Source organism: Rana temporaria, chromosome 3 (assembly GCF_905171775.1).
Source record: "Rana temporaria chromosome 3, aRanTem1.1, whole genome shotgun sequence".
Classification (NCBI taxonomy): Eukaryota; Metazoa; Chordata; class Amphibia; order Anura; family Ranidae; genus Rana; species Rana temporaria.
In genome coordinates this window covers 75,092,801-75,236,979 of record NC_053491.1, presented here as the reverse complement: position 1 = coordinate 75,236,979, position 144,179 = coordinate 75,092,801, and the positions used below count along the sequence as shown (strand labels likewise).

At 43.9% G+C, this 144,179-nt stretch overlaps 2 protein-coding genes across 7 annotated transcripts in view; both read right to left on the bottom strand.

Moving 5' to 3' along the window:
* Positions 1-11,331, bottom strand: part of CCNB2 (cyclin B2) — a 12,534-nt gene extending 1,203 nt beyond the window's left edge. The window contains exons 1-8 of the mRNA XM_040342780.1: positions 11,196-11,331; positions 7,200-7,325; positions 7,009-7,119; positions 6,663-6,833; positions 4,855-5,013; positions 4,372-4,608; positions 2,887-3,027; positions 375-485 (exon numbers count right to left, since the gene is read on the bottom strand). Of these exons, the coding sequence (XP_040198714.1) occupies positions 375-485; positions 2,887-3,027; positions 4,372-4,608; positions 4,855-5,013; positions 6,663-6,833; positions 7,009-7,119; positions 7,200-7,325; positions 11,196-11,216 (1,077 nt within the window). The 5' untranslated portion in view covers positions 11,217-11,331. The remainder of the gene's footprint in view (positions 1-374; positions 486-2,886; positions 3,028-4,371; positions 4,609-4,854; positions 5,014-6,662; positions 6,834-7,008; positions 7,120-7,199; positions 7,326-11,195) is intronic.
* Positions 11,332-40,828: 29,497 nt separating this feature from the next.
* On the bottom strand, positions 40,829-130,135 carry RNF111 (ring finger protein 111). 6 transcript variants are annotated; one of them, XM_040342774.1, is made up of 14 exons: positions 129,777-130,135; positions 90,358-91,232; positions 84,981-85,110; positions 72,262-72,425; positions 71,470-71,655; positions 67,020-67,330; positions 63,193-63,442; positions 61,316-61,667; positions 61,110-61,235; positions 57,101-57,227; positions 47,799-47,891; positions 46,759-46,854; positions 44,836-44,951; positions 40,829-41,953 (listed from the first exon to the last, which is right to left on the bottom strand). In XM_040342774.1, exons 2-14 carry the CDS (start codon positions 91,184-91,186, stop codon positions 41,836-41,838), a joined length of 2,898 nt encoding a protein of 965 aa, XP_040198708.1. In that variant the 5' UTR covers positions 91,187-91,232; positions 129,777-130,135; the 3' UTR covers positions 40,829-41,835. The 6 variants fall into 6 exon arrangements, with proteins under 6 accessions (XP_040198708.1, XP_040198709.1, XP_040198712.1 ...); XM_040342775.1 differs by having other exon boundaries at positions 44,836-44,927; XM_040342778.1 differs by having other exon boundaries at positions 67,020-67,105.
* Positions 130,136-144,179: the final 14,044 nt, after the last annotated feature.

Here is a 144,179-nt window from a genome sequence, read left to right as displayed (position 1 = left end):
ACTTTCCAATCTTTTAAGAGATTGATAGGATGCAGGGTCTCTACGTCCCTTGCCAGGGCAGCCAGCATGCCCTCTGTCAGAACCTAGTCAGGATAGGCAGAGGGAGCCAGGTCGCTCACCTTCTTGAGGCAGACTCCGATTGAGAGGGAGAGGATTCCAGGTAGTTGCTGGAAGAGGTGGAATTGGGGGGGGGGGGTGAACAATCTACAACACTTTGGAAATAAAGAGTTGTGTGCAGAAGATTGCAGGCACCCTTAACCAAAATAAATGATTTAAAGGGTAGTTTCACAATATAGTAGTCACCCACAAGAAAGTCTGCATTTAAACACTTAGAAATCATGAAAAGTTGCTGGATCATCCTGCAAGTCACTTACCACGTGCTTTGTCCGATTCTGGTTGACTTTGGTTACATTTTTAGCGATATGCTTAATGATTGGAGTCAGATCTTCCTCTGTGTAGCCCGTGTAGTGGTGCTGTGTGGACCCCTGGCAAATCCACAAAAGCCATTAGTATCCAATACACAAAACAGACATCACCAATACAAAAGCCTATGGCCTGGAACTGTACTACATTACATGTACATCTGTACCCAAATAGTCCAGATCCATGTTCTGCGCTCTGCTGAAAAACAGTTATTGCCCTGTGGTTTCTGTTTGCAAGACCTCCTGCATCCTCAGCCAGCGGTCTGGGCACTTCCCACGAGTAGTTCTGATAGTGAACAGGCAGGAAATAGAAGTGGAGGGGGGTCTCACAACCCCTGATCTGTGCCACCCATGGAGGTGTCCTCTTCTCCCTTCTGCAGAGTGGGATTGCCATCAGAATGCATCCAGATAACAGCAGGGATCTTGGGCTGTGATCAGTATGTCACATTATACCTGACACAGCCGAGATCCCTGCTGTGTCATCCGGATGAGTTCTGATAATGATCCTGTTCTGCACTGGTGGTCACTGATTGCTGTAATTCAGTATTAGAAATATTCATCCTGCTGCAGCCCTTTCTAACAGTGGAGTACAGCGTGTATAATACATCATTATGGGATGTCTACAGTTCAGTAATGATTACATAAAGCAGAAGGATTTTTTGTATTATAAGGCTGTAAACACATACTGCGAGTTACTGAATAGTATTGCTGGAGAATGAGGGGTGCAATGTGTTGAAGTGAGCAAGTTCACATTTACAGGCCTGGAGCACCTCCCATGCCAATCTCAATGAGTCATGGGAAATGTGGTTCAATTATGGGAGAGAAGAGGATATAATGCAATTACAGTAACAGCTCCTCCCTGGCAGAATACATGATGCATTATATGAATTAGAAAGCCGACTTCCTGAAAAAAAGGAATTTCACAAATGTAAAATCCGTTTAATGTTCTTGGAGGGGGGAGTTTGAAAACCCTGGAGTTCTGCTTTAATGCAGCAGCATCAGGCAATCAGTATTTCACATATACCTGACACTACCAAGTTTAACAGATGCATTTTCTGCTAAACCATTTTAACCACTTGCCGACCAGCCGTCACTATACTGCAGCAGGTTGGCAAAAATCACCATTGGTGCAGGTTGGCACCTTTAAGGGCAATAGAAGGGCGTGCGCATGTAAACATAAATCCCTGTTCTGACAAGAGGCAGATTCTAGTGATTGGCAACTGTGATCCGTCTCCTCCAGTCAATCCTATGGTTAGAAAAATGTAACCCCTCGTGTCAAGCCCCGCCAGTGACATGTATACAGTAATCAGTGCATTTTATAGCACTGTCAAGGGTTCCTCTATATCTGCATATAACATGCAATTGTCTCCCTGAAAGTTGGGGGCAAAGCAGGGGTGCGTGTTATACGCCGACAGCGTACCTCACCTACGTCATAGTCCTGCCATTGGACCAGTGTTCTGCCTATCAGTAGCTGATCCAATGGCGGACTTATGTAGGAGAGGAGATGATGGCTTGGTGTAGTACACTGCCGGCATATAACACTGCTTTGCCCCCAATTTTCAGGGAGAGAGAAAAAAAAAAAAAAAAAAAAGCGTATGTTAGAAGGGGATGACGGCTTGGCGATTTCCTGATTCAGGGCGAGGCTGCAAATTAAGGCATTAATCAGGCTGCAGATGGACACTGACCCTTAATTTGCATCAAAGTTGTTCATTTTAAAAATGTTTTTCCCCCCCCCGAAACTTCCCCTCTTAAGGGGTTGTAAGGGTAATTTTTTCCCCCCTAAATAGCAGTCCTCCTTCACTTACCTCATCCTTCGATTTTGCTTTTAAATGTCCTTATTTCTTCTGAGAAATCCTCACTTCCTGTTCTGTCTAACTACACACAGTAATGCAAGGCTTTCTCCCTGGTGTGGAGAAAGCCTCTTGGAGGGGACGCCCACTAACACACAGCTACTTTATCAGCAAAGTAGATAGCCTCTTGAAGGGGTCAGGATGCTTTCTCCACACCAGGGATAAAGTGCTGCATTACTGTGTGTAGTTACAGACAGAAGAACAGGAACTAAGGATTTCTCAGTAGTAAGGACATTTAAAAGCAAAAATCGAATGATGTAGGAGGTAATCGGAGGCAAGTGGAGGACTGCACCAAGGTAAAAGGAAGCCATTTTGGGAAAACTTTTCACAACCACTTTAAAGTTAAAGTGCATGTTACACCTATTGCGATTTTACCAAAAATATGACTATATAGGCCTAAAGACTTCACAGATCTAGCAAAACATAGAAACAAAGCAACATTTTTAAAAACAACGAAAAAACCTGCAGAGGTAAACACCAACAAAAGAAAATCATTTGTTGAGGAAAACATTAATTTTGTTTGGGTACAGTGTCAGTCTGTAAGTGGTTAAAAAGCCAGTCATGCATCTCCCTCCAGCTATAGGCAATGCCAGCTATTTGATTCTGTTTCTTACCCAGATGCCAACTCCAAGGACCTTTTGCGCCAAGCAGAGTGCAGCAGCGGCAATCTCAGAAGGATGAAAATGGACCATTTCATAGTCAACAAGGGTAAGCTCCATTAGGTACTTTGCTAGTGTGTGCTGCTCTGCATCAGCCTGCATAAATAAAAAATAAAATTAGATGCAATTACCACCAACTTTTAAATCTACAAGACACCAAATTCAAGCTGTTCCCACTGCAAGTATGGACAAAAAGTTGGGATCTGGGCAGGCAGAACATTTTTTTGCAGCATCAACTACATGCGTCATCCCATTTTAATTCAAAATGTATTCAAAATGGGCAATGCTAGATCCTGTCTTTAGAGCACATTTACAATTTAGATTACAGATTTGCCCCCAACTTGGCCTGGTAAAATGCCCCAGAATGGAGCATTGTTTTGGATAGAAAGTTGAGCCCGTTGTCAGGTTTTACTGTATCCAGGGCACAAAGTTGTGCTTTCCAGATCATCTATGATCCCATTGGACAAGGATACTGAAGGTTGGGATATCTGCAATATATGTAGACACATCACAACTCAAGAGCCCAATGCATGAAGGTCACATTCTAGACTAGCAGCAACTGTCTAGTTGGGTCTGGCCTCCAAAGTTAATGCTGAGAAGCCCTGATCTGGATAGCAGATATGTGGACCAACTCCGTGATTTATTAAAAGTGGTTGTAAAAACACCCCACCCCCCACACACACACGCAATTCTACCCTCTTACAGAAAGATATGTACAGTATCTTTTTGAATTCCTTAATATCTTGAACCAAGCACTACAGTGGGACTTCCTGTCCCACTTATTCCCCCTGCCCAGGGACCGCCTTGGTGACCTCCCTTTAGGCGATCGACAGGAACAGTTCCCAGGAGATCACCTGTCCCATTCATGAGCACAGTGTGACATGTGCAGCAAGTGCCCGGCCGTGAAGCCGAAAGCGGTCATTGTCAGGTGCCCACTATGAATGGAGGCACCAGCTGGAAGGGGGGGGGGGGAAAGAGCTCCAGGTGGCAGCATCGCTGGACTGGAGCAAGCAAGTGTCCATTTATTAAAAGTCAGCAGCTACACTTTGTAGCTGCTGACTTAACATTAAAAGGCTGGAACTCCCTTTAATGCATTAAGGTGAAAACTTGTAGTGCAGCAGCCCCCCCACCCCCTTTACTTACCTGAAATTGATTGTTCCAGCGATAGGGATGAGCAGCTGCTGTCTTGGGTTTCCATTGACTCCAACTGCCATCAAAGCCAGTGACATGGGAGCAGGGGGCTAGAGAGTGATTATTGGTCAATGTATTTCAGTGTTGGTTAGGCCTTCTACCCAAGTTCAGCCATCTCAACTGTCTCCAAGTAACAATATATTGTCATGTACTCAGCCCATTACTATAGTGCTGGGAAAGCATTCACATCTGGATTCTAGGTTACATTCCCTCATTAGCCATCCACTGGACTGCTTAAGGCAAACTTACACTGCATGCCTTTGATGCACGTCGAAGGAAGTGAAGGGGAAGTGGTCGTCCCAAGTCAAATTTGAGCTCACGAAGGATAATCATCTCCATTTCTCTAATCTGGGATGTTGTGTAGGCATTGTCTGTGATATAAGCAAAGTCTGCAACTTCTGGACTATACATCTCTTCATATTTTGAAGCCAACAAGAGTGAAGTCACACCAACCAGCTGAAGTTTGCCACGTGAGATAGGCTGAACCTAGAATAAAAAAAGTTATTTGAAAAAGGAAGCTTGTAACGTGTATGGAGGCTGCCATTGCAGACCTGAGAGCACCGCAGTGATCTCTGGCTTGGGACAATCAAAATTAAGAAAACTTGCAGAATGCTTTTTAAAACAAAAAGTATTGAAGCCACTATAGTTAAATGCCAGCGATGTCGGACTGCACATTTCTTGTGGGTCAAGCCAAGGTACCCCGTTCCCAATTTAAGGCCACTAGCAACTTACTTGAAGAAATCGATCCATGATGGCAATGCCCATGTATAGCGTTTCCTGAAGAAACTGGAACCTGGAGTTAACCTGGATCAGCCAGTCAACCAGGATGGCCCTCATGCGTTCATTAATCTCCATTCCATCCAGATATCTTTGTTTTATGGACTGCTGGACCTGTGGTAAATAGTGATATTTTACACTGCTGCAAAAGATAGCATGCCACCTCATCCCGAGATGGTTAGACAAAGAACTGTCAGAGCAACAAAGTCTGCATTTGCACAGTGTTATACTGAATATAATCCAATTCTTGACATTAGAAGCCATCCTAAACCAAAAATCAAGCTCTTGAATATCCCATAAAACCAGTTAACATCCAGTGCCATCTAAACTGGCAAAGGACTGCTTCCCAAGGCTAGCCATACATGTGCCCTTGTTTAGCCCCATGAACCGATTTGAGATTTCCCCATTCATGCTAGACATGGTGAATTGAGAAATCTGAACTTCTGGCTAATGCATTTCACAGCTGTCTGAATACACCAAAAAGGCAACTTCATTGGAGAATGCAGTCACTGTCCAGCCAACATCTTCAGGTTAACCCACCAGAAGACTTTACCTCCTTCATGCGCAGAGCATATTCTTTACTATTCTGCACTATAACTGGCAATGGTGTTGTCATACAATGTACAAAAAAAATTCCCTTTCCCACAAAGCTTTGGTGGCATTCAATAACCCAGTTCATTTTTGATATAGAAATGAAACTGAACACGTTTTCTACCCTTCTAAAAATCAATTTTAGGCCAAATTGTATTCTGCATGCCTCAGAAATTCTCCAATAAGTATATCAATTGGTTTGGGCAAAAGTTACAGCATCTATAAACTAAGGCGTATACACAAATTTACAAACGCTGTGACATTACTGCAATGGCAGTGATCAGTGACTTCTAGCAAGACTGATAGTTAGGCAATCTAGTGCATTAAAGTCAATAGTGACACCAATACAGTGATTAGTGCCAATACTGTACAATGACACTGGTTGGGAAGGGGTCAAGTGTATGCTTACTGTAAAGTGTGCTGCTTCTACCTGTCTGTTTCTCCCCGTTTCGCAGGAACAGCTAGATCGCTGTTCACAATACACAATTCTCATACTCTGGCCACAGCTGATTGCACCCCTTAAAGCCAGCAGATATCACCTAGCCTGCAGCTGCCATACAACAGTGGGTGACAAGTGGTTAATGTAAAGAATTACAGCCAAAGCTCATTTGGCTGTACTACCTGTGGATCACAGGAGTGCAGTTAATTCTTCACTCCTGTAACCAGTTTTCAGCCGACATCAGGCTGAAGTCAGATCTGGTCCAGGCTCAGGGAAGATCTTGAGCATATGGACAGGTTCTGCCCACATGACTGTACTGGTGCTCAGCAAGCCATTGAGGCCCAGTCAGTTGTTCTTACCCATCCACAGCCCAGCACTTCAGTGAGTGCTGGAGGGGCAAAGACAGCAGAAAGGGACAGTCACCAGCTTTCTGCTCAGGGAGAACAGGAATAAGCGGAGTTTGATTGCTTGGTTCTCAGCCTTAGAGTCTGTGGCGACAGGACGCAGTATACGCCAAGGAAAGTATAATTCTTAAACACCCAAATTTACTTGTCAAGTCAGGTGGTGCCAACCATGGCTCAAGCTTCATCCAAATCAGCACTAACTGGCCAAAAACACATGTTAAATCTGTCAGGACTACTTATAGACGGCCACGCCAATCACCTGTATGCATTTGATACAGATAAGCTGTGCCCCCAACTGCCTTAATGCAAAGGATTAGAAATATGTTTACCTCCCGCTCTCTCAAGTAGTTGTAGATATCCACAACATACTCGCTGCAGAGCTGTGGATTACCACCATCTTCAGCATCAATGTCCACCACATGGTTTAGGACCTCTGAGAAAGCTTGACACAGTTCCTCTTCTTCCTTCATTGACACATCCATAGGAACTGGAGACGCTTCCTTTATAAAAAGGAGCACATGTCAGAAATTAGTACACAAGATTACAATGACACCTGTAAAGCCCAATACACTTTGTAGGGAACGTTAAGGACTCAAGACATGACCAAGTTACATGAAACTCCCATTACCGAGTGTTATAGGCAGTAATCATGCGATAAGCTTTAGTCCAACTTACTTTTGCTTGTGAGGGGGCCTCAATCACCGTCACAGCTACAGCCTTTGGCTTCACACTCACATTTGATACTTTGGCAACAGGCCTTGTAGTCTTTGATGTGGCATTTGAGGTCTGTAAACAAGACACTAGTAATCAAGAGCCATTTACAACCATGTCACTTTAGATCTGATCCAATTTTGTGCATCGCGTACCTTGGCAGGCTGCTTTACAGCTCGCACTGTCACCTTGTTACCGATTTCTCCCAGAGCAGCTCTTCTACCGTTCAGCTGGGCCTTCGATCTCATCGCCCCAACAGCATTGTCAACTTCACGTGAAATCTGGAAAAGTTTGTAAGTTACATCAACATGGGAGCTAAAGAAATGAATGCAGGTTACTCTACTCACTGGGGGAGAACAGGATAGAAAAGGATTTGGGGTCCTTGCAAATCACACTGAGCAATAGCAATCAAGGCTAGCATTAATCAACCCATTAAAAAGAGGGCATTTACTCAAGAACACGAATGCCACCACTTTACAAAACTCTGGTTTTGGTCACATCTGGAGCATGCAGTCCAGTTTTGGTCTCCAAAAAAAGTCTGAAGGGCAAAACTAAGGGGGCTAGAGGACATCCAATATAAAATAAGGCCCCCCTTAGACAAAGAATCCCACCAACCGGATCTACCTGCTCAGGAGATCTCACTGCTGACCCAATGACCACTGTCATACAGTGTTGGACACAGACTGCTGTTCTCCAGGGCACTTGTATGGAAACAGACTCATCCGATCTGCTGGACAGGGAATGGATCCCCAGCTGTCTGTATTTAGCACCACTCCATAGAGCGGGGGGTCATCAACCCCCGGGCTGCAGCCAGGCCGCAAAAGCTACACTGATGTGCGGGGGCGGAGCGAGCAGAGAGACAACATCCCCCCACCATTGCCCACCCGCATCACTGCTGTTCTGTGCTCCCAGTGGGGCCGCTATACTGAGGCGAGCGGGCAGAGAGATGAGATCTCTCACCGCCCGCATCGCCGCTCTTCATCGCTCACAGCGGGGCTGCTATAAGGAGGCGAGGCAGGATGATCTCACTGCCCGAGGGCATCAGCATCACCGCGCCTCCACCAACACAGCACGGCAGATTACAAAAACACTGCTGGAGGTGAGGCAGGGGAGAAGAGAGATGAGATCATCTCACTAGTCACTACTCCAGGCTTGCCTCTGAACTAATGCGCACACCTGTGCTGCCACCACTGCAGTGACAATCTGGCACATTCTGTATTATGGCGAGTTGAACTATTTCATTGTATATAAATAATATGCTTCAATCATCCTGACACCATATCAATCATGGTGCTGAAATAATTTAATTGAAGCATCAACACCAGCCATTCCCCCCGATAAATTGCCCACGAAAAGCCGCATAAACTCCCCACGGGCCTTAGCACAATTTTCTTCAACAACGCCGGGCCCAAAAAGGTTGGGGACCACTGCCATAGAGAACAATGGGTGGAAAACAGACAGGTGGATCTGACCAATCTGCTGATGCGAGAGGAACCCAACACTATAAACTTATCCTACCTGGTGAGGCACAAGAGGGGATATAATACAATGATTAAATGACCATCATTGGGAGAAAGCCATTAAATCTTGGTCTCCAGAACACAATGACGTTTTAACCCTTTCAATGCCAGGCCCTGAGCTCCACTTTTAAAGTCAGCTGACCAGGCCATTTATTTTATGACTGGATGAACTAAAACTACCAAGAGCCTTTTCAGCCGTCAGCTTCTCAATGAACTTCCACAGTGCTGCAGTAGTAAAGCGGGGTTCCCATTACATTTTTTTTTTAAATCTTTTTCTCCCGTTTTATATGTTTATATAGTCTCCACTTACTATTTTAAAAAGTTCCGCCGAGTGGTTCAAAACGAACACTTTATATTCTTGTCTCCAGATCGTTCTCATTTTGCTTGTGGGCATTGTGAAGCCCACAAGCAATTACTTCCAGGAATACTGTAGATGACGGTGCCCGTCCCATTCTCGTGCGCCTGCAATAGCACTGCAGCGCCATCAAACACTTTGGTTGCCATCACAACGAGCGGCGGCGAAAGTGCACACCGTTGTGATAGCAACCCATAAACAAGCCCGGAGACACAGGGCAAGCACACAGCATCCTGGGAGCCGACATCAGGATCCTCAGTGAATTTTTTTTTTTTTTGGTCTTATCCACACTTTAAAAGCGAAATTGTATTTTTGATGGAACCTCCACTTTAAAGTCTTCCTAGGGCTGTGTCACAGCTCTGTTTTATGGATCCATAGAGGAGGGCTCAGGAGCAAGAAAGCACCTGAGCAAGTGGCTTGCTGTTGAGGGGCACCAGCTAAAGAGCAGCCAGGGGCACCAGCTGGTGACTAAAAAGGAAGATCAGGGCTGCTCTGTGCAAAACCACTACACAGCAGGGAACTATCTTTTAATGTCACTTAAATAACTTTATAACTGGAGGACGTGGAACCATAGATAATAAATAAATGCATGCACAGTGGGATTGATTTACTAAAACTGGAGTGCGATTTCTGGTGCAGCTCTGCATGGCAATCAGCTTCCAGAATTGGTCAAAGCTTAATGGAACAAGCTGATGTTGTACAAGGTAGCCAGCCAAGGTCAGCTTGTTCCATTAAAGGGGTTGTAAAGGTAAACAAAAAAATCCTCAATAGCTTCCTTTACCTTAGTGCAGTCCTCCTTCACTTACCTCATCCTTCCATTTCGTATTTAAATGTCCTTATTTCTTTTGAGAAATCCTCACTTCCTGTTCCGTCAGTAACTACACACCGCACTACAAGGCTTTCTCCCTGGTGTGGAGTGTCGTGCTCGCCCCCTCCCTTGGACTACAAGAGAGTCAGGATGCTCTCTACATTGCAGATAGAGAAAGGAGCTGTGTGTTAGTGGGCGTCCTGACTCTCCTGTAGTCCAAGGGAGAGGGCGAGCACGACACTCCACACCAGGGAGAAAGCCTTGCATTACTGTGTGTAGTTACAGACAGAACAGGAAGTGAGGATTTCTCAGAAGAAATTACATTTAAAAGCAAAATGGAAGGATGAGGTAAGTGAAGGAGGACTGCACTAAGGTAAAGGAAGCTATTTAGGGGGGGGGGGGGGGGGGGGGAACACACACACCTTTGACAAATTCTGGAAGCCGATTGGAGAGCTGCACCAAATTTAACTCCAGTTGTAGTAAATGGGCTCAAGCAATGTACTTATTGTGAATTCCTTAGTATTAGTGTGATTTCTAACCATGGATCCTACAAGGGTTGTGCGTCCAGATGTTTTTTTGCACACTCAGGTTTTACACACACACCTTTTGACAAAAATAAACCAACACCTTTCATTGATCTTAGGGCCATTCACACTAGAAAATACGCTTCACAAGCGCTTGAATGTGAATTTTCTATGTTTTTGGGATTGGCGCTCAACATAAAGGTCCAGTGCATTAGAAGAGTGGAGAGGAAAAAAAAAAAAAAAAAAAAAAAAAAAAAAAAAAAAAAGGGGGGGGGGGGGGGGGGGGGAACCGGCTTTTTTTATTGGCCTGATGCAATCTACACCCATGGGATCACTTTGATTTTGGTCAGTCTACACAGTTGTAAACATACCACTGCATTGAATGTAGGGTAACTACAACCAACCATTTTCCATGCCCCCCTCTAGGTAGGAACAGCCTCCCTCTCCTGCTTACCCACAAGATAGACTGATGGGTATAGAGCTGGGCACAGTGTGTAGAGCTGGGCACAGTGTGTAGAGCTGGGCACAGGACCACACAAACCTGCACAGCTCATTCCAGGAAGGGTTCAGGAGATCACATTACATACAAGGCAGCAGAAAACATACAATTACAGGGCATGTATGGATTTTGGGAGAATAAAACAATCATTAGGTCACTGGCTAAGCTTGGCAGCCCCTGATCAGCACCATCAGGCAAGGAAGGGTGACGATTGGTCTCTGTGCAGGAGCACTTACCTCCCCTTGCCCCACGCACTTACCTCCTTGCCCCTGTGCCCAGAGTTGGGCATCGCTCACATAGGTGGTGACCCCACACACACACACACACAAGGCCCATGCCCTGCAAACCCCAACAGCCTAGGCCGCACAGCGGTGACTAGATCTGCGAATAGGCCATAACCGCCTCTCCGGTCACCGAGCACACCACATGCACACACAGTACTTACAGCAGCCCGGCGGGTGGCCATATTTCCTTGGATAGAAGCGGCTTGTGTACACTGCTATCCGACCAAACACACCGCTCAGATCCGATCACTAGAAATCCTGCACCGTCTGCTGAGCCAACCCAACAAACAATTTAAATATCGCTCTCCGGCTGTCTATTGGTCCGCTCAGCAGCGAACGCTCGCTTCCCATTGGCTGAACGCACACGGCGTCCGGGGTTGCGCAGCTGCAGAAAACGGTCGTCCTCAATTCTCCGTAGGCTTTTGGTTCCGTGCTAGGCGGGTGAGGAGAATGTTCTATTCCGGGTGTACAGGTGTTTACACGCACGTTTTTAATGTATAGACTCGTTCAAAAGACTGCTAAATACGTGTCGAGAAATCAATTATCAAGAGGCATCATGGGAAATGGAGTTCGTTTTTATGGCTCCGCCCTTATTTTTCCTTTAGGAATCGGTCGTCGTAGCCGTGGTTGGACTACAATTCCCGGCATTCTCCTCTAGTACACAGGAACGTTAGAGTACTGGCAGGCCGCCATTTTGTCAAAGGCAGGCCACACGCAGTGTGTGTTTAGGCTTCCCGTATTGGTGGTGTTTCTTTGTTATCTAGCAATAAAGTTTGTGAAGATTAGCAGTTGGATAAACAGCCCCTGGTGTTATTTCTGTAGCTCACTTCCTACAGGGACCGGCTCTCCAGCTGTTGCGGAACTACACATCCCATGAGGCATTGTAAAACTCTGACATTCACAGACATGACTAGGCATGATGGGAATTGTAGTTCCTGAACAACTCGAGGACCATAGTTTATTTTGGAGCCCAATGAAAGGCTTAGTTCATCTTTTCCTGATATTAGTCAGAGGGGTATTAACCACTTAAGCCCCGGACCAATATGCAGCTAAATGCCCAGAGGTGTTTTTACAATTTGGCACTGCGCTGCTTTAACTGGTAATTGCGCGGTCGTGCAACGTTGTACCGAAACGAAATTTGCGTCCTTTTCTTCCCACAAATAGAGCTTTCTTTTGGTGGTATTTGATCACCTCTGCGTTTTTTTTTTTGTGCTATAAACAAAAATAGAGCGACAATTTTGAAAAAAATTGAATATTTTTTACTTTTTTCTATAATAAATATCCCCCCAAAAATATATACAAAAAAAAAATGTTTTCCTCAGTTTAGGCCGATACGTATTCTTCTACATATTTTTGGTAAAAAAAATCACAATAAGCGTTTATCGGTTGGTTTGCGCACAATTTATAGCGTTTACGAAATAGGGGGTAGTTTTATTGCATTTTTATTAATTATTTTTCTTTTACTACTAATGGCGGCGATCAGCGATTTTTTTCGTGATTGCGACATTATGACGGACACTTCGGACAATTTTGACACATTTTTGGGACCATTGTCATTTTCACAGCAAAAAATGCATTTAAAGCGGATCTCCACCCTAAAGTGAAGTCGCGCTGATCGGCACCCTCCCCCCCCCCCCTCCGGTGTCACATTTGACACCTTTCAGGGGGGAGGGGGGTGCAGATACCTGTCTACAGACAGGTATTTGCACCCACTTCCGGCCACACGATATGGGCAAAAGACGGGTTTTTTCCTGGCATCCCGTCCGTCCCCCGTTGTATGCTGGGAACACTCGGCTCCCAGCACACAGCGGGAGCCAATCGGCGGGCGCAGTGCGACTCGCACATGCAACGTAGGGAACCGTGCAGTGAAGCCGGAGCGCTTCACTTCCTGGTTCCCTCACCGTGGATGGAGGGGGGAGCAGCAGGGTGACGAGCGATCGCTCGTCCTCTGCTGCGGACGGCGCTGGACTCCAGGACAGGTAAGTGTCCTTATATTAAAAGTCAGCAGCTGCAGTATTTGTAGCTGCTGGCTTTTAATATATTTTTTTAGTGGCACATCCGCTTTAAATTGCATTGTTTATTGTGAAAATGACAGTTGCAGTTTGGGAGTTAACCACAGGGGGCGCTGAAGGAGTTATGTTTCACCTAGTGTGTGTTTACAAATTTTGGGGGGTGTGGCTGTAGGTCTGACGTCATCGATCGAGTCTCCCTATAAAAGGGATGACACATTCCATGCAGCCGCCACAGTGAAGCACGGGGAAGCCGTGTTTACATACGGCTCTCCCTGTTCTTCAGTTCCGGGGACCGATCACAAGGGGGCAGCTAGAAACGAATAGCCGCGCCCTCATCCCGGATCGCTCCCAGAGGCTTACCGATCGCCGCATGTACGGGGGGGGGGGGCCCGATGGGACCACCGACCCACGTCTAGGCAGCGACGTGCGGGCAGGTCGTTCTGCCTGTCCGTGCCATTTTGCAGACGTATATGTACATGCGGCGGTCGTTAAGCGGTTAACCACCTGCCACACTACATGTAAAAATCATATATTTTTTTTATAGAAAATTACTCAGAACCTCCAGACATGCAGAGACCTTAGGGAATAAAATGACGGCCGTTGCAATTTTGTACATCACACAGTGTTTGCACAGCAATTTTTCAAACACATTTTTTTTGGGATGGGGGGGGACACAATATTTACCCCAATTTTTTAGTTAAAGTGAAAGATGATGTTATGCCGAGTATATTGATACCTAACATGTCACACTTTAAAATTGCGTGGAATGGCGCCAAACTACAGTACTTAAATATCTTTATAGGGGATGCTTTAAAAAATCTTACAGGTTACCAGTTTAGCGTTTTAGAGGAGGTCTTGTGCTAGAAGTATTGCTCTCACTACAATGATCACAGCGACACCTCACATGTGCGGTTTGAACGCCGTTTACATGTGCAGGTTTGACTTGCGTATGTTTTTGCTTCTGCATGCAAGCACGAGGGGATGGGGCACTTTAATTTTTTATTGTTTATTTTATTTTTTACACTTTCTCTTAAATTTTTTTTATTTTTTGATCACTTTTATTCATATTACAAAACATGTAAATATCCCTTGTAATTAGGGTTGCCACCTGTCCGGGATTCACCCAGACAGTTCAGGTTTGGAATCAGACTGCTTGAAAGCCGGACACATTATTTAGACTGGACTATGGTTTCCCAGCAGGGTTGCTGGCTTCAGTTGTCTAAGCTGAGAGTGTCTGTTACTCTCTCTTTCATGCTCCCCAAAGCCACCACTTACAATCCCCCCCCCCCCCAATACACACACAGACGGGAGAGGAGAGAGGGCTCAATCTGCTCCTCTTCCTCCCGCCCCTACCCCTCTGTGTCTGCCCACACTCCAATCTCCAGCACTGTGCCTCAGAAAAGGGAAGTGGGGGGCTGGAAATTTGAAGTCCAGCAGCCTCAGATACATCTGGATAAGAGGTGCTGACTGCCAAGGGGTGTGTGAGCTCACTATCCATCCCTGTCTGTGACTGAAATCTCCCCCTTACTCCCTTCTTTCTGAGTGAGTACACTAAGGTAAATCAGGGTTCTCAGAGCCCCCCTTAAATCAGATTTCCCCTTTACACCAGATGCCACAGTGTTCTGCCTTAAAGGGTTCCCAGAGCATCCCTTATGTTAGAGTCCACAGAGTTTTCCCTTACATCAGAGTCTACAGAGTCCCCCTTACAGCAAAGGGGAATTCTGCAAGTTCAGATGTAAAGGGGGAACTCTGTGGATTCAGATTTAAAGAGGAACTCTGTGGATTCAGATGTAAAAGAGGAACTCTGTAGATTCAGATGTAAAGGGAGAACTCTGTGGATTCAGATGTAAAGGGGGAACCCTGTGGATTCAGATTTAAAGAGGAACTCTGTAGATTCAGATGTAAAGGGGGAACTCTGTGGATTCAGATGTAAAGGGGAACTCTGTGGATTCAGATGTAAAAGAGGAACTCTGTGGATTCAGATGTAAAGGGGGAACTCTGTGGATTCAGATGTAAAGGGGGAACTCTGTAGATTCAGATGTAAAAGGGGAACTCTGTAGATTCAGATGTAAAAGGGGAACTCTGTAGATTCAGATGTAAAAGGGGAACTCTGTAGACTCAGATGTAAAAGGGGAACTCTGTAGATTCAGATGTAAAAGGGGAACTCTGTAGATTCAGATGTAAAAGGGGAACTCTGTAGATTCAGATGCAAAAGGGGAACTCTGTAGATTCAGATGTAAAGGGGGAACTCTGTAGATTCATATGTAAAAGGGGAACTCTGTAGATTCAGATGTAAAGGGGGAACTCTGTAGGTTCAGATTAAAAAGGGGAACTCTGTGGATTCAGATGTAAAGGGGCACTCTTGTTATTAACTTCATATTATTAGGAATGTTATTTCATAGCATAATATATGTATAATTTATACCATAAAAAAAATAGCTGTGCGCGGCTAAAGTGTTCGGATTTGACTTGAAGAAAAGGTGGCAACCCTACTTGTAATAGGGATAGGGCATGACAGGTCCTCTTTACAGAGAGAACTGGGGTCTATAAGTCCCCACATCTCTCCTCTATGCTGGATAGCCTTAGATAAAAAAAATAATCAGATTTTATGCCGCGTACACACAACCGTTTTTCGGGTTCTAAAAAATTAAGTTTTTAAGGGTCTAGAAAAAACGTTTTTTTCCACCCGATCATTAAAACGGTCTTGCCCACACACGATCGTGAAAAAAAAAATGCTCTAGCAAAGCGCGGTGACGTACAACACGTACGACGGCACTATAAAGGGGAAGTTCCATGCGGATGACACCACCCTTTGGGCTGCTTTAGCTGATTCCGTGTTAGTAAAAGACGATTCGCACTTTTCAGTCTGTTACTGCGTGATGAATGTGCTTACTCCATTACGAACGCTAGTTTTACCAGAACGAGCGCTCCCATCTCATAACTTGCTTCTGAGCATGCACTTTTTTTCACATCGTTAAAGCCCACACACAATAATTTTTTACAACCTTAACCACTTCCGGACCGCTGCATGTACATTTACGTCGGCAGAATGGCACGGACAGGCACATTGGCGTACCTGTACGTCCCTGCCTAGACGTGGGTCGGGGGTCCGATCGGGACCCCCCCGGTACATGCGGGGGTTCCCGTGGCTTCAGGAGCTATCCGGGACGAGGGCCCGGCTATTCGTTTCTAGCCGCCCCCTCGCGATCGCTCCCCGGAGCTGAAGAACGGGGAGAGCCGTATGTAAACACGGCTTCCCCGTGCTTCACTGTGGCAGCTGCATCGATCGAGTGATCCCTTATATAGGGAGACTCGATCGATGACATCAGTCCTACAGCCACACCCCCCTACAGTTGTAAACACACACTAGGTGAACCCTAACTCCTACAGCGCCCCCTGTGGTTAACTCCCAAACTGCAACTGTCATTTTCACAATAAAGAATGCAATTTAAATGCATTTTTTGCTGTGAAAATGACAATTGTCCCAAAAATGTGTCAAAATTGTCCGAAGTGTCCGCCATCATGTCGCAGTCACGAAAAAAAATCGCTGGTCGCCGCCATTAGTAGTAAAAAAAAAAAATAATAATAAAACTATCCCCTATTTTGTAAACGCTATAAATTTTGCGCAAACCAATCGATAAACGCTTATTGCGATTTTTTTTACCAAAAATAGGTAGAAGAATACGTATCGGCCTAAACTGAGGGAAATTTTTTTTTTTATATATATGTTTTTGGGGGATATTTATTATAGCAAAAAGTAAAAAATATTGAATTTTTTTCAAAATTGTCGCTCTATTTTTGTTTATAGCGCAAAAAATAAAAACCGCAGAGGTGATCAAATACCACCAAAAGAAAGCTCTATTTGTGGGGAAAAAAGGACGCCAATTTTGTTTGGGAGCCACGTCGCACGACCTCGCAATTGTCTGTTAAAGCGACGCAGTGCCGAATTGTAAAAACCCCTTGGGTCATTTAGCAGCATATTGGTCCGGTCCTTAAGTGGTTAAAAACGTCAACGTTAAAAACGTTGTGAAAAAATAGAGCATGTTCGAAATTTTTAAAGCCCATTTTTTAGATCGTGAAAAATGTTCTGGAGCTCACACACGATAATTTTTAATGACATAAAAAAAAAAAAAATTTTAGAACCTGAAAAAAGGTTGTGTGTATGCGGCATTAGTCTTTCCAGCACTTGGAAGTGCAGTCGCTGTAGATTTGAGGGGGATATCAAGGAAAATAAAAAAACGCATTTTAGTTTGCACATGATTGAATGATAAAATCAGCAGAGCATCCCCTTATTTCTTATTTTTCCCATCAGATCTACAGCGACTGCACTTCCAAGTGCACTTGTAGAGCAAAGTGGATTTGCCTTTAGTAAATAAACCCCATAGGTACATAATTGGTGAGGTTGAAAAAAAGACACAAGTCCAGTATTACATCGTATATCCCTGTATGTTGTGCTCGTTAAGGTGCCTATATAATATATATTTTTTTAATTATCGATGATCCCCGCTGACACCACTGTTTGTGGAAGAGAATTCCACATCCTTACCGCTCTGACAGTAAAGAACCCTCTACGCAGTTTAAGGTTAAATCGCTTCTCTTCTAATTTTAGTGCATGGTTTCAGTTAGTCCTTTTATATACCCTTTCACTGAAAAGTTTTTTCCCTATGCTAGAGTAACCAGTACGGTATTTGTACATAAATCTCATATCCCCTCTTAAGCATCTCTTCTCCAGAGAGAATAGGTTCAATGCTTTTAGTCTTTCCCCATAACTGAGGTCCTCCAGTCCCATTATTATTTTTGTTGCTCTTCTCTGAACTCTGTCCACCTCCAGCACATCCCTTCTGAGGACTGGTGCCCAGAACTGGGTGGTATAATCAAGATGCGGCTGGACCAGAGTCTTGCAGAGTGGAAGAATTACCATTTTATCTCTGGAGTGAATCCCTCTTTTAATGTATGCCAATATTCTGTTGGCTTTGCTTGCAGCAGCCTGGCATTGCATGACATTGCTGAGCCTGTTATCTACTAGAACTCACGGGTCCCTTTCCATCCTAGATTCCCCCAGAGGTTTTCCCCCAGCGAGAAACTTGCATTCATATTTTTGGCACCCAAATGCATTACCTTACATTTTTCAACATTAAACCTCATTTGCCATGTGCATTGCCTTGCAAAAGTATTCATACCCCTTGAAATTTATCACAACACAATGCTGCTGCCACCACCACGTTTTACGGTGGAGATGGTGTGTTCAGGGTGATGTGCTGTGTTAGGCCTTGTACACACGATCAGTCCATCCGATGAGAACGGTCCGAAGGTTAACCGGCGAAGCTGACTGATGGTCCGTCGCGCCTATACACCATCGGTTAATGAACCGATCATGTCAGAACGCGGTGACGTAAAACACAACGACGTGCTAAAAAAAAGAAGTTCAATGCTTCCAAGCATGCGTCGACTTGATTCTGAGCATGCGCAAGTTTTTAACCAATGTTTTTGCATACTAACGATCGGTTTTGACCTATCGGTTAGGCGTCCATCGGTTCAATTTTAAAGCAAGTTCCTATTTTTTTGACCGAAGGTTAACTAACCGATGGGGCCCACACACGATCGATTTGGACCGATGAAAACGGTCCATCAGACCATTCTCATTGGATGGACCGATCGTGTGTACGCGGCCTTAGTTTTCCGCCACACATAGCGTTTTGCTTTTAGACCAAAGAGTTCAATTTTGGTCTCATCTGACCAGAGCACCTTCTTCCACATGTCCACATACCGGCCTTGACCACGGCCGGTATTCCGAACACTTCTTTCAGATCAGAGCAGCCTCAGCTGCATCCCGGCACAGGATACCAGACCATAGGCCAGATTCACAAAGAGATACGACGGTGTATCTCCTGATACACCATCGTATCTCTGACTTACACTGGTCGCATCTATGCGCCTGATTCATAGAATCAGTTACGCATAGATATGGCTAAGATCCGACAAGTGTAACTGTGTTACACCGTCGGATCTTATTTTCAATTTGAAAATGGCGCGGGGGGCGTTCCTGCTGATTTACACTGAATAATATGTAAATCAGCGAGATACACAAATTCACGAACGTACGCGGACCCGCAGTTTCTTACGACGTTTCCGTAGCGGTTTTCCCGGCATATACTTACCCCTGCTTCTATGAGGCGCAGCCAATGTTAAGTATAGCCGTCGTTCCCGCGTCGATTTTGAATTTTTTGACGTCGTTTGTGTACGCCGATTCAGAAACCCGCGCGTCGCAAGTTACGCTCACGTCGAAACCACTAACGTCCTAGTGACGTCAGTGGGAGCAATGCACGCCGGGAAATTTCACGGACGGCGCATGCTCATTTAAATCGGCGCGGGAACGCACCTGATTTAAATAGTACACTCCCCCTAGCCGCGGAATTTGAATTCCGCCGGGGGATTTGCGAGACGCCGCCGCAAGTTTGGAGGTAAGTGGTTTGTGAATTACCCACTTGCCTCTCAAACTTGCGGCAGCGTATCTTAAATCAGATAGATCACGCAGATCTAAAGATCCGCTGATCTACCTGAATCTGGCCCCATGTCTTTTAAAAGGTGGACAGCTTTGCTCAGTATATTCCAAACCCTCAGGTAGAGATGTTGTAAGCATTCAACAAGCTTGCTCAGTAGTACGTTACCCAGCTCAATAAAGTAGTGTACTGTCTGTGTCCTCTGCAGTGTGCACCTAAAGCTACGTGGTGTGTGTACTGTCTGTGTCCTCTGCAGATTGTGCACCTAACATAAAGCTGGTGTTTCTTATATTTACTCCTAGAAGCAGGGATCTGCTCATATTAATACTACAGGCAGGGTATATTGCTGCAAGTACTTTCACGTGGTGTACTGTCTGTGTCCTCTGCAGTGTGCACCTAAAGCTATGTGGTGTGTGTACTGTCTGTGTCCTCTGCAGTGTGTACTGTCTGTGTCCTCTGCAGTGTGTACTGTCTGTGTCCTCTGCAGTGTGCACCTAAAGCTACGTGGTGTATGTACTGTCTGTGTTCTCTGCAGAGGTTTTGTCAGCTCTGCAGGGGCAGGCTTAGAGATGATTGACGCCACGTCAGATTAAGCCAGGAATGGTGGTTTGCGACAATGGCACCAACCTCCTCTCCGCCCTGCAACAGGGACAACTGACCCCTGTGCCCTGTTTTTCACATGTTCTTTTTTTTTAAATCAAAACGTCGTTTATTGAGCATAATATAAACGTGTTACAAAAAAAAAGGGGTATAAAACGGTGCAACATGCACCACAAGCAAGGGTAAAGTACAATGTCAATTATCAACCGTCTAGATACAGTAGAATATTAAAATAGAGGGCTAATCATCCGTGCAATTGCAGAACACAACCGGAGTCATAGCTAGCATACAAGTCGGGTCCTAGAGGTATGGAGAGGTAAATAGTACGGAACTTTATTCATCTGGGGCAACACAGGTGGAGGCTTCACCCAACCATCTATCCCAGACCTTATGGTATTTGTCGGGACAACCCCTGTGAACATAGAGAAGCTTTTTGTAGGGCAAAGGAGCATTTACAGCTCTAATCCATTGCTGAAGGGTAGGGGGGGGGGCCCCGCATCCACGTTTTCGCTATCTGAAGCCTGGCCAGGAACAGTGTCTCTTGCAAAAAAACATTAAGATATTTCTCGGCCTCAGACAGCGAAAAGAGCCCAAGTAAACATTGGCGGGGGCTTAGGGAGAGCGGGGAACCCATACGATCGTGGAGAAATTGGACCACCTGGGTCCAAAACCCCTGCACACAGGGACAGTCCCAGATGAGGTGATAAAAGGAGGCGTTGGGAAAATCACAGCCCGGGCAGTTGGGATTGCTACCTGGTCTATATTTTGAGATACGGTATGGGGTTAGGTACGACTGATGTAGGATATAGAGTTGGGTAAGGCGGTCGGAGATTTTGGGGGAAACTAATCTACAATTAGCGAGGACTTCGTCCCAGTCCTCCACCGACACCGCCCCCAGCTCGGGTTCCCAGCGGGACTTTGTCCGCTGGAGAGTGGCAGCCGCCGAGGGCGCGAGGAGATATAAATAGAGTTGTGAAATCAGTTTCTTGGGGTCCGAACCCAGCACAATGTCAACAGGCAGCGGGATCTCTAGCACTGGGATATCAGTGCCGAACTGAGTGGCAAGTGCATGGCGGAGTTGAAGATACCTAAAGAGCATATGGTTTGGTAGAGAGTGGGTGTCTTTGAGAGACTGAAAGGTCCTGACCGAGCCGTTAGCAACAACCTGTGTGAGGTAGATAATTCCGCTCTTAACCCAAAGACCACGGTCTGGGACCGTAGCCAGCTCGGGCAAGAGAGGGTTATCCCAGAGGGGTGTGTGAGAGTGCGGGGACGGTGCCTCGCCAACCGATAGGGCGGTTTGCCATATTTTACGGTGATGGAAGAGTGTTTGACTCCTGTCGCCTGACCGTTGGAAGCCGCGGGGCACACAGAAGAGGATCTGAAAGGGGTGCGAGACCGGGCCAGGGGCCTTGGAGCACACCATGGCCAGATAGCGCCCCCTGTCCGAGTGGTTAATATAGTAAAAGTGGGAGAGCTGGGATGCCACATAATAGAGGAAGAGATCGGGGACCGAGGCGCCGCCTTGACTGGAGGGGCACTTCAGGACCCGCCACGGCAGCTTGTGCCTGGAGGAGCCCCATATAAATGAGTTGATAATGGATTCCATGGATTTAAAAATACGGGGGGGGATATACAGCGGGGCGTGCCAAAAGGCGTAGAGTAGCTTAGGGAGGAGAATCATTTTAACCAGGCTTATGCGGCCCATGACTCCGATGGGGAGGCGGGACCATGTTTGTGTTTTGGTTTTCAGGGTGTGAAACAGTGGCTCAATATTGAGGCGTATATAGTCTTGGGGACACCTAGTGACAAGGACACCCAGATACTTGATGACGTCCGTTCTCACCAGTGGAAGGGCAGCCTGCGCCGCAGTGGGAGGGCCGAGGTCCAGGGGAAGGATGTGTGACTTTGACCAATTGATCTGCAAACCCGAGTATTCCCCGAATTGAGATATAACTTGGAGAGCTGTTTGGAGCGAAGGACCCGCATCCGATAAGTAGAGGAGCATATCGTCGGCGTATAGACTGAGTAGCTCATTAACCCGACCGCAGCGCAGCCCGTTAATCCCAGGATGGCAGCGCAGGGCTATACTAAGGGGCTCCACGGCGAGGGCATACAGCATAGGCGAAACAGGGCAACCTTGGCGAGTGCCGCGCGAAAGGGGAAAGGGAGAGGAGGTTCTACCATTGACTCTAATGCGCGCCGTGGGGGCATGGTAAAGAAGCTGAAGCCACTTCACAAAGTGAGGGCCGAACCCGAATCTGCCAAGGCACTCCCATAAGTATTTCCATTCGACCGAATCGAAGGCCTTGGCAGCGTCTAGGCTAACTACCACTCTGGTGCCCACCTCCGCATGCTGAGCCTGAAGGTTCATATACAGCCTGCGAAGGTTAAAGGCAGTGTTTTTGTTGGGCATGAACCCAGTCTGGTCAGGGTGTATCAGACTAGTTATAATTTTATTGAGACGCAGGGCGAGGATTTTGGCAAAAATTTTCACGTCCAGTTGAAGGAGTGAGATGGGGCGCTAGGATTCGGGGAGTAAGGGGTCCTTGCCAGGTTTAGGGATAAGAACAATGAGAGCTTCGCGCATGGTGGAGGGGAGCGTGCCCGTGTCGAAGACATGATTGTAGAGCGCGCAAAGCCTAGGGACGAGAGTGTCCTGAAAGTGTTTGTAGAATTCGAGGGGAAGCCCGTCGGAGCCCAGGGTTTTGGAAGTGGGGAGGCTTGCCATAGCTGTCTCCACACACACAGTAGTGATGGGAGCTTCCAGCATAGATACTTGGTCCGCAGATAGCGTGGGGAAAGTAACATCCCGCAGAAAAGTGGAGAGCTCCTCCGCGGTATGTTGTGAGGTGGAGGTGTATAGCTTCGAGTAGAACGACCTAAATTCGTCAGCCACCTGGTCAGGGTCCGATAGTAGAGCCCCACACGCCGCACGGAGGGACACTACCACAGGGGGCTTGTGTTCCAGATGTGCCATATAGGCAAGGAGTCGACCGGCTCGCTCTCCATGTTCGTACATACGCTGCTTACTGAAGAAAATACCCTGACGCGCTTTTTCAAGGTGCAGTTGGTCCGTTAGCCTAATCTGTAGCCGAAGTTGGGAAGCGGTGTTATCCGACGGGTCAGCGCGGAAGTCTCGCTCGAGGGTCCCAAGCCGCTCCTCCGCTTGGCGGAGTAGCGACTTGGACGAGGCCTTGTGTCTATTGATGCAAAAGGATAGAATCATGCGCACGTGGAGCTTAAACGCCTCCCAAACAGGACCCGCCGCGGCAGAGCCATTATTTGTGGTGAAGAAGCGGTCCCATTCAGCCCCAACAGTGTCCAGGTCAGGGAGGACTCTCAGCCAGAAGGGGTTAAGGCGCCAGGTCTGGGCCACGGGGGGCGACGGGAGCTTGAGTTTGACCCAGTATGGGGAGTGATCAGAAAGCGACCTAGAGTCAAAACCTACCTCAAAGAGATGCGGGAGAAGGGAGGGGGTTACAAGGATAAGGTCTATGCGGGACATTACTGCGCGGGAGGGGGTGAAGCAGGAGAATCCTAATTGGGTCGGGTGCCTATGCCGCCAGGTGTCGGTCAGGGCGAATTCAGCTAGAAACTTACCAAATCTAGTGGTCCCCGGCGAGGGACCCACCGGGGCGCTTGGACCCAGTCTGTCCAAGGACGGGGAAATGACCATGTTAAAGTCATCTGCCCAAATGGCAGGCACTGAGGGATGTAGAGCCATATAAGCTACCCCACGCTGAAGGGCCTCAAATTGAAAGGGGGGAGGGATATAAAAGGCAAGGAGGAGTACCTCAAGGCCCCCGATGGTGGCATGCAAAAATAAGTAGCGGCCCTGGGGATCTGACTGTAACTCATGGAGTAGGAACTGCTGTGATCTTGCCACCAGCACCGCCACCCCGCGGGAGTTAGAGGTGTGGGGGGCCTGATATATCCACCCCACCCAGGCTTTCCTGAGGCTCAGCTGTTTTTGCCCCACTAAATGTGTCTCTAACAAAATGGAAACATCTTCACGCATGGATTTCAAATGTGAGAGGACTGCCGAGCGTTTAACGCGGTCCCCCAGACCGCGCACGTTCCAGGTCACTACCTTAAGGGATGCCATGCGTAGGTACGATGAAAGCAGGGACTGAAAGACCGCCCTCCCAAAAGCCGGGAGGTGGCCAGCAGATCAGGGCATACCAGCGCCTCCACACAGTTATAGGAAGCATATAGGGAAGCATAGAGTATCCGGTGGGAGTCACACGTCCCCCGGGGGTCTCGACAGCGACCGACCGGGGGAGGTGCGAGGCCCACCGGGCAATGGAGGGACCATCTAACATGAGCAAGAGCACAGAAAAGTATTCAATAACAGTTGTGTGACACATTGACATTGACATTTGCAAGGAAAAAAGGAAAAAAAAAACACAAAACATAAATAACAACTTCTTGGTCAGCATGAGAACCAAGTCCTGCAAGAACACTGGACCGGCATAGCAGGTTTAACACCCCACCACCCACCGAAAGTCTGGGGGTAGGGGCCGGCCAGGGAAACCTCGGCTTTGCGGTGGTTGCCAGGGGTGATGACATTACCCTAAGTCCAGGACAACCAGCGCGATCAGGGGGGGCGACCAAACTGAAGAGCACGCAGCGGTGCAAGGGGGTATCCGATTATGTGGGACACCTGTGTGGGTGAGCCGCCCGTGGCTCAAGGTAGGGGAAGCAGCGTCTGGGGGGGTAAGGTGAGGGGTGAGCTGGCCACCAGGGCAAACAAGGATAAGGGGGCAGGGGCAGGCCCGAAGGCAACACGGCCAACTCACGGTTAGGAAGTCTGAGGTGCAGGGACAACGATGCCAGGGAGAAGTATCAAGGTAGGCGCCGTGGGACGGATGGCCAGCACGGGTGTTCAGGTGTGGGAAGATCCGGCGCCCTCTCGTCGCTCCAGCCAGGATAGAACAGCCTGCGGGTCCTCAAAAAACTGAGCCTTGCCGTCACATACGACCCGGAGCCGTGCAGGAAAAAGCATGGCGTATGGAAGGTGATGCACCCGAAGCTGCCGCTTCGCCTCCGTAAAGCGCGCCCTTTTCTTCTGAACCTCCGATGAGAAGTCCGGATAGACAGCGATAGTGATGTTACCAAGAGGGATGTTCCCCTTCTCCCGGGTGAGCCTGAGGACAGCATCTCGGTCACGGTAGTTGAGCAGTTTAGCGATGAAAGTCCTCGGGGGTGCACCTTCAGGAGGGGGCTTGGCGGCTAGGCGATGGGCGCGCTCCACAACGAAAGTGGGGGAGAAGGCCTCTCTGCCGAAGGTTTTGATGAGCAGGTTTTCAAGGTAGGTAGGGGGATCCGCTCCTTCAGAACGCTCAGGGAGCCCCACAAAGCGTAGATTGCACCTTCGAAGGCGGTTCTCCATATCGTCCTGCTTGGAGAGCACCGCTTGCAGCTGATGCTGCAAACTTTCCACCGAGACCTGGAGCGGGTGTAGGCCATCTTCCACGTGCTCAAGCCTGCGCTCCGTCTCCGACACCCGCTCGCGTAGCTTGTGCATATCGTGACGCATATGGGAGATATCTACCTTCACCTCTTCGATCCGGGAGGTGAGGGAAGTTTGGCAGGCAGCAATAGCTTCCAGGACCCGGGCGGTATCGCCAGAAGGCCGGTCCTCTCCCCCCAGCAGCATGGCGGCGCCATCTTCCTCCCCCGTGTCCCGCTCACCATGCCGGCCTTTGTCCTGCTTAGCAAGGGCTCCGGGTCTCTTAGGGGGCGACATGTTGGTCCCGAGTATCGGGGGAAGGGGTGGATGTGCCTGCGGTCGGTTGGTAGGGAGGATTCCCCCAGGATTCTGTTGAAAGGATCAGCCACGAGCGGAGCTCTCACCCAGCACGTCTTACTCCATGCGACTCCAGACCACGCCCGCCTTTTTCACATGTTCTTAACTTGGTGGTGCAGCGGTTTTTGGGCAGGTACCCGGACTTACAGGATGTCCTGAAGCAGGCCAGGAAATTCTGTGTGCATTTCCGATGGTCATATAATGCCAGTGCTCGGCTGGCAGACCTCCAAAAGGAATACAACCTGCCCAAGAACCACCTAATCTGTGACATGCCCACCAGGTGGAACTCTACGTTGGCCATGCTGCAGCGGCTGCACACACAGCAGAGGGCCATCAATGAGTATCTGTGCCAATATGGCAGCAGGACAAGGTCAGGGGAGCTTGGTTTTTTCTCCACGCCAGTGGGCCATGATCAGGGATGCATGCACTGTCCTGTCACCATTTGAGGAGGCCACGAGGATGGTGAGCAGTGACAGTGCATGCATCAGTGAGACTGTCTCTCTTATTCACCTGTTGGAGCACACGCTGCGTGGAATAATGGACAGGGCCCTTGAGGCAGAACAGAGGGAGGAAGAGGAGGACTTCCTTACCTCTCAAGGCCCCCTTTATCCAGACACTGTTCCTGCTTGCCCGCCTATCACACAGGAAGAGGAGGAGGATTGTGTCAGCATGGAGGTGGAGCCTAGCACTCAGAATCAGCAGCAGTCTTCAAGGGATCAATTACAGTCCCAAGAAACCCATGGACTTGTACGTGGCTGGGACGAGGTGGCTGCGGATCATGTCGTCCTCAGTGACCCAGAGGACTCCGCACCGAATGCCTCAGCAAACCTACGTTGTATGGCCTCCCTGATCCTGCAAAGCCTGCAGAAGGATCCTCGTATTCGTGCTATCAAGGAGAGGGATCATTACTGGCTGGCAACCCTCCTTGATCCACGTTACAAGAGTAAGGTTGCGGACCTTATCTTGCCGGGAAAGAGGGAGCAGAAGATGAAACATCTTCGGGAGGCCTTGCAGAAAGGTATGTGCAACGCATTCCCAGATACTGGGAGGTTACAAAATTCTGGTCCTGGACAACGTGTTGCTGAGGCTTCGGTCAGTCACAGAAGGAGCGGTGGAGAAGGTGACCGTCTGACCGATGCGTTCAGACAATTTTTTAGTCCGCAGCCCCAAGGTATGACCGGTTCCAGCAACCATCGCCAGCGTCTGTTTTACATGGTGCGGGAATACCTAGGGGCAAGATCAGACTTGGACACCTTTCCCAGCGAAAATCCTTTGGCTTACTGGGTCTTGAGGATGGATCACTGGCCAGAGTTTGCACAGTACGCAAATCTGTCAGATTTTCAGGTGGACTTGCCTCCATTTATTCCTATGGAGCATGTCCGCTGACACCCGCTGCTATGCGATCCTGTCTGTGAAATCCAATCAGATGGTGACCCTATTTTCCATCCGTCTTGCGGATCGGATAAAAACGGAGAGCGGGGCTCTGACAGGTCCGTCTTAGCACAGTGAGCGGAGACAGACCTGTCATCCACCTGCTCAGTGGGGATCAGCGGATCGAAATTTCTCTTCACTGCCTGGACATGGTGTGCACGGTGAGAGTTTCTGAAGGTTCCCACAAGGAACTTCTTGCCCCTCCACCATTGCTAGGTGGATTAGACAAGTTACCATTGGAGCCTATAGTCTGAAGCATAGGGGTTCTCTTCTTCGTGATAAAGCACACTTTATGAGATCTGTTTCTTGGGCTCTTCAGCATCAGTCTCCTTTTTCTCAGATATGAAAAACTGTCACTTGGGCAAAGTTCTACCAGGTGGAGGCTCAAGCCTTCTCTGATGCCAGTTTCAGGTGTAAGGTGCCACAAACTGCTCTCTGAGTCTGTCTACTTGACCTGTCTAATATGTGGGCCTGTTGGCTTTGTTTACTGAGCTACCCACCTCTTGGTTGTTTTTAATTGTCCCAGTGGTATCAAATTAAAGAGCCTGTGTCCTGTACTGTGTGATCAGGATAATAGGATTGACTTACCAGTAAAATCCCTTTCCTGGGGTACACTATAGCACACCAGACCTTCCCCTCTGTTCTTATGATTTCCCTATTGATTGCTACAAAACTGGGGCTAGCTGGGAGTGGGAGAAGTTATATAGGGAATGTCCCTGCAGCCTTCCTTTTTTTGGTAGTGTCCAATCTAGGGTGCCCACGTGTCCCGGATTGCCCGGGACTGTCCCTTAATTGGCATCTGTGTCCCTGTTCCCGGATGCCTTCATTGCGGGACAATACAGTGTCCCGGAATGAAGCACTGGGTAAAGTCATGATCATTTCAGTGGGGGAGTCTGAGCCGCGGTAGCGCTGTCTGCAGCATGCAGAACCACCTCCACCTGACTTTCATTGTGCTCACTGGTTGCTAGAGCCGCTTGGCGTGTAGCAACCAGTGACATCACGGCTGCAGTGCACCCCCTCTGTTCAGAGCTGAAAGCGCGGGAGGATTTCACTTCCTCCTCCGACCTCCGCGCTTCTGCTCTGTCTGTCTCCTGGGACCCAAAGCAGCTGAGCTCCGAGGCTGCCCTTTGACACACCAGAGAGGGACAGTCTCACAGCATCTGATGTGAGAGGGAGAGCAGCAGCATCTGATGTGAGAGGGAGAGCAGCAGCTTCTTAGAACAACAGAGAGTGGCGGCCCCGGGGAGAAGCAGGAGGCTGACTGGAAGGAACAGCGCGAGAGGGAGTGAGAGAAGACCTGACCTGAGCAGCAGTGACATCCTCCCAGAGCCTGCACACCTTCTCCCAACGTCTGCTCCAGCTGTGCCTATCATCAAGAAGGCTGACAGAGAGGACAAGGATGGTCTGGAGGTAGGTGCATACATCACACACACCTACCCACAGACAGGGGCTGGGACAGGGGGTACAGGAAGGACTGCAGGCCAGCTTAGGAGGTCAATTTCACTCACCACCCCCCCTCTCTCTCTCCCACCACTTCTCTCTCTCTCTCTCTCTCTCTCCCACCCCTTCTCTGTCTCCCACCCCTTCTCTCTCTCCCACCCCTTCTCTCTCTCTCTCTCTCTCCCACCCCTTCTCTCTCTCCCACCCCTTCTCTCTCTCCCCCCCCCTCTCTCTCTCTCTCTCCCAGCCCTTCTCTCTCTCTCACTCCCACCCCTTCTCTCTCTCCCACCCCTTCTCTCTCTCTCTCTCTGCCCCCCTCTCTCTCTCTCTGCCCCCCTCTCTCTCTCTCTCCCACCCCTTCTCTCTCTCCCACCCCCTCTCTCTCTCTCTCCCACCCCTTCTCTCTCTCTCTCTCCCACCCCTTCTCTCTCTCCCACCCCTTCTCTCTCTCCCACCCCTTCTCTCTCTCTCCCACCCCTTCTCTCTCTCTCTCCCACCCCTTCTCTCTCTCTCTCTCTCCCACCCCTTCTCTCTCTCCCACCCATTCTCTCTCTCTCTCTCCCACCCCTTCTCTCTCTCTCCCACCCCTTCTCTCTCCCACCCCTTCTCTCTCTCTCTCCCACCCCTTCTCTCTCTCCCACCCCTTCTCTCTCTCTCTCCCACCCTTCTCTCTCTCCCTCTCTCTCCCACCCCTTCTCTCTCTCCCTCACCCCTTCTCTCTCTCTCTCACCCCTTCTCTCTCTCTCTCTCCCACCCCTTCTCTCTCTCTCTCTCTCTCCCTCTCTCTCTCCCTCTCTCTCTCCCACCCCTTCTCTCTCTCCCACCCCTTCTCCTCTCTCTCCCACCCCTTCTCCTGTCTCTCCCTCCCTCTCTCTCCCACCCCTTCTCCTGTCTCTCCCTCCCTCTCTCTCCCACCCCTTCTCCTCTCTCTCCCACCCCTTCTCCTCTCTCTCCCTCCCTCTCTCTCCCACCCCTTCTCTCTCTCTCCCACCCCTTCTTCTCTCTCTCCCACCCCTTCTCCTCTCTCTCCCACCCCTTCTCCTCTCTCTCCCTCCCTCTCTCTCCCACCCCTTCTCCTCTCTCTCCCTCCCTCTCTCTCCCACCCCTTCTCTCTCTCTCTCTCCCCCACCCTTTCTCTCACCCTCACCAAGCCCCTCTCCCCTCCCAAGTGGACACTAACAGTTGAGAGTTAGTGATCCCATCCCTTCCCAAGCACTGACACTTAACCCATGCCCCCAGCACTGCCTGTCTGCCACTGACCTCATCCTCCTAATGAAGGACTACAGGTCCCAGCATTAGTCCCTTAGAGCTGAGGATCTGACATGCTCCCCCAATGGACGGGGTGGGAATCGGGTAGGTCAGTGTAATAATCAGGTAGGTCAGTGTAAGAATCAGGTTAGTGTAGTGGTCAGGTATTTCAATGCAGCAATCAATTCGGTCAGTGTAGTGGTCAGGTAGGTCAGTGTAGGAATCAGGTACAGTAGGTCAGTGTAGTAGTGGGGTAGGTCAGTGTATGTGCAGTTTTTACCCCAGATCCCTTGGGTCATTTGTATTTCTTTTGTGGTTTACAGGGTTTTAAATACAACTTTAGTGCCTTAGATATAAACAGCATTTGTTTCATGTATGTTAGCCCAACATCGCAAGAACAATTACACTCTGTGAATCTAAGTGGCTGCCTGCAGCTGCAATGTTGGGCTTCCATACATGAAACAAATGCTTAAATAGGTAAGGGGCGGGGCCTCTCGGCCACGTCATATGGCGGCACTGCCTCCTTGTGATGTCACCGACCGCTGCTTGCTGGGGGGGGGGGGTCCCTGAATGGCTGTATGGAAATGTGGTCACCCTAGTCCAATCACCTGAAGGTAGCTGCATATAGCCCAGTTATAATGGTGTCCTGTACTATACAGATTTTACTGATAAGTCAAAACATTTATTTTTCTGGAGTTCAACTTTAAAGTCCCCACCTGATATGACTGTTCCCATAGCAGAATAAGAAAGGAGATGCAAGGCAGCCCATACTTTAGTAGCGGGTTGAACAAAAAAACTGACCTGATTCCCCCATCCATACATTCAAGGTGGTTGGGGAATCCTCTGTACATTGAGACTTCCCGGCTGTCATACTACACACATCCATGCTGCAGGCTATTGCAGCACTGATTGAGATAATAGAAGTCTATAGCAAAGCGCAGCTAGCCCAGGAAAGTTGCAAATGCACTGCTCTGCACCCGTGGTGCAGATAAACGCAGCACATCAGTGTGAAAGCAGCCTTATAAAAGGGTTTAGAAAGTAAGTTTAATTACATTTACAATTTGGGGGGGGGGGGGGGTGGTAAAAAACCCATAGTTAAGATGTTTTTTAATCACCTCCACCCCAACCGCACCCCCTTTAGCTGCAGTGGCCAGACGTGTACATGTTGTAGCCACAGCAGGAGTTATAAGCCCTGTCATAGTTGATGGGTTTAACACCTGCCAAGCATAACCCATTCAAGTGAATGAGGCCCTGCAACCTTGTGCAGTACTGCAAACAAGGGGTTAAAGCAGGCATTCTTGTGTTGCTTTCTCACCACCTACTTTAACCCCTTGGAACTACAGAAGCATGCCGCTGTGGGGCACTTGCAGTGTGACCCTATTTACTTGAATGGGTTGCGATTGGTAGGCAAGTAGCACCCAAATGAAAAAAGGGGGTTTAATTGCTGCTGTGGCATGTGTACACCTTTGGCTGCTGCGACTCAACCACAGGGTTTTATTACCCCCAACTTTACATGTAAACGAGCCCTAAGGGTGCCGATGCAACTAAGGGCTCATTCAGCAGGCACTGTTTGACAGGTGGTGAGGAGGCGATATGTTACCTCCTCACCACCTAGATTTAAGCCCATGATTGCCGTGCAATGCACATGATTGCGATATGGTAGTACGGCAATTCGAGATTTAAATCAGGTGTGAGGAAGCGACACTGTGCTTGGTGATCTTTGACTTCTCCCATGTTGTTCAGGTGGATCTCTACCTCTTTCAGGTTGCCTACCCCTGACCTAGAAGTTTGACGTGCAAGGGAGGAGCAGAGTAAATTCTTTAAAAAAGAAAAAGCAGTAAATAAAAATCCTATTCGTGTATGAGGACCGAAGGAGGGGTAGAGCAGAGGGATACAGTTTTGGTGGGTAAAGATCAGCTTTAAAGGGTCACTAAAGGAAAAACATTTTTTTGCTGAAATGACTGTTTACAGGGTATAGAGACATAAAAGTTAACCGATTCCTTTTAAAAATGATTAAAAATAGATTAAATTCAATCATATAATGTGCCTACAGTTTCACTTTCGTTTTTAAACTGGTTTCATGTTTCTGTGAAGTAAAGAGACCCACAGAACAAAAACAAACAAATCCAGGGCAGTGTTTTGTTTTTAAAATGAATCTGATTGGTTCTGGGAAGTTTTAGACACGCAGTAATGACAGCTTAGACCATTGTGAAAAGCTCCCAGTACTGTGGTTATAAGGAAATAGACAACCAGGAAGTGTGGAGATCAGAGCAGTTTTACAGCAACATCAAAGCAAAAACGAGCAATGAGGACATGAAACCAGTACTGCAGTAAGGTAAAGGAAGCTATTTAGCTAAAAAAAAAAAATTCCTTTAGTGATCCTTTAAGGTTAAAAAAAACTTTACCTTTATAATCACTTTAATAAATGCCCCCAGTGTAAGCAGAGGCTGCTTTACCCTTATTTCTACATCTTTCTGGGGTTAGGAAGAGTTGTTCCACTTGAAGGAAACCCCCAAACCAACTATAACCATTCCATTGATTTCTCTCTGTCCATTTAGCAGAAGGTTTGGTAGTTGTAGCTGATCTTTGTAAGAGTTTTTTTTCTCTTTGTAGTCAGACAAGAATCCTTCTCGATTTTCAATGGCACATCATCTCTTCTTGTAAAGGGCCTGAGTTGTTCCGTCTTGAAATTCTCACTTCAAATGAAGCAATAAAATCTTAAAGTATTACTAAACCCATAAAAAAACAGTCTGTATATGCAGTAAAAGCATGCTGGTTATACTCGCTATGGAACTTAAGGTGTTAATCCTCCGCACGGTGTAAAAAGACTGTTTGATCCGGTCTTCTCTGATCCTCCCCTTCTTCCACTGTCCCCAATCCATCTCCTGATAGCACATGGCCCTAGGACAGTGGTCATCAACCCTGTCCTCAGGGCCCACTAACAGGCCAGGTTTTATGTATTACCTTGGGGAGATGCAGACTATAATACTGTAATCACTGAGCAGCAAATGATATCACCTGTGATGTAGTATTTCAGTTATCTTGCAAACCTGGCCTGTTAGTGGGCCCTGAGGACAGGGTTGATGACCATTGCCCTAAGAGACGTTCTGCACATGCTCATTTTGGTGTGTTTTGCTATTTTTTTTTTTTTTTGGGGGGGGGTGGGGGTGTGCATGTGATCAGCACAGGACCGATTAACACTGTCCAGAGGGTCGGGGATCATGCAGCCTCATAGGACAGTCAGAGGAGAAAGAAAACTCCTCCTTCAAGCTTTAACCAGTGCTCAGGCAGACACCGTTAAGCCTCGTACACACAATCAGATTTCCGGATTACCGAATGTCCGGTTTTTGTTGCATGCTAGTCTCATGTTGAAAGTGAAGAGGTTACTCACCATATGAAAATTCTCATATGACAGAATCCAACTTCAGAAGTGACTTCATGTTTTGTATGTATTCTTTCCTTTCTGAGCATGCGTAGTCTTCCGCTTGAAATTTTTAGTGGGACTGTGACAGGGCGGTGGATAGATCGGACACTTTTGGGACCAATGACATTTATACAGCGATCAGTGCTATAAAAATGCACTGTTACTGTATAAAGTGTTTTTTTGATCACCTCTGCGGTTATTTTTTGCACTATAAGCAAAAAAAAAAAGTGACAATTAAAAAAAAAAAAAGATTATATATATATATATTTTTTTTACTATAATAGAGATCATAAATTAAAAATGTCTTCATCAGTTTAGGCCAATATGTATTCTTCTATATATTTTTGGTAATAAAACAATAAGCATATATTGATTGGTTTGCGCAAAAGTTATAGCTTCTACAAAATAGGGGATAGATTTATGGCACTTTTTTTTTTTTTAAACTAGTAATGGCGACAACCTGCAATTTTTAGCAGGACTGCAGCGAACAGATCGGACACTTTTGACACATTTTTGGGACCATTGACATTTATACAGCCATCAGTGCTATAAAAAATGCACTAATTACTGTGTAAATGTCACTGGCAAGAAAGAGGCTAACACTAGGGGGCGATCAAGAGGTTACATGTTTACTGTCGTGTGCGTTTCTAAACGTGGGGGGGATGAAACTGACTGGCGACAGATCGCTGTTCCTAATCACACACACAGTTCTGGCTCTCGTGCACACAACCACGGGTGGCCTGCGGACATGCAATCAACTTTAAGACCTTTTTATATGCAACAGAAGTATTAATTCAAAGGATGAGAACGTGTCTCAAGTGTCAACAATGTTATGAGGTGCTGACAGTGAAGCTTGGCACATCTTGCCATCTTCCAGCACTGTGAGATAACCATCCTCTGTCACCAGTTGTCATCTTCTCTCTACGGCGATTGGGTGGGCCACTGATGATATAACAGCAGTAATGAACTGAAAACAACTCTGAAGAGTTTCAAATAAGTAACCAAGTTACATCATTCCAGCAATTATCGTACAGATGAGACAAGAGCATACATAAGCATGTGGAAGAGAAAAAATATGATTAACCTGTCGAGAAGAAAAATTTTTTTTTTGGGCAGTGCTAGGCCAAGTCTCTTCTGCCAATGAGCTCTAACAAAATTTTCTGCATTACTATATACTTAGGTCTTAGCTAGGGCTACACAGATATCACTTTTTTTTTAAGAACGAGTACAAGTACCGATATTTGTTTAATTTATTTCCTCCAAGTATTCACCAATACAGATTATCAATACTTTTTTTTTTAATGTCATGTGACAGTGGCATAAATATGCAGCACCGATAGGTGACATGGATGGACAGAGTGTGAGTGTGTGAGACAGAGAAAAGGGACTAAGGACAGAGATAGCCCAGTCCCTTTGCACTGAAAATGAATTGACAGGAAACAGAGACCCCTCCCATTTCCAAAAAAAACATAAGCAGAGTAAACACAGTTTAACTACTTCCCACCCACCATATGAAGTCAGGAAAGTGGTTCTGTTATGCTGATCGGACATCATAATCGCTGTTGTGGTATGTCAGTCGGACACACCGCATATCCAATCTAGGTAAAGAGTCTACCATGCGATCACGATGTAAACAGGAAGAACCAATTATCGACTTTTCCTTTCCCACGTCTGACAGAAGTGAGTAGAGGAGAGCACAGCTCACCCAGGACCACCAGGGATGCCAATGTGTGCCCACATATGATGCCAAATCAGTACCAATCAGTGCCTCCGTAGCAGTGATGCCATCAGTGCCAATCTGTACCACCTTATCAGTGCCGCCTCATCAGTGAAGGAGAAAACGTACTTATTTACAAAATTTTATAAACAGAAAAACAAAAAACATATTGTTTTTCAAAAATGTCAGTCTAAAACCCCCAGAGGTAATCAAATACCACCAAAATAAATCTCTATTTGTGGAAACAAAATGATAAAAAAATGTTGTTTGGGTACAAAGTAGCATGACTGCGCAATTGTCATTTAGACAGCGCTGAAAACGGGCTTGGGGGGGCGCTTAGTGTCTAGTATTGACGTGGTTAAGATGCTCAGTTATGAATTTACAGAGTCAGTGATTACTGACTATGCATTCAGAAAAAGGAAGGAGCTGGTATATGACAGATTTACCAGCTCCTTCCTCTGCTCTCCATCCTGACCAATCTGGGACAAGGGGAGGGGGGACTGGAGGATGACATGGGGATCAGGGGACCCAGAGAGAGGGAGGGCACAGGCGGGGGTGACTGGTGTGGCAGTGGAGGCCATTCCCACCACTGATCTCCCTGTATAGCTTTCAATAAAGCAGCTGAAAGCCGAGGGAGAGGAGGAGAAGCGGCTGTCAGGTGCTATACAGGGAGATCGGTGCTTGCAACTCCCCCCACTACCGCACCGATCACCTGTGAGGCTGCCTGGCCCCCGTGTTCAGCTGGTCCGTTATAACAGTCATCAGTTTACGCATCAGAGCATTTGCACAAGTATCGGTGCAACCCTAGTTTTAGCTCAGAAACATAGCGATAGAGGAAAGAAAAAAAAAAAAAAAAATACATCTCAAAAATAGAAATTTACCATTTATTTTTTCCTATGGCCCAATTCACTAATTACTAAAGTTTTCTCATCTACAAATGATCAAATTATATTCGGTAATGCTAATGTGACTAGTGCAGACTGTACATGAAGAGGGATGCTTTTTTGTACTTCTGTAATGGCGTACTCCAGATTTGAAAATGTACACTGCAGAGCAGATAAGCCATAAGTTCTTCTGCTGTTCGCTACATTGATCTTTTGATTGTATGTTTTCTTGTTCCCCCAATATACCGTATATACTTGAGAGTATAAGCAAAGTTTTTCAGCCATTTTTTTAGGGCTGAAAATAGCCCCCTCGGCTTATACTCGAGTCAGTGCACCTGTCGGGTCATGGGCATCCATTTTTCAGAAGTCGCGGCTTCCTCCTGGTCCGTGATAGGCGGTAGCGGAACACAGTGTCAAACGCCTATCACGGAGGTCCTCTCATCCTCGGACTTTCCCAGCAGACACTGTGTTCAGCCTATAATAGACGTCCTCTTGTCTGAGAATTAACCACTTCCTTACTGGGCACTTAAACCCCTTCCTGACCAGAGGACTTTTTGCGATTCGGCACTGCGTCGCTTTAACTGACAATTGCGCGGTCGTGCGACGTGGCTCGAAAACAAAATTAACGTCCTTTTTTCCCCACAAATAGAGCTTTCTTTTGGTGGTATTTGATCACCTCTGCGGTTTTTATTTTTTGCGCTATAAACAAAAATAGAGCGACAATTTTGAAAAAAAAAAAAATATTTTTACTTGTTGCTATAATAAATAGCTCAATTTTTTTTTTTTACGTTTTTTTTTTATCCTCAGTCTAGGCCGATACGTATTCTACATATTTTTAGTAAAAAAAAAAAAAAAAAAAAAAATCGCAATAAGCGACTGGTTTGCGCAAAAGTTATAGCGCCTACAAAATAAGGGACAGAATTATTATTTTTTTTTTTTTACTAGAAATGGCGGCGATCTGCGATTTTTATTGGGACTGCGACGTTATGGCGGACACATCGGACACTTTTGACACGTTTTTGGCGCCATTCACATTTATACTGCAATCAGTGCTATAAATATGCACTAATTACTGTATAAAATTTTTTTTTACTAGAAATGGCGGCGATCTGCGATTTTTATTGGGACTGCGACGTTATGGCGGACACATCGGACACTTTTGACACATTTTTGGCGCCATTCACATTTATACTGCAATCAGTGCTATAAATATGCACTAATTACTGTATAAATGTGACTGGCAGGGAAGGGGTTAACACTAGGGGGTGAGGAAGGGGTTAAATGTGTATCCTAATTAGTGTTCTAACTGTGGGGGAAGGGGGGTGACTGGGGGGGTGACCGATCTGTGTCTCTATGTACAAGAGACACAGATCCGTCTCCTCTCTCCCCTGACAGCACCGCTGTCTGCGAGAGCCGGGAATGAGAGATGATCTCATATGTAAACATATGAGATCATCTCTCATTGGCCGCACAGATCGCCTAGGAAACGGCCGCTCCGATTGGCCGTTCACGGCGATCTGTGACTGGCTGTGTCCAAGGGACACGGCCAGCACAGCAGTTCCCCGCTGCGCGCTCGGGAGCGTGCGCGGGGAACGCGAAAAGGGGCGGCCGTAAAAACACGGCCTCCCAGAGAAGTAGAGCCACCCGGCGGCCGTATATAGTCGTATGGCCGTCGGGAAGTGGTTAAAGAAGGTCCGTGATTGGCGGAACACTGAACACAGTGTTTGCTGGGAAACTGAGTCCGAGGATGAGAGGACCTCCGTGATTGGCGGTAGTGGAACAGTGTCAAACGCCTATCACAGACCAGGAGGAGGCCGCGACTTTTGAAAAATGGACACCCGCGACCCGACAGGTACACCGACTATCACAGAACAGAACGGGACCAGGAGGAAGCCACGACTTTTGAAAAATGGTTGCCCGCAGCCTGTCAAAAATACAGGTACACTGAGGCTACAATGGGCACAGTGAGGCAAGCAAATAGGCATTGTTGACCTCTTTTCCGCTTACAGTAGCTGCTGCATTCTCACCCTAGGCTTATACTCAAGTCAATACGTTTTTCCATTTTTGTGGTAAAATTAGGGCCTAGGCTTATACTCATGTATATACGGTAATGGAACCAAGAACTCCTTTATGAAAGTGAGAAAGCACATTCAGATTATAGCAATGTATGGAGCAGATAAATTAAAATAAGTACATCTATTGCAGTGTAGATTATTTCAATCCCCATTACTTTTGATAGCAAAGAAAGGCTAAAACTTGCATAGAATATGTATTTTAAAAAAAAAATACTAGCAGAGATGGTTTACTGATAATATCTTGAAGTTTCTTAAAGAAAGTAGCCTGCAGTCCTGGCGGAGACATGCATAGACCTGCGACAGCAAAATTACCAAGTAAAGCAGCACGCATGGCAGACCGACAACGCTGCTGCTAATTGAGAGGCAGTGGCTTACAGCTGTCAACTGTAAAAGGAAAGTGCTGCTACTTGCCAGGTAACATTCACAAAATGTATTAAAATAAAACGATGGCATACCTCCTGTGCCATTCCTTCAAATCGCTGTACTGTGGCTGTGACACGCACAAAAGTGACGCCATCGCGGCTTGGCTATTCAAGCTCCCAAAGCCAGAGAACCCAGAAGGAACACTGGGTGAAGATGGAAGCCCTGTTAGCAGTGACAGCGTGCCGCTGGAGGCCTTAGTCTTAAGGTAATCATTTCATAATGTGCTACTATGCTGTGCCATGGGGATTTTTTTCCCCACCCCCCCTTATATAAAATGTCAGTTTACTACCTCTTTAATGCATAGAATGGTCAAAGGCTCAAGTTTTTTTTTTTACCTTAATGCACTCAGTGCATCCGGGAAGTATTCACAGGGCTTCACTTTTTCTGCATTTTGTCATTACAGACTTATTCCAAAATGGACAAAATTCATTATTTTCCTCAAAATTCTACAAATACCCCATAATGACATGAAAAAAAGTTTGTTTGAAATCCTTGCAAAATTTATAGAAATTAAAAAACGAAAAAAATCCCATGTCCATAAGTATTCACAGCCTTTGCCCAATACATTGTTGAAGCACTGTTGGCACCAATTATAGCCTCATGTCTTTTTAAGTATGATGCTACAAGCTTGGCCCACACATTTTTGGGCAGTTTCCTTTTTTTTTTGCAGGCCCTCTAGTGCGCCATCATATTGGATGGGGAGCGTCTGTACACAGCCATTTTTAGAGTCAAATATGTTTTTATTGCATTTAACAGAATAAGGAAACATAAGTAACAATCAGATGTTCAATACAATGCAAGTCACGTTTCTAGTACACTGTAGAAAACAAATCCAGTAAAAGTACTAACACACCGCTGTCTCTCAGGTTCAGGCTGTTAAAACCTATATGTGTAGCAGAGGTGACTAATAGGATTGGAGAGTGCACAGCCATTTTTAAATCTCTCCAGAGATGTTCAATTGGGTTCAAGTCTGGGCTCTGACCGGGCCACTCAAGGACATTCAGAGTGGTCTCTGTTATCTTGGCTGTGTGCTTAAGGTCGTTGTCCTGTTGGAAGGTGAACCCTTGCCCCAGTCTGAGGTCCAGAGTGCTCTGGAGCAAGTTTTGATCAAGGGTGTTTGTCCATTGCTGCATTCATCTTTCCCTTGATCCCGACTAGTCTCCCAGTTCCTGCCACTAAAAAACAAAGCACCACCATGCTTGACTGTAGGGATAGTATTGGCCCAGGTGATGAGTGGTGCCTGGTTGTCTTCAGACGTGATGCTTGCCATCCAGGCCAAAAAATGTAATCTTTGTTTCATCAGACCAGAGAAACATGTTCCTCAGGGTCTGACAGTCCTTCAGGTGCCTTTTGGCAAACTCCAGGTGGGCGGTCATGTGCCTTTTTCTGGAGGAGTGGCTTCCATCTGGTCATTCTACCATACAGGCCTGAATGGTGGAGTGCTGCAGAGATGGCTGTTCTTCTGGAAGGTTCTCCTCTCTCCACAGAGAAACACTGGAGCTCTGTCAGAGTGACCACCAGGCTCTTGGTCACCTCCCTGATTAAGGCCCTTTTTCCCCGATCAGGTTGGCCGGGCAGGCAGCTCTAGGAAAAAGTCCTGGTAGTTCCAAACTTCTTCCATTTATTGATGATGGAGGCCACGGTGCTCATTGGGACCTTCAATGCTGCAGAAAGGTCTCTGTACTCTTCCCCAGGTCTGTGCATCGATACAATCCTGTCTCGGAGGTCTACAGAACATTCCATGGACTTCATGGCTTGGTTTGTGCTCAGACATGCATTGTTAACTGTAGGACCTTATATAGACAGGTGTGTGCCTTTCCAAATCATGTGAAATCAACTGAATTTACCACAGGTGGGTTCCAATAAAGTTGCAGAAACATCTCAAGGGTGATCAATGGAAACAGGATGCACCTGAGCTCAATTTTGAGTGTCATGGTAAAGGCTGTAAATACTTATGTACTTGTGATTTTTTTATTTTTAATAAATTTGCAAAGATTTCAAACTTCTTTCACATGGTCATTAAGGAGGTATTGTTTGTAGAATTTTGAGGAAAATAATGAATTTAGTCAATTTTGGAATAAGGCTGTAACCTAGCAAAATGTGGAAAAAGCGAAGCGCTTTGAATACTTTCAGGATGCACTGTAAAATAGATTTCACCAAAGATTACAGCTATGCCTCACTCCGTTTAATAGATGGAAAAAAGAAATAAAAATACAAAAACACACCAGTTTCATTTCGCTAAGTTTATTAAATTGGAAACCCTCCCTGTGAGGGTTTGCAGGGGACCTTGAAAAAGTTTTCCGGATGCATGGACACCTGCCATAACAGCTGCTATTAAGACTATACATTTAATGTTAGATCCGTTGAGGAGATGTCTTACTCAGATTAGTAAGAACAGGTACCTGACTACTATCAGACATTTTGTTAGAGCAGTTTTACAGAAGCCAAAGAAAAAAAAAATCACGTCCTTAAAAGTAATAAATATGTGAACAGCAGTCTAAACTCCTTAATATTGACATTTAAATATATTTGCATTGTGCTGAAGAGTGATTAAGATAACACCTTCGAGGAGACAGAACAAAATGTGTGGCAAGTCTTGATTCTACGTAAGTCTCAAAGCATTGTGATCTCAGCATCAAAAACATGGGACTTGATTCAGCACTTTCTATACAGCAGCCCGTCTCTTCCTAAATAAGGAATGTTTTCATACAATAATTTCCTTTTTTTTCACCTAGAACTTTATACAAACTTAAAATCATGATCAATTAAATTAAAGGACATTATGGTTAGTAATGAATAGAATTTGTTTAGCCTTGGACTATGTAAAAACACAGGCGCACAAATGCTCACAATTCTACTGACTAGAGCAGCTAGATCTTGCCTGCAAGTGTAAGGGTTCACAAAGCCCATAAATGTGCAAAGAAATGCAATACAAGAATCCATGCAAAAATATGTGAAGGGAAAACAAAAAAAAATATGGAAATGAGAAACTGAAAAAACAAAACAAAAAAACCTTTATAAATACATATACCCTTCACTGCTACAAGTAACTTGTTTGCAGCAAAGGACCTAAATATGATCTGTATACAAATGGTAGTCTATAGCATTAATTGTATGAGGCAGAGCCGGCACACCAGATTTAATGCTTTAATGTCTGTGCAGTTTCAGTCATGCCATCTTTGGTTGGCTGCAGTACCGAAGGGTTAAAAGGGGCATAACATTGGTTGGAAAAATGTCAACTCTCCGTAGGAAGTTGAGCTTCAATGTCCACTCTACATATGGGGCACTTCTTATTTGTGATCAGCCACTGGTCTACACACACTTGGTGAAAGAGATGCATACACGGGAGCCGTCTGTAGGAAGAGAAAAATAATGGATTATAAATCATGTACATCATAAGCAGAAATATCAGTTATAATGTAAATACCTAAACTATTCAATTACACTTCAACCAGGTATCATTGTGGGCTCCAAGGTAAAAATAAATCAAACTGGGGGCAAGACCCATGTCATGATGTGAGTGTCGTCTGTGACCAAAAGGAAGAAGTGAGGGTGAATCTAATAAATGTATTTGAATACTTCCTCCACTCTAGGAAAGGAAGTGTTTACAGCAATGTGTGCACCACTGAGAAATTGCCACCTTTCTTTCTTGGTGACCACTGTAAAGTATCAATAAAAATGCATCAAAGACCTATCATGCCTTTCCAACTTTTCCACACGTGCTCAAATGCCCATTCAAATATTGTGCAGAAGAAAAGCATGAGAATGAGCTTTTGCGCATGTGTACAATTTTTTTGCGAACGCACATGCATGAAAATGCGTTCAAATACATACAAAATGAAACAGCTGAAAAAGTAGGATGCTTAAACAAGAGTATCGTGTGCAAGAGGCCTAACTGAGAAAAGGGAGATAGAACCAAACCTGAGGGCAGGGAGATTGAACTAGAAATGTATGTAGGGGCCTTCATGACAGAGCAGTGGCATGACAAGTTTTATCACATCAGCTTAAAGGGTCACTAAAGGAAAACATTTTTTTAGCTAAAATGACTGTTTACAGGGCATAGAGACATAATAGTTAACTGATTCATTTTAAAAATGATTAAAAATAGATAAAAAAACAATCATATAATGTGCCTGCAGTTTAGTTTCGTTTTTGCTGTTGTTTGCTGGTTCTCTGATGTACAGAGAGCCACTAGAGGGCAGTCAGCCAATAGAGAGCAGTGATACTTTGTCTAAAACTCCTCAGCACCAATCCAGTTTCGTTTTACACACAGTAATCACACCTCCTTGATTAGTGACCACCGTGGGAAATCTCCCAGTACTGTGGTTATCAGGAAACAGGCAACCAGGAAGTGTCCAGAACAGAGAGGATTTACAGCAACATGAAAGCAAAAACGAACAAAGAGGACATGAAACCAGGACTGCAGTAAGGTAAAGGAAGCTATTTAGCTAAAAAAAAAATTCCTTTAGTGACTCTTTAAGCTGACCATACATAGATCCAGTAGTGTATTTAGGTTTTGTGCTGCCCTAGGCCTGACTAAACCCGTGCACCCCTAATTTAAATATGACCCACCCCTTTCTGTTTAAGACCCACCCTGGAAATTTCGAGTGGGGACACTAGTTCTTAGGGCCTGGGGAGGTGGCATTGGATTTCCTTAATTTGCATAGATTTCCTCTCACTTCCTGTTTGGCTATGGGGCAGGAAGTGAAGGTAAATCTCTGCAATGGGACCGGGATGGTAAAAAATAAACTGACTGGGGCTATAACCCTCCCTTACTTTATCCAAACTGAATTAAAAAAAGTGTTGCCTAAAGTTCTACTTTATCCACAAATTTCTGATAATTTTATGGAGAGGACTAAGAAGACATAACCATGCCAATGATGCAGCATAAAGCACATAGCACAGTGAGGAAGGTTTGTGGTCCAGGATGATAGGACAGTCAAAATTAGAAACAGCTTGCGTTACACCAACAGTGTAGAGCAGGCATATGCAATTAGCGGACCTCCAGCTGTTCCAGAACTACAAGTTCCATGAGGCATAGCAATACTCGTGACAGCCACAAGCATGACACCCAGAGGCAGAGGCATGATGGGACTTGTAGTTTTGCAACAGCTGGAGGTCCGCTAATTGCTTATCCCTGGTGTAGAGCAAGCCGGAAGGGACTCTTTCCGTGCTGCCCCCCTGCAAAGTGCTGCCCTAGGCCTTGTTGGCCTAGGCCAGGATACAGCATTGCACAGATCCCTGCTGAACCGGATGAATTATAATCCATCCATGGGCAGGCTTATAATACCGATCGATTTACGTTACAACCAGCCTGTCAGATTTTTGACATTCGATTACTGTTGGCGGGTAGGAAGCCAGGAAGGAAGGTTCCACTGCGAGGAATCAAAAGAAAAGTCAAGTCATTTTCTTTCCTTCCACCCATGGTGGAAAGAAAGGGAATGGAATCATCTATGGGCTACCTTAGGGGGGGTTGTATGGGTTCGTTTGTCATTTATAAAAAAAAAAAAAAAAAATTTGTACTTGCCTCCACTGTGCAGTTTGTTTCGCACAGAGTGGCCCCGATCCTCCTGTTCTGGGGTCCCACGGCGGCTGTGTCGGCTCCTCCCTGCTAAAGCCAACCCCCTCTGGGAAGCTCTTTGCCGAGGGGATTAGTTGGCGAGCTCTCGTGTTATACAGTTGGCGTCCATAGACGCCAAGTATACGACTCGGTCCCGGCCCCCCCAGCGGCCACGTAATTGGATGCGATTGACAGCAGCAAGAGCCAATAGCTGCGCTGCCATCAATCTATCCAATAAACGGCCAGACTCAGTGGAAAAGAGGACGCCGGGGGACACGCACAGCAGGTAAATGGGCTCAGGCAAGTAAAACGGGCAGGGGGGGCCCATGACAACAAGGTGTTTTTTCATCTTAATGCATATGATGCATTAAGATGAAAAAACACGAGCCTTTAAAACCCCTTTAATCTTACCATTTTAAAAAACTGCCGATTGGAGTTCTCTCTTTATAAAACACAACTCATAATAAAGGTGATGCATATCCTTGGGATGTAGCTAAGCAATGAACTATAACTTTTGCACTAGTAAACTTTCTATACATGACCCATTTCCCTCCGGAGAGGACATGGGTGATGTGTATTACAAGTTAGTTACATTTACACGCTGCTTATCTCGCTTTAAAGAAAAACCAAGTGCCAACAAATTTCAAACCATATCTAAAGTCAAAGTATTATTACCTGACATCTTCACCTTCCTCTAACATAGAAAGGCAGATTGTACATTTTTCTTCAGTGTCTTCCTCACCATCTTGCTTGCCATGCAATTTCCTCTGTGAGAACCAATCAGTGGATACCTTATTAGCAGAGATGAAATTATTGGCAAACTCGGTAAACATGTTTCTTACAAAACGCAAACATTTACCACAACACATAGATATTTCACACGTCCCCATGAGTAATAATTCATACTAAAATCTTTTTTTTTCAGTTGAACAAACTAAAATACAATATATGAAGCCACAACACAGAGGATGCTGAAATAGAAAACACGCATCACACAATGAAATGCTAAACGTCTGCCTAATCGCCCATCAAAAATGATGCCTAGAAGGAAAGAAAATGGTGTTCACAGCCCATACTTTGCTCATGTATTGCCATATGTGCAAAGCTGGCCATAGATCGCTGGAATCTCAGCTAGTCCCTGCTGAACTGGCCAAGATGATTTAAAACATGTATGGGCACGCCAATTGTACCCAAGCCAATCCAAGTCGTACCCAATTGTGCAAGCTGATTGTACCCAAGTCAATCCATCGATTAACTTGGGTACAACCAGCCTGTTGGAGTTTTGCATTTGATTATTACCAGTGGCTAAAGCCCTAGCAATAATCGTGTTCTCCCAGCAGGGACAGCTTCCCCCTTGCCGGGAGAACACAATAGCTCTGCCGGAGAAATTCATCCATCGACACTGACTGTTGATGGGGGAATTGCGTGATTTCCTGCAACCTAGCACAGCCCGATCATAAAAAAAATCTAATGCTCGTGGCTACCTTAATAATGAACACAACAACTCAAACTTTTTTCCATATGGGAACATTCTTGCCTCCAAAAGACAGCAATGGAAATAGTAGATGAGTATTAAACACTATAAAAGTTTTTTTTTTTTTTTTTCTAATAGACAGTTGTCAACCCAATATTTGCCTTGAAACTATGCCATGGCATGACTAAATTTTTCTCACTAGAAAGGTGGGAGACGGGGGCAAAGGCAGAGCTCCAAGTTGGAGCTGAAGTTGTGGGTTCTGTTACAGAATACCCCAAACTTTGGATGCTCCTCAAAAGATCAATTTATTAATAAAGAAAGCTGCAGGCACCTTACCATTACTTTTTCACTTTAAAATGTTAGGGAAGTTAATAAATGCAACAGGTTTGCTCTAACCACTTGCCTACTGGGCACTTTCACCCCCTTCCTGCCCAGGCCAATCTTCAGCTTTCAGTACTGTCGCACTTTGAATGAAAATTGAGCGGTCATGCAACATTGTACCCATATGACTTTTTGCATTGATGAGGGGGCACTGATCAGTGCCCCGATTATCAGTGTAGATATCCCATCACAGGAAAGCCAGTTATCAGCTTTCCTTTCCTCACACAGTGACAGCGCTGAGGAAACAAAATGCAGATGACCAGCATTTGTTTACATAGGATCAGCTGTGATTGGCTCTTTACCCTGATAAGTGCTGCGCACCCCTTGGCGCGACCAGGAAGACTACATATGGCGTCTGGTTAAAATGGTCTTGATGCCGGTAATCTGCTGGTGCTCGCAGAACACCAGCAGGAGCACCATACCAGCAAAGAATTTCCATCCACTACAGGTCTTACTGCTTCTTATGCAGAGAATTTATCCTGCATGTATTCATGTGACAAATAAGGAGTCACAGCCACCAACACAAACTCCAATTAAGGCAAATCCAGTTGAAATTTATCTTGGCTAGCAAGGGAAATTCACATAATCTTTCTACTGTTTCCTATAGTTCTTTTTATACTACAATTTGCTCAAAATATAAAGGTTCTGAAACTATTCAAACAAAAATTGTCTTAATATTTTTCACAGAAGAAAAATTTTAATCTGAGATTTCTGACTTGTTCCCGAGAAGAAAAATGTCTCACCTTCTTATATTTATGTGGGTACGTGCACCTTTCTATGGTCCCCTGTGTGGCTCCACGATTCACATTACCAAGCCGTTCCTCTAGATGAATCAGTTCCTGGAAAATAAGAGGCAAATCTAAGCAGATGGATCTTGCCACAAGACAAAACGGTTAGCAATTCCAGTAATTATTGTTCAAATGTGTACTCATAGGAGCACAGACATTTGAGATTAAACCCTCTACCAATCAAAGCTCAGTGAAACCAATTCTGTCAACAAGCCAGCGGAGTCTACCATGGCAATTATATTACAGCAATAGAAGTGGACTGGTTACGTATCATATGAAGACAAACACAACCAGGCCTACCCATTTCCATTCAATTTCACAGCAGATTTTTGAATTCCCTCCCTCTCCTAAATGAAAGGCATTATCTATGCGAGGACAAATGAATCCAGTGCCTACAAATAAGAGAGTCTGAATTTACGTTAATATATTACAATGTCCATGCAGTGGGGGATAAGCCTGTGTTATTGGGATAAACATGCATATTACTCAAAGGTCCACTTGCATAGATTAGTGCAACCGGAAGTTTATCATACAGTGAAGGTTCAATTAAAAGCTTTTAGTTTGAAGTTACTGCCAGTGCCATCTTGACCATACACTGGGGGGGGAAAAAAAAAAAACAGGATACACAAATCCCAATGCTTGATGCTGTAGTATATCATACATAAATTACATGATATAAATACATGGTACAATGATTAAAAAAAAAATACGCTCGGAATGGAATACTAGTATATTACAACTAAAAATGCTAAGCCTCTGCAACAGAAATGATTATGAATAAAAGGTGGGATTCTCAGTTCCCTGCTCAAATGAGTTCCAAGGCTTCAAAAATAATTACTAAATACACTCTGCATCTGATTGGGGAAATTATTGATTGTGTATCCTTTATTTATGTGAACACACACATACACACATCAACCTGAAGGAAACATTCCATAGGTACATGGAATGACAGCAAAGACATGACAGCAGAAAGCTAACATTCTGTTACAAACCTCAAAATTTCCCCTGAATGGAACTCTGAATGACCTTCCATCCAATCCAGATGAAATGTAGCGGATGTGAGGGTAGCCCGCCATGTCTGGAACCTAATCAAATAGCAGATGTAAGTTAAACTTTAACACAACTGCTTGTATTGACCTCAAATAATCTTTGCTGCCAGAAAGATATACGGCTCCGAGGGTACCCTTGTAAAACCCTCTAGCAGCAAAATGATAGGTGCAGTCATAAAAAATATATATAAATATATACACAAGAAAAATACAAATGTTGTGAAGCACCTTAAACTAGTTTTATTTTTATTTTTTGTGGTAGGAAACAAATGCAGTGACAAGGTTATGTGCTGCTTGGTCAACTATATACCATTCCACTGCAAACCAGCCACAGAATCAGGAAATATATATATTGTATTCCTCAGTTCCAAACAATGCAAAGATATGAAAAAGGTTCAACATCCAGGACATATGGGAGAATGCAAACATAGCAAAATGATAGAACAATGCCAAATGAGTTGATTCTAAAATCAGAAGCTTGTCATCTTCACCATACACTTGTGATCATCAGAAATGAGCAAAGTTTAGCAAACTATTCTGTGCTAGTTATGTTCGTAGTTTTTACCACTGCGTAGCCAATATGGCAAGAACAGTGGGCAACTAGAACTACCATAGACCAAGACATCAAGATACATAGATTATGGGAATTCTATTTTGAAGCTTTCCTAAAGTTTGTGCTTGGCAGTCTGTCCATGCAAGACATACTCAACATTATTAGATCTGGTTGTCATTTGATCTTAAAAAGGAATAATATACGTGCCAACCTGGATAGTTTAAGACCTCTCTTGGTCCTAGGACAACCACAATCATAACCTGGAGGGAGAGGAAGGCCACATTCAAACCTGCTACAAAGCAAATTCCAGAGGCAAGGATCTGAGGTTTCCTGCAGCCAGAAAAGCTATGATAAAGCAATGACAGGCTGACGGTGGCCGCAGCAGTCTGTTGCTGCTCACACAACCAGCTATTAATGGCAGTTAGGGACAGTTGTTTGTTCTTGGTCTCTGTGTGCATGTAGGGTTATTCATGCGTCTTTAACCACAGATGACCGACTGCATCAGCAATGGACAGCTGCAAATGCAATCAGCCTATCATTGCTTTGTATAGGTAGAGCAGCCACAGCTATTCGAAAACACCTGTTTTTCCTATTACAGGAAGCCTATGACCTTTGTCAGTGGAATTCACCACTATAGTTCTGATTAAAAGTGTGAATGGGGCCAAAAAAAAAATCTGATTTTTGCAAAACCACACCCATCTTAACTCCAGACTCTAACCTGTCGCTTCATAAAATTAAAATGTGGGAGGAAAAAAAATAAAATAAAAAAAAGGCACTACACTGTATTCATAAATGGCCCCACAGACTGCATAGAACTTAAAACTGAATCCTTACGTAAAATAACTGTTCTGCTGTAATAGTTCAAAGGATGGTTGTCAACAACCACATGGAAATTATTCTAAAAACAATTGCTGATCACAGTAACAAGGAAATGGGTATACAATTGTATGTTTTTAATTAACAGATATTGGGACCAAGTTACCCAAAATGGAAAGCTAAATGTGGACAAGACCTTTCATCTACCAGAGACGTACAATCATAATAACCAACAAACAACATAGCTCAGAGTAGAGCAGAACACAGTCAGGCATGTCTAGTAAAGCTGGAAAGACTACATCTAGAGAGAAAGATGTGTAAAAAAACATGTACGCCCTAGAAAACAAGCATCTCTACTCGCTTCCATGCAGTGTGAAACAGGACTATAGAATCAGATGCAGAGTGTCAATGCCTACCAAAGGGAAGAATGCTCAAGTCAAAATGAATGCCCACCTATCCATAATTTGTTTACAAAGAACTGGCAGGGGACAACATGATCTCATATGGTTTTACCCCAGTCCCCTGTACACAATGTATTACATACAATCAGGAAACAAATTAGGAGTTAGCTTTAGTAATAAAATGAAAGCAAAGCAGACCTCAAATTCTGACTTACCGGTACCTACTGTATATGTGTTCTGGGTCAGTGAATCAAAGTATTAAAGCCAGAGACAGTCCAGGACCAGTATTCCAATGAGGTCAGCAATTATATTACAAAACAGATAAAGGTCCGGCAACAAGGCATGATGCAGTTTAAAAGTCTGTAGAATCTTTGAAATCTATCAAGACATAAAAAGGGGATTCCAGCACAAAGCAAGGTTGACGTTTCAGGCCCTCCCTGGGTCTTAGCCATAAGGCCCAGGAAGAGACTGAAATGCATCAACTTTGCACTGCATTCCCCTTTTACGTCTTGATGGATTTCAAATGGTACTGTGCCTTGTTGGACCTTTATCTATTTTGTGTTGTGGAACAAAGTATGCAGCAGTGGTTCAGGCACAGGTATTTTTCTTCACCCAGTTAAATATTTATTTGGAGAGTTTGAATAAATATTTTGAAGCAATGCCATCTGTATACCCCCAAGTGCAGGTTTTGGTTACATTTCCCTGGTAATTTGGCAATTTTAGGAAAACATGCTATGAAGGAGGAGGGTAAGGAAATTGGAGAGCATGCGCAGTTATTCCTAAAATGGAAGTGGATTATATTTTAAAGCTGAAGTTTAAGTTAGGCTTTTAAGTATATATGCATATGCCATGCCTGGCTGATCCCTATGGAAGCTGGAAATTACTGTAGTAGGCACTGCTACTTCCAGGTACCAATAGGCACAGAACCCACAAGCTAGTGGCAAGCACTGTAGTAGTGGTGCCTACTAGCATGATTGCTAGCTTCTACAGGGATCGGCCTGGTATAGCACATACATACTCACCAAGGTAAACCAATGGAACTATGCAAAAAAATCCCATACATAAACTTAACCTTTAAAAGTATCAAATTTATTTCCTTGTGTAATATTGTTACCGTTTTGCATGTTGCCATGATATTGGCAAAGGATTAGTATGTGGAAAAGTTTGATACAGTGTGCTCAAATATCACTGAGCAACTCATAACCCTACGACAAAACAAGCTGCTCCTCAGTGTAAAATTGTAGGCCCTCTGCCGTCAAACACATTAGATTGAGGATTACCATGTGAAGGGGTTAGGTGTGAAAGTATCATTCAGAATCTGAGATCACCACTGACACAAACTCCTATACAGTGCAACCTCTTTGTATACGTAACCGCTCAACTCTGAATGGTTGGGGGACTTAAATTGCACATAAGCATTCACAACGCAATTAAACAAAGGGCAATACCCATCTCTTTACCCTCCACCTCTGCAGTAATGTGCTACCAAATCTTACAGATTAAGCAAATCTATTGAACACAACATTCTTTTCCAACATAAAACAATCTATTCAGGGCCCTGCATGTCTTTACTACGGTTGTTTATTCATTGTTCCTCTGTAAAGCAATGTGGGGTTTTCTGGATTGCTTATGACAGCTTTCCCCTTGTGTGGTTAAAATGTTCCATGCGATTTACAGTATCAACAGATTCATGAACACTTTTAAAGCCAACCTGTTAGTTTTAAGCTTGTCGGCTCATAAAAATTCTGAAAATAGACATTTCACTTACTCTTGCCAAAATAACTTTGTGTCTTACGACATTACAGGCTTGGAGCAAGCAATTCATTTGTAGATCTTTAAAAAAGGATGCATCTTGCAAATTAATGCAAATCTGGCATAAACCATTCCAGTCCCCAAGTATCCTTCTCAACACATCCCTGATTTCCTTATCGATCATTTACATCAGTGGTTCTCAACTCTTGTCCTCAGGAACCACTGACAGGACGGATTATTAAGTTATTGTATAAACCTGGCCTGTTAGTGGGTCCTGAGGACAGGAGTTGCGAACCACTTCAATTTACACAGGTTAAAAAATAATAATCTTCTTTTTTTGGTTTAAAATAGAAGTTCACTTTTAGTAACTTGTTACACCCATACTCAGGGTGTAACATGTTAGTAAAGCACCCCCCCAAAACTCTTTGTGTACAGCCAAGTTTGAAAACAGCACTCCGCCCATACAGTCGCATAATTATAAACTTCAAGTATCGTCTGCTGCAACTTGTAGGTCTCAATGAACTGCGAAAACGGTGGTAAGCGCTTTCATAGTTCACCGATTCTTCTTGGAGTTCAGCAACTGCCTGCCCATACTAGAGGTATAAGCAAACTGCTAACTGAGAATCTACAGAAGCCTGACATTATACCTGTGATCTGCTGATTTCAAGAGCAATGAAGAATAAATACAAATTTTCTTACCCGCAAAAAAAAAGTGCATTTATTTTTTGTGAACTTCTTGTTTAAGGGCTTGTTTTATGTAAAGTACTGAGTACAGCATGTTTAATGAATGCTACTGCTGAATCTATTTTTGGGAATTCAAGGGAATGTATTTATTTTTTTAGCTTAATGAGCTTGTTAAGATGTTTGACGTTTTACGAACCTCGTTTCTGTACTGGTTTTGTAATGATTCATTTACATAGGGGAATATACATTCCCATTTGCAGGCTCTGCTTCCAGCTTTGAAGTGCTATAAAAAGGTTTAAACTTTACTTCTTCTCAAGAAGCAATTGGTCAGCCAGCCTATTGAAAACAACGCATTACTTGGTTGGCTCACTGTATTAGCTTTTAAGCAGTTTGAAATTGTAGCACCCAATCTCTACGTTAAAGCAGGATTCGACCCATAACTTGATAAAAAAATAATGATGTTCTTTAGCAAGGAAAATACGTTCCACAATAAGAATTCTGCTACCAAAATTAGTATATGCTGCAAATTGCCTCCAGCGTTGCCCCCCCCCCCCCCCCCTCTTACTGGAGGATACCATTTTGCTGAAGCCCACCTAAACAGCAGTAAATCAAAGTGGAACTAAACCCATTGATTTAACCACTTCCATACCGGGCCTATTTTGGCAATTCTCTCCTACATGCAAAAATCATATTTTTTTTGCTAGAAAATTACTCAGAAGCCCCAAACACTATATATGTTTTTTTAGCAGACACCCCAAGGAATAAAATGGCAATCATTGCAACTTTTTATCTCGCAGGGCATTTGCGCAATCATTTTTCAAACGTCTTTTTTTTGGGGGGGGGGGGGAAATTAAACCTTTACAACCCTTTAACTGTTTAAAAAGCAGTTACATTCCTGGAATGCTGGTATTGCCAACTGTCACATTTGCTTGTGTCCTCAACCAAACTGTCAAATGGCTGGAGTCATAACTGATCACATTGTGCAGCACCATGGCAGTTGCAAAACAGAAGCAGCTTCCTTGGCTGTAAATGATAGGATGGTTTATTTCCACTTAGGCCTCTTTCACACTAGCGGACCGTTCGTCCGTTTATTACAAGTCCGTTTACGGACTTGTAATGCATCCCTATGGGATTGCGTCCGTTAGCGGATGGAGCATCCGCTAATGTCCGAAACCATCCGCGTCCATCAGGATCCGCTTTTGCAGACGGAAGAAAACCCTATTTTTCTTCCGTCCGGCGGAACGGATCGGATGCAGACAAACAGACGGTCCGTCTGCATCCGATTCCCCATAGGAGAGCGGAGGAGAGACAGGGCGGTCTCTGCACTGTGTGCGGGGACCGCCCTGTCCGCCGACAGCTCAGCGGGGATCCCCGCTGAGCCGACGGACACACACGGAGCGGACACAAAAACGGTCCGCTCCGTGTGAAAAAGGCCTTAAATCTTTTAGCGGATCTGCCTCTACAAACCAGGCAGTGCCTAAAAATGGAGCGCAACTGAGCATGTGCAGAACAGGGGGAGACCATGTATTATTGGATTTAAACCGTAGAGACACTTTTTTTTATTGTTTAACATAGCTCAGCTATAACTGCAAAGGGTGCCAGCCCGATGTCATCTAGCAGGACTTATTTTCTGACTAAAGTTCCACTTTAAATAGAAAGATATGGAAGAGGAAGCTATTTAAAGATGAGAAACTCAGAAAAGTATAATAGCACTCTGCAATTCCAACTGAAAACATGCACTCAATTGAAATGGCACTATACTATTATGGGTTCACTATATTTAAATTTTTGCAGGTGTATGAGAAATGCAAATCCAAGAGTTCCCAAGGTATTTAGTTTGTTGTCTAGTGTGGGTCCAATAAATAGAGGGCTCTGCGGCCTCGTACATATGATGAGAAAAGCAGACGAAAAATTCAGCTTTCGAAGCCGTTTTTGATCCTTCGTACATAGCTGTCGTTCGAAATCTTCCAGAGGGACAAAAACAAAATTTTGTACAATACCAGATCATATGATTTTTGATTAAGCAGTGCAGTTTCTGACTGAAGATAAAAATACATTACAGCTCTTCCAAATGTATTTTCTTTTGTACAAGAGCTTTCGTACTTTAGTACAGTAACCTATCCGCATTTGATATGGAGACTAGCATGCAAAAAGAGGGAAAAAAAAAAAAAAAACGGACGATCATTCGTCCGATAATCTCATCATGTGTACTAGGCTTAAGTTAACCCAATATTAATAAAAGGTAGCATCATTGAGAGTGTAGACTTTCAGTGCACACAAAAGCAGAGGGAAGGAATATACAATATTTGACAAACTGAAATGTCTATTTTCCTAAACCTGCATTCACACCTAGATAGAGTCGACCCGGTGATTCTGAAGCATTTTTTTCCATGCAGTTTTGCACATGTATCAAACGTCAAGAGTTTGGTTTCTGGGATGGGATAGGGAAGGTGAGTAGTTCCATTAGGAGAAGAGGAGATTCTTCATGCATTAAAAATGGCAAAATGGCAACAGGCACTTTTACTGAAGTCTATGGAGCCAAAAAAAAAAGCCTAACTACATTTAAACAAATCTCATGTACTTTTTACATATATGGGATAAAGTGTAAATAGGAACAATTTTAAATAATTGGATTCTGCAAAGCCAGACATAAGGAAACCAGCAGAAAAATGCCCATGTGTAAATGGGAGCCAATGTGCAAGAAAATGTATCCTGCTTTATTATTCTAATATTTACCCGGCAAATTGTATCTTTCATATTTTAATGATCTTAAAATATATTATGAACACAAATGAAATCCTATGGTAAAACAGCAAATTGTGCGTTTACTACGTGAGCCCATTTTATTTTGAGAAAAAAATAAAAATAAAGACAGTAAAAAGTTAATTTTCGTGTAGGTTTAGTCTACAGTCACGCGATCACAAAGCTTATTTACAGTAGTTCTTCCTAATGGCAGAGGGTGGGCACAAGATGTGTGTTACGTTTCAAGGGCTGATCTGCAACCCAGAAGGAAATTTCTTACAGCACGCATATTTACATAGACAAGCACATAGACAGTTTTAGGAAAGAGTTACACTGGTATGTTTAGTTACATCTTAAGCGTGGTACAATGCAGGGAGACAAAAGATTAAAAAATGATCTGATTTGTCTACCGGTGATCCAGAAAAAACATGTGCTGCCAGTCCACACACCCCTGAATGTTGCTTGTGGAAGCGCTACAGATTTTTCACCAAAAAGCAGGGGTGCCTCTACAAATTTCTTCCAGAAAATTTGGTATATTTTTGAGATGATCAAGACAACTGCTCGTTCTCACTGCCTTGTTAAAGTAGAACTAAATACTCATTTTTATTTTGATGGTTTCACCAGGGTCATCAGCACTAGGGCCCCCTATTGCAAGATTTCCCCTTTATACTTGTTCTGGGGACAACCCAAATGTTGGGATTTTTCTTTTACTAATAAAAGGTTTCTAGTCCATCATCACCACTTTTGTCCAAACTAAAAAAAATAAAGAAATAATATATGTTTCTGCTTATACTTTAATGCAGCGATCCACTCAAAGTGAGGTACATCAGAAGTCTGAGACCCCCTCCTCCTACTGTCAGGCCACAAGGAGAGCAAAGCCACGCTTTGCGCAATGGCGCAGTAGGGACCTGGCTGTGAAGCCAAAATGCTTCACTGCCGGCTTCCCTTATCGACAAAGGCAGCAGCACCAGACAGCCAATGGATACATAGGCTGCGATGCCGACATTGCTGGTATTTATGACACGCAGATTTTATCTATGAGTGTTTTAAGATAATTAATGGGGTTATGGAATTTGCTACACCAAGATGTAGCCTTACCTGTTTTTGATTCAACTTCTATGTTTACATTGGATGGGACAGAGTGCCATTGTGGGAAGAAGCAGACTCATCTACACCAGAGGATTCTTTGCTAAATGAGGACTTATAAGGCGTTATTTGACCATTCTTTTGGAAAAGTCAAATAGTTATGGCAAGAGGCAATGTGATCGGATGAAGGGTCTTTTTCTGCTGCGCATCATGAACTGAGCATTTTCAAGGACTCTTGGTAGACCTTTTCCTCTTTTCTTTATTTTGGGGCTTAAAAAGTATTTTATATGAATGCTTTTGCATGTGTGGTAAAGATATGGTCTTTTAGCGCTGCAATGTGTATGTTAAAAATCTGCAAGAGACACTGCAACATTTTTTGTAGAATAAGCTTGTGGGAGGGTGAAAGGACCCAGACTAAGGCGACGAATGCACTGTGTGCATATGACTGGAGAAAAATGGCTGAGAGGGGGGTTAACTACCGTCTAAAATACTGAGAGAAAAGGGAAGAGTTACACAGATATGGAAGACAGAATACCACAGCTGTCATGCCGTAAGGAAAATGTCATATTACTGTGAAAACTATCCTTTTAAGGAAGAAGTGGTTGGGAAAAAAGAATTACTACCAACCATATTAATATGTGGTGGGATATTAGTTGTCCTAATATTTAAAACGTTGAACTCTGATTACCATGCTTTGAGGGTAACTGTAGTGATTTGGTTGGGAGCAGTTTTTCTATGTGGACTGTTTGGATAATAAACATTACATTTTACTGCCTAAACTCTGATCTTTATAAACCCTGCAACAGTTTATTTATAAAATGTACAGCTCATAACTCATCCTCAAAACAATACACTGCATATACTGTATATCTAGATCTCATGGCAGATTCTAAAATTGTAAGCAACTGTTTCTCAGTAATTCTGCTCTTCTGGGAAAAAATATGTTACCCACTTTTCAAAATGGCTTCTGAAGTTACACCAAGGTGCAGGCCTAATGTCATAAAACGCACATGAGGAATGTTTCAAATGGAGGCAAGCTATTAATCTTAATAACTTAATTGCCAACAGTGCATTCCTCCAAAATCATAAACCTGAGAATGTCATTCACCTCATTTGTTACAATTCAAGAGAGATCCAACATCTGTGCAATAGATAGCACCAGTAATGACTATTCTGAGAGTGATCAGCTTTCAATCGAATATATATCTTACCATTAATGGCAAGGCCCCGATCTGCAAATGGTGGAGTCTAGGAGGTGGATGGTAGTGAGCTAGATGGGGATGTAAAGGACCAGTTTGGTAGGGGGCCGCAGTCACTCCAGTTTCAATTGCTATTTCCCTGTAACCGAAAAAAAGAATTTAACAGCAGAGGATTAGTAAAATGTTTGTATGTAGGTATAACAAACAGGAAAACAAATACCTAGGTCTAATAAAGCTTTTATTTAACCGCTTGCCAACCGCACTGTAGCAGTTTTACCGCCCCAGGTGAAAGCACCTTGCAATATATATATATATATATATATATATATATATATATATATATATATATATATATATATATATATATATATATATTATATATATATATATATATATATATATATATATATATATATATATATATATATATATATATATATATATATATATATGTGCTGTCAAGCGATTAAAATTTCTAATCGCGATTAATCGCATTAATGTCATAGTTAACTCACGATTAATCGCGCGATTAAGGAGGTTCACCCTTTAAAACATTTTTTTTTTGTTTTATTTGTTTTATTTTATAATATTAAATTGTGTTTTTTTATTTTTTTACATTTTGATCACTTTTATTGCTGTCACAAGGAATGTAAACATCCCTTGTGACAGCAATAGGTGGTGACAGGTACTCTTTATGGAGGGATCGGGGTCTAAAAGACCGCCGAGCCCTCCTTTGCACTTCAAAGTATTCAGATCGCCGAAAACGGCGATTCTGAATACTGTGTACTTTTTTAAATCCGGCGCCATTGGCAGCCGAGAAACCCGTAAGTGACGTCATGACGCCGCTTCCGTGGTTTCAATGCGGAGACTGAATCAAAGCCGTTTACGGCTTAGTGTCAGTCTCCGCCTGAACACAGAACGCGGCGGATGGAGGATCGGGTCTCCCGGTGGGACGGGAGGCCCGGTCAGAGCGGCGAAAGGCGGCGGGAGGGGGGGGGGATGTCCCCTCCCGCTCCTCCGGCATAACAACCGAGCAGCTTTTAGCCGCATCGGTTATGTTTGGATAGCCGATCGCCCGCTCTAAACTGCTAGCTGCAGGCATCATCCCGGTATAACCCCCTAACGCCGAGGACGCATATATGCGTCCCGTCGGCATGAAAGGGTTAAGAGGTACGTGCTGACAAAAAAAAAAAAAAATGTTTTAAAGGGTGAACCTCGTTAATCGCGCGATAAAAAAATTGACGGCGTTAAAATGGGTTTGTGTTAACACCGTTAATAATGCGTTTAACTGACAGCACATATATTTATATATATTTATATATATTTATATACACACACACACACACACACACACACACACGGATTTTTTTTTTTTTTTACCAAAAACATGTAGCAGAATACATATTGGCCTACCATTTATGAAGAATTTTTGGTTCAATTTTTTTATTGAATATTTGTTTTATAGCAGAAAGTAAAACTGTCATTTTTTGCTTTTGGCGCAAAAAAAAACAGAGGTGATCAAATACCGCCATAAGAAAGCTCCATTTGTGTGTGTGTATTTGGCTACAGAGTCGCACACAATTGTTAATGTACCACAGTGCCGTATCACAAAAAATGGTCTATACGGGGGGGTAAATCTTTCGGAGGCCAGGTGGTTAAAGCTTTACTCCAGGTTTATTGTCCTTTACTACTTTGTTTGGACCAAGCTGGCACAAATTAACTATTTGCTACACTAACAGGTGCACTATATAAAACTATATGTAGGATCTGCTACATCCAATATACAGAGCTGGGTTCCGGCAATGGGATGGAAACTTCTAGTCCCACTCCTAGAACTAAACCGAGTTGACTTGGTGCAGCTCCACCATAGGCATCTTTGTATTTGATGAATGATTAGGGAACCCAGTTTCTGATCTGGTGGTGCCACAGGGTTACCATAGAGATGGCCATTTCTATAATCTGGCAGGCCGGAAGCGACATTACTTCTGACCCTGACATTTTTTTTTATTTTCTGAAAAGTGGAGATCTATTTTGGATCTCATGCTTTCCAGGGTAGAGGGGAGATCTGGGGGTCTTATAGACCTCAGATGTCTCCATAAAGAGGACCTGTCATGCCATATTTCTATCAGAAGGGATTTTTTTAATTTCTTGCGATACAAAAAGGTGTTAAAGCACCCCCGTCCCGAAGCGAACACATACGAAGGTCGCGCCTGCATATGTATACAGTGTTGGAACCACACACAAAAGGTATTACTGCAAATGTTTTCTCAAGAGAAATAATTCCAGTGCTAGACCTCCTCTAACTCTAAAAACCTCAACATTTTTACATGTAGGAGAGAAATGTTAATTGGCCTGGGCTGGCAATAATTCATTATTTTCTGGGAACAGGACCGGAAATTCTCAACCCAGTGCCGGAACAACCTGCTCCATTACTGTGTGTAGCTCAGACTATATACAATTTACACAGCACACCCAGTAGGTGCGCCCGTTATAGAACAAGGTGGCTGGTGATGGCTCCTGAATTGCAATATTAAATTTTATAGCTGCCCCTTTAAAAGAGTGTGGACTCTGTGGGATAGTGAACAAAGGTAAAGGTGTTGGCGCTACAAATCATCATATAGTGATTCAACGTATAGAATGGTGCGCCTGTTAGTGTAGCAAATAGTTTTGTTTGGCCAGCCCAGAGTTGAGCTTTAGTGCTTGACAACATGGGCATACATGAGCCCACATATTTTTGGAATAAACACGTTAAGATTTGTATTCCACACAAAAAACAAAACAAACATACTTCAGGCACAATCATTTATAGGACAACACACATTCTGTGAAAAATAAAGTAACGAAAACCAACCAGGTTTTATCGGACTACAGTATTGTGAAACTCGTCTGCCAAGTGCACTGCTTTAATAAGCCCAACTATGTGTGTTTTAGCCTCCTACGACACAAATCTTAATAGATTCATCTTATTTAAAACAACTTGTAATAACCTCTAACTGGAAGGAGGAGGATATTAATGTCAGTGCTTGTATGGCTGTACGTTCAAAACATACTGCACCTGCCATCGGCAGAGGTCATCAGTGTTAACCACACTCCAAATGCAGGTAGCAAACGCATTAGACCTGCACAGGATCGCATGATAAATTGGTACCATGCAATCCAGTTGCTATGCGATTTAAAAAAAAAAATATTTAATTCTCTATTGATTTTTAATACATTTACAAAAACAGAACCTTGGTGCATTCCCCGGCTCAAAAAAGTACCAAGTAAATCGGTACCTAACCTATCTGCCTAAACAGTGCTGTAAGCAACAATAAAACAAACCAAAACAAAAATACAAAAACAAGGTATAAACAATGAAACATCACTGCTCAGACACTCCATTTAGATAAATTATGAAAGTCTTTGATAGAGATGAGGTTTCCCCAATAGGGAGCTATGGCACTAGGCCTAGAATACTAAGGGTCAACTATAGGGGCATCAGGAGGGTCTTAGCATGGAAGGAGTAGTTAATGTATATCAGATAAACTGTCTATTCTTGAGCAGCTGCTGTGCGATTTTTAATGTACTGCATACACTATTTGTGTTGCAATCTGGCACAATTTCAGCCTATCCAAATAAATGGCGCGAAATGGTACTGCACCCAGACTGCATAAGAATCACACAGGAAAGCACAGTACATTCTTGTGCATGTCATGGTGTGAACCGACCATCAGAGCAAAAAACTGTCACATCAAGACATCTGTTATTTTTTAATGTGTTATTTATTCTATGTTGTATTTTAATTATATGGATAGTTTATTGAAAGGTATAGTTGGTTTTATGGGTGCCAATTTCAGTTATTGGCAATTTTGTGGTGTCATTGTGTCTTGTTGTTGTGATCTTGTGTTGTCTTTGTTGTGTGGCAATAATTTTCCTTTGGAATTAATAAAGTATTCTGATCTGATTAAAAGTAACAACTGTAAGCAAATACAAAAACAACCAAATTATGAGAAATTTAGGATTCAGAAATCCTTTTACTTACCATGCAGACCTATCAGAAGCCTGTCGGGGATGGGAGGACATTGTCTGTGGTACATGAATATGGTGTCCATGGCCATAGTTAGGATGCATTCTATGTGGATGAGGAGGTGGACGTTCATGAGCTCGCCTGGAAAATATGAGGTTTAGAACCTTAATCAAATGAAAACACTGCAGGCCAGTGCGATTGAGGGTCTGAAGAACACTTACGTTGGATGCTGCATAAGTCGCCGCCTCTGAACTTCCATCCTTTGAATAACTTCGTGAGGGTGCAACCTCTGTGTTGTAGGTGCTGTGGCAGAAATATGATGGGACATAGACTGGTGGGTGGTGGACAAATGCTGTGAGAGAGGGGCAGCAGCACTGGTGAAATGGTGGGAAGGAGGTGGAGGAGGAACAGGATGTGTTGAAGAAAGGCTTGGAAGAGACGGATGAAAAGGTGCTACTGGATGTGCAATAACATAGTCCATCTGAGGTGGTGGGGGCGGTTGAGGGGGAGGGTTGGCATGAGAATGAGGGCAAGCAGGTGTCTGGTGGTGAAGAGGCCTTGTAAGTGAAGCATCTAAAACCAAGCAGAAGAAAAAGAAATCAAAACAATACGAAAACCAAGCAGATAATTACAATGAAAAAACCCACCCACAAAAATATAAAAATGGCTGCTGAATAAGTGAAAGTTGTGAATGAGTTTTGTACCTTACACATGTAAGTAACTCAGCAAAACTTAAAGAATGTGTTACCTTTACATTTCATATTCCCGATGTGCCTGCTGTACCACGTACTTGTGTTAAAATGTACACCGTTCTTTGTATTGCTTGCTTTGTGTGAAATACCTGGTGATCCTGTCAGCCCCCTTGCTTTCTTATTTCAAACTGACCATACTAGGCATAAAAGCACATCCATCCCAGCATGGTAAGTTTTCTGGCTGTGCTGGAAGAACAGCCTGACTATTCTAAAATGGTCAGATTTGTGAGGACATGTCTCATTAGTTTACTGCCGTTTCTCCAGCCCCTTATGCAGTTTAGAAGAGAATAGAAGGGGAAATCTTCCAATGGAGACACTAGTTCTGGATATACCCTTACATTGAGGGGGGAGGGGGGTTTCCTCTCACTCGGATGCAGGTGGCAAAAAAATAAATAAAAAAAACAAACACAGACACGGGATATAATCCTCCCTTACACGATCCAAAATGTAAAAAAAAAAAGTTTCGAATTTGATGGCCATATGTGTGAAGAGCCACACAGGCTAAAAAATTCAGAAGTCATTTAAGTTTGATATGAAATTTATGATTGAGAGCTGAAGTTCAATTTTAAAGAACACCATCCTTCCCCACACTTTACAAAGTTTGTGACCTTCACTAACCTGTGAGGCCGCTGGATGTACGGTATACACTGTAGGTAGCTGGGGCTACCTACAGCATACCGGTCTTCCGGGTGTGAGCCGAGACTTCCTGTCATACCTGGAATGCAAGAGAGTCTATCGCAGTGGAGCTCAGAGCAAGCAATGCATTCCATCAATGAATACAAAGCTGCCTCTGATTCGCTGAGTCAGAGGTGGGCTGATGTCACAACCTCTGACTCAGCCAGAGGAAGCTTTGTATTCATTGACAAAATATATTGCTTGCCCTGAGCAGCTAAGTGCTGCTGCAGTAGACTTCTGTGTTCGGGAAATGAGACAGGAAGTCTCAGGTCATACCCGGAACAGAGTGCCATAAGCAGGGCCGCCATCAGAAATTATTGGGCCCCTTACACAGCTTCAGGCATGGGCCTTCCTGGAGCAGAGAACCGGGGGGGGGGGGGGGGCGGTTTATAAAAGGGGGTTGCCATCTGGGCCCCTGGGAACCTCCGGTTGCCATCCGGGCCCCTTACAGGTGTACTGCCTGTACCCCCCTGATGGCATGGCGGCCCTGGCCATAAGCTGTATGTAGTAGCAGCTACATTCAGGTAATAGCGCACATCTAGCACTCATACAGATTAGGGAGGAATAGTGTCCATTTAGGTTGGCTTGGCCCAGGCAAACTATGTAATATAAGTGGAACGATGGAGTTTTTCTTTAAGCACTTTGATTATGTTAACAATAAATATACTCACATGGAGAATGCATGTAATGGCGACAAGATGAAAGAGTAGTCTGGGAAGGAGGCTGTGTCTGGGCTACCAAGCCAGGGCCAAAGCCATCAATAGCCATAGTTTGTGCCGTACTGACAGATGACTGATGTCCATAAACTGTAGACCTTGATGATGAGCCAGGGCAGCAAGGATCAAAAGCAGATGCGCTATGAAAGCTAACATTTCCGTGGCTTCGAATACCATTATTGCTTAAATCCACAGGCAAGGCTTGCTGAAACATAAAATGGTAGAACCATGAGATTATTCAATTATTCTTTCCTAAAGGAACCCATATTGAGAGAATAGTGTAGCCTACCTACCATTGCTAATGTCTCTATGAAATTTTTAGCAGTCAATGACTTGGCACTACCATGCACCAAGACAAGCAAGTACACCTGATCTGGGTCCTTTTTAGGTCAGTGACTACTGAAAGCACTAGATCACAATGACAGCCAGACAACTAGAATTTTCTGGAAAGGCCAACAATGACAAGTATGTTTATCGCGACAGGTTTTATTCCAAGATCTCTTACAGCTACATGGTCTACCATAGTTCCTAAGGTACTACACTCACAAAATATATGCTATATCCACATAAATATGCACTTGAGGGGGTTCTTGCTGAAAGCTAAGTCTATGACCATGATGCTGCCTACCTATACCTTTGTTGGCAAGGGTAGAAATTAAAACGATTCTAAAAGAAAGTTTTTTTCTATTTAACAAACGAGTCATATTTACCTGCTGTGCCATAGAAGGATCGGGGCTGCTCTGTACAAAACTATTTGGGTCCCCTGCCAACAGTCCTGGCTCCTCCCCCATACTGAGTGCCCCCAATAGCAAGCAGCAAGCCTCTTGCTATGGGGGCACTTAAGGCTCGCATGAGCAGGCTGCGCTCTGCATGTCCATTCACACGCACAACGTTGGCTTGGTGCCCCCCATATTGACTTACTGGCTACGGCAAGAGCCAAAAGGTGCCCACTGCTGTGTGAGCCAATGAGGAGAGAGAAACCCAGGAGAGCCGCTGCTCTCATGCACATCACTGGATGGAGATGTGGTTCAGGTAATTATATAAGGCAGGGGCTGCACCCAGAAGGCTTTTTACCTTAAGGCATAAAATGCCTTAAAGTAAAAAAAACTTGAGCTTTAGAAGCACTTTAAAGGGGTTGTAAAGGTTTTTTTTTTCTTAATAGGTTCCTTTAAGCTAATGCATGGTTGGTTCACTTACCTTTTCCTTCTAAATGTTTTTTTTCTTTGTCCGATTTTCTCACTTCCTGTTTCTCCTCAGTAAGCTTGCCCCCCTCCCCCCCATCATCCGGCTGGGGGTTACTCAGCCAAAACAACTTACTGAGGAGGAACAGGAAGTGAGAAATTCAAACAAAGAAAAAAAAACATTTAGAAGGGAAATCCAAGGAAAAAGGTAAATGAACCAACAATACACTAGCTTAACCACTTCCAGACCCGCTCATGTACATATACGTCGGCATTTTAAAGATGGATATCTCGGCAACGGCAGCAGCTTCTGCCACAACCGAGGTATCCATCTTAAGTGCTAAGGGTCCTGTACACGATAACGGCGGTCTTTGCGGCGGATTCGCCGTTATCGGTGGCGGGAGAGGGGCCCCCCCTCACGTCGCTCTCCCGCGCCCTCCTCCGCTTACCGTTGCCGTCGGTAGCGGCGGAGGCGATCGGGACTGTTCGGCTGTTGACTGGGGATGCGAGTGAGGGGAAACCCGTCCCCATAGCTCTGATGGGCGGAAGTGACGTCAAAACGTCAGTCCCGCCCAGCGTCTTAAAGAAATTTTTTTTTTTTTGTCATTTGAAAAAAATGACAGTTTCAATTTCTTTTTTTTTTTCTTGCATTTTAAGTCTAAATATGGGATCTGAGGTCTTTTTGACCCCAGATCTCATATTTAAGAGGACCTGTCATGCTTTTTTCTATTACAAGGGATGTTTACATTCCTTATAATAGGAATAAAAGTGATCACATTTTTTTTTTTTCTTAAATAAAAATAAATAAGAAAACAAAATTTTTTTTTTTTTTAAAGCGCCCCGTCCTGACGAGCTCGCGCGCAGAAGCGAACGCATACGCGAGTAGCGCCTGCATATGAAAACGGTGTTCAAATCACACAAGTGAGGTATCGCCGCAATCGTTAGAGCGAGAGCAATAATTCTAGCCCTAGACCTACTCTGCAACTCAAAAAATGCAACTTATAAAAAATTTTAAACGTCGCCTATCGAGATTTTTAAGGGTAAAAGTTTGACGCCATGCCACGAGCGGGCGCAATTTTTAAGCGTGACATGTTGGGTACCATTTTACTCGGCGTAACATTATCTTTTTACAATATATAAAAAAATTGGGCCAAATTTATGGTCTTATTTTTTAATTAAAAAAAGTGAATTTTTTCCAAATAAAGTGCGCTTGTAAGACCGCTACGCAAATACGGTGTGACAAAAAGTATTGCAATGACCACTATTTTATTCTCTAGGGTGTTATATATAATGTTTGGGGGTTTTAAGCAATTTTCTAGCAGAAAAAAATGTTTTAGTCTTGCAAACACCAAATCTGAAAAACACCTAAGGTCCTAAAGTGGTTAAAGGAACACATTTAGAAAATAAAAAACAAATCTTTACAACCCCTTTAAAGGATACGGTCACCTGTCATAACATGTTACACCCATATTCAACTACGGCCCTCCAGCTGTTCAGGAACTACAATTCCCATCATGCCTAGTCATGTCTGTGAATGTCAGTGTGTTACAATGCCTCATGGGATGTGTAGTTCTACAACAGCTGGAGGGCCGTAGTTTGAGGATCCCTGATGTAGTGAATGCACCGATGTAACAGCAGACTGGGTATCTTTTCTGCTGCCACAACTCAAAAAAAGATACAGCCATGCGGGGCTCTGCCCACCCAGTAGCGTCACTCATTCACAGTCCTCTGTGAATGAAAAGCTACAAGGCCCGGCAGCCTTTGTGGCTGTTGGCTTGTAATTTTCAAGAAACTACCATGGGATTCTGACAGTCTTCCTGTCAGAATGTATCGGCTTGCTTGTTGTACGAGGTACAAGCAAGCAGATACACTGAAAGATCTACATGAAAAAAAAAAAAAAAAAAATCTTTAAGCTTTTTTATTTTACCATACATTTTTAAATGTCTCAAGTCATTAATAAGCCTGGGTTCACACTGTCGGACTCCGAACCCAACATCCCTGCATGACTTAATCGCAGCTTGCATACAACTTCTTTAACAGAAGGCAATACAAATCACATTGAAGTCACACCAAAAGTAGTGAAAAGACACTTTTCTAAGTTGGGGAAACTTGACAGTTCCATTGCAGTTAATGGGGCATGACATATCCTGCGACTTTAAACACTAGAGTTGCATTACAAGTCTCGCCAGTGTGAACCGGGACTAAAACCTTGAAGTCGATTGGTTACCATGCACAGCTGCAACACATTCTGGGTGTGCCGATTTTAGTAAATCTCCCCCTGTGCACAAAGCCAAGTCCATAAAAACATGATTTAAAGGAGTTAAAGCTGCATAAGTAGGGCCAACTCTAGACTATTGAGCATGGTTTTGGGTAATCAGAAGTCCATAAACTGTTGTTCATCGTGTGTTAATTACCCCCACAAAAAATGTACAGCCTTTATTGTTCTTAATATTCATATTGTTAAAGCATAGGTATGCATGAGCGATCTACTTTACAATAGAAAATGACTTAAGTGTGACAGTATAACAATTATACTGACTTAAACAAAAAAAAAAACACACACAACTTCTTAAGGCCCATATTCATTTTGAGGATTCTTACCGGGTCATGATAGTTGGAGGAAGAGCCGCTTGTTGATCCACAAGGTGGAGGGGCAGGAGCATTTCTTTCCACAGGACAGAGAGACTCTGAGAAAGAAGGCGACAGGGGGACAGTAGGAGGGTGATGATGGTGGTGATGATGGTGTGGAAAGTGGTGACTATGTGATGGATAACAACTAGAATGAGGATGTCCCATGACATGGGTATTCTGTGAGGATCCTCCACAAGGTGAATGCTCAGGACAACAAGATGGTAATCTTGGCAATGCTGGCGGGCCACTATCTGTGCTAGTGCCAGTAGTCCTGGTCTCATCTACAAGTTAAATGAAAACATATGTTCGTTATTTATGGTCTGCACCTCCGTGTAGAGTTAAAATTATTCTCTAGATGGTGTTACACTTGTCACATATAGGACATTTTGCAGGGCTTCTTTATCCAAAAACACACCATTTTTACACACTGGCTCATGAAAAATCGATCTGAATAACATTCATGAATTTGTAAATGTTTAAAAACGTTAACAGAGCTGAAAATCAGGGATGAGCAATTTTCATCACACAATTCACTTCCGTTTAGGATTCCCACAGAAAAAAAAGGAATAGAAAAAAGGCTTAACAAGATTCCCCCCCCCCCATCCCCCCAAATCAGCAGGCAAACCCTTGCATGCAGAAAAACTCTACCTAAAGGTTACACCTTAGGATATAAATATGGAAGCTGCCATTGATAATTTGTGCTTCAAGTGGAATCCAGCCTACATCCAACAAGCCTTCAAACTGCCCCCTCATAACACCAATGCCAACTAACCTGTGCAAGAATGATGTATATACTTAAATATTTTTAGGCCTGCTCCTCTGCGGTCCAGTCATGTGATCTGGCTTGCCTGTCAGCCAACATGGCATCATGGGAGAGGAAGAAGAATCGACAACGAATAAGCAATTGAAACCTATAGGTGATGTCACCACTCCGGGTTTAACTAGCCATGATCAGTGCACTCTTTCCTCTTCCCTGCAGATGTCACTTGCTGATACAGGCGGAGATCACATGACCTGACCAGAGCGGCCAGAAAATAGTTAAAGCGGAGCTCCACCCAAAAAAGGAAGCTCCGCTTGTTCAGAAATCCAAAAAGGCGCAAATCGCACCGATCTGCGACTTTGAAATTGCGCTGAAGTAGCGCAAATTTCAAGCCGCACTGGTGTGAACCAGGGCTTAAGGCTTTATGCACACACAACATTTTTACAGCTGCTCCTATGGGCGTCTGGAGACTTTTTTTCTCCCCTGGATGTTATTTTATGTGTCTATACACTAGGGCCGAAACAACTAATCGATTAATCGACAACTAATCGATTATGAAATTAATCGATTACAATTTTCATAATCGATTAATTGGCCAGTAACATAATGGGGTTAAAAAAAACTAAAATTGGCCCTTTATAGTACAAAAAAGCAAATCACTACTGTAAATATTACTTTCACTTTCCCACAATAAAAAAATTAACCCCTTAAAAAAGTGATTTGCTCTTTTTGTACTTATGTTTTTTTAACCCCATTATGTTACTAAACATCTCAGGCCCGAGTTCACACCTCTTTTTTGGTGCCTTTTGCAGAAACACACTACAGTTCATTTACATGTTTTCCTATGGGACACGTTCACATCCATGATTTTTTTATGGCGGCTGCGTATTTGGAAAGGGCAAGGACTTTAACGCAAAACGGTGCCATTTTATTTATTTTTTGGTTCAATATACTTCAATGGAGAAGCTGCAGAAAACCATGTAATGTGTTTTTGCAGCAATTTGTGTTTTGTAATCTGCCCAACAAATTGGCCCAATTATTTTTTTTAAAGCCATTATCCGATTAATCTAAACAATAATCGCCCAACTATTCTATTATGAAAATAATCGTTAGTTGCAGCCCTACTATACACACACATTGGCTTTTAGCAGCATTTAGTGGCAGGAGAGTTTAGAGGGAATAAAAAATAAAAAACCCTCTACCAGCGAGTCCAGGAGCAGCAGAGTATAGGCAGAAAAAACACTTGATGTTACTAAAAGCTGTTCAACGAGCCAAACGCTTGGCATGTTTAGGGCTTGAGCATCAATTCATTTCAATGGCTAGAATAAATTATTTCTGGCCAATAAAATTAATTAATGCCCAAAAGCTTGACGCTTGCCAAAGCTCCAATAAGCTTGAAAAAGCTTTAGACACTTTACAAACGTCAGGCGTTTTTTCTGCAAAAAGACTGCCAGCTTCTAGGAGATTTAAAATAAACGTCCTGTGTGCATTAAGGACTAGCAACATGCAAGTGCAGCTCCCATATTTCTCTGCACACAGGTTAACTTTCATTGGAAATATGGAAAGAAAAGATTAACCTATCAATAGGCCCTTATTACACTGTTTAGGATCAACAAAATCGATTATAGATTATAAATAGGTAGACTTTCCGCTGGCTGCATCCAAAGATCTAAGATTTGCTTGTTCTCTAAATTGATACAATTGCATTCATAAGTTGGCACTTCCATTTCAGCTGGGACCACAATGGCAGTGCAACAAAGGCTCCCATTTCTTGGAGAAGTCTAAAAGTATTGTTGCAGAAAGTTTCCATAATGGAGACCTTCTGAACGCTCCCATTTTCACACCTATGCTATTTATTGCTAGTGAGGCTTATATGTCACATTGCTACATGGCTTAACGTAGCTTACATTATGAAGCATGAACTTCCCTCAATCACCAGACTAATGCAAACTTCTTACTAATAAAGAGCAAACTGGGCAAATCTCTTTTCAATTTACTTCATTATGTGCATGCCAGTTTTTCCATTTTGTAGAGCAGGAGTACTGAATTAAAATTCACGGAGGTCCGGTCAGTAACATTTTCTTTTTCCAGAGGTCCATCTTATTTCTGTTCTATGACTCCGTTTCTTCACCCCCCCCCCCCCCCCATTCACATCACAGCCCTTTTAACATCCAGTGTCTTCAGTCCCCTCTTCCACAACACAGAACCCCCCCCCCCTTTTTTAACATCAAAGCCCCCGTTTCATTAGTCCAACCCTTTCACATCAGTGCCCAATCTCCTCACATCATTGCCCCCCATCTCTAGCGTTAAATTCCCCTTGCGATCACAACGACCCCCCCCCCACACACACACACATCACTGCCCCCCTCTCACATCAAAGCCTGGCCATATTATAGCTCCCCCACCACATTACAGCCACTCTCTCTTAAAGCACCCCCCCCCCCCAAATACAGTCCAACCTTACAAACACTGCCCCCTCTTTAAATCGTAGTCTCCACTGCAGTCACAGTTCTGCCCCCTTCACAGTCCTAGCTTAGCAGATCGGAAGCAGCCTGAACTCTTCTCTTGCCGCTGCAGCCAAAACTCACAGCAGAAGGTGGGAGGACACAGCAGGGTGGACACCTCTTTATATGTATTTGCCTGCCTGCGGCCACCGTTAATCTCACAGCTGGGAAGAGAGTGGGAGATACAGGTGTTCTGCACTGAGGGCAGCAGCTGGCCAACACTTCCTAACAAGCAAAAGGTTGGGTAGCTCCCACTCCCTATGTAGAAATGCCATGTCTCAGGCCTTCTGCACTGCTGCGAATTTAATAGCAGCGGCAGGCTGGCAGGCAAAACACACAAACCGAAGATGAATCCAACTTGCTGTGTCTCCTGTCCTCCGCTGTGAGTTTTAACAGCAGGAGAAGGGATCAGGCTGCCAAGTGGTAAGATCCAGACCGGACTGTTACTCCGTCCATGTCCGGAAAGCAGTCCCCGATTTAGTGATGCCTGCTGTAGAAAAATCACAGTCTATGTTTCAGACCAAACTGCATGCACATAGTTCAGGCAAATGAAAGCTCATGAATCGTTAAAAATGAGGAAATTCACAAAGTTTGCCCTCAAACTGATTTACACAATTTTCAAACCACAAATAGCTACATAAGTCCTATGAAATAGTACTGTGCAAAGAATTGTAAAAAAAAAAAAAAAAAAAAAAGCTGTAAATCATAAAATGCATTAACAGAAAAACAAAACAAAATCAAATATCAGGCCGCTTTGTAGTCGCCTGTCACTGAAACTTCAGCTACACACACTATTTTTTGCTCAACATCACTTCCTAGCAACTATAGAACTGCAGTTCTGTACACAGAAATGTCATTTTTGTTCATTGCTTATCCAAGCAGTTTTTTTTTTTTTTTTTTTTAATTAAGTAGCCAGAGCCTACCACTTAGCCAATTGAAATGGTGAAGTTATTAGAATGGTATGCCAAAGTATTCATAGAATCAGGTAAGAATTTGGAGTGATGTATATAACTTTACAAATAGGGACAGAGGATTTCACTTTAAAAACGGCCAGGACTACGCTCAAAAAAAATTTAAGTCAATAATGGACTGATAGGGTGCTTTGCTACAATATATATATATAAAAAAAAAAAAAAAAAAATCAGTGTTGACTCACCTGATGTAATGCTTGTAGTACTGCTACTTGTGGTGACTGAAGGCGACTCAGACACTGTGGAAGCCAGAGACCCCGACAGTCCTGAAACAGCATCAGAGGCCGGCTCTGAGGTAGACGTATTACTGGAAATAGTGCTGATAGATGGGGACTCAGTTCTGCCAGAGGTAGATGGCACAACTGTGGGGTCTAGGGAACATGAAGAATTATTAGAAGACATAAATTCACCATGTCTGGGAATAAGTTTTTATGTGTGCAGGTTAAATAAGCAGAGATTGTGGACAAAATTACACCTGCATATAATATTTAAAGAACACTCGGCCATACTGCTATGCCTTTTATTAACAAGTACAACAGTGGCACCAAGCTTTCAAATATGCAGCTAGTGCAGAGCCATAGCTAGCAATACTATTAACAGTGAAAGATACCGTGTATTGAGGAATACTTTTCACTGCATTCACACCTTTGCATCTGGGATGATGCAGGCAAGTTTAGGGGGAAAAAAAAAAAAAAACTGCTTGCTACGTCTTTGGGCGCAGTTTCCAGAAAAATGAACATTTCGTTGGAAAGAATATGCAGCCTAAATATGAACAAGAAAATGGCTCTTTATAGTTTACTATACAAGAACCCGCAGATAAGGTAGCTCGCTGTATCTCAAAGGGTTGAGAAAAAAATCTTTGCTGCAAACCCTCTCAGACTACTTCATGCACTTAAAATATTTGCATTTGGCCCAATAAAAAAAAATTGCATTGCACAATCCTGGCGATTTCCAAAACATGTGTATGACCAACATACCATCTTCATCTACAGTCAGGTCCACAACTTCCGTTGCACTTTGTCTAAGTGGCTGTATGACAGTGGAAACCCGACTGCGACTTCTGTGCTCCTGAGTCCTTCCAGTCTGCGAACTTGAACTTTGGCCCCAGTGAGATCGAGAGTGTCCAAGCGTGGAACGAGATCTACGAGGAGTATGAAATTATCGTTTATTCCCTGGAAACATGACTGTTAGTGAACATCCAAAATAAAATTCCTAAAAGCATTTTACATCAGACGATAATCAATGAGTTTCATTATAAACAAGAATTTATATTCAGAACATAGGCATCCAAAGTAGAAGTCCACTCCAATGCCAAAACAATCCCTGAGCCACGTTGTACAATGATACCATTTTGTTAACAAATATGCAAGGTTTTAATATGTGTTGGACCCCTTTCACATGTGGGTCCACCTGTCAGTTTTTATTTTTAGGTGGATCGGACCATCCACTGCCCTCTATCGAGCGGCGGGTATGAATGAACAGGGGGTCTGTTTACATCCAAATGCCCATAGAGGACAGAAGTAGTGTCTCTGCATAAGCAGAGAGGACAGACAAGCCATCCGCCTGCTCAGCAGAGATCAGCGGACAGTTTCCCAGCTGAGCAGGTGGACTTCTGGAGGTGCCCACTCATGTGAAAGCGACCCTAAAGAAGAACTATAGGCAGAGCCCCCCCCCCCCCCCCCCCATTTTTGGATAGAGCAATGAAGAGTTATAACCGCTGTCCCATGTATCCCATTTCAGAGATTTCCTTTCATCCCTGCAAATTAAAGAAATTCCTTGGGGACACCCCAGGTCTCCAAAACTAGTGTCTTTATTGGAAGATTTCCTCTCTATTCTACTCTTCTAGTAGAACAACCCAACATTTGGGATTTTCTTTACTTTCAATAAAAACAGTAAACAGGACAAGGTAAAATTTCCTGACAGGAAACTGACAGGAGTGCTAATCCCTCTTCACTCTATCCAAAAAAACATTTTGCCATTTAATTATAATGTAGTAAGCTTTATATTAAAAGAGGATTTTAAAGAATGGTAAAGAAGAACTTCAGGAAGGACCATTATCTGAATGGTTCCTAAAAAGGTGAAAAAACATGCCACATTCCTGTACGGCTTGCCCTACCTTCTTCGCAGGCCACTGTAGGCAGACCCAAGTCATGCAAAAAAAAAACGTGTATCCTTTGGATTCGAACACAAAGCAATCTCCATCAGTCACCAGATAATTTGGAAAAAACACACAGCAATTATAAAATAGACATCACTAGCAAAAAATACAAAAACAAATTGAAATACAACATACTAGAGAAGGTCTAAACGTGCATAACGTGTTACTTTTATCTTCCCAGACAAAAGCTAACTTGTGGTTAAATGTGGAGTTATTCAGTACATACATTATAATAACTACAGTAGTGCAAAAAAAAAAAAAAAAAAAAAAAAAAAAAACACAACCTTACTGCTTCCCCATCTAGCACAAGTCTTGGGGTACACTCACATTTTTGCAATGCTTGGCATGGTTCACCCCCTTGGTCCGGTTAATTTGTGCAGTGCGAATGACCATGCCCAGGGACGGTGAAGAATACTGTGCTTGGGATTACTTGGGAGGAGGTGGTTCTAGCCATTATTCACTTTTGGTCTAGAACGGTTCACTCCAGTGCCTGAGCACAGAACTCTCCATGGATGGAGCACAGAAGCAGTGATCACTGTGGTCTGGATGACACAAGTGTGCCTGGGAACACTCATTGTAAAGCACAGTGCGAGTGCAGACAAGCGGGGGGAATTTGGACAATCTAACTCTGGCACAGTACAGTTTAGCCATACCCAGAGTGCCTGCATTCTTTGGGTTGGGCTGGTATTAACCAACATAAGACTTTCTATAAAAGACTAAGACCACTTTCACACTGGAGCGGTTTGCAGGCGCTATTGTGGCAAAAAAAGCACCTGCAAACTAGAGAAACAGCAATGGCTGTTTCAGGTCGGTGTGAAAGCCTTGAGGGCTTTCACACTGGAGCGGTGCGCTGGCAGGACCGCTCCAAAAGTCCTGCTAGCCGCATCTTTGGAGCGGTGTGTTAACCGCTCCTCCACAGCTCCTTCCCATTGAAAGCAATGGGAAACCGCGGTTATACTGCCGGCAATGCGCCTCTGCAGAGTCACATTGCCGGCGGTATTGACAATTTTTTGGCCACCAGCGGGGGTAAAACTGCCCCGCTAGTGGCCAAATACCGCCGCAATTTCAACGGTAAGACGTCACTAAAAATAGCGCCGCTTCACCACCACCCCACCTCCTTCCCCAGTGTGAAAGAGGCCTTGCAGAGTTTCTCAAATGCCACATCTAACCTCCAAGACCCCTCTTACACTGGGGCGTTTTTCAGGCGCTTTAGCGTTTAAAAAAAAGCGCCTGAAAGAAGTTGCATCTGCAATACCAATGTGAAAGCCCCTTGTGCTTTCACACTGAGGCGCTATGCTGGCAGGGCATCAAAAAAAAAGTCCTGCAAGCAGCTTCTTTCCAGTGCTTTAGGGCCGTTGAATACACCGCTCCTAAAGCACCCCTTCCCATTGAGGAGCTTTTTTTATTTTAACACCAAGGCGCCTGAAAAACACCCCAGTGTGAAAGGGGTCTAAACAGACGTGTAAAATATAAAAAAAAAAACACCACACACACACACACACTAAAAGCAGCACTACAATATATCATTTTTTTTTTTTTAATACAATCAGTGTAATATCACTGGTATCAATCTCAGCGTACAGCACAGCTCAGAGCAATGGAGGGAAAAAAAAGAAGCACAAGACAATGCTGCAAAAAAGGAGAGGAGAGGTTAAATACAACTATGGACCAATATGACGAATTCAAGGTCATTTGGTCAGGTTGGATATATTATTCCCTAAAAATTACTTTACCCATATGATGATCACTACTGTTAAGAGGATCTATACTGTACACTGACCTTGCCCTACTCCCCACCCCCAGGTGAGGGATCTACACCCTGTTTTCTTCTTGTTTTTCTTTGTTCCGTGTTTTTTTTCTGGCTCTCTGCTGTTCTATTGAGCCTGACGTACCCAACTAGAGCACCGATATTATGCATGTACTATGTATACGGTGGGTCTATTCAGATATATGGACATCGTTGTATCATGTGTATTGCTTAAGTCCACCCCACCCCCATCTTCTGCTCCCCGTGATGGCATGGGGATAGGGGGCAGCCCTAGGCGTTTTCTTTATCGAGACTTGTTTGTGTCATATATTTGTCTATAGAAGGCCAATGTTAGCTGTGCCCATGTCCTATGGGCCCCGTTACTAAAGGCTCATATTATTTGCCTTCTGTATCTGCTCAAATCTCTTTACTTTTGTTTTGCTTGGAAATAATCTTGATTACAAAAATAAAATAAAGAGGAGAGCGAGCAAAGTAAGTGTTCTACTGCTTCTCCTTTCACTGTCCAGTCACAGTGTGAAGATGGTGAGGGGGACTTGTGAATGCAGCAGAGAAAAATCCAGTCAATGCTAGACAGAGTTGTGATGTAGGGCAGAGCTGTATAATTCTCACAGCTGGATGGACAGCAACTTTAATCCTTTGACATGCAAGAACTCTCAATGTATTTTCTGTGTATTTAGCAGATTTGCCTGAAATAGCAAATGACATTTAGGGCTGGACCAAAATGTGAATTAGCAATAAAAAATTGATATTGTAAATTCGGTTTTAAAAGCAATATTTTACATGGCTTTGACGTTTTACAAGCTTGCACTTTTCTAGTTTACCTTTTAAATGTTTTTGTATATTAGCAGCCACTGCTTCCAGACTCCAACTTGCATTGTAAGAAGGTTTATGGTGTACCCTGTTCATGTACAGATGTAATTGCAATTTATACAGAAAAACACGTTTTTTTTAATAAGCATACATTTACAAGATCACCAAGCCGATCTAATTTGTATGTACCTATGAATGAAAAAATAAAAATTAGAATACACTATATAGCTGCTGCTGAAAAAATATTTTCACAATTCAATGTCTTCCTGGGATAAACATAGCAAGTGATTGCGCACAGATAACTGGGGAAGAACTCTTATTACTTATGTTCTTTCCACACAGAGTCCCCAGGGGGAATACACAGCTGTATAAACAGGAGAGGCTTCCCTGAAATTCCCCACTACACAATGTATGCAGGAGAAGTTCTACTTGTACTGTAAACTAACTTATGAGTTACAGTGCTGGATAAAGGTGTAGGCCAGGGGTATCCAAACTTTTTCCAAAGAGAGCATGCACGAGGGCCAACCACCTTGCCCAATTCTTTGAACCACTAAAACTTGGTCTAAATGTGTTCGTCCGAGCACCAATACACTGCCCAACAGGAATTCACTGGTCTTTGTGGCTGTGTGGGGTGAAGAGACGAGCTCGGACGTGTCATTTGATAAAAAATATATAAACATAACAAATCCCAGAGCGCTGCCGTTTAGGACCAAGGATGAGCTTGGGGCGTGTTATTTGTATATAATGTATTTATCGGCACATAACCCGTACCTTCACCACTATTTTGGCACTTCTCTCCTTCATGTAAAAAAAAAAAGTCACAATTTTTTTGCTAGAAAATTAGTTGGAACCCCCAATCATATATATATATATATATATACACACACACACACACACACACACACACACACACACACACACACACATATATATTTTTTTTTAGCAGACACCCTAGGGAATAAAATGGCGGTCATTGAAACTTTCTTTCCTCTCGCACAGTATTTGCGCAATACTATTTCAAATACCTTTTTTGGAGGGGAGGGGGGGGGGGGGACGGTTTCATGAATTAAAAAAAAAAAAAAAAAACACAGTAAAGTTAGCCCAATTTTATTGTAGAATGTGAAAGATGATGTTACGTCGAGTAAATAGATACCCAAACTTTGGTACTTAAAAATCTCCATGGGCGACGCTTTAAATTTTTTTACAGGTTACTATTTTCGAGTTACAGAGGAGGTCTAGTGCTAGAATTGTTGCACACGCTCTAACGTACGAGACAAAACCTCACATGTGGGCGGGACTTGCATGCATGTTTGCTTCTGAGCGCGCGCTAACGGGGCGTTGTAAAAAAAAAAAAGTTTTTTTCCCTTATTTAATTTTTTTTACACTTTTCTTTTTACATTTTTTTTTAATCATTTTTATTCCTATTACAAGGAATGTAAACATCCCTTGTAATAGGAATCACTGACAGCTCCTCTTTATGGAGAGATGTGGGGTCAATAAGACTCCACATCTCTCCTCCAGGCTTACAAGCATGAGATAGTGAAAAAAAAAAATCGCCAATCTCATGTTTACTTCCAGGTACCCGGGCGTGACGTCATAACGTCGCGCCCGGGCCTCCGACGGTCAGAGATGACTGGTGACCATCCGTTTACCAGTCATCTCTATGCTTCCCAGGCAGCGCTGGCGGATTCGTTCTCCGGCCCCCCCGATGGAACTGCCGTTTTGATCGTTGCCGTGCACAGATTTGGCGGCCGAAGACGTGATATCTGAATGATGCCTGTAACTGCAGGCATTATTCAGATATCACCGCACAAAGTCGAGGAAGTCATATGACGTCCTCGGTTGTTAGGGGGGGGGGGGGGGGGGAATAAATTTATTTTATTTTTTTAATAAAAAAGCACTTTGAAGCAAAATAAGGGTCATTGCACATCAATGCAGCCTCACGCGTGCCATCAGTGCAGCTTGATCGATGCCCATCTGCAGCGTCGGAGGGGACAGCGTTGGGGGTGGAAAAAGCTCCAATAGATTACACATACAGGAGAATCTTGTTTACTCGGCAGCCTTAATACAAAGTCTTGCCTCCTATGATAGAAAGAACAGTCATCCAATGGCAGCCCAGGAGAAGGGACTTCGTATTACAGACGCCACTGGGTAAAAAGGAGATTCTCTGGTATGTAACCTGACGACACCCATCCCGCCCCCTCCCGGGCAGCGCCAATAGATACACACACACACACACAGGTGTAGCGAGTAGCACTCTCGCCTAGCAGTAAAAAGGGTTGGTGGTTCAAAAAAAAAAAACGCAGTGTTTTTAATCTTATACGCTGGTTTTATTGTTGTTGATGCAAGAGTCTGTTTACTTGAGGTTCCGCGGATTCTCTTTTTTTGCTATTACTGTCCATTTAATAGTGTTACTGATATATCCTTAAGACTCACTTGCTAGCCGCTTTTTAAACGATCCAATAATTTTCCATTAAAAAAAATAAAAAAGTTCTAAAAATCGTGCCAGGCGTTTTCCATCTTGCTTGTGGGCATTGTGAAGCCCACAAGCAAAGACTTCCCGGAAGCGGTGATGCTATGCTCCCATCATTCACCACAGGATCTTGTGCACGCTCTGTGTGTTGATGGCGAGCAGCGCTGTATAATGGCAAATTCGACACGCGCTCCCCTACTTAAAACAGCAATTTTTTACGTGACGAGGGGAATAGCGCGAGTTTGATTGTTAGTGCTGCAGATCGTCTCCTGGGAACCATGAAGCAGAATTTCCAGGAGATATTGCAGACAGGTCCCAGCACACACTAGGGTGTCGGGGAAAGGGAGAGATACGCCCACTCCCGCGGGGAATAATACCTGGAAGTCACAGCAAATACATCTGAATCTCGGTAAAGACCTAAATACAACAGTCATTTGTAAAAGTGTAAGCTCCGTAGATCATGTTATTACAAAGTTTATATTATGGATGAACCTCCGCTTTAATAAATACCTTTAGTATTTTACATATTACACTATGGGAGGCATTTTTTTCCTTTTCCTTCCTGTGATTGCTGTCTCAATAGAGTCTGGTCTGTTGGGCTTACCATACATTCTGAAGTTTGATGTGCAGTGACCAAGATGGTCAAATAAAGAAGGAGGTACCCCAGTAAAAGATTGTGTGACGGAATCCTATGAAGGTTTAAGGCCGTTTTACCATTTGATGCAACTTATTCATTTATTAGAGGTGAGTTCTGGGAGCTTAATTCTAATCGGATGTAATGAATGCATATTGGAGACAGTTTAATTTGAATCAACATATGGACTGGAACTAATTTTCTATTTGTCATCACCGTGAGACTTATTTCTTTATAGCTTTATAAATTTGCTTAGTGGTAACATATTACTGCGCAAGATCACTCATTCATTTAATTTTGTGTATTGTGAACACTATTAGGTCTTGCAGATGGTTTTGATACATTATCACAATTTGTTTACACATTCACATTTTATATAGTAGCGCAAAGGACACTTTTAGATATTTATGCGTTTATGTATAAAATTATAAGGGCACGCCATTTATGCATCTTTACATGTCTTTGATACAGAACCGTTATCCTCAACCCCCGAGGGAGTGGAGGTTTCTCATGGGGTGTTGCCTGGAAGGGGGGGGGGGGTGGACTATTGCACTGTATTTAGTCTTTTTCTTGTATTGAGCCCTACATGGCAAACAACTTTGTTTTTATTTTATGCATAACCAATAAAAAGAAATCAACGGGGGGAAAAAAAAAAGAAGCTGCACAGTTTGTGCGTTTCCAGCACTTGTCAGCAAATGGGTTAAATGCTTTCATTTCAATTGCTTTGTGCGTGAAGGGGAAACTGCACACCAAGCAAATTTCAGGAGCCAGTGGAAAATACTCCAACCGTCTGTTTATACCATAGCAAGTTCCAAATGATCTGGGCCTCTTCCATTTCACACTGAAGCAGATGGGAAGCTTACCAAGAACTACAGAGCAATCCAACACTCAACTCACACTTCAAGCCATTCTTCAGTAGGATATACACACAAGTGATGGCTATATAGAAGTGATGACAAGTGGGTAACAAGACTGCTGAGGATCAGGGATTTTTAAAGATTTGTATCACCCAAAAATATAGCTCAGTGAATCAGGCTATAAAAAAAGGATAAGTTCACCCTTTGTAGGTAAAAAAAATAAAAATAAATGCACATTTTTTTTTTACTATTATTGCAGAAGCCTGTAAAGCATTGCGCAGGTCTCCATCAGATCTGTCTATGTATCAGCCTCCTCGTACGAAGAACCCGATACATGCTGACAGGAAGAATGAGTCAACTACCACAGCGCTCTGGTAGTTCACTGAAAACTACAAGCCGACAGCCGCAAAGGCTGCTGGACCTTGTAGTTTTCCATTTACAGAGTGCTGTGAATGAGTGATGCTGCCGGGTGGGCGGAGACCCACGCGGCTGCATTAAAAAACAAAAAGTACAACAAAGTGGGCAAGCAGATCCCTGATCCAATTAATGGAAGAGAAACTGATCCCCATCCGTTTTTAGCGGATCAGATTGGATACAGCCGTGTTTTTAAGCTTTCATTCTCATAGTGAAGACTGGCAGAAAACACACCGAATCACCTCATCTTTGAACAGATGTATTGAGCACGAAATCTTAAATAAATAAATAAATAAATAAAAAGCATTACATCTGCAACACACATGTGAAGAACCTCAATAGAAAATCATGCCAATTCACTTGTTCTGTGATGCCTTGCATTCTAAAAACGCATCTTCTGCCCTATTCTTTTTTCTGCAGGTAAATATATACATTATACAGCCCACCACCTCCTGTTTGTCTGGTCATTAGCCTAGGCTTATGACATGCACAGCCCTCTCATGAGAGTTTGCCAGGGGGAGTCATAAAAGAGCCAATGAAAGCCACAGAGCTGGAGGTGTGCCTCTGTGTGTCTGTAAATCCAGGAAGTGAACAGGCAGAGAAGCTTCAGCTGCCCACAGTAAAAATGGCTGCAGCCAGACATAGTGGAGGGAGATTTATGCAGCATATTTGGAAAGTACAGAATCACAGTATATATAAAATTGGGAAGCTTCAGAATGGCAAAGATGTTTTTATTTAAAAAAAATATGAGCAGATTGCAGTTCCTATTTAATGAATACAGATCTACATTCTTGTCCCTCAAAGTAGTATCACTTTTTTGTGTTCAGCTCCTGATGGCACAAAGTACATGGACTCGTCTTCCTGGGTGACCTGCAATGCTGATGTGATGTAGGACAGGGCACCCCCCTTGACATACAGCCGACCAACACTGCAGATAGCAAGGAGATGACTGCTTTGCTAAGGAGTAAAAATCTCTGGCTTGCAGGGGTTGCCTGAAATAAACACCAGCAAGAGGAGTGCAGAGGGAGGTGGAACATGTCAGATCCCAGCGCTCTGTTCGGCCACCAGGAGAAAAGCAAAATATCAGGCAGGCTTCTGTAAGTTTTTAACCAGAGTGTCTTGGAGCTTACATGGTGCTTCTTTATAACAAGGTGGCGTAGGAAAAAAGGAAGGATGACCCAAGTAAACCTGTTGCTTTGTCCTATATGGACATAGGACAGGTTCTTGCAATGCACCGACGTACACACAGGATAGCATATATGAACAAAAGTGGCGATGACCGGCTACATAGGGGCAGTCAGGGAGTCAATCTGTACTCAATGCCTGCACACAGGTCCTGCTGTATGCTATGGCTGAGAGCGGAAAGAAATACCAGACATTTTGAATACAGGAGGAAAGGGGGGGGGGAGAAACACAAGTAGTTTATAAAAAAAAGGTTTAGGTCTGCTCTAAATTGCACAAATGCCACACTGTGTAACAGATATTCCATAATAAAGCTCTATAAGTAACCTAAAAGGTTTCCAGCAATCCGTCGAGCCTGTGACTGTGCACTAGCTAAAAAACTGGATTGCTAGACGCCAAAGACACATGCAGACACAGTTGTGCTTGCCAAACACTTCCCAGCCAAGCAGATCAAATGATGATATATCTGGTTGAATTTTAATCAGTGCAAATGATTGCTTGTAGCCTTTGCAAAGTGCAATGTCCAGAGCTCGGACTATGTCGCCAGCTAAAGTCTGAGGAATGCCGCAGTCACACTAGGAGATGAAGGACAGCATACAGACCATAAATGAGGGGTGTCCAAACTTTTTTCAAAGAGGGCCAGATTTGGTGAAGTGAACATGCACGTGAGGGCAGAACATTTTGCCTGACATTATTTGAACCATTAAAATTCGGTCTGCGTTTGTTTGAGCACTAAGACACAGCCCAACAAGAATTCTCTTGCCTTTGTGGCTGTGTGTAGTGAAGAGATGAGCTCGGGCATGTTTGGGTATACCATATTTATTGGCGTATAACACGCACCTTCATTTTAAGAGGGAAGTTTCTGGGGAAAAAAAAAAAAAATCATTTTAAATGCAGAACTGTGAAGCAAAATAAAAATCCATGCCCATCTGCAGACCAACCATTGCCAGGAATGCAGCACCCACCATTTCCATCAGTGCAGCCTGATTGATGCCCATCCACCTGCAGAATTGGAGGGCACAGGAAGGGGGGCGGGACAAGCGCCAAAAGATTATATACACACACAGGAGAAACTCCTTTTTACATAGTGGCCTCTTTAATGCAAGGTCCTGTCTCCTTTGATGTACAGAACAGTTGTCCAATGGCAGCACATGAGACGGGACTCCCTATTACAGAAGCTGCCCGTAAACATGAAATTTTACACCTGTATTCTACACCTCACAAAAGATATACATGTCCAAATAACCACGTGGGCCGGACTTTGGATATGCCTGCCATAAAAAAAATAAAAATAAAAAAAAAGTCTGAACAGATTAACTCCTTGCCTAGTGTCAACTATGGCTTGCCAAGGACGCTCTTGAATCAGTGTAGATCCATGTTCTCTCTTCTTGCTGTCCATAATGGATCTTAAAGTGGTATTAAATACAAAAGTAAACATTTTATCCCAAAAGGAAAATAAAAAAATGCAGCCACCATATCTAATGATTGGTGAAGTGCAATAGATTACATTTTTGGTAAATAAATAAAAATAAAGTTAGTCCAATTTTTTTGCATAATGTGAAAGATGTTACACCGTGTAAATACACAGCCAACATGTCAGGCTTTAACATTGCGTACACTCCGAGTGGCACCAAACTTCAGTACTAAAAAATCCCCAAAGGCGACACGTTTAACTCTAAAACGGTAACCTGTAAAAAAAACGTTTGAGGAGGCCTAGTGCTAGAATTATTGCTCTGGTGCCAACATTCACGACAATACCTCACATGTGTGATTTGAAATCCATTTACCTATGTGAGCAAGCACGCATGGGCGCTTTAACATTTTTTTTTTATTATTTTAAAATTTTTCTAGTTTGACACTTTTTACATTAGTTTGATCACTTTTATTCCTATTACAAGGAATGTAAACATCCCTTGTAATCGGAATAGAGAAAGAAACATCCTCTTTACAGCGAGATCTGGGGGTTTACAAGTCCCCAGATCTCGCCTGGGAAACCCGAAAAAAAAAACAAAAAAAAACACACGATTTTGGCTTTCCAGCCAAGGCGGCAGCATTTCTTCAAATGCAGAGGGCGCGAGTGACATAACATCCCGCAGGATTCTCTATGGTAACTTAGGGCACTGGCGCCCTCACGCTGCCTGTGAGAATGATCAGTCGGCTGAACAGCCGCTATGATTGTTCTTATGGTGCAGGGCATTGCCAGCTAAGAAAAAGGATATCTGAACGATGCCTTTAACTGCAGGCATGATTCAGATATCACCACTGAAAGTCTGCGACGTCATACGACGTCGCCCCGGAGAGAAGTGGTTAAACTCTAGGTTTCAAGAAAAAAAAAAAAATGTATTTTCAGTATGAATTCTTAATGCTCTAAAGCTAGGTAATACAGATTTCCCATTTCCAGGCAAATATTGTGAGAACGATGGTGTGAAGATAATCTGCCTCTATACTCCCTGCTTTGCATGAGCATCCGGATATGATGCTACCCTCCCCTGACCCAGAGACCAGCTAATGTGAAGTTGCTCTGAATCCTTCATTCTTCATAGAAGTGAATGGACAGGATTAGGAAATCTACCATTGCAAATAAGCAGCATTTCCAGTAAGATGAGGTGCTCCTCATTAACCTCTTACAGAAGAGAAATTGCCTGGTCTTCCTAAAATGATGCCAAAAAGAATTGTGAGCACAGCTTGCTTTACAAGGCCAACTAAACCCTGCTTTATCTTTGCTGCTTTGAATCCTACATTCAAGGCTGCTCCTTCCAAAAGGCAAAAGTGGAAAATCAGAATGCAAAATAGCAAATCATGTCCTCGAAAAGGAGTGAAGGCCCTCTTCGCTTCTTAGTCCTTCAAAAAAGGTTTGTAAATATTAAAAAAAAAAAAAAAAAAAAAAAAGACTTTTTTTTATACCTTACTGTGAAAACCCTTCTGCATGAAGAGCCCCTGACTTACCTGATACCCGATTTGCCCGAGGCTCTCCTGGCTCGCTCGCTCCTTATTAGCTCAGATGCCATTGACTCACTGCTGTCAATCAGTGCCACAAGATGAGGGAGAGGGGCTCTTATGGACACTCAGAGCGGGGCTCAGGAGCAAGCACACTCGGCAGGGGGTGGAGCCAGTAGTGTCGGTAGGGGACCCCAGAAGAGGAGGATCAAGGCTGCTCTGCACAAAACATTTACAATCACTTACACTTCTATCAGCTTATGAGGATACTGAGGCAACAGAATCTAATTTGAGGTGAGGTTTGTAGCACAATCAGGCAAACTGTTGGTAAGAAATGCCCCTTGTCAGAGTAAAGCAAGATAAACCAATTATGGTCTACAACACAATTTAAACCGATAAATTAAAAAACAACCTAGTCACTAATTTCTCATTTATTGTAAACTTTGGTGTTTAAAGCTCCTACCTGTAGGTTTCACCAACTGTGACAATTTCCACTTCACTGTCAGTAGAGGTAACATTGATTTCTTCATTATTGGCAGGGACTTGAGGAGTGGATGAAGCTTCAATGACTACAACATCCTCATCAATGCTACCTGCAAAATAAAACAAAAACACACTGTAATTGTGCTTCCAGACATAGAATTGATGGTATTTTACTCATAAAACAAAATCAGAGCATACAGAGGTCTACAACTTTACCCAACCGTTTAACATAAAGGGTTCAAAGTGCGCCTGCCTCAAAATTAGGCAAACGTGACAAGTGTTTAAACTTCAAAACCAAATCCACTAAAGTCTTTTTTGGCACCTGTAAGTACCACCAGCAAACATAAGTGAGGCCCTTGGGATACCAACGGTCAGGGGCAACCTCTGGCAAGAATGAGGAGGTTCTTGCCTGCGGCTGTAAATGTTGCCGCATACACTGTGTGAGACCAGCAGCAGCTGTCCGATATGTACTGAGTAAAAATCAACAGCTGGCGCTGCTGCTGTTCACAACTACTCATCCTGGATGCACACTACACCCGCATGTTTCTAAACAGTTCTGGCCACAAACGGGTGATGAAGCTTCCCCGTACATATACCCAGTTAAGTGACTGGCCTCAGGTGAAACACAGATGAAACAAATCCTCCTACACAAGTTGTACCTGTTTATCTGCAGCCCTTTCTTCTTGACATCTGTTCAAATTGCTGAGTTTTAAAGCTTGCCTGAAAGTTCAGGGGAAAAAAAAAAAAAAAGGAGGCAGAGAGCTGAAGTTTGGGCTCTTTCACACAGAGCGGATCCGTAATTGATCCGCTCCGTTAGCCCGTTTGGCTCAGCGGAGATTCCTCCGTAAATCCCCGCTGAGCTGTCGGCGGACAGGGCGGTCCCCGCACACTGTGCAGAGACCACCCTGTCACTCCTCCGCTCTCCCCTATGGGGAATCAAATGAATACGGACCGTGTGTCCATATTCATCCGATCCGTTCCGCCGTACGGAAGAAAAATAGGGTTTTCTTCCGTCCGCAAAAGCGGATCTTTGCTGATGGTTGCGGACGTTAGCGGATGCATCATTCGCCAATGCCTGCAATCCCATAGGGATACATTACAAGTCAGTAAACGGACTTGTAATAAACAGACCGTTTGTCCGTATGTGTGAAAGGGCTCAGAGCTTAGTGTGGAGAGCTCAAACAGCTGATTAGAGGGAAAGGACACACCCCTTCCTGAGCACATAAGAGCAGAATTTAGGCCAATCAGCCAGCCAGAGGTCCCTTCCCCGTCACCATTTTTCTCTTGGTGTCAGGAACACTTGTCTAAAGTGACTCAAGCTGATAGCAAAGGAATGAAGCAGCAGACAAATGAAACTTGGTGCTCCTAATTGAGACACTATAGAAGAATAGGTTTTGTTTGCTTTTCATGTCTGAAGTTTACAACCACTTTATAAGCATACATTTTTTATAATATACATTTATTTTTTACCTAAAGTAAAAGGCGAAATGTTTAATTTTAGCTCTGGATAGAGTGAAGGATTAAAACATTTGTCAGTTTTTATTGCAGTCTGTCACTTTCACACTGGGGCGGTGCGCTTGCAGGTAGGGGGGGGCGGGGGAATGAATGGGAAGCGCCACAACATGGGCACCATGGCCACTAGCGGGGGTTAAAAGCACCGCTATAACAGCAGTAGAGAGCCGCTAAAACTAGCAGTGCTTTACCGCCAACTGGGCGTTCATGGACGGACACAGCCTTAATCTTGACAAAGTGGGTATTAGCCTTCCTTTAGGAGTGACTAGGCCGAAAGTGTTAACAACTTCAAAGCTGAACAGCCCCGCCCAGGGGGCGGTCCTACTGGCTATATCCCCTCTGCCTGCACTAAGCAGCTCAGTTCGTCAAAAGCAGTACAAACTTAAACAAGAGGGGTGGGTGCTGTGTCAGTCCATGAACTCAGAGAAAAACATTTTATGGCGAGTATAAAATCCTATTTTCTCTTGCGTTCATGGACAGACAGCCTTAATCTTGACAAAGTGGGACGTCCCAAAGCAGTGTCAAAAAGAGGGGTGGGAACAGCATGAAATTAAACTTCACCCCAAAACAAAACAGAACAGAGCTCCTCAACTGAGGAGTTGCAACTCTAAACAGCCACCTGCAAAACTTTGCAGCCGAAGTAGCATCCGAAGATGCACTCACATCAACTTGTAAAGTTTAGTAAAAGTGTGCCCGGGTCGCCGCCTTACACACCTGGGAAAAAGACGCTTGATGTCAGAAAGCCCAAGGAGGCACCCATTGCCCTGGTCAAATGAATCGTGACAGGGAGGCGCCTGACCCTTTATGGCGCAAGCCTGATCACGATCTGTCGAGTCTACCTTGAATTGGTGGCCGATGAGACTGCTGGGCCCTTCTTGGCACCAGCCCCCGAAACCAACAGTGAGTCTGAACTCTGGAATGGAGCAGTAATAGACAAGTATACTCTCGGAGCTCGGACAACGTCCAAGAAATGCCACGTCGTCTCCTTAGGATTCGACGGACGAGGACACAAGGATGGCAGTACAAGGTCTTCCTTGAAATGGAAGGTCAAAATGACCTTAGGAAGAAAAGAAGGCTGTGGACGCAGCACCACCATATCCATGTGGAAGATCAGATAGGGAGCCTTTCACGACAAGGTTGCCAGCTCAGAACTCATCTTAACTGACATAACAGCCATCAAAAGGACCACTTTCTGAGAAAGTGTCAACAAGGAAACTTCCCTAATGTTCTCAAACTAGTGGTTTCTGAGGCACCTAGAGGCCATGCCGTTAAGGCCATTGACTGTAAAGCAGGAGGACGTATGGGACCTTGCGACAGCAGGTACTCTCGTAGCAGTAGATGCAAAGGGACGTCTGCTTTTCAAATCCCCACAGAGGTAGTGGAGGACGGACCGGAGGGGCCACATGCTGAACCCCCTGTACAAACATTCTCACTAGAGAGTGAGCCGCCAGGGAAGATATCTGCCCCCTAATTGTACTTAAAGCAAATTTTTGGTCGGCCCCCTGCTGTAAAAAAAAAAAGCAGGACTCTGGGAACCAAATAGGCACGCTGATGTTACCTCATTTCCTCACAAATGGATATGTAGGTCTTCCAAGTGCGATGGTAAATCTTCCTGGAGGACGATTTTCGAGCACTCCTCATGGTAGAGATCACAGAGTCTGACAGGCCCCGGTCTCTTAGCACCTGGGCTCTCGATAGCCCTGCCGTTCAAGCCAGTGACTGTAAAACAGGATGCCGTATGGAACCTTGAGACAGCAGGTCCTTTCCTAGCGGTAGACGCCAAGGGACATCTGCTACTAGACGGACTAGGTCAGTGTACCAAGGCCAAACCGGAGCAATTAGGTTAAAATAATAAATTTCCATCTGGACTAAAAAACCTCCAGGCCTATGGGCCTGAAGGGAGCCATGTCTTCTCTTTAACTAGGCAGAAAAAAACTGAGCTACTTAGTGCAGGCTGAGGGGATATAGTCAGTAGGACCGCCCCCTGGGTGGGTCTGTTCAGCTTTGAAGTTGTTCAACACTTTCTGCCTAGTCACTCCTAAAGGAAGGCTAATACCCACTTTGTCAAGATAAGGCCGTGTCCGTCCATGAACGAAAGAGAAAGGGGTCTTAACGTACAATTGAACACTGTTCAGTTCATTGAGAGAACCATGAATGCAAACATGTACTACAACATACTGAAGCAGAGCATGATCCCCTCCTTTCGGAGACTGGGCCACAGGGCAGTATTCCAAAGCAATAACGACCCCAAAACACACCTCCAACACGATCACTGCCTTGCTCAAGAAGCTGAGGGTAAAGGTGATGGACTGGCCAAGCATGTTTCCAGACCAAAACCATATTGAGTATCTGTGGAGCATCCTTAAAAAAAGAAGGTAGAGGAGCGCAAGGTCTCTAACATGCACCAGCTCCATATCATGGAGGAGTGGAAGAGGACTCCAGCATCAACCTGTGAAGGTCTGGTGAACTCCATACCCAAGAGAGTTAAGGTAGTGCTGGAAAATAATGGTGACCACACAAGATATTGACACTTTGGGCCCAGTTTGGACACTTTTACTTATCTTTATTTAAAAAAGTAAACTTGGCAACTAGGAAAAGCTGAGATTTGCATCACTGAATGTAAAATCGATCATTTCAACACGTGCTGGAGCTAAATTTGCTTATTATGCATTTTTCCCTAATTTGCTCAGTTTGAAGTGGTAAGGACTGATGTGTTCTAATTTACAAAACATGTAAAAAAAAAAAAAAAAGTTAGACCCCTTTCACACTGAAGAGCCGCTAAAACAGTGCTTTAAGCAGCACGTTTTTTCAAGGTCACATGACAAAATGCCATAAAAAAAACATTTTGCAGCACTTTCAAAAAAGCTTATTTTTTTCATAAAGAACAACTCATTTCAATGGGCAGAGGGGTTTTTGTAACGCTTTTTACAGCACTCCAGACCCACCTTAAAGGGGTTTTCCACCCATTTAAGTTTATTAAAAGTCAGCAGCTACAAAAAGTGTAGCTGCTGGCTTTTAATAAACTTACACTTACCTGCTCCAGCGACGCGCCGGCCGGGGGTCCGCTCCTCTCCCCCCCCCCCTCCCCGGCGTCTTCATTGTCACTGTGGGCACAAAATTACATGCCAAATGTGGCATGTAAGGGGGAGAGGAGTGGGTTAAGAGGAAGTTCCATTTTTGGGTGGAACTCCTGTTTAAAGATGCTGCTTGCAGGACTTTTTCCAACATCCTGCAAACGCACCACCCAAGTGTGAAAGCACTCATGCTAATAAATAGGAGGCAGTTTTCAGGCACTTTTCAGGCTATTTCTAGCCCTAAAATGCCTGAAAACCGTTACAGTTGAAAGGGGTCTAACACTTATTATCAAACATAAGAAAAATATCTAGAGCCTGGAATTTTCTGCTGGTTAACAGTGGTTTGTTGTCATTCTTCAGAAACCATCTGCTCCATTTTCTACCACCCATGGCAACAAACTACTTATTGTCAGGCAGGGAGATTTATTTAAAGCTAGCACCAGCTGTACCAAGCTACCCTGCCAAAAGCCTCTGGTAACAGGGCTCAATGATCAAGGCTCTGGAATCGAATATGAAAGTCAAAGAATTCCTTCACTGCTGCAATATGCAAGATTTGAAAAATGCGTTGTAGAGTTAAAGAGTTAGACAGCAAAATATCTGGTTACTACTGTACATCGAAATATAAAGCTGCGTGAATGTATTTATCTATCTATGCAGAGTAGTGCAATAATTTAGCACAACTCAATCATAGATGGCATTAAATGGTGCAGAGAAATACACATAGTTAATGTACCAACACAACTACACAAAGCATTTAAACATATGTTCTACCTGAGGGAAGAGTTGTACCATTTTGGTGGGTTTCCTCTGGAGTCAAAAAGATATCCTCTTCTCCTTCAGTGGAAGAACTAGTGCTAGAGGCCGACTCACTGCTGAGGTCATTCTCACTAGAGCTGCTGGAACTAGGGAGCAGTGCATACTTCTTCCTGGCCAGAACTTCTCTCTTCTTCCTCTGCAATAACAGCCTCTCCTTCTGCTTTTGTGTCCGCTGTGTAGAACCCTTTTTCACAAAAGTCTTTCGATGCATAGACCTCCGTAATGTGCTCACCTGATAGCAAGGCCGCTTCATTAGCATACTAGGCACAGACTCAGACTGGGAACGAGGCCATTTTTGATTCCTTGAAGAGGGAGTCCTATTTGTAGTATTTACACCTGTGGGAGAGAAATGTCTAGAGCTGTCCTTGTCCTCGTCAGAAGTCATAGTATCAGAGTCACCAAAATGTGAACTAGATGAAGGTGAAGATACACAATCACTAAAGGAAGAGTCATTATCTTCATCACTTTGAGGCCCTAATCGAAGTTCGATCAGTCTCTGATTTTTCTTAGCCTCACAACTCTGTGCATAGGAAGGCCCAGCCTGCTGGCTTTTCCTCTTTTTTCGCACAAGTCCTTTCTCTTGCTCTGCGCCGCCGCCGTTTAAACTCCTCGGCTGCTTATTTGAGTCACTGCACAAATGAGAGAACTCATTCCCCACCTTACTGGAGATCATGTCCACGTCTGATGGGAAGGTCTTTGCTGCCCCAATAGGCTCAGGGTTCAGCAATACCCCTTTTAGGCTTTCCTGTTTCTTTGGTGCATCTGGAGAAACCTCACTCTTCATATCCGCGTAAAAAAAGGGAGCGCGTTAGTGATTTCCACAATAAAAACTGAAAAAAAAAAAAAAAAATTGAGTATTAATACTGTACAATAAATGTTCTCTCTTACATTTGCTTATTTAGGTTATGCACAAAGCAAAGTTTAACCACTTGCCCACCGGGCCTATTCTGGCACTTCTCTCCTTCATGTGAAAATCTCAATTTTTTTGCTAGAAAATTAATCAGAACCCCCAAACATTATATATTTTTTTTTTAGCAGACATCCTAGGGAATAAAATGGCAGTCATTGCAATACTTTTTGTCACACCGTATTTGCGCAGCGGTCTTACAAGCGCACTTTTTTTGGGAAAAAAAATCACTTTTTTTAATTAAAAAATAAGACAACAATAATTTTTGCCCAATTTTTTTGAAAATTGTGAAAGATAATGTTACGCCGAGTAAAATGATACCCAACATGACACGCTTAAAAATTGCACCCGCTCGTGGCATGGCGTCAAACTTTTACCCTTAAAAATCTTGATAGGCGACGTTTAAAAAAATTCTACAGGTTGCATTTTTTGAGCTACAGAGTAGGTCTAGGGCTAGAATTATTGCTCTCGCTCTAACGATCGCGGCTATACCTCACTTGTGTGGTTTGAACACAGTTTTCATATGCGGGCGCTACTCGCGTATGCGTTCGCTTCTGCGCGCGAGCTCGTCGGGACGGGGCGTTTTTAAAAAAAAAATGTTTTGCCTTCTTATTTATTTTTATTTCTTTTTATAATTTTTTACACTGAAATAAAAAATAAAAAAAAATATATCACTTTTATTCCTATTACAAGGAATGTAAACATCCCTTGTAATAGAAAAAAGCATGACAGGTCCTCTTAAATATGAGATCTGGGGTCAAAAAGACCTCAGATCTCATATTTAGGCTTAAATGCAAAAAGCTATGAGCTATGGGGACGGGTGAAGGAGATTTTTCCTTCAGTCTCGTCCCCAGTCACCAGCCGAACGGTCCCGATCGCCGCCTCCGGTAAGCGGCGGAGGGCGCGGGAGAGCGGCGGGAGGGGGGGTTCCCTCTCCCGCCACCGATAACGGCGATCTCGCGGCGAATCCGCCGCGGAGACCGCCGTTATCGCTTACAGGACCGTTGGCACTAAAGATGCATACCTCGGTTGTGGCAGCAGCTGCTGCCGTTACCGAGATATACATCTTTAAAAACAGGACGTCTTTTAGACATGGGGCGGTGGTCAAGTGGTTAAACAATTTGCCTAATTTTTACATTGCAGTCCTTTAAGAACTTCTGATACAACCAATAAAGTTGAACTCCAGGCAAAAAAAAATGTAATTTTGGACTGAGCAAGGAAGAGTAATGCCTCGTACACACAAACATTTTTCAAACCCCTTCTCCTGAAGCCCCCACTCCCCCCCAAAAAAATTACATGCCAAATGTGGCATGTAAGGGGGCGAGACGTGGGTTAAGCGGAAGTCAATTTTGAGGGTGGAACTCCTCTTTAAGGGTAAAATACCTTCTGGGCACACAGAGAGCCCCATCACCCAGGCACTCTAACCACTTGCCGCCCACCAGACAGGCAGCACATCCAGGCTAGGTGACATACCCAAACATCAAAGTCCTTTCTTCTTGATTTGGGGCATGCACCCCCAGCTGCGATTGGACAAAGCACGAGTTTGTCCGCAGATTTTGGCTGAAACCTGCTGATCGGCTGTGGCTAATCACATCACAGAGTTCTATGTTTACAAACACACAAAACTCTGTATGCAGACAGAGATCTGGCTGTTAATTCTACCTGAAATCAAGGGGTTAACTGTGCATAACAAGTGTATCGTGTGCTGCCTTTATTCGCAGATTTGACGGCTTTTTCCTGCCTATAGTCAGATTTGATTTCCTGGATGTTAATCCCGTCCCAGCCAGTGTCATTAGTACAGCATTATCACTGATCACTGTATTAGTGTCCCGCCCAACCAGTGTCTGTGTGAAATTTATAACTCTTACAAACTATAGTATTTACACACAAACCAATATAAAGCTTATTAGAATATTGTTTATCAAATACATGTTGCAGAATACATGTTGGCCTTAATTTATGAAGAAATTTGAGTTAAATTTGATGTTTTTTTAAATTTATATAATAAAAATAAAAAAGCCCAGTGGTGATGATCAAATATCACCAAAAGAAAGCTAGTTGTGTGAAACTATTACATACATTTAATTTGGGTACAGTGTTGCATGACCGTGCAATTGGGATCAGTGGTGGTGGGGGGAGCTGTGGGATCAGTGGTGGCAGTGGTGAGTATGAGGTCAGTGGCACAAAAATCGCCCTAGTGCAAAACCATTTATTAAAACGGATGTGCCAGTAAAAAAAAAAATATTAAAAGCCAGCAGCTACAAATACTGCAGCTGCTAACTTTTAATATTAGGACACTTACCGGTCCTGGAGTCCAGCGCCGTACGCAGCAGAGGACGAGCGATCACTCGTCTCTCTGCTGCTCCCCTCGCCATCCTCAGTGAGGGAACCAGGAAGTGAAGCGCTCTGGCTTCACTACCCGGTTCCCTACGGCGCATGCGCGAGTCGCGCTGCGCCCGCCGATTGGCTCACACGCTGTGTGCTGGGAGCCGAGTGTTCCCAGCACACAACGGGGGACAGACGGGAAGTCTGGAAAAACCCGTCTTTTGCTCAAGACGTGTGGCCAGAAGTGGGTGCAAATACCTGTCTTTAGACAGGTATCTGCACCCCCCTCCCCCCTGAAAGGTGTCAAATGTGACACCGGAGGGGGGGGGGGGGCGGGTTCCGATCAGCGTGAGTTCCACTTTAGGGTGGAGCTCCGCTTTAAAGAAAGGTTAAAAACCAAATTTAATGCACTCACATTCGTTAAGGAATGGAACTAAAACAACTTTGAAGCAAACTAAGGGTCAGTGCCCATGAATCCATCTGCAGCCTGATAAAGGTCCATCTGCAGACCATCAATTCAGCCTGATTAATGCAGTTTTTTTAAACCTCATCTGCAGCCTCACCATCTCCTTTATTAAAGCAGCCTGAACATCAGGAAATCACCGAGCTGTCATCTCCTGTTTACTCGTCTCACACACACACACACACACACACACACACACACACACACACACACACACACACACACACACACACACACACACACACACACACACACACACACACACACACACACACACACACACACACACACACACACACACACACACACACACACACACACACACACACACACAGTCCCGCCTCCTCCTTCGGCATTGTACCAGCACCTGTGACAGACAGAACACTGGTCCAATGTCAGTGGCAGAGGCGGGACTGTGTGACGCGGGAACCGAGTTAGAGCTTGGTAAACAGGAGATGGTGGTTCGTGAATTCCGGTGGCACTCGTCCCCCTCCAAGGTACGCTTTCTACGTATAACACGCACCAGTGATTTGTCCCCTATTTTCAGGGGGAAGAAAGGTGCGCGTTATACGCCGATAAATTATATATAGTGCACCTCTAGTACATACAGAAGCTGGAATTTGAAAAAAGCCTTTAAAGAAAACATAAAATAGTTGTTGTCACTGCACAATATCAGCCAAGCTATTCAGGAAGCAGTGCTCATAAAGGGAAACAGCTGAAAAATGCTAACAAGGCGGTTTTTGTCCCACAAATCATTTCTTGAAAGCTCAAGTACAGCAATCAACAGCAAATTCACCAAGCAGTTCATTGTTTTATTAAGCTGACAATTTTCATGTCTAGTCATCTGCAGATAAAGGTGATAATTGCTGGCCTACACCCCCACAATTCTGGCAAAGCAAGTACTGGCAGTTACTCGTTCCCATCTGATGTGGATGCTTTATCTAAGAAGATACATGTTAGGAATGTGAAAGAAATGGGGAACTCGGTAAATACATTTGTTACATTTCGTAAGCTTTGTCCACTACATCCATCAACCTCACACTACCTCTACTGCCAGCTACTCACATTCCTAAGACCGTGATAAGAGACTAGCGCGCCTATGTACTCCCAACCCTTGGAATATTGCGATACCTATGCAAGCATGGTTAAGAGAAAAAAAAAGGTGCCAAACAAAATAGTAATTTGGAAAGATACCGAGTATCTTTTTGTGTCTGTTCCTTACTGCAGTAGTTACTCACTTGGAACCACTGAATAATATTAGGCTAGGATTCGTTCCTCTATAAAATGTCCAAGATGAGAAGTATTTACTAAAACTGGAGCAGACAGAATTTCAAGCAGCTGTGCATAGTAACCAATCTGCTTGTTTAGTAAGACTTTGAAAATGAAATCCGGAAGCCGATTGGTTGTCATGCACAGCTGCTCCAGATTCTGTCTGTTCCAATCTTTGTTAAAAACTTTCCTCAGTGAAATGTATTAACCACATGAGACTATGCATAGAAAGGAGACACCAGCCCACTTATTACTATACAAGAACATGTAGTACTCATTTTTATCTACCATGTAGATAAGGCTGATCAGCCATCACCCTTCAGAGTCCCTGGGAACCAGAAGTTGCTAGGAGTTCCTTGAACTGTGGATGATGGCCCTCCAAACCCAATGGTGCCTACATAGTTCCATAGGCGGGGGGAAGCAGTCCTCGGCGGGAGAAGACAGCGATTAATCATATATAAAATCCAGCAGGGCGGTTGTACCCAAGTTGATCGGTCAGCTTGAACACATTTAGCATGCCTATACATGGTTCAAATCTTGCCCCGGTTCAGCAAGAACAGACTATGACCAGCCTTCTAGTAGTACCTTTCAGATGAGCAAGCCTACAAACCAAATACAACGTTTGCTAAAAATACCTAATTAATCCATCAAATCACTACATAGGGCTGTCAGGCAAGCAAAGGCTGTAGTGACAGAACCCTCTGATGACTTTACCTTTAAAAAAAAAAAAAAAAAAATGAGTTTGTCATATACAGCTGCTGTCATTGCTGAAAGTGCCAGGTAGAAATCATAGTTGTCTTTTCACCACAATCTTAAGCCCCAATAGCAGAGGTGAATGAAAATGGATTGTAAAGGCCGAAGTTGTTATTTTACCTTAACCACTTCCATACCAGGTACTTACGCAGCTTCCCGCCCAAGCCAATTTTCAGCTTTCAGCACTGTCGCACTTTGAATGGCAATTGCGCGGTCATGCTACACTGTACCCAAACAAAATTGGCGTCCTTTTTTCCCCACAAATAGAGCTTTCTTTTGGTGGTATTTGATCACCTCTGCGATTTTTTTTTTTTTGCGCAACAACTAAAAAAAGGCTGAAAATTTGGAAAAAAAATTACGTTTTTATTTTTTTCTGTTAATTTTTTTGTAAATAAGTTTTCTCTTTCAATTACGGGCACTGATATGGCGGCACAGATGGGCACTCATAGGCGGCACAGATGGGCACTCAGAGGCGGCACAGATGGGCACTCAGAGGCGGCACAGATGGGCACTCATAGGCGGCACAGATGGGCACTCATAGGCGGCACAGATGGGCACTCATAGGTGGCACAGATGGGCACTCATAGGCGGCACAGATGGGCACTCATAGGCGGCACAGATGGGCACTCATAGGCGGCACAGATGGGCACTCATAGGCGGCACAGATGGGCACTCATAGGCGGCACAGATGGGCACTCATAGGCGGCACAGATGGGCACTCATAGGCGGCACAGATGGGCACTCATAGGCGGCACAGATGGGCACTCATAGGCGGCACAGATGGGCACTCATAGGCGGCACAGATGGGCACTCATAGGCGGCACAGATGGGCACTCATAGGCGGCACAGATGGGCACTCATAGGCGGCACAGATGGGCACTCATAGGCGGCACAGATGGGCACTCATAGGCGGCACAGATGGGCACTCATAGGCGGCACAGATGGGCACTCATAGGCGGCACAGATGGGCACTCATAGGCGGCACAGATGGGCACTCATAGGCGGCACAGATGGGCACTCATAGGCGGCACAGATGGGCACTCATAGGCGGCACAGATGGGCACTCATAGGCGGCACAGATGGGCACTCATAGGCGGCACAGATGGGCACTCATGGGTGGCACAGATGGGCACTCATAGGCGGCACAGATGGGCACTCATGGGTGGCACAGATGGGCACTGCTAGGTGGGCACTGGGCATGGATGGGCACTGTGGGGTGGCGCTGATGGACACTGGGGTGGCGCTGATGGACACTGGGGTGGCGCTGATGGACACAGGGGTGGCGCTGATGGACACAGGGGTGGCGCTGATGGACACAGGGGTGGCGCTGATGGACACTGGGGTGGCAGCACTGATTGTCGGATTCTCTAGCAATGGGTCATCATCACACAAGTTCAGACAGAAAGAGGACATTAAAAACAGACACTAGGGACTTATGTACACTAGTAGCTGGGGGGCGGCAGGAATACAACGTGGTTGAGCCCTGTTTTTACCGTTTCCCCTTTAACTGGCGTGGCAATGGTTGAGGATGTACAAATGCTGCGGCAGAAATGATACCCCCATCGTGCTCAGCAGGCACAATCGCCCACAGAACATGACACATTCAAGAGAATGGGGCTGTGTTGGAATGCAAGTCCAGCATTTGGGGGTTGAAACAAGAGGAGAGAAGGCAATATACTGCCTCCTACTGCCTGTCAGATACTCTCTAAAGACTGAACGCAGATTGCTCTTCAGAAAGCAACGCAATTGTAAACAAGGCCTTAGACCCCTTTCATACAAGCCAGATTAGTTTTTCTCAGCAGAAGATCCATCTGTTGATCCCCGCTTAGGCAGAGCGGACATGGACATGACCCGCTCTGCTCTATGGGCAGCTAGATGTAAACGGATCATCTGTCCATTTACACCTAACTGCCCTCCGGATGCCCCTTACGTTTTTTTTTTTTGTTGGATTGGAGGTAGCTGGGCATTAACGGACACAAGTCTGTTTACATCAGACTGCTCAAAGAAGAATGGAGGGTCCAATTGTGTCTGGCTAAATAAACAGTCCGACCTGATTGGCCAGCTCGTGTGAAAGCTGAATAGAGACCCCACCAATGTTACATAGCATAGATGGACGAATCATACTATGACAGCCAGCCCAACTGGAAATCAAAATACCTGAACTATGGCTGCATCTGATTGGATGCAGCAAACATTCACCAAACATTAACTGCAGGTGAATTTTCCGGGTGTAGGTTTTAAATGACAATGATCGATTCACCACCAGTGAATGTTGTTAAGTCATGTGTACTGCTTAATAAACCCCCATACCAGGGTTTGATTAATTTGCTTGGAATCTAGGAGCCAACTAAAAAAGTTAGGAGCCAGAAGACACGCCCCGTCCACGACGAGCTCGTGCGCAGAAGCAAAGTCAGACGCGAGCAGCGCCCGCATATGTAAACAGTCTTTAAACCACACATGTGCGGTATCGCCGCGATTGGTAGAGCGAGAGCAATAATTCTAGCCCTATACTTCCTCTAACTCAAAACGTGCAATCTGTAGAATTTTTTAAACAATCGCCTATGGAGATTTTAAAGGGTAAAAGTTTGTCGCCAATTAACAAAAAAAGTATTTTTCCCCCCCCAAAAAAGTGCGCTTATAAAAGACTGCTGCGCAAATACAGTGTGGGCTCCTATTAGAGGGAAGGAGATGGCAGTGAAAACACTGAAAGCTCCATTAGATTTGCTGGTTTACTAGTCATGCCAACAGCCACCACAAGATGGAGCCAGATCACAGAAGGAAGCTTAGGCCTGCAGAAAGTCGCAGCCTCAATTACCGGCCGGTGCACGGAGACACAGGATGGGGTATCCCGTCTTCGTGCGCCCCCACCTCCCTGCCGTGCGATTGCGTCGGGGGCCACGGCTTTCTGCAGGTATAAGCTTCCCCGGGCATCAGGTCACCAATTCTAGTAGCAATTGCGACCGGGCGTTTAGATTTTGTCAAACCCTGTAATATTCATCCAGTTTTTAATAACCCCTCCCAGGGTTCGACAAACCCTAGGCGCCAGGTCGCATTTGCGACTAGAATTACCAACCTGGCGCGGGAACCTGGTGCTTTGTCGGCAGTATAGCTGCGCATAAAGCTTTGTCGGCCGTTAAAAAAAACAACAACCTAGCTCCTAACATTTTTAGCTGGTTTCTAGATTCCAAGCAAATTTGTTGTCAAGCCCTGCCCCCTCCTTCCCAATGCAAAGAATAATCTTGGCCCTTGGGATCTGAGAAATTATGAAAATTTGACAACATTTTTTATGTATATGCATGAGGAAACAGGCATACACACTCAAACTGGATATGCTTTGCAATACATACATAAATCTATATGCACTGTATGCATCAAAAAAAAAAAATAGAACAAAGAAAATTTGGCAAGCTATGCCTAAACAAAGACCCGTTTCATTATGCTGTAATGTCATCTCTGGCAAAACAGATGGCATGCACAGATGAGTAATGATACCAGAGAAACCTCGTTGAACGCTCTGCCCTCCAAAACAGAAAATATTCCGCAGCAGAAATTCTCTCTAATTGCATTCATCAAGCAGTAAGACTGCGCATAAATGATAATCAGAAAAAATAAAAAATAAAATAAAAAAATAAATAAATGATAATCAGGATTTTTTTTCCCTCTATCAAAGAGAGAATTTAGTGCTACAACATAATTGTATCTCGTTTGTATTTTCCATTTATGATAAGGAAAGAAAGAATTTGCCAATTCAACAGGATGATGTCTATTCTGAATTCATTTTGTTACATGACCCAAGAGCCCTAGACATTACAAAGCTCTGTTATTACTACTCTGCCAAGTACTCAGAAGATCTTATGCCACTAATACTAAAGAAAATGGACTTGACTCACAAAATTGGTTATTAAAAGGATATACAGCAATCAGTTATCAAATAAAGTACAATGATATCTTTCATACCTCCTCAAACCAAAATGTCATTTTCCACTGAGGCTGGTTGGCTACATCTACTCTACGACCCGTCACTGTGAAGATCCTTCACATGTGACTGCACTTCATTATGGGCCCGACCCACAAAAGGGCACATTTGAGATTACCAATGGGAGACTCAGAAGGGATCCATGTAAATAGGTGTGGGCAGGAAGTCCTGTTGCAAGCTATTCGTTTGAATGTCATCGCTCATGCAGTGCTTACCTGCAGATGATTGGCCCTGGATGCAGACAGTCTGCATCCAGGGCCAATAATAAACAAGTAATCACTGCATAAGAAATTACGTGGAAACAGCCTCATATAGCTGTGGGCGCTGTCAGACCCCCATTGCTTTCAATGGGACTTCCTGAACGCAACTATGTTCATCGATCCCCGGCCAAGTCTCCCATGGGACATTTCAAATGGCCTCGTTTTCAAGTGAGAATGAGGTTTTAGGCCTGTAAGAAAGATCCAAGGTTAATACAGCCATCTCCTCGGCTGAACTGTTGTGTTCTGGCAGGTGGACACAACCCCCCCACCAAAGCACTCTGCTACTGGCATACCCACGGGCCAATTGCCTGACTTTCTGAACCAGCCATGTCTCCTGACATTCAGTCCATGTGTATGGGACTTTCCTCTTCATATCAATCCTGATGAAGTGCATTTACACTTAAAGTTACTAAAAAGACTTGTTTTAAAAAACAAAATGTTATACTTGACTCTTCTATGCAGATAGTTTTGCACAGAGCAGCCCAGGTCCTCCTCTTCTTGGGTCCCTCTTTGCTGCTCCTGGCCCCTCCCTCCTGAGTGCCCCCACAGTCAGCAGCTTCCTATGGGGGCACTGGAGCAAAATCACAGCTCTGTCCATTCAGACATTAAGCCCTGACCCGGCCCCCCCATCTCCACTGATTGTTTGACTGGCCGCTTGCTGCGTCTCAGACAATCAAGAGTGACCCAGATGGCTTAGACACTCATGGATATTGCTGGAGAGAGACGGTGCTCAGATAAGTACCGTATTTTCCGGCATACAAAACAACTTTTTAACCCCTTAAAATCTTCTTAAAAGTCGGGGGTCGTCTTATACGCCGGTAACCTAACATCCCTTACCTTATCCTAAGACATGCAGAATCGCGGCCGTCCATTTTTCAAAGCTGCGCCTCCTACTTCTTCTGTTCCGTGATAGGCGGAACACTTAGCTTCCCAGGAGACACTGTGTTTAGTGTCCGCCTATCACGGAGACCCTCTCGTCCTGTGTTTAGTGTCCTCGGACGAGAGGGCCTCCGTGATAGGTGAACACTGAACACAGTGCCTCCTGGGAAGCTGAGTGTTCTGCCTATCACGGAACAGAAGACTTAGGAGGCGCGGCTTTGAAAAATGGACGGCCGCGATTCTGCATGTCTTAGGATAAAGTTGGGGCACAGTCTGGCATGTAATGGGGCACAGTCTGGCATGTAATGGTGGCACCGTGAGGCGAGGCATTACTAGTAGGAAGGGGGTAGTCTTATACGGCGAGTATATCCCAAAACCAACATTTTGGCTGAAAAATTAGGGGGTCGTCTTATACGCTGGCAAATACGGTAATTAGGGGGTGCTGGGAGGCTGCTACACACGAAAGGTTTTTTTATCTTAATGCCTTTACAACTCCTTTAAGACCCCTTTGTGAACAAGCAAGCGACCAATTTCTTGCTTTTTTTACACTGGGACATTTTTCAGGCACTTGTGGGCTAAAAATAGCACCTCCCTGCAGCCCCAGTGTGAGAACTGGAGTGCTTTTACACCGGGGCGGTGCAATTGCAGGACATAACCTAACAGACTCTTATGTACCCTGAAACAGGTGGAAAGCCGTGAACCGCTAAGGGGACTAGGGGCAAGCCAGATTGTGGTCTTACTTATACCAGGACTGTTTGCCTTCATTTTTCTGAAGGAAGCCATTTGAGTTGGCTTGTTTTGAGACCAAAGACTAATTACACCCCATTCACCATTGGTCGACTTTTCATGCAACTTTGGACAACAAGTCATACCACATTTTCCAATGATAACCTTTCATATATGAGCAACTACAATCAAAAGTTAAATTAAAAGTTGTACCCACATTTTTTACATGCAACGGTGGGTCCGACTTGGCAGAGGGCTAAGTAGACAAAGCAAGGTTTTGCAACTTTGGAGATGTACCAGTGTGAATGAAGCCTTATTTCCACAAGCGGCTGGCTGGTGATCTTGGCCTCTCCATATTACACAGGACACTCAAAATACAGCTTTGGCTGACAAGATAAAGCATTATGGGAGGTGCTGTGCGGTCCAGTAAAAGGCTCATTCTATATGTAAACCATATACTAGAAACATAAATGGGGAACATACAGAAAATGCGGAGGATGCAACGTTAAAAAGCTATAGCCAAGTTGTATTACGACTCCTGAGCCAATGCAGGAGTCACTACAGAGAGAGAGAGAGATCATAGCAATAAGTGTGTTCCAATTGTAACATTTCAGGCATTGTTGCACTTGTGTTGGGAAATCTTACAGGCTGCTCACATTCATGTTCTCTACATCATGCCTGCAAGTTTCAGCAAATCACCCTTAAAACGGCATGCCAGGGCCCAACAAATAACTCCAGACTGAATTTCACATTTTCACACGATCACTAGAAAAACGTAATGCAAATTAAATCTGTCATACTTCTGGCAGAGCAACATTGAGGAAAGATATGTATGCTAAATACTGCAAAAAGTACACATTCTTCTAGGCTCCATTTACAGCACGGAAGTGCAACTGAGCGTGCAAATTTTTTTTTGCATCACAATAGGGGTAGCCCATTAATTGCAATGTGCTGTATTATGTGTGAGAGACACAAGAAAGGCGCCACACCAAAACACACTATACCCTCGCGTTTTAGTGTTCGCAAATGTGCATGCATTCGCAAGATGCATAGTGTGAAAGAATAAACGGCTCAACTGCACAGGGGCAGTGTGTTTTTTGCATTCATGTATTCCAGCATGCATGCATTTCCACATTGCGCTTGTGTGAATGAAGCCCTAAGCCCTCATACACACTAAACACGTGTGACTTAATCTGAAATGGCATGATTTCAAAGTTACATTTAAGTGCGACTTGAAAGACACCTGTGCGGCTTCATGCACATCTGTCTATTGAAGTTACACCTGAAATCACAAAAAAATAGTCCGGTAACAACTCTTGCAAATCTGTGCAGAGACACCAAGTCAGCGGCGCCCCGTTTGGAAAGGTGCAATGGCCGGCATTGGCTGTGACTTGCAATGAAATTTGACCTGTCAAATCGCATGACAAAATCACTCCAATGAGAACGAAGGCTACTGGAAATTAATATACCCACCCCCTCCTCGAAGCTATGGACAGAATGGGGAACGGTTTAGAATCAGTCAGGATCTGTCCACTGCCTGCTGGCGGGAGGTGGTGGTAAACACATGGCCCAACCGCTCTCCCCAACCACATGTGTAATGCCTCATTTAGATGTGCAGTTGAGGGGTGGTGGTAAAAACGTGTGGTTAAACTGCTATAGGCAGCTGACAGGGATGTTTACATGCCATGGTTGCGATGATTTGCTACCCAACACCACTGTTCAAGTGAGAGGGAAAGCATAGCAAACACCCTGCAACCACGTGCAATGCCCACAAACGTGTTAAAACACGTGTCACATCGTCTCCTCGCTACTTGTCAATCACGTCTGAAAAACCGACCGTACACAGATCAGAGTGGAGGTAGATTTAGACGCCCAACAAAACCCAACCTAAATGAGCCTTCTGCAGATGGAGGAATACCTAATATTTCTCTGCTGACGGAAGCCATCCTTTCCCGTCTTACTTCCCAACTAGCCAATAACCCACTAAGGTCAGAGAAGATTAGCCATGAGAATAACTCTGCCTAAAAACGTCAGCCACAGACAGAGAACATTTTTGTTTTTATGAACCGACTCAGACTTGTAGATGAGCAGTAAAGCAGAACCTTGGCATAGCACTGCAGGGCAGGAAGTGGAGCACAAATATTCACTCAGCAAATATGGACGCCGGTGTGTATGCATTATATACATATAGAGTATCTCACAAGTGAGTACACCCCCTCACATTTTTGTAATTATTTTATTATATCTAGAGAACACTGAAGAAATTACACTTTGCAACAATGTAAAGTAGTGAGTGTACAGCTAGTAGGGGTGCAACGGATCAAAAAACTCACGGATCGGATCGATCCTCGGATCAGGAGTCACGGATCGGATCATTTTCGGGTCAGCAAAAAAAAAAAAAAAAAGACAAATCTTGTTACACCCACCAGAGTTTTTGATTTCACAGTTCTTATCAACACAAAACTGAGCTTATGTGCTTAAATACAGTGTTTGGAAATCCGACGGACTGTTTATTGCTAATGTGACAGAACACCTCTGATTTTCACATTTAAACAGTCCGTCAGATTTACAAATTCTGTATTTAAGCGTATAAGCTCTGTTTTGTGTTGAAATAACTGCATCTCGCAATACTTATATGTGCAGCCAAGTGGAAGTCGCAGCCCCATGTACGAAAGTGGTGTCATCAGTTCCCTACTGTGACCTGAACTATCCCAATCATCAGATCCCTTTAGTGTCATTGATCGGCGGGCTGAGTGTCTAGTGAAAATCCCCCCTACGTGCTCAGTCCATACAGATCCCCCCGATCGCCTCCTCTCTCTTCTCTGGCAAGCAGCAGGACGCCCTGTGCGGCGGCGGCAGCGGCTCCCCGTGTGGATTCCTCAAGGTGCAGCATGGAGCTCATCGCTGGGCTGTTAGGAGTCAATGACATATTGAGCTCAAGTGCCCACAAACTTCCGAGGAGCAGCCTGCATCCCCCGCGCCGGGTGGACCTCGATGGCCGCCGCTTCGATAGCTAGGCCGAAGCTGCGGCCTTTCCTATGGACCGGGAGGCCCGTGGATCGCTGTGTGTCCCGACCCGAAGGTGCTGATCCGTACGGATCAGTTGCACCCCTAGTGACAATACTTGATGTGTTCCCACTGTCATATGGCATTCTTGTGCCACAGTGCCTACACACCGTCACGGTTTTATCCACTAACCTCTTTCCTTCATCATTCTATTTGACAGGGAAGCCAAAATACTCCCATACAGGGGATTTAAATGACGCGGGGCATTCAAGCTCCTCCATTCGCCATGACCACGCTGTGTGTGGACTGAACATGCGCAAATTATTATTATTATTTTTTTTTTAGAAAACAATCCTCGGATCACGTGTGTGCGGTTCGGATCAATCTTTTTCGGTTCGGATCACGGATCAATGACGATCCGTTGCACCCCTAACAGCTAGTATAACAGTGTAAATCTTCTGTCCCTCAAAATAACTCAAACACACAGCCATTAATGTCTAAACCACTGGCAACAAAAGTGAGTGAAAATGTCCAAATTGGGTCCAATTAACCATTTTCCCTCCCGCTGTCATGCGACTCGTTAGTGCAGGGGTTGACAAATTTGCTTGGAATCTAGGAGCCAGCTAAAAAAGTTAGGAGCCAGAAAACGCACCCCGTCCCGACGAGTTTGCGCGCAGAAGCGAATACATACGTGAGCAGCGCCCGCATATGTAAACGGTGTTCAAACCACACATGTGAGGTATCGCTGCGATTGGTAGAGCAAGAGCAATAATTCTAGCTCTAGACCTCCTCTAACTCAAAACATGCAACCTGTAGATTTTTTTTTTTTTTAAACGTCGCCTATGGAGATTTTTAAACGGTGAAAGTTTGTCGGCATTCCACGAGCGGACGCAATTTTGAAGCGTGACATGTTGGGTATGAATTTACTCGGCGTTACATTATCTTTCATAATATATTAAAATAAAATGGGGGATAACTTTACTCGTCTTATTTTTTAATTAAAAAAAGTGAAATTTTTTCCCAAAAAAGTGCGCTTGTAAGACCGCTGGGCAAATACGTCGCGACAGAAAGTATTGCAACGATAGCCATTTTATTCTCTAGGGTGTTAGGATAAAAAATATATATAATGTTTGGGGGTCCTAAGTAGAGGGAAGAAGATGGCAGTGAAAATAGTGAAAAATGACATTAGAATTGCTGTTTAAAGCGGGAGTTCACCCATTTAAAAAAAATAAAAAAATCTCCCCTTAGCTTCCTGCTCGTTCGGTCTAGGGGAATCGGCTATTTATATTAAAATATGTGCAGTACTTACCCGTTTTCGAGCTGCATCTTCTTCCGTCGCTTCCGGGTATGGGTCTTCGGGAGCGGGCGTTCCTTCTTGATTGACATTCTTCCGAGAGGCTTCCGACGGTCGCATCCATCGCGTCACTCGTAGCCGAAAGAAGCCGAACGTCGGTGCGGGTCTATACTGCGCCTGCGCACCGACGTTCGGCTTCTTTCGGAAAATCGTGACGCGATGGATGCGACCGTCGGAAGCCTCTCGGAAACCTGTCAATCAAGAAGGAACGCCCATTCCCGAAGCCCATACCCGGAAGCGACGGAGAGGATGCGTCTCGTAAACGGGTAAGTACTGCACATATTTTAAAATAAATAGCCGATTCCCCTAGTAATAACGAGCAGGAATCTAAGGGGGAAAAGTGCCCTCTAAGGGTGAACCCCCGCTTTAACTTGTAATGCTTAACTTGTAATACCAACAGCTCACCACCAGATGGCGCCAGCTCACAAAAAAAAATATATATTTTCCAAGCCAAGTCGCCAGGACACTATTTCTAGTCGCCATGGCGACCTGGTGCCCGGGATTTGTCGATCCCTGCGTTAGTGTTACAAGGTCTCAGGTGTGAATAGGGAGCAGGTATGTTAAATTTGGTGTTATCGCTCTCTCATACTAGTCGCTGGAAGTTCAACATGGTCACCCCATAGCAAAGAACTAATGATCTGAAAACAACAACAACTGTTGCTCTACATAAAGATGGCTTAGGCTATAAGAAGATTGCCAAGACCCTGAAAATGAGCTGCAGCCAAGACAAGACAGCGTTTAAATGGGTCTTGCTAGAAAAGAAATGCATAAACCACAGGGCGACTAAAAACTGTGAAAAAAGTGTACCAACGTCCCAATAATATGTAACTGGAGATTAATCTGAGCTAATGGAATGCACTTTTGACGGTACAAGTAAATATTGCAGAAAATCTATAAATATTTTTATTCATAAAAAAAGGATGTATGAAGAAAAAAAAAATGATATACAGAACTTCGCGAACAAAACAGTAAACAATCAGCATACTATCACAGTACATAATTTAGGACATATTACATAAAAGCTTATACTTATGGATAAATGTTGGTATAGACTAAACCATACAGCACCAGAAGGTAAACAAACAACTTTTAAATCCTAAGGACTGGATTGAATATGCAGAATAATGGATGTTGCTTTTACTTAACATGTTTCACGTTCAGGACGCTTCGTCAGGAGCATAACGGTAGGTAAACAAGGTCTCCGCAGCAATGTGTGGAACAGACCGTTGGTAATCAATATATGGCATATACAATGCTGTTACCTAACCAGATATCTGGATAGCTTGTAGGCTTAATAGCCAGCAGAGAGCTTAGAATCCGGACCCATGGAGAGCGAAGAGGGGATGTATTGTCTTCATGTTGCACTTCCATGTCCAGCTCTCTGCTGGCTACTAAGCCTACAAGCTATCCAGCTATCTGAGCCACACCACAATCTGGGACTCTTTTAAGGGACCCTAGTCAGAGTTTCCGCTGCCGTTCGCTACCTACTTTATAAACCGTGCATTAGCCAGAAGTTTTCTATCTCCATATACCTTGGTGTTTTAAATAGCCTTTCACATGCCTACTCGGCTGGTTAGGCAACAGCATTGTATAAGCCATATATTGATTACCAACGGTCTGGTCTGTTCCACTCATTGCTGCGGAGACCTTGTTTACCTACCGTTATGCTCCTGACGAAGCGTCCTGAACGCGAAACATGTTGAGTAAAAGCAACAGCCATTCTGCATATTCAATCCAGTGCTTAGGATTTAAAAGTTGTTTACCTTCTGGTGCTGTATAGTTTCGTCTATACGAACATTTATCCATAAGTATAAGCTTTTATGCAATATGTCCTAAATTATGTACTGTGATAGTATGCCGATTGTTTACTGTTTTGCTCACAAAGTTCTGTATATCATTTTTTCTTCGTACATCCTTTTATGAATAAAAATATTTATAGATTTTCTACAATATTTACTTGTACCGTCAAAAGTCCATTCCATTAGCCCGGATTAATCTCCAGTTACAAGACAATACAGCGGTTTAATTTGGACAGGTTCTACTCAGAACAGGCCTCGCCATGGTTGATCAAAGAAGCTGAATGCACGTGCCGAGCGTCATATCCAGGAGGTTGGAAGAGTACCATCTCCCAAACAGCAACAATCAAACTAAATTCTACTGGTTTATTACCAGCTTACAGTTACCCACACTAGAGGTAACCTAATAAATGCCAGCTTTATAAAAGATAGATCTACTGTACAATTAGTCAACAGAATGAAAGGTCACTTCATCAGTCTACAAACTTCCTAAAGCAACTCAAAGTACAGAAACAGGCGCCAAACCACAAAGTGAGAGTCCAAAGTACCTTTAAAAGGGTTGTAAAGGTGAAACTTTTTTTCCCTAAATAGCTTCCTTTACCTTAGTGCAGTCCTCCTTCACTTGCCTCATCCTTCTATTTTGCTTTTAAAATGTCCTAATTTCTTCTGAGAAATCCTCACTTCCTGTTCTTCTGTCTGTAACTCCACACAGTAATGCAAGGCTTTCTCCGTAGTGTGGAGAAATCCTCTTGAGGGGGGGGGGGGGGAGGAGGCGAGCAGGAGTGTCAGGACGCCCACTAACACACAGCTCCTTTCTCTATCTGCAAAGTAAAGAGCCTCCTGCTCCCCCCCCCGGTATTTAGCGGTTTATATGCACTAAAATATTCGCAGTACTGTGGGAGCCCAGATATAGTGAATGCCGGGTCCTGGGTTTAGTAACACTTTAATGACTGGATCCATTTAGACACGTTAGCAATAGCTATGTTGAATTTTTTTTGCAAGTTGACCCAGAGCACCATAGTGACTCATCGCTTTACTGGATCCAAGCTCAGACCTGAGTGTTAAACATGAAATTCATGCACGTACGTTTGACTGGCATTAGTCATCATTTCTTACAGAGTTATTATTCTTCAACACCAGTAATTTTATTAGGGGTTTCTATTGTTTGCATTGTCTACATGCTAGTTAGTTACATTCTCTATTCCAGGATCAAATCCGCTGCCGCCTCCTTGTATTCTAAAAGCTATTCCAATGACTTGCTAAGAGCTATAAAATCTATTATAACAAACCGTTACTCAGCCTGGCTTGTAACTTTCCACTCACGCACATATTCAAGATAATCATCATAAACAGAATTAGAATTGCAAAATCCTTACACACATCAGCAAATAACCTGCAATGTATCCATTTGATTTCCCCAAGAGCTTTACGTCTAAATCCAAACACAGATGGGTAACTAAATCTAGAGATAGTACTTTTCCCATCAATGGATGGAAAGTCACCATCCTAGCCGGTCTTTAACCAGTAATATCCCAATTTAAAAGCAGACCTTCAATGAAAACCCACTAACACTATATTGTACATGTTCACAATTTTACTTGTCAAATGACTTGTTATCCTGATCATTCATTACAATATTCTGCCATAATGCATGGCCACGCAGACGCCGTCTGACACACATTGTATACTGGTCGAACCAATGGGCTTTCAGGTTTTCCCTCTCTGTCCCAAACCTAATCAATGGACAACAAATCAGCATAGCTAGCTTTGTCCAATGAGCAGGAAGGTGTTTTACAACCACCCCTGAACGATTTAACTTCACAGATAGTAAACGAAGCTTAAAAACGCCCGTTTTAAGAAATTTCAGGCAAAATTGTTGGAATATATATATATATATATATATATATATATATATATATATATATATATATATATATATATATATATATATATATATATATATATATATATATATATATATATATATATATATATATATATATATATATATATAACCCATGGTGAATAGACGGACATTATACACACAATTGAGAGGTGGCCTGGGAATGCCAGATCTGATTAAAGCGGTTCCAAACCCCAAAAAAAAAAAAACCTGTAAGACAAAGGCATAATGAGCTAGTATGACTAGCATACTAGCTCCTTATGAATTACTTAACTTAGATCGAAGCCCCTAAAACCGTCCTCGTCTCCCCCTCCGGCCGCAGACATCTCTCCGGAAGTTTACTTCCGGGTATCGCCACTCCGGCGCCGTGATTGGCCGGAGCACCGAAGACTTCACTCGGCGCATGCGCGCGGGAGCCATCAAAGCCGGCATTAGCCATTCACAGCATTCTTTTGGGCAAATATCTCCTAAATCGTGTAGGTTTAGGAGATATTGCAAACACCTACAGGTAAGCCTTAATCTAGGCTTACCGGTAGGTAAAACATGTTAGACATGGTTTACAACCACTTTAAGTACCATCACGCAGCGCAATTGTCACAACTGATTCGATTCCACACACGGCAGACCAGACCACTCTGGATGTCGTTGGAGTCCCCTCTATACCCAAATAAGGAGATTAGTCACTTGATGTGGATGAAAGGGATAGATAGACTGACAATACTATGCCCGACTTTATCCTTTTCTATAAATTTATGGGACCGGCTGTTAACCACTAATAGATTTAAATCCCCACACCCCATGAGCTCCATTGTTTAATAGTAGTGCAACGGATCACTGTTGATCCATGATCCGAACGGGTCACCCCCTTCAGATCGGCACACTATTTGATCCGCGGATTGCCGCCGTGACCAATTATGGTCCCTGAGACCATGTGGAAGTCCAGCTAGTGGGTAGAGCTTCACGATTCTGGCTAAAATGTTTTTTTTGGTTTAGAAGATGATCACAATTCTCGTGGCGTAACATCATCTTCCACATTAAAACAAGAATTGGGCCAACTTTACTGTTTTTTTTATTCATTGAAGTTCATTTTTTCCCCAAAAAATTGTATTTGAAGGCCCGCTGGGCAAATACAGTGTGACAAAATATTGCAGCAATTGCCTGCATTTACACACAGAAGTTTACTCCAAGAGCCGGTTCACACTGGGGCGGCACGACTTTGGGGGCGACTCGGCAAGGCGACCTGAAAAGACTTCAGAGATGACTTGCAAAATGACTTCTGTATAGAAGTCAATGCAAGTCGCCCCAAAAGCCGTAAAATAAACTTTTTTTTAAGTCAGAGCGACTTGCGTCGCTCCTATTAGAACGGTTCTATTAAACAAAGCGGGACGCGACTTGTCAGGCGGCTGTCGCCCATGAGTGAATGGGCTCTAAGAGGGAAGTTAGTTACAATGTTTCATGTTGTTACAAAGTTGTCTGGCTGCCCCGATATTCTCTTTAAACGCACAAGTTTATCCCTTTGATCCAAGAAGGAAGCATTAGTTACAATGTTTCCTGTTAAAAAACTTGGCAGACTGCCCAAACTTTTGACAGCTAAGTGAGCAGATAAAGTCTCTCCACTTGTTATGCAAAACAATCTGCAAACTCACGATTTTTTAACGATTAATTGTGCAGCTCTACTAGTGGGTCGCTTGTTCTGTTTAGGTTTGACTTTTTCAGATAAAATAGGTGGAATAGAATAGGTGGATGATGCTATATTAAGTCCCACGTGCATATAGGTTTATCAGTAATGCAACCGTATCTTCAATGATTTGTTAATATATAATTACTTCCGATTACAATGGTAAATGCTGATCTTGTACTTGATAGAATCTGAATAAAAATATTGGAAGATAAAAAAAGTGTTCGTTTTACCACGTTTGCATTTACAGGCGTTTCCCTCCTCCCCCCAAAATGAAAAACGCCTGTAAAAGAAATGCAGCTAAATGTGCGTTACCACGTTTACAAGCGGTTACAGGCGTTTCAAATGCCTCTTAACATAGGTCCTGAATGCATTTTTCTTGCTCCTGCTGAAAGGAAAAGAAAAAAAAAATACTCCTGGGAAATATGACATTATTGGCTTAAGCCCCCCCCCAAAAAAAAGCAAGCAACTGAAGAAATGTAAAAAAAAAAAAAAAAAAAAAAAAAAAAAAAAGTAAAATGTACCTTCCTATTTGCCAATGCTAGCAGCATGATAATTAAAACAAAGTTAATGTTGATTGAATGGGTTTAGTTACACCTGAAGTACTCCAAAGTCAAGCCAAAATGTTAATTTTAATGGCTGATGAGATGGAAATGACAAAAGCCCCAGAATTCTAGAAGCTTGCAGTCAAAATAATTTTGTCAGCCATTTTAGACATTTGGATCAAGTTAGCGTTTTTATTACCAACAACTAATGCAAAACTGGCCAATAAAACAAAATACTGTTGTTTTTTTAAACATGTCAACAGTTCGTTTTGCACAGAGTGGCCCCAACCATCCTCTACTGGGGTCCCACGGCGGATGTCGCGGCTCCTCCCAGCAATAGCCAACCCCCTCTGGGAAGCTCTCTCCCGTGTCATACACTCGGCATACATAGTCGCTGAGTGTATGACTCGGCCCCTGCGTCATTAGATTTGATTGACAGCAGCAGGAGCCAATGGCTGTGTGCCATCAATCCAATGAAGACCCGACAAGACGTGGGGAAAGATGTGGGATTGGGCCTACGGAAATTCGGGGCTCAGGTAAGTAAAACGGGGGCTGGGGGGGTTTTCCCCTTCTAAATGTTTTTTTTCCTTTGTCTTCATTTCTCATTTCCTGTTCCTCCTCAGTAAGCTGTTCTGACTGACTTTCCACGGCTCGGATGATGGTGGAAAGCTTACTGAGGAGAAACAGGAAGTGAGAAATTCAGACAAAGAAAAACATTTAAAAAGGGAAATGGAAGGAAAAGGTAAGTGAACCATCAATGCTCTAGCTTAAAGGAACCGATTTAGAAAATAAAAAACAAACCTTTACAACCCCTTTAACATCCTAATCCAGGAAGATGGAGAATACTGCACAGTACAAAGAATTCCAGAAACTCAGCCACTTTGTAAAAAGTTAAGGCACACAGTTAAGTCCAGGGAGATGTAAGACATCTCCTGATCTACCTCTATTTGCATTTGCCAACAAGTTTATTGCTCTGCCATGAGACACGAGTAGGAAAAAACAGCTATGCCAGCCCTTCCCCTCTGCTGCCTATTCACAGAAGCCTTTGTATTTTGTGAATGTGTTCAGTGTCACTCTTCCAAGACTACAGTGATAGCCGTATTCCAGGTAATCTATAAAGCCGTCAGATATAAAATGATAGAACAAAGCCCATCAGGTGTCATGCACCTCGATGGACTAAACTCAGTGTGCCTACATTTTTTTCTTTAAAAGCAGCCAAATTCATAGGATTCGGCTGTAATGTACAAAACATCTTGCACATGCGAATGTATTTCTGCATTCCTTGCAGCTACTAGCACTTCTCCTGTCCCAGCGGGAGAAAAAACAAAGTATAGCGCATGTTGAAAAGCCAATATTTAGCCAGGCGAGAAGGCGATTGGGCACAGGCATCGCCAAACACTGAGAAACCCATTTCGATGCAGATCCTACAACATACACCCTGCTGATGTTCCTGCGCAACGGTTATAGCATCTGACTGCATATTTAATAAAATGTAAAATAATTATTTGTTAGGATTGATGGCACACAAGAAAAAAAAATGCTGCTTTTTTATCTGGACCATTTCTGGAAACTCATTCAAAACATATCCATGTAAAAAAGCACTTGTGATGCTGATTACAAAATCTGAATTGGACAATTACTTGCACAATGGAAAAACAAAAATGGTGTTCTCTAGTGCTAAATGCATACGACTAAACCACAAACACATTCACTTGAAATGGTAAAAAAAGGAAAAACACATTTGAAGGTCTACGTTTTCTAAAGTGCCCAAATGTGTATGTAGCCTTTTTCAAAAAGGGAACAAAGACAGCTGCTGACATGTCTATGTGAAGGATTCACACCTGTACTGCTTAAATGTGCGAAGAGTTATTTAATGCAGAATGGATTTCTATGACAGATTACATAGAACAAAAATAGCTTTATGGGTATACAGCATGTGGCTTCTGTCAACAACCCTCTTCATGCATTTAGTGAGCACTACACAAATCACAAATGTGTGAAAAATCATAGCAAGCTCAAGAGAAAGAGGAAAAAATAACACAAAAAACCAACATGAGCTGTTCAAGGAACCAAAGTACAGTATATCTTCACATAAAAAGTTCCTCCCTGATTTTTTTAATCACAAGTGATAAAAACGCACACTGTTTAACCACTTCCATACCAGGCACTTACGCACCTTCCCGCCCAAGCCAATTTTCAGCTTTCAGCACTGTCGCACTTTGAATGACAAATGCGCGGTCCTGCGACGTGGCTCCCAAACAAAATTGGTGTCTGTGCGCGGCATGAAATCCTGCAGGACGTTCATGGACGTCCTGTCAGGATTTCAGAACCACTTCCCAGACGCAAGTCGGCTATGGGCCGGGCGGGAAGTGGTTAATTTACACAGTCCCTTCCATTTCTGTAAGTGGATGGCACTATCTATCTATCTATCTATCTATCTATCTATCTATCTATCTATCTATCTATCTATCTATCTATCTATCTATCTATCTATCTATCTATCTATCTATCTATCTATCTTTTTTTTTGTTAAATAAAATATCACCCAAATACCCTTTTCCTAATCAATATACAACGGTCATGACTCAGCTCTTTCCCAGCCTGTCTGCAGGGAAACAGAAGCAGCCTCTGCCGCTGGTCATGTGCTCAAAATTATAAAATGGAAAAAAAATTACCATCAATAAACAGTTTAATTTGGCATACAAATATTTAGAATTAAATCATTTTGTGGAAATAACACAGTGTGGGCGGATTTCTTCCAGTCACAGGCTGTGTCACGCCCCTCCAGCATGTTTCTGGAAGCCTCTGGAAGATTTACCCCCTCTTCATGATCAGGCCATTTTTGAGATACGACACTGTTACGTTAACTGACACTTGCGCACTGTACCCAAGTAAAATGTTGTCCTTTTATTTCCCCACAAATAAAGCTTTATTTTGGTGGTATTTGATCACCTCTGGCTATATAAAAAAGAAAAAAAAAAAAAAAAAAAACACATACGAATACCGCCACAATTCCGACGATAAAGCGCTGCTAAAAATAGCGGCACTTTACTGCCACCACACCTCCCGCCCCAGTGTGAAAGGGGCCTTAAGCAGCCCATACATGAGTCAGTTTAATTCGTTCAACCAGTGGATGTGGATGGGAGCATCCTCCATGCTGAACTACTGTATTCTGACAGCAGGGAGACTTCCTCACCTTCAGAATACACTGATCAGTACTGCTGGCTTTAGCTGTCAGCACTGATCGAGCAGCAAAAAGCAGACAATTGCTGATCGATAGACTGACTAAGGTACAACCTCCCTGCTCACACATTGATCATACATTTGGCCAGTCCCTCTTGAACCGTACAAATTTCAATCCATGAATGACAAGATAAGTATTTGACTCTACAAAGATTCTGTTTTAAAGTGTAGACAAGTGAAGCTTGCGTCATTCTGGTACAAAATAGAAATGAGTGAGGGGGCAGGGTGAATACAAAATCAATGATCTAAAAAAAAAATATTATTATATAATATTTTTTTTTGTTTAACCTCTTGACCACCGCCCCATGTCCAAAAGACGTCCTCTTTTTAAAGATGGATATCTCGGTAACGGCAGCAGCTGCTGCCACAACCGAGATATACATCTCTTCAGTGGGCGGTGGTGTACGCGATAACGGCGGTCTCCGTGGCGGATTCGCCGCGAGATCGCCGTTATCGGTGGCGGGAGAGGGGCCCCGCGCCCTCCGCCGCTTACCGGAGCCGTCGGTAGCGGCGGAGGCGATCGGGTCCGTTCGGCAGCTGACTGGGGTTGCGAGTGATGGAAAAATGTCCTTCACCCGTCCCCATAGCTCTGCTGGGCGGAAGTGACGTCAAAACGTCAGTCCCGCCCAGCGTCTTAACCACTTAAGGACCAGACCTTTAGGCAGCTAAATGACCCAAGGGGTTTTAACAATTCGGCACTGCGTCGCTTTAACAGACAATTGCGGCTCGTGCGACGTGGCTCCCAAACAAAATTGGCGTCCTTTTTTCCCCACAAATAGAGCTTTCTTTTGGTGGTATTTGATCACCTCTACGGTTTTTATTTTTTGCGCTATAAACAAAAATAGAGCGACAATTTTGAAAAAAAATTCAATATTTTTTACTTTTTGCTATAATAAATATCCCCCAAAAACACATCTAAAAAAAAAAATTTTCCTCAGTTTAGGCCGATACGTATTTGTTTACCTATTTTTGGTAAAAAAAAAAAAAAAAAAAAAAAAAAAAAAAAAAATCGCAATAAGCAATTATCGATTGGTTTGCACAAAATTTATAGCGTTTACAAAATAGGGGATAGTTTTATTGCATTTTTATTAATTTTTTTTTTTACTACTAATAGCGGCGATCAGCATTTTTTTCGTGACTGCGACATTATGGTGGACACTTCGGACAATTTTGACACATTTTTGGGACCATTGTCATTTTCACAGCAAAAAAATGCATTTAAATTGCATTTTTTTTTGTGAAAATGACAGTTGCAGTTTGGGAGTTAACCACAGGGGGCGCTGTAGGAGTTTAGTGTTCACTTTGTGTGTGTTTACAACTGTAGGGGGGTGTGGCTGTAGGACTGACGTCATCGATCGAGTCTCCCTTATATAAGGGATCACTCGATCGATGCGCCGCCACAGTGAAGCACGGGGAAGCCGTGTTTACACACGGCTCTCCCCGTTCTTCAGCTCCGGGGAGCGATCGCGACGGAGCGGCTATAAACGAATAGCCGCGCCGTCGTCCCAGATCGCTCCCCAAGTGGATCCGACCGCCGCATGTAGCGGGGGGGGTCCCGAACGGGCCCCCGACGCACGTCTAGGCAGGGCCGTACAGGTACGTTGATGTGCCTGTCCGTGACATTCTGCCGACGTATATCTACATGCGGCGGTCGGGAAGTGGTTAAAGAAACATTTTTTTTTTTGTCATTTGAAAAAATGACAGTTTCAATTTTTTTTTCTTTTTTTTGCATTTAAGTCTAAATATGAGATGTGAGGTCTTTTTGACCCCAGATCTCATATTTAAGAGGACCTGTCATGCTTTTTTCTATTACAAGGGATGTTTACATTCCTTGTAATAGGAATAAAAGTGATCAATTTTTATTTTATTTTTATTTCAGTGTAAAAAATTATTAACTAAATAAAAATAAATAATAAAAAAAAATTTTTTAAAGCGCCCCGTCCCGACGAGCTCGCGCACAGAAGCGAACGCATACGCGAGTAGCGCCCGCATATGAAAACTGTGTTCAAACCACACAAGTGAGGTATCGCCGCGATCGATAGAGCGAGAGCTATAATTCTAGCCCTAGACCTCCTCTGTAAGGCCCCTTGCACACTGGGGCGTTTTTCATGCGGTATAGCGCTGCTATACCGCATGAAAAATCATGCCCTGCAGTGTTCAATGTGAAAGCCCGAAGGCTTTCACATTGAAGCGGTGCGCTAGCAGGAGCGCACCAAAAGTCCTTACCGCGGTATAGGAGCGGTGTGTTCACCGCGCCTTCCCATTGAAATCAATGGGAAAGCGCGGTAATACCGCCCGCAATACCGGCCGCTAGCGGGGGTTAAAACCTCAACGCTAGCACCCGAATATCGCGGTAAATACGACGGTATAGCCGCGCTACAAATAGCGCGGCTATACCGTCACCGCGGCTCCACGCTGCAATGTGAAAGCAGCCCAACTCAAAATATGCAACCTGTAGAATTTTTTAAACGTCGCCTATCAAGATTTTAAAGGGTAAAAGTTTGACGCCATGCCACGAGCAGGCGCAATTTTTAAGCGTGACATGTTGGGTATCATTTTACTCGGCGTAACATTATCTTTCACAATATATAAAAAAATTGGGCAAAATTTATTGTTGTCTTATTTTTAAATTAAAACAAGTGATTTTTTTCCCCAAAAAAAAGTGCGCTTGTAAGACCGCTGCGCAAATACGGTGTGACAAAAAGTATTGCAATGACCGCCATTTTATTCTCTAGGGTGTTAGAAAAAAATATATATAATGTTTGGGGGTTTTAAGTAATTTTCTAGCAAAAAATACTGTTTTAGTCTCGTAAACACCAAATCTGAAAAACAAGCCCGGCGGGAAAGAAGTTAAAGCAGTTTAGATTTTTATTACATTTTTATAAAATGCTTTTGGTGTAAAAATTAATCTAAAGATAGATTTCTATTTAAGATACATACATTTGTTTATTCAGCATGAATTGGACCTTAGTTATGCATCATGAGGCTGTATATTATGCAATATTTAAATTTTTGGTAAACTCATTCAATGAATCCAAGCTCTACAAGCTGAGATAACATGCACTGCATCGATGCATTCACACAATTTCACAGTAGCCATGAGATAAAACAAAGATCCGGAATATTCCTTCACCGCATTGTTTTTTAAATCTATGTACAATCCAATCTGTATGACTGAATCGGTTCTGATATCACCGTTATTAACCAGACAGCTTATTATTCTAAATAGGAAGCCTTCATTGTGTTTGCACAAAATAAAGATTCTAACTACCAGCAAGAATAAGTGCCGGTTCACACAGGGGCAACCCAACATACAGCGCGACTTTGCAAGGCAACTTGGAGCGACTTACAATGCAACTTAAAATTTGCCTCCAGGACAGGCGACTTTGGCTGTGCCCAATCACAGAATAATCAGCTCTGTGGGAGGGGTTTGCCTGTGTAAACTATTTTCTCTTCCTGTAAAGTTGCTTCAGTTAACCACTTAAGACCCGGACCATTATGCAGGTAAAAGGACCTGGCCAGTTTTTGCAATTCGGCACTGCGTCGCTTTAACTGACAATTGCACGGTTGTGCGACGTGGCTCCCAAACAAAATTGGCGTCCTTTTTTTTCCCACAAATAGAGCTTTCTTTTGGTGGCATTTGATCACCTCTGAGATTTTTATTTTTTGTGCTTTAAACAAAAATAGAGCGACAATTTTGAAAAAATAAATAAATAAATAATCTATATATTTTTTACTTTTTGCTATAATAAATATCCCCAAAAAATATATATAAAAAAAAAATTCCTCAGTTTAGGCCGATAAGTATTCTTCTACATATTTTTGTAAAAAAAAAATCGTAATAAGCGTTTATTGATTGGTTTGCGTAAAAGTTTTAGCGTTTACAAAATAGGGGATCGTTTTATGGCATTTTTATTAACATGTTTTTTTTTTTTGTTTTGTTTTTTAACTACTAATGGCAGCGATCAGCTATTTTTTTCGTGACTGCGACATTATGGCGGACACATCAGACAATTTTGACACATTTTGGACCATTGTCATTTTCACAACAAAAAGTGCTATAAAAATGCACTGATTACTGTGAAAATGACAATTGCAGTTTAGAAGTTAACCCCTACAGCGCCCCCTAGTGGTTAACTGTGACCTCAGTGATCGTCGTTCCCTATATCAGGGAACAGACGATCACTGACATTGCCACAGTGAAGAACAGGGAAGGTGTACACACACCTCTCCCCGTTCTTCAGCTCCTGTGAAGAATCGCGGGACCACGGCGGCGATTGGGTCCCTCAGCTTCGGACACAGTCACGTGCTCGCGCCCAATGGCTGGGCTCTTAAAGGTGACGTACCTGTAGGTGCCTGTGCCCAGCCGTGCCATTCTGCCGACGTATATAGTCGGTAGGGGGTCCTTAAGTGGTTAAGAGAAATTCGACTTAGAGGCAACTTCAATTGAAATATATGGGTACAAGTTGCCTAGAAGTCGCCTTGAAGTAGTACAGGAACCTTTTCTGAAGTCGGAGAGACTTCAGTAGCGTACATTAAGACGGCTCTCATTCACTTCAATTGAATTGAATTGAATTTCTCATGTCGCGCGACTTGGGGGCGACACAAGTCGGATCCCAAGTCGCAGTAGTGTAAACTAGCACCAAGCCCTTTAAAGAGCACCTGTCATTTCAGATCCATCATGGCAGCGCCTGTTAGCGGGCATCCACTCACCTGCTGCGGGGGACATTTAAAAAAAAAATTCTTATTGATTTTTTTACACTTTTTTTTTTAAAAAAACTTAAATTGTGTCACTTCTATTCCAATTACAAGTAAAACATCCCTTGTAATAGAAAAAAAAAAAAAGCATGACAGGACCGCTTAAATATGAGATCTGGGGTCAAAAAGACTCTTTAAGAACTATAGCGCAAGTGATGTTTTAACGTCACTTCCGTCCTGCAATGGTATGGAGACGAGTGGGGGCCATCTTCCCCTCACTTATCTCCATACCACACACGGAAGAGGACCCGATGGCCTCCGCTAACGACGGCTCCAGTAAGCGGCAGAGGGCAACTGAAACATGGCCAGAGGGTCGCCCCCCCCCCCCTCTACCACCACTGATAAGAGTGATCTTGCAGCGAATCCACTACAGAGACCACTTTTATCTGAAAGCAGACAGCCCGCTGAAGAGGATACAGGGGTTATGGTAGTTAGCTGCTGCCATAACAACGATATCCCTCTTCAAAGTACCGCCGTATAACTACAGCAAAAGGCAATACCAAATAATTACAATAAAGCATTCCTTTTTACTTTACACCTCTTTTTAACCCAGGGGTTGACAAATTTGCTTGGAATCTAGGAGCCAGCTAAAAAATTTAGGAGCCAGAAAACGCGCCCCGTCCCGACAAGCTTGCGCGCAGAAGCGATCACGTACGTGAGCAGCGACCGCATATGTAAATGGTGTTCAAAACACACATGTGAGGTATCACCACGATTGGTAGAGCGAGAGCAATAATTCTAGCCCTAGACCTCCTCTGTAACTCAAAACATGCAACCTGTAGATTTTTTAAACGTTGCCTATGGAGATTTTAAAGGGTAAAAGTTTGACGCCATTCCACGAGCAGACGTAATTTTGAAGCGTGACATGTTGGATATCAATTTACTCAGCGCAACATTATCTTTCATAATATAAAAAAAAATGGGGATAACTTTACGGTTGTCTTATTTATAAAAAAAAAGTAATTTTTTCCCAAAAAAAGTGCGCTTGCAAGACCGCTGCGCAAATACGGCGTGACAGAAAGTATTGCAACGATCGCCATTTTATTCTCTATGGTGTTGGGATAAAAAAAATATATAATGTTTGGGGGTTCCAATTAGAGGGAAGAAGATGGCAGTGAAAAATTACATTAGAATTTCTGTTTAACTTGTAATGCTTAACTTGCAATACCAACGGCCACCACCAGATGGCGCCAGCTCACAATAAAAAAAAAAAAAATATTATATATATATATATATATATATATATATATATATATATATATATATATATATATATATATATATATATATATATATATATATATATATATATATATATATATATATATATATATATATATATATATATATATATATATATATATATATATATATATATATATATATATATATATATATATTTTGCCCCCCCTTCCAAGCCAAGTCGCCAGGACCCTATTTCTAGTCGCCATGGCGACCTGGCGCCCGGGATTTGTCGAGCCCTGTTTTAACCCATGTATATAAATCATTTTACAAACATCTAATAGAGTGTTCCCATGACAGAGGACTCAGAGTTTTCAGATAAACAGGACCTGTTTGATTATCATGTCAGTCAACTGAATAGTTAGGGAGAACGAATCAATGCTCTACTTGGTTCACCTACATAAATGTCACTAACCAGCTGTGGACATTGGGCATGCTTGTTACATTTTTAGCAGGACTGCGACATTGCGGTGGACAAATCTGACAATAAGTGACACTTTTTTGGGGACCCGACAGAACTGTCAATGTATAAATGACACTAGCAGGGAAGGGGTTAACATCAGGTGGGAACAAAGGGTTAAGTGTGCTCCTGGGGAGTGATTTCTAACTGGGTGGGGGGTGGACTGACTGAAGTAAGAGAAACATTTGGGCAACTGATTAGCAGGAACACAAGATCTTGCTCGCCTTCTCTGACAGAACAGTCTGCCTCTCCTACAAATGACTGGTGGGTCCCGGTGACTCGGAGTCAATCCTAGGAATCATGTACAGCTACGCAATTTTGCGCTTAAGGTCCCTGCTGAAGTATATGTACGCGGGGCAGTCCTTAACCACTTAAGGACTCCTCACTGTATATATTTCTTTTTTTAAAAATGGATATCTCGGTAACGACAGCAGCCGCTGCCACAACCGAGATATCCATCTTTTTAGTGAGCGGTCCTCTAAACGATAACGGTGGTCTCAGCAGCGGATTTGCCGCAAGATCACCGTTATCGGCGGCCTCCGCGGCTTGCCGGAGCCGTCGGCAGTGGTGGAGGCGATCGGGTCCTTCCTCCTGCTCGGCTGGGATACGAGTGAGGGCAAGATGGCCCCCACTTGTCTCCATAGCATAGCAGGGCGAAGACGACGTCAAAACGTTACTACCACTCATGCTTCTTAAAGGGACATTTTTCTTGTTGGAATTTTTTCAAATGACAATTTTATTTTTGCATTTTAGTCTAAATATGAGATCCCTCGATGCTGGCAGCTTCAGGCGCCGCCATCCACAGTAAGGGAAACAGGCAGTGAAGCCGTGCGGCTTCACTGCCCGTTTCCTACTGCGCATGCGCGAGCAGCTAGGGCGCTTTGTGAATGGGCCAGCTGCTGCTCTCTGCAATACACAGTTCCCAGAAGGCAGCACGCCCCATTCACAAGAAGAAACCGAGTGGAGAACAAGGAAGAAGATCCACCGCGGAGAATGAGGAGGCAGATTAGGGACTTCCGCATAGCAACCGCTATTTCAGGTAAGTAAAAAAAGTGTGATTTTTTTCCCATTTATTTATTTTAGATTTTTGATGTAAAGAATAATTTCAGGGTGGAACTCCACTTTAAGAGGACCTGTCATGCTTTTTTCTATTACAAGAGATGTTTACATTCCTTGCAATAGAAATAAAAGTGACCCATTTTTATTTTTTTAGTGTAAAAATGAATTAAAAAAAAATTAAAAAGTGCCCCATCCCGACGAGCTCGCACGCAGAAGCGAACGCATACGTGAGTAGCGCCCGCATAGGAAAACGGTGTTCAAACCACACAAGTGAGGTATCACCGCGATCATTAGAATGAGTGATAATTCTAGACCTCCTCTGTAACTAAAAAGATGCAAATTATAGAATTTTTTAAACGTCGCCTATGGAGATTTTTAAGGGTAAAAGTTTGACGCCATTCCACGAGCGGGCGCAATTTTGAAGCGAGACATGTTAGGTATCATTTTACTCGCCCCATCAATTGCAACATCACCGTGCCCCCATCAAATGCAGCTTCACCGTGGCCCATCAAATGCAGCATCACATGGCCCTTTAAATGCAGTTTCACTGTGCCCCAATTAAATGCAGCGCCACTTTGCCCCATCACTCCAGACTCACCATTGTCTTGATGAGCCTGACACACACACAGCGGACATCTCCCACTCGCTGTGTGTTACTGAGCTGGGTCTGTGCTCGGCGGCTCCGTGTATCAAGATCCCGCCCCCCCTAGACTGTCTCGTGTGATAGGCGGATCACTGAATCAATCTACTATCACACAAGACGGTCTAGGGGGCGGGATCTTGTTACACGGAGCCACTGAACACACACCCAGCTCTGTACGAGACACACAGTGGGAGATGCCCGCTGTGTGCGGGTGAGGAGGAGACGGCGGCTTCAGTCCAGCCATGTCGCTCAGTGTCTCCCAGTTTCCTGGATGGTCGCTTCAGCCAGGAAGCTGTCAGCCTGCTCTGTCCCTGCACCTCACTCGCCCTACACTAAATTCCACTCGCAAAATGCGAGCAGAATTTTTGAGGGCTGTGTGTGGTATGTATATATATATATATATATATATATATATATATATATATATATATATATATATATATATATATAGTTAAGTTTTTTTTTTTGCTCGAAAATTACAGTTTTAATCTTGTAAACACCAAATCTGAAAAACAGGCAAGGTCCTTAAGGCTGCATTCACACTAAGGCCACGTATGCGGCGTATTTTGCCGCGATTTGTTTAACTTTTTTTTTTCTCACAAATTATTTCCATTGCTGTCTATGCCGAACACCGAAAGCCGCCTGAAAAAAAGGGTCCGGGACTTGTTTTCAGGCGGCAGGCGTACGGCGTGAGATGTGAACCATCTCATTGGCAGCAATGGAAATTCGCCCCTCCAGCGGCACGAGCGTCGCGCTTTAGGCGTATATACGCCAAGGTGTGAATGCAGCCTAAGGCTGCATTCACACCTAGGCGTACAAAATCACAGCGTTTTGTCCCGCGAATTGCGGCGTCAAATTGCGGCGTTTTGTACCGCGATTTTCGGCGACAAAACGCAGCGATTGTGAATGAAGCCTCACCCCCTCTATGGAGATGGTTCACATCTCCTATGCCGAACGCCGCCTGAAAAAAAGGTCCGGGACTTTTTTTCAGGCGTACGGCGTTCGGCGCGGAGATGTGAACCATCTCTATAGAGGGCAATGTGTTTTCATCCCTCCAGCGTCTCGGGGCTGCTGCGGCGTCACACTACAGGCGACAAAACGCCTAGGTGTGAATGGGGGCTTAGTGGTTAAAGACAAGCCTTTGTGCATGTTTTACACCTGTTCTTTCTCTGCCATGCTAGCACATAAAAAAGCCAAGAGATAAAAAGGAAGATGAAAACAGACGATTCTAAATTTTCATTGCAAGAGAAAAACACCTATAGCTTACAAAACACATGTATGCAGGTGAAAAACACTTTACAAAGTTTGTGTAAACATGACAATGCACAAAAAAATAAAAAAAAAATAAAAATAAAAACATTGCTGGCAAGTCACTTGAAATATGCTGTGCTTGTGAGTGAATGCACATTGGACACCAAAATTGCCACTTTTTAGTTATTCCGGCATTTTTCTCTACCGATCTAAATACAGGCCATTGTTTTTAATGAACCTGTCCACACAGGAACGTAAACTTGAGCTGGCCACACATGGATAAAAAAAAAGGAATAAAAATTTGGTGGACTTCCAACAAAAAAAAAAAAAAAAAAGTCATGTGAATAATAAAAAAAAAAAAAAGATATATATTTTTATAGAAAATTATTTTAAAACGCTGCCTATGGAGATTTTTGAAGTACCGTAGTTTGTCGCCATTCCACGGGTGTGCGCAATTATGAAGCATAACATGTTAGGGATTTATTCACTCTGCATATTATCTTTTACATTATTCAAATAAATAGGCTAACTATTTTTTTATTATTCACGAAAGTGTACTATTATTCATGAAAGTGTACTTCTTTAAAAAAAATTGGATTTGAAAGACTGCTGCGCAAATGCAGCGCGACTTAAAATATTGCAGCCAATGATTGCCATTTTATTCTCTAGGGCAGCGATGGCTAACCTTGGCACCCCAGAGGTTTTGTTACTACATTTCCCATGATGCTCAACTACACTGCAGAATGCATGAGCATCATGGGAAACATAGTTCCAAAACATCTGGGGTGGCAAGATTTACCATCACTGCTCTAGGATCTCTGTGTTCGTTTTCAATCTTGAGATGGAAATCGGCTACCATAGTGACCATCGGTCTACCAATTCAATTGTTAGATTTTCTATCCATGTATGGCTTTGTGCTGCATATAGATTTTTTTTTTTTTTTAATCTGCATTGCTGGTTAGTATTTTTACAAGCAACTATGTGCATATGCCACCTTCCTTTGACTTTAGAAGAATTTGTACATGCAAGTGCTTTACAGCTCATTCTCACTTTTTTTGCCTGCCCGGATAATCTGATGTTCATGCCTTAGAGCAGGGTCTCCAAATGTTCAAAACAAAAAGGGCCAGTTTGCTGCCCTTCATACATTCAGGAGGCCGGACTGTGGCCAATCGAATTAGAAAATGCCCTGACAGCGGTGGGTGTAAACAATGCCATCGTTTTGGCATTCAATGGGAGTAAAAATGATATATTTAATAAAAAAAGACCAAACTTTTTTTTTTTTTTCCAAAAAACACATTTTCTACTTTGCTAGAAAACATATCTAATAGAATCATCTACATCTATGGAAAAAAAAAACACAATAAGGGTGAGTTCACACCACATGCAGTCCAGTGTGCTTTTGTCTGCATCAAAAACACATAGAAAGAAGGTTCTATGGCGTCCAATGGCATAGTTCACACCAGTACCATCAGTTCCAGGGCTTTCCAGTTATAAAAAAAACAAAAAACAAAGGTAAAACATGTTGCATTTTTTTGCACTGTACTGGAAAGTGGAAAAACTCATCAAAAATGCACTGGAACACATATTGGTTTGCGCAAAAGTTATAGCGTTTACAAAATAGGGGGTAGCATTGGCATTTTTATAGCGATCAGTGCTATAAAAATGCATTGGATTACTATAAAAATGCCACTGGCAAGGAAGGGGTTACCACTAGGGGGCGGGGAAGGGGTTAAGTATGTTCCCTGGGTGTGTTCTAACTGTAGGGGGGGTGGCCTCACTAGGGGAAATGACTGATCGCTGTTCATACATTGTATGAACAGACGGTCAGGCATTTCTCCCCTGACAGGACCGGGAGCACACACAGCTCCCAGTCCCCGCTCTGTAACGAGCAATCGCGGCGTCAGGGACGAGCGGGGGGGGGCGCGCACGCGCCTTTAGTGGCCGCTTCGAGATGCCGACGTATAGCTACAGGCTCTCGCGCAGGGGAGCCGACCTGCCACCATATAACTGCGGCAGCTGGTCTGCAAGTAGTTAAAGTGGTTGTAAACCCTTAACAACCACTTTAACCTACAGGTTAGTCTAGATTAAGGCTTACCTGTAGGTGCAAGAAATAAATCCAAAATTGACACGGTTTAGGAGATATTAACAAAAATCACAGGCACCGATTGTCTATGACGCATGCACCGTAGACAATGGCGCAGGCGCACTTTAGCAACGGTGATCGTGCCGTTCCTAAAGGATGCCGAGCCTGGTGGCTCCCGTGCGCATGTGCGGGAGTGACATCATCGCGGCTCTGGCCAATCACAGCGCTGGAGCCGCGATACCTGGAAGTAACACCCGGGAAGTGGGTTTACTTCCTCTTTAAAAGCATGACTCCCATAGGCAGAGGAATTATGGGAGTGCTAATTCCGCAACAGCTGGAGGGCCACTAGTTTGAGACCCCTGATCTATACAATATGGTATATTTTCTGAAATTTATGCAGCTAAAAACTCTATAATGTAATGGCGGTGATCAGCGCTTATAGTGGAACTATGATAGGGTGGTGGGCAATCTGGAGATAACAGACACTGGCGGGGAGAGTTACCGACACCAATACAGGGATAACTGATAATACTGTACTAATCATACTGGCCAGGAAGGTGTTAACACCTAGAGGCAATGAAGGGTTAAACTGCATGCCTAACAATTTGTAATGTGCCCTGCTTTTACTTTCTGATCTGGATGTTTCTCTCGCTGCATTTCAGGGAGCAGAAACAGCCAGATCGCTGTTCCTATGTACACAGAGTTCTGTGTTTTAGTAAACAGAGAACCCTGTGTGCGATTGGTTGCAGGTTTCAGCTGAAATCTGCTGCCTAACTCGTGCCGAGTCCAATCACAGTACGGGTCAGCAGGGGGCACCCCCAAAACCTGGCAGAAGGCCGATCACATACATGTGACTGCCTGTATATGCCGTCTGCTCACAAGAAATTCACTGTAAGCAATCAGAAAAATGGGGGTCAAACTGGCATTGGTTTTCATCTGCAGAAAACAGGAAAACTCGACACAGCGGGAGGGAAACGTGAATTTGTTCAGGAAATGACATGCAGTCTAAAAAACGAACGTTATGATACTCCTGTGATTGTCTATTATATACAGGAGCCACGCACACCACCTGATCCATGCGTTTATCTGCACTGTCAGCTTTATTTTTTGTTGTGTTGGTTTGGTATTTTATCCTTCACTGGGCGGTTTAACCATGTACGGGCCAAACTGCTTGGCTTCTGTGCCTAGTTTTATAATAAAATAGATTGGTAAACTAAAAAAAAAAAAACTAAAATAAAAAAAGGGATCAAATGTTATAAGCAAGTGAAATTTTCAAATTACATCCACCAGTCAACGAATGTACAAAGATCATTCCGACGAATATCCTTGTTTGGAAATGTGTGTGTGTACGGGCAGGATAGAAAAAATAATAAAAACACAAAGAGACAAATAAAGTAATAAGGATGGGGTACACACCTGGTGATGTGCGGGGGACGGTCCAGTGTACAATATGGGGGCGTCCGTGAAGACACACACCAGGTGTATATTATTGGGGTGTCAGTGATGACATACACCGGGTGTAAATTATTGGGGCGTCAGTCATGAGGACATACACCGGGTGTAAATTATTGGGGTGTGAGTGATGAGGACACACACCGGGTGATGTGTGGGGTGTATATTATTGGGGTGTCAGTGATGAGGACACACACCGGGTGATGTGTGGGGTGTATATTATTGGGGTGTCAGTGATGAGGACACACACCGGGTGATGTGTGGGGTGTATATTATTGGGGTGTCAGTGATGACATACACGGGTGTAAATTATTGGGGTGTCAGTCATGAGGACACACTGGGTGAAGTGTGGAGAGTATATTATTGGGGTGTCAGTGATAAAGGACACACCGGGTGATGTGTATATAAATAATGAGGGTGTCAGTAATGAGGAAACACACCAGGTGATGTGTGGGGTGTATATTATTGGGGTGTCAGTGATGAGGGGACACACCGGGTGTATATTATTGGGGTGTCAGTGATGACACACACCGGGTGATGTGTGGGGTGTATATTATTGTGGTGTCAGTGATAAAGGACACACCGGGTGATGTGTATATAAATAATGAGGGTGTCAGTAATGAGGAAACACACCAGGTGATGTGTGGGGTGTATATTATTGGGGTGTCAGTAATGAGGGGACACACCGGGTGTATATTATTGGGGTGTCAGTGATGAGGACAAAGTGTGATGTGTGGGGTGTATATTATTGGGGTGTCAGCGAGGACACAGTGTGATGTGTATATAAATAATGGGGTGTCAGTGATGAGCACACACACACACGGGGTGATGTGTGGGGTGTATATTATTGGGGTGTCAGTGATAAAGAACACACCGGGTGATGTGTATGTAAATAATGGGGTGTCAGTGATGAGGACACAGTGTGATGTGTATATAAATAATGGGTGTCAGTGATGAGGACACAGTGTGATGTGTATATAAATAATGGGTGTCAGTGATGAGGACACACACCGGGTGATGTGTGGGGTGTATATTATTGGGGTGTCAGTGATGAGGACACACAGTGTGTATATTATTGGGGTGTCAGTGATAAAGGACACACCGGGTGATGTGTATGTAAATAATGGGGTGTCAGTGATGACACACACCGGGCGTGCAATGCAGGGACGAGGCCTCCACACACATACACATCCGATGCGTTTCTTATCCCCGGGGTTATCAGGATGTGACACCTCACAGAGGAAGCAACAACAAATGGTTTGTGGGGTCACAGATGTAAATACCCCCCTCCCCCACCCATACGATGCAGCCCGCCGCCCTCCCCCACACACACATTCCCTTACCGATCACAGCTCGGCGGCCTCCTACATGGCCCCGTCTGTGGGAACCCGGTACAATCCGAAGCCCCAACGGCTTCCTTCCCCACCCAAAGGGGCCGATGGCGAAGCTCTCCCTTGGAGGTGGGGGATGGGGTGCCTCCAGACGTTCTCCAGTTCTCACCGTTCGCAGCGCTCTCACGTCTAAACAATTACCGAGCACACAGAAGGAGGTGAGGTGAATGAGGCGGCACCGAGACTACAAGGACCCCTTTACAACAGCCTCTTCTCCACCGCCCGTCCCGGCCGAGCTCAGAGTCCTCCTCGGCCAGAACTACACCTCTCTCGGGCTCTCGCGATACTTCCCTGACACGAAAGGGAAGCGGAAAAGCCCAGCTGCTGTGGCATTGGCTAATTAGCGGGCCACGTGACGCGCTCTGACGGCCATCTTTGTTTTGGGAATAGCTTGTTGTGGAGATGTTTATTTCAGCCGTCGAGTAGATCGTTTCTCTAGATAATGACTGTCTCTATTAAACTTCTTACAATATTATCAGTGACTTTTAAAGCGGCATTAAAGCCAAAAGCAGACATGTATTATATTGCATACACTTACATGCAATGTATTTCTATTCGCCTGGTGATGTAACCTGCAAGTCTGTTGATGTAACCTGCAAGTCTGTTATTTGCTGCACATCAACTGCCCACCCTTAACCACTTGCCAACTGCGCTTTAGTCAAATAACAGCTACTGCGCTACTGACCAGTCCTTGTAATCACGCCTGCTTGGGGGCGCTCTGTGATCACCTTGTCCTTAGGATACAGCTGATCAGGGTAAAGGGCCAATCACAGAGGCCCTTTATAACATGATCAGTTGTGTCCAATCACAGCTGATCACGATGTACACACAAGCCAATTATCAGCATTTCTATTCCTCACACTGACAGAATAGGAGAAGGGAAACAATTAGTTTCCCATCAATATGGGAAGGAGACGGAATGACAATTTAGTTAGTAAAGTTAGTATAAATAAAAAAAAAAAATGTAGAGAATTAGGATTGGTTACCTACCGAGGCACGAACAAGTTGACAGTTGGTGATGAGAAGCTATAAATAAGAGTGACCGACAGCAATTTCTTCAGTGAGCGGCGGTGACAGATTGAAGACACGTCCCCTCGTTCGGTGCGATGGAATTCTTGCTGCGTCAACAGATGGATCGGGCCGCGGCGCCTGGCGGAGACGAATGGATCCAACGCTGCCTGTCATTATCACCGCCGTTTTCGACTACTCAGGAAGCGAGATCTGAGGTGTTGCCTTCTTCCCTGTCCCTTCCTGCCCATGGCCCGCCCTCGGTGTCCGGTATTATTCCTTCCCCTATGGACTTCTGTATTGGACGGAATGCTCCGCCTCGTTCGGGGGCGGATGTAATGAATGAGGAGAGGAGAGTCGATAAACAGCTTGTGTCAAAGAGACATCTACACCGATTATCAGCATAGTCCCAACAGTGCCCACTAGTACTGCCAATCAGGGCCCACCAGTGCTGCCAATCAGGGCCCACCAGTGCTGCCAATCAGGGCCCACCAGTGCTGCCAATCAGTGCCTCATCAGTGTCACCTATCAGGGCCACCTACCTGTGCTCATCAGTGTCACCTATCAGTGCAGCCTCATCAGTGCACATCAGTGAAGGAGAAAAATTACCTGTTGTGCACAGCATTGCATGGCCGTGCAGTTGTCAGTTACAGTAACGTAGTGTCGTAGCACAAAAAAATGACCTGGTCATGAAGGGGGGTAAATCTCCCAGAGGTCAAGAGGTTAAACAATTATTTTCTATTTTGAAGAACTAATAGGTGGTAGTCATAGCAGAAAACAAAGGAAAGGAGAGGTATGCTATATTGCTCCTTGCAAATTAGGCAATATTACTGCTGACTACCACATCTTATAACTCTCTTGGTGAAACTCAAAAAATTCGAATATCGTACAAAAGTTAATTTATTTCACTAATGTAACTTAAAAGGTGAAACTAATATATGAGATAGACTCATTACATGCAAAGCGAGATAGTTCAAGCCGTGATGAAAACCCCAAAACCCCAAATCCACAGTCTCAGAAAATTAGAATATTGTGAAAAGGTGCAATATTCTAGGCTCAAAGTGTACCACTCTAATCAGCTAATTAAGCCATAATACCTGCAAAGGGTTCCTGAGCTTTTAAAAGAGTCAAAATGTATGAACACTTTTAATGGTAACTTAGCTTTCTTATATACAGTTTTAGAAACCAAGTGAACAATGAATCAACTCCACCCACAAGGCACTTCAATACACACTCTTAGACAATGACATTCAGTTGAGTTAATTATCCCCAGACGTCCGGACTCCGATACTAAGTGATTCACCTGCATAATACACATTTCTATGTCAGACGTTTTGGCACCGATTTAACATGACCTAATTACTACAGCTGAGAAGTCACATTCCTTTACTAAACATAATTGACATGCTAATTCCCTATCCCTGAAAGGAGACATCTGAGGCCCCGTACACACGAGAGGATCCATCCGCTGGAATTGATCCGCGGACCGGCTCCAGCGGATAGATCCCCTGGTGTGTACAATCCAGCGGATCTGTTTCCGCGGATTTTTATCCCCTGGGATGGATTTCAAGCGGATAAAAATTTGAAGACATGCTTTAAAATCTATCCGCTTGAATCCATCCCAACGGATTGATCCGCTGGTCTGTACAGACTCACCGGATCAATCCGTCCGAATGGATCCCCCGCATGCGTCGTAATGATTCGACGCATGCGTGGAATTCCTTATATGACAGCGTCGCGCACGTCGCCGCGTCATCATCGCGGCGACGGCGCGACACGTCATCGCGATGGGATTTCGGCGCGGATTTCGATCCTATGGTGAGTACACTCCACCGGATCCAAATCCGCTGAAATCCTCAAGAGGATTTATCCGCGGAAACGGTCCGGTGGACCATATCCGCGGATAAATCCTCTCGTGTGTACTAGGCCTTACCCTTAGACTGCTAACTCACAACACATATCTATCATCAATAGCATCTTCACACAAACAGTGTTATTAGCATACATAATGAAAGGTCTTGGAGCAGACCAAATTAACACCTCAAAAGCATGTGTCCTCACATTGAAGGAGACACTCCACTGACCTGGTGTGGGTCAGAATAACGACTTGTAATATCTCAAGATATCCTGCAATATGAATTATCAGTTATCAGTCACATCTCATGTAATTTATAATTAATATTTCTCAGTCACCCTATGCCCAAAAGGGGCACAGGGTGACCCTAGACCCAAGAGTCATTAGTGACGCTGGCACAGGAGTACCCCCCCATCCTTTAAAAGTCTCTGGGTGTCATGGGATCATTCCGTTACAATCACAATCATGGGAAAGACTGCTGATCTGACAGTTGTGCAGAAAACCATCATTGACACCCTCCATAAGGAGGGAAAGCCTCAAGAGGTAATTGCAAAAGAAGTTGGATGTTCCCAAAGTGCTGTATCAAAACACATTAATAGAAAGTTATGTGGAAGGGAAAAGTGTGGAAGAAAAAGGCGCACAACAGCAGGGATGACTGCAGCCTGGAGAGGATTGTCAAGAAAAGGCCATTCAAAAGTGTTGGGGACTTTCACAAGGAGTGGACTGAGGCTGGAGACTTTAAAATGAGACTTTAAAGATTACCACCTACTAAGTATCCTGTATATACATACCTAAATGTACAAAGAACCTGGGAACTCCTCATCAGCCACAATCACATATTCTGCACGGTTTCTTCACATCTCCACTGGCCAGACAAAGAAAATGACCCAAGATAGTACCCTTAGAGCTGCCAACAAAGCAGTCAAGGCCTGACCATTCCACAGAATGAAATCACAAATAATAACTATACTAATGCCACATACACACAATCAAAATTTTAGATGAAAAAATTCCGATCGTGTGTGGGCCCCATCTGACTTTTTTCCGTCGGTGTTTAGAAATAGAACATGTTTTATTTTTTTTCGATGGACAAAAAAACGATAGAAAATTCCTATCTTCTGTGTGCAACTCCGACGGATAAAAAACCCATGCATGCCCAGAATCAAGTCGACGCATGCTCGGAAGCATCGAACTTCATTTTTCTCTGCTCGTTGTGGTGTTTTACGTCACCACGTTTTGGATGGTCTGAATTTAGTCTGACAGTGTGTATGCAAGACTGATGGAAGTCAGCTTCATCGGGATTCCGACGAAAAATTCCATCACATTTTATTCCATTGGAAATTCTGATCGTGTGTGCGCCGCATAAGGCTCAATATACAAAAGTAAGCAGTTGACACAATATTGCATATATTAGCAAAGATACATAAAAGTATATATAAAAATATATAAAAGCAGACAAAGTCTGACAAAAAGGTAGACAAAGAAGGGCAAAACAGTTAAAGTTGGTCAGATAAGTCCATAAAGTCCTTGATGGTAGATGGTGCTCATAGATATGTGGCAAAGAGACCTTCACCCTCAAACCACGTAGATAGCCTCTTACCAAATGGATTTGACCTTGAGGTCAAAAAGCACAGACAAACATCTCTTTCAGAAATGGAACATCTTCCAACTTCTCTCACAGGCAATGAAATTCAATAGATGTTCCTGTACCGATGACCAACAAAACTCCCAATGGTTAGTAGTCAAAGAGAAAGGCAGAGGTATCTCATAGGGGTCAATTCACTAAGAGATAAATACTGCATGAATTTTTGAGTTATAGGGCGCATGCGCGAAGCTGACTGAGCAGAACATGTCTGCTTAGTGCTCCGCACCAACCGGGACCCGACGACCAGATATTAACACATTTTTTCAGTCCTCGACCCCCCAACAGTGCCTGTCACATACCTGCGACTCCCAGGCACATTCTGACAGGATGCACAGTGTGAGGAAAGCGAAGCTGAAACCACAGAAGGCTCAGGAAGCGCTGACTAAAACTGCAGCTCATACAGCAAGCTCACACTCACAGCTGCAGCTCCGGTCTCCTTCTTCTCTGTCAAAAGGTGAGTCCCACTCTGACCTTGGGGTGACCCCCACAGATATACAGAATGCTATAAATAGCTCTGACTTATTAAATCAATTTAAAAGGATTCTCCATAGAGCCTTACAGAATACCTCAGATAATATCACAGACAAACTGACATGGGAGATATGTGAGGACCACTATCCTTGAACAAAGGATGAATGAAGTTGATGTTACTACCTCTAACCAGATGAAAGAATTAGAATCCTTCAGCCCTGGTTCACACGGTAACGATTTGAGATGCGATTTGACATGTCAAATCGCATCTCAAATCGGCGGCAATTGTCGGCAATGGCACTGTCCTAATCAGTGCGACGCCGCATCTGCGATTTAAAAAAGTAGTTCCTGTACTACTTTTTGCGATTTCGGGCCGCGATTTACATGAAATTGCGGCCGAAATCGCGGCAAAATCGCAGCCGCAAAATCGCGGTAAAATCACGCATTTTACCGCGATTTTTAATTCGCAGCAGTGTGAACCTAGGCTTTAAGATGAATATTCTCCTATTCAAAACCGCATTGAAGATTTTGAGAACAGAGCCAGGTGGTCCAACCTACGGATACGCGGTATCCCTGAGGTAAGGAAAATGTGGATAAGGGGGCGCTAGTGAGCCAAAAACAAATTAAAAGATATTCAAAGATATACAATTTGATACATAAAGTGCATGTGCAATGATAATAATAAAAAACTCGTGATATAATAAAGGAAAAGGTGTGCAAGTTCACACAACAAAAGTCCATAAAGTGAATGAATGATCTACTAAATGTCCATAGAGATCTGGGTTTTCACTGTGCCTGTGGTAAATAGGTTAGTAGAATTCCACCTCCACCGATCTAAGACACCCAAACATGTGTAAATAGATGGACCCTTACCGCATGGAGTTGACCTAGTTCGTTAGAAAGAGGTCAAATAAAGCTTAATTGTCACCTAAGGACAAAGATAGGAATGCCTGGAGTTTCTGCTGGTCAGCTGGTATGGAGCGTCATATAATATAAAAGAGAGATATCGCCATCGTATAATACTGTTTATTAAAAGTTAAAACATAGAAAATGCTGATTGGAGGCTTACTTTTGCGGTGCCCGCATCCCGGCACTGAGGCTTAAGGCTTAGTGAAGCAGCGGATCGTGTGCCCGGTCTATGGAGAGGATGATGTCCGCGCTGGTGGAGTCTACGGCGTGCGCTTCACCTCGCTGAGCCGAGAAACCAGCCGGACCGGAAGTTTACTTTGCGTGGTCTGCGTGTCGCCTCGACGTACGTTTCAAGTTATGTCGTCATCAGGAAGCGCGCTAGACTCACGCAATAGGTCTAATGGGCGGCCAAGGCAGATTGAATAGCCAATGGGAAAGCCTCAATCTCAGTTACTAGGCAATAGATGTATACAATAAAAGCTGTAGTACAAGCCGTTCATAGTATCAATGGAATATATTAATCAAAGAATAATACGTTGGTATCTAATGCATGGGTGACACCAATTACATTATGTTATTTATTATACATACAATATACCAATATATACGAATTTAAAATTATAAACTGAATTAATTCTAAAATAGTTAAAAGTATGTTTTAAAAAAAATGTTTTAAAAAATATAGATATATGAAAAATTATTTGAAAAATACATATATATATATTAAGATGCACTGATCTTTTAAGGACTCCAATAACAACTATTCATTGGTCAGGAAGCAGTTCAAATCAAGTTCAATATTGAGACCCAGTGGTCGCATAGTCCTCAGGCGATGCAACCACTGAGTCTCATTTTGGGACACCGCTCTGGTGAGGTGGGTGCCCCTCCAATGGCTGGTAATTCTGTCAATACCAAAAAAGGTTAATTTGCTGGGATCTCTATTGTGGAACAAGTCAAAGTGTTTGGACACACTATGGTTGGGGTAACCATTAAGGATATTTGCTACGTGTTCATTGATCCTTATTTTTAGTTCTCTAGTGGTCCTACCCACGTACTGGAAGGTGCACGGACATTCTAAGACATATGTTACATACTTAGAATGGCAGGTGATCAGGGGCTTAATTGAAAACTCTTCTTTAGTAACTGCAGAGCTAAATTTGGTAATTTTGCGATTTTTTCTGTTAGTAGTTTTGCAGGATCTGCAGCGCGTGCAGTAATGAAACCCGGAACCATCCAGGAAGGTGAGGGGTCTCTCCGGAGGGTCAGGGACATTACCCGCTATGGTTCAGGATAAAGTCAGAGAAATAGAGGTTAACAAAAATATTAGTAACAACAAAATGGTGACAGAAGGTATTACAAAATTGGAACAAAATAAAAATATAGTAGTCCGACCAGCGGACAAGGGAGGAGGGGTAGTACTGCTTAAAAAAGAGGATTATTATGGAGAAATCCAACGTCTTTTGAGTGATACTACCACCTATCTACCCCTTCCAGGAGACCCCATGATTAAATTAAAAGAGAAACTCTCATGTTGGGTCAGTGATGGTGTGTCAAAAACCATTCTGACCCAAAAAGAAGCAATGTACCTTGTTCCAAAGGTTCCACGCACTCCTGTGCTGTACATTGTCCCAAAGATACATAAACATAGGACCAAACCTCCTGGTAGACCCATACTCAGTGGGATCGACTCGCTTTTTGCTAGAGTCGGAGAATATTTGGACATATTTTTGCAACCCATGGTTCGTATAGGCAAGGCCTACCTGCAAGATAGTAGGGAACTTATCAGGTCTTTGACCTCTGTCACAGTTACAGATGTTACCTGGTTGGTAACTATAGATGTCGAATCTTTATATACTAACATCGCACAATCTGATGCCATTGTGGCAGTGACAGAGGCCTTTCATAAGAAATCTACACTGCAGGAGGCCCAAATAGTTTTTTTGGTCCAGGGACTTTTATTAGCCATGGGCAACAATTATTTTTGGGCGCTGAACCAGTTTTATAAGCAAATTAAAGGGGTTGCTATGGGGGCTCGTTATGCCCCCAGTGTTGCCAATCTAGTCCTAGATAAATGGGAAGAAGAAACTATTTTCAGAGAACATGACAAGTCTTTGACTTATTATAAACGGTACATAGATGATATTTTCATGCTATGGGAGGGGTCCCAGGAATCTCTTGTTGTGTTCATATCACAAATGAATGTCAACAATTATGGTCTTAGTTTCACAGCGGAATATAGCTTGTCATCTGTGAACTATCTAGATCTGACCATTATGAAAAAAGACAATAAAATCTGTACTAAAACCTTTTTCAAGACTACCGATAGAAATGGTTATGTTCCAACTACCAGTTGCCACCATCCCAAATGGTTGGGAGCAGTCCCCAAAGGACAATTCATGCGCATTCGCCGCAATTGTGATGAAATTAGCGACTTTGAAGAACAGTCAAACCTGTTAACCAATAGATTTGTTGCGAAGGGTTATTCATATGCTAAATTACTGGACATCAAAAAAGAAGTTAGAAATATGGATAGGAGTACGTTACTAGAATCTAGACCAAAATCTCCTTTCCAGGGCGAAATCTCTTTCCTGTCCGGGTTTCATAGACAATTCAAGCATGTGGAAAAGATCTTTAAGCAGTTCTGGCCCATCTTATTAAAAGATAATGATCTAGCCAAAATATTGCCTCCTAAACCGAAATTTATTTATCGTAGAGCCCCTGGTCTTAGAAATAGAATAGCGGGTAATGTCCCTGACCCTCCGGAGAGACCCCTCACCTTCCTGGATGGTTCCGGGTTTCATTACTGCACGCGCTGCAGATCCTGCAAAACTACTAACAGAAAAAATCGCAAAATTACCAAATTTAGCTCTGCAGTTACTAAAGAAGAGTTTTCAATTAAGCCCCTGATCACCTGCCATTCTAAGTATGTAACATATGTCTTAGAATGTCCGTGCACCTTCCAGTACGTGGGTAGGACCACTAGAGAACTAAAAATAAGGATCAATGAACACGTAGCAAATATCCTTAATGGTTACCCCAACCATAGTGTGTCCAAACACTTTGACTTGTTCCACAATAGAGATCCCAGCAAATTAACCTTTTTTGGTATTGACAGAATTACCAGCCATTGGAGGGGCACCCACCTCACCAGAGCGGTGTCCCAAAATGAGACTCAGTGGTTGCATCGCCTGAGGACCATGCGACCACTGGGTCTCAATATTGAACTTGATTTGAACTGCTTCCTGACCAATGAATAGTTGTTATTGGAGTCCTTAAAAGATCAGTGCATCTTAATATATATATATGTATTTTTCAAATAATTTTTCATATATCTATATTTTTTAAAACATTTTTTTTAAAACATACTTTTAACTATTTTAGAATTAATTCAGTTTATAATTTTAAATTCGTATATATTGGTATATTGTATGTATAATAAATAACATAATGTAATTGGTGTCACCCATGCATTAGATACCAACGTATTATTCTTTGATTAATATATTCCATTGATACTATGAACGGCTTGTACTACAGCTTTTATTGTATACATCTATTGCCTAGTAACCGAGATTGAGGCTTTCCCATTGGCTATTCAATCTGCCTTGGCCGCCCATTAGACCTATTGCGTGAGTCTAGCGCGCTTCCTGATGACGACATAACTTGAAACGTACGTCGAGGCGACACGCAGACCACGCAAAGTAAACTTCCGGTCCGGCTGGTTTCTCGGCTCAGCGAGGTGAAGCGCACGCCGTAGACTCCACCAGCGCGGACATCATCCTCTCCATAGACCGGGCACACGATCCGCTGCTTCACTAAGCCTTAAGCCTCAGTGCCGGGATGCGGGCACCGCAAAAGTAAGCCTCCAATCGGCATTTTCTATGTTTTAACTTTTAATAAACAGTATTATACGATGGCGATATCTCTCTTTTATATTATATGACGCTCCATACCAGCTGACCAGCAGAAACTCCAGGCATTCCTATCTTTGTCCTTAGGTGACAATTAAGCTTTATTTGACCTCTTTCTAACAAACTAGGTCAACTCCATGCGGTAAGGGTCCATCTATTTACACACGTTTGGGTGTCTTAGATCGGTGGAGGTGGAATTCTACTAACCTATTTACCACAGGCACAGTGAAAACCCAGATCTCTATGGACATTTAGTAGATCATTCATTCACTTTATGGACTTTTGTTGTGTGAACTTGCACACCTTTTCCTTTATTATATCACAAGTTTTTTATTATTATCATTGCACATGCACTTTATGTATCAAATTGTATATCTTTGAATATCTTTTAATTAGTTTTTGGCTCACTAGCGCCCCCTTATCCACATTTTCCATATATTAGATTCAAGTTTGAATTTTCGTGGGGAGCAGCTTTATTCATTTATTCTTTTATTCATTTATTTTTTGGCGCAAGATCCCTTACCCCATTATCCCTGAGGTAATTGAGGATCTTCAATCAACAGTTACAGCACTTTTTCAAGAACTTGCCCCATTTATTCCTATAGAATAGGGTGACCAGACATCCCCAGTTTCAGGGAACAGTCCCCTGATTGAGGAGGCTGTCCCCGGACCAAGTCTGTCCCTGGTTTTGTCCCCAGATTGGATTTAATAGGGGGCAGGGGCAATTTCAAAGAAAGTCAGTGCAGAATAAAAAAAAAAAAAATTACAATTACACCCCCCCGCTCCGCCGTGCCTACTAGCATAGGGGGCTTGTATTTTTCCCATTATCTGTGCCCCTTTCTGATGATCATGTGCTGGTCGGAGCGGAGGGAATATTTCCTCAGCTTCGGGCGCATGCCCATTCAGCTCAGCTCACATGTTCTTCTGCCTTGGCTCAAATCCTGGCCAGCCACCTGCCTATCTCCTTGCCTTCCCTGGCGGAGTGATCTTCCTCCGCTCCCCACCCAGTAGTAGCCGGGGCCCGAAGAGTAAGACTTGAGAGGCTGTGGGGCGGGCGGCGATGGGCAGAGAGTCGCTGATTGTTGCCATTACTAGTAAAGAAAAAATATGTCCCCGGATTTCATTTTAAAAATCTGGTCACCTTACTATAGAACACTTAGAAATGGATAGAATACATAGATCCCTGGTCCCTCACAAGGATTCTGGACCACCCAGAGACATAATCATAAAGTTTCATTATTTCTGTATGTAGCGCTACCCCCTCAGGAGCCGCTGATTGACTTGGGATCGGCGCATTAAGTTACCTCTATGTGTTGTCTAGGGGTGAAGGTAGTGAGTAGAGCAATAAACGAATGTCCAATTCGTAGATAAGGTTTTCTGAATGCTTTATTTCTTGGCCCAACACGACTAACATCAACTTGAGGTAGACAGAAAAGGTTGATGAAGTAAAGGAACTTTGCAGTATCAGGCCTTGGATAGAAGGAAAGCAATCCTGCTTTCTGTAGTAGTACAGTTCGTCGCCACTCTAGCCAGAGTGGGTGAAGTGCCCCCAGACAGACCTCTGCCACAGGCCTGCCAGCCGGAGTGCCACTTTAAGGTTGCTGGGAGAAACAGGCCTCTGCCACAGACCTGACTCAGATGAGACCTCTGCCACAGGCCTAGTACTTGGATGGGCTAGATAATTGAGCAAATCCTCCAGGTAATTAGCGTTAGGGTCACCGGTTGACAGTGCAAGTGTACCTGTCAATGTTCCGTCACCAGATCCCCGATGGTTCGTTCAAGCCCTTTTGGATAACCTGCCTTTGGGTTCTCCTCAAGCCAATCCCCCTGAACGGCATACAGCCTGGGATCTCCTAGAAGAAGAGGGACCCAGTAAGTCACTGGGGCCCCTTGGTAGCATCAGTTGCTCTGGACCAGGAGGGCCCAGAGTCTGGAACTCCGCGTATCGCGCGACCCCAGGCCAGGTAGGCCATAGTGGTGGGGCCCACGATGTGCGCACACCCCAAAGGTGGGTGCCGCACCTGGAACCAGGAACCCGCGAAGAACCCACAGAAATACCCCCTCCCAGCATGCACAGCGAGGCTCAACTCCTCTCATTGGCTGCTGGGAAGAAGTGGCTCCGCCTGGATTCCCTGGCGCCACCTACCGTCCAGAGATGAGACTGTATCTCTGGACACACAGACTGACCCACAGAACAATCCAGAATTTGGCGACAGCCAAATTTAACAAAATTAAGAATGAGAGCAACTTATCTCTCTCATTCTCCCACTAACGTTAGCGTAGTGCCCTAACTGAAATTAAAGGGGGCGCTACATGTACTAAAGAGCAATTATTGGAAACTTCTCGCAATAAAGAATCCCTTACATTCCAGTGTCATAAATATCAAATATTCCAAGATCTGTCTCAACAAACACTCATTAAACGTAAAGCAATGAAACAAGTGCTTCAGCATCATTGCATATCTTCTAGATGGGGGTTTCCTTTTGTTGTCCGCTATTCTTTTAACGCACTGGTTCTCAACCTGGGGGTCGGGACCCCCTCGGGGGTCGAATGACAATTTGCCGGGGGTCACCAAATCCTGGGATGTTCCTGAAGCCTGTGCTTCTCTCCCAGTCTTTTTGCATCCACCCAGAAAGGCTATCCCTGGAGCCTGTGGCTGCCCAGCTTGGCTGTTCCCGGAGCCTGCAGCAGACCACTCAGCCTCTTTGCAGTCGCCCATTCAGTTCACGGCATGGCTGGGGGGAAGAGACTAGAGGTCTGCTGACTGGTGAGGATTGTGAAGTGGGAGGGGCTGGAGGAAACCCTATCTCCTGATTCCAGCATAGGTGTCACTGCTATGAGACACCAAAAAGTTGGAGACACAGTGAGTAACACCACAGGCTCTTTCACACAGGCGGACCGTTCGGGTCCACCTGCCAGTTTTTTAGGCGGACCTGAACGGGCACTCCGTGCTCCTCTATGTAGTCACGGTTGTCAGCGGTGACATGCCCGCTGACATTCGACCCGCTCTGATCCGCCAAAGTGTGACGGTGGAAAAACCCTCTTTTCCATCCGTCTGGCGGATCGGATTGGATGAACACAGACAGACGGTCCATGTTCATCCGATCCCCCATAGGGGAGAGCGGAGAAAAGACAGGGCAGTCCCTACACAGTGTGCGGGGACCGCCCTGTCATCTGCCGGCTCAACAGGGATCAACGTAGTGATCCCCGCTGAGCAAGCGGAGGTTCACGGGGCGGATCATTACTGATCCGCCCCGTGTAAAAGGGGCCTACTTGTGATTATAGTTGCCATTAAAAGTCCCCACTACAGTTCTCAGACTAGCAGATGACCTTGATCAAGAGCACCTAAGTTGGCTGATCAGAACTCCTCCCAGCACTGCCACTGATCCTAACTTCCCATCAGCGCTGCCCATTCCCCCCCCCCCCCCCCAATTAAGAAGTAAAAAATTAAGAATACATGCAATGGAGAGGAAAAGAGGGGGAGGACCAAAGAAAAATGGAGAAAAATAATAAAAAAATTGGGCTAGAGTGAGGGATGGGGAAAAAAAACAAGAAATTTGCATAAAGAGTGATGAAAGGGAAATAAAGGAGAACAAAGAGAAAGAGTAGTACATCCTAAAATGTACCATAAGGCCCTGTACACACGGTCGGACAAAACCGATGAAAACGGACTGAAGTTCAGTTTCATCGGTCCAAACCGATCAAGTGTGGGCCCCATCGGTCAGTTATCCTTCGGTCCAAAAATTTAGAACTTGCTTTAAAATTCAACCGATGGACGCCTGACCGATAGGTCAAAACCGATAGTTAGTATGCAAAAGCATCGGTTCCAAACCCGCGCATGCTCAGAATCAAGTCGACGCATGCTTGGAAGCATTGAACTTCATTTTTCTCTGCACGTTGTGTTTTACGTCACCGCGTTGTACTCGATCGGTTTTTGAACTGATGGTGTGTAGGCACATCAGACCATCAGTCTGCTTCATTGGTTAACCTTCGGACCGTTCTCATCGGATGGACCGACCATGTGTACGCGGCCTAAGGGTTTTAATACCTTACAAGTGGAAGGGACTCGGGGAGCGCTAAATGTCTGCGGGTTAGGGGCACAAATTACTTGGCTTGCTTTGGGTGCCGACAACCCACACTACCAAAATAATTTTACTGTTAGGGGTCCCCACAACTTGGGAAATTTTATCAAGGGGTCACAGCACTAGAAAGGTTGAGAACCACTGTTTTAACGGGACTTCATATGCCTGCAAAACAACTGATGACCATTATTAACCACTTGCTGACCACCGCATGCCTATTTACGTCGACAGAATGGCACGGGCAGGCAGATTGGCGTACAGGTGCATCCATTTAAATGCGCGGCCCAGCGGGCGCGCGTGCCCGCTGCGTGCATCGTGAGTGCGGCCGCGGGTTCCGGGAACTCGATATTCCCGGGAGTCCTGCGATTGCGGTTTGGCAAGAGCAGAACAGGGGAATTCCTTTGTAGATACAAAAAAATCACTGGCGCTCAATGGGAAATAACTAATATCCCATGAAATACTTAAAACCCTCGT

What these genes read in the sequence shown, in the direction of transcription:
- RNF111 (XM_040342774.1), bottom strand. Translation starts at nt 91,186, where the DNA reads ATGAAGAGTGAGGTTTCTCCAGATGCACCAAAGAAACAGGAAAGCCTA. An exon ending in CGACTTATGCAGCATCCAAC is followed by an intron (nt 61,236 to 61,315) that starts GTAAGTGTTCTT and finishes CATATTTTCCAG; the next exon opens with GCGAGCTCATGAACGTCCAC. An exon ending in TCGGGGCCTTGCCATTAATG is followed by an intron (nt 47,892 to 57,100) that starts GTAAGATATATA and finishes CTATTTGATTAG; the next exon opens with GTTCCAGACATGGCGGGCTA.